Below are 136,030 nucleotides of genomic sequence, written 5' to 3'. Positions count from 1 at the left end.
CTCTCTCTCTCTCCCTCCCTCTCTCCGTTTGCTCGCCGGTAACTCCACCCCCCGCCGCCCCGCTGGTGACAGAAGCGCATCTCCGGTGAAGTTGCGTCCGCCTTGCTTCGCTGCCACTTATCTGTCAGGGATGTGCGATTAGGGTGTCTTTGACTATTCCTCTGCCAAAAAGTTGTGAATGTAAAAAAAAGTGACATACGGGAGGGAACGAATAAAATAATACATTTTTAAAATCTTTTCTCGTTTTCTCAATTCTAGTCTCTTCATTGTTACATTTCTACGAATTTTCTCTCGCACCACTCCACGTGCTCCAATCAATATATCGTCTTATTCAGTCTTGCCTCCCACGTCGTTTTAATTCACATACTCTAAACTAGGATATCCCTGGCAGCATAATACAATCCCGTTAGCTTTGTGAAGTGGTTTGATGTTCCGTTTACACCTAATATCTATTAGTGCTTTTCTTTTATCTGGTTTTTCCTGTAATTATGCATTGAAACAACGTGCGCTTACATCTATTGTGTAAATTGGTACCTGTTTTACCGATTATAAATGGGTCTATTTAATACCATTTTTTCTACGTGTGTATGATCTGGTGTCACAGCAGCTAGCCGGTGCACATGTTCAATGTTAACATTACATTGTCTCAGCACCATCACCCAGTCATCGTGTTTTTTTTTCTTTTCTTTTTTTCATGCTAGTGATGGCGTCTCACTTGCGTCCCCTCCAGGCATGTTGCCGTGGTGATTTGTGGAGGGGGGGGGACTTCTAGATGGAGGAAGAGAGAGGGAGGGAGACTGTTACAGCTTGCTTCTTGTCTGCTGGGATTGAGTTGGGTAAAGGGGAGTCAGGAATGATTTATTGGGGGAAAGAGAGGAAGAGAGGGGGTGTCATTGGGGAGACCCTCCATCTTTCTCACTTTCTGCTGCTGCTGTTTCTCATTAACTGTCTCTGTGACTCTCCACCTCACTTTCTGTCTCAGCTCCTCTTCCAGGTCCCCCTACTCAACTTCTCTTCCGCGTCTGCATGGCTGCTTGCGTCTGTAAACACTTCGTCAGGCTGATATCAGAAACGCATCGCTGCCTTCAGGATATTATTACAGTGCCTGGTCATTGTTGATACCTGAAAATATGCTGAGATGTACACTGAAAAATGAAGAATATTAATCTATCCGTCCAGTCTAATTTTAAGTAGGGGTATTTCATTCATTCAGAACATAATATTGATTTATGAATTTTAAACATCACTTTTTAAAGCATTCTCAAACATTCTCAGTCTCGTTGGATGGGAAAGGGGTTATTTGTAAAAAGTGTTGCCCTTAGTCTTGAAGTTAAATTAAATTTGCGTTTGAAACAGGGCTTTGTGAAACCTATTTGAAGTATGAAACCAATCTCCTTGACATCAAAGCACCCCTAACCTTGAAGCCCTGACCAGAATTGTTTTGATTTTCTCAAATATTTAAAATTCATAAGCTATTAACAAGGTATATGTGGGCAGCATTTATACTGGTATTTTGTAATGAGGATAGACCATTCGTGCAAGAAAAAATTTTTTATGAATAACATTAGCGGTAGAACAAAATTAACAAAAATCACATATAAGTAAATAAGTTTCAATGTCAAAAGAATTCTCCACACTCAGAAGAGTTGAAGCTTAATGTTCCCAATTTATTTTCTTCTATAACAGTCTTTGTTTTGCTCCAGTCCCTGAACAAAAATAATCCTTAGTTAAAAAGCTGCTTCTATTTATCGGCTACACCTCTGAATATTTTCAGGTATAAATAATGAGCTGGCAGTGTAATAATATCTGTAAGTTGCACTATATCCCTTTTCACAACCACTGCCTCTTCCTCTGTCGTTGCTCTTGCTCTGGGTGTTCAGTGTCGTGTTAGTAAACTGCACTGACATTACCCCCCTCCCCATCTCCCTGCCCTGTTCTCTCCCTCCCTCCTTTTCTTTCTCTCACCCCACTGACTGACATGAATTTTCAATTTCTCTGTTTACCTTCCACCGCTGCGCCTAAAACAACAAAGATAAAGAGTGAGAAGGGGGTGGGAGTGGGGGAGCCGGGGGGAGGGAGGAGCAGGGGTACGAGGCACAGGGAAATTAACAAGTGGGAGAGGAAGCGATCGGAACTAAAGAGGAGCGGGAGAAGGAGGTGCCGAGGGAGGAGGCACACAGAAGGAGTCGAGGGAATTCGTGTGACATTTGCTAAGCTGTCGCAGGAATAAGAGTTAGAAAGAAGGGATGATGGAAAGAGAAAAAGTAGGAAAAGGGAAGGAATACAAGCGAGAATGACCTAAGCTGACACTTACTGACTTATTGAAGATCACGGCGGGCAAAAGGAGGGAACGAGAAAATGGAAGAAAGAGTGCGATGGGAAAGAAGGGGAATGAGGGAGGAAGATTTATAAGGATGAGGGAGACCGAGAGACAGAAAGAGTGATGTGGAAAAGAAGACAGATTTTTTTAAAAGGCAGGCAGGAGGGAGGGAGTAGAGAGCGAGCTTAGAATAGATATGCTCTCAATGGCATGAAATATTGAACAAGAGGGCTTGAAAAACAGGAGATGAGAGAGGAAAATGGGGGGGGGCTGATAAAGATAAATACAATTGTGCTCTCTGTGTAAAGGGGGATGAGGAGGAGGTGTGGGACAAGAGATGGAGCATGAAAGAGAGCTTGAAGAGGGAGGTGAGGACGACATGAGTATCTGAGAGCAGGATGGGCTCCATGAATGGCAGGTAGAGAGAGAGAGAAAAAAGACAAATAATAAATAATGTGTTTTAAAGCAGAAGAAAGCCAGCTGTGGTGACGTAGATGGGGGTAATTGCAGCATTTTTCCTTTGTGCTTGTATCTGATCATTATTGTAGCCTTGTCGTTAAACTCGCTAAACTTGATTTTGTAGCGATATCTGTTGAAAATGGACAAAGATTTTCAGGGGCCAGTTTATCGGTGCCATCCTAAAGAATCTCTTCAGTTTTACAGGACTCTGGGCACCTGCTATTCCCTACAGAGAAACTCACCTGCATTTTCAGGTCAGGAGCTCAAGGAACCTATTGATTATCTAGTGAGTAACACCCTCCCTGAATACAAGTGCTTCCCTCACTTTGCCCATCAGAAAATGTCACCTGGCCAGCCGATAGCTGAAATCAGACTTCTTTTGTGCGCTGAGTATCTGGCGGTGAGAATGACTCTGGCCAGATGTTAGGACATTTTGTTTGGCCCGTTGGGGTTCCACTGGGAATTCGCCTGGTGCAAGCTGTGTCTTTCATCTTGTCGACAAAGCTGTGATCGGTGATCGATTGAGCATGCCTGGGACACATCGACCAGGAGACCCCATTCACTTACATTGCATTTCTTACTGACATAAATCAGTAAGACAGAGAGCCAGAGTAGACAGGGATCATGGAGAAACAGCCATACTGCAGTACTTTCGGAGGGATAATACCTACGGCATGGATATGTCTCATGAAAATATCGCTTGTTGTACCTTCAACCAATTAGCAGCTTCCTGGGGTTTTCCTGGAAATGTTCCTGGAGTTTTTTAGCCAATAGGATTTTCACAAGAAGCAGCCATCTTTATTCACTGTGGAGTCATGGCCCATGTGAAGTAGGAAGGTACTGCAGGGAGTCCAAAGCCACAAAACATGTGGAGAGTGTAGGATCTCGGGGAGAGAGGCCTTGAAGCCTGTTGGTGAGCCGTCTGCGTGGTGCCTGTGGGGGGCCTTAAGGCCTCTCGGTGAGCTGTCCGTGCGGTGCCTGCGGGGGGCTTTAAGGCCTGTCAGTGGGCCGTCCATGCGGTGCCTGCAGGGGGCTTTAAGGTCTGTCGTTGGGCCGTACACTTGGTGCCTGCGGGGGGGCTTTAAGGCCTGTTAGTGGGCTGTCCGCGCGTTGCTTGCGGGGGGCTTTAAGGCCTGTCAGTGGGCCGTCCATGCGGTGCCTGCAGGGGGCTTTAAGGTCTGTCATTGGGCCGTCCATGCGGTGCCTGCAGGGGGCTTTAAGGTATGTCGGTGGGCCGTACACTTGGTGTTTGCAAGGAGCTTTAAGGCCTGTCGGTGAGCCGTCCACGCAGTGCCTGCAGGGGGCTTTAAGGCCTGTCGGTGGGCCATCCGCACGGTGCTTGCAGGGGGCTTTAAGGTATGTCGGTGGGCCGTACACTTGGTGTTTGCAAGGAGCTTTAAGGCCTGTCGGTGAGCCGTCCACGCAGTGCCTGCAGGGGGCTTTAAGGCCTGTCGGTGAGCCGTCTGCACGGTGCCTGCAGGGGGCTTTAAGGCCTGTCGGTGGGCCATCCGCACGGTGCTTGCAGGGGGCTTTAAGGTATGTCGGTGGGCTGTACACTTGGTGTTTGCAAGGAGCTTTAAGGCCTGTCGGTGAGCCGTCCGCGCAGTGCCTGCAGGGGGGCTTTAAGGCCTGTCGGTGAGCCGTCCACGCAGTGCCTGCAGGGGGCTTTAAGGCCTGTTGGTGGGCCGTCCGCACGGTGCCTGCAGGGGGCTTTAAGGTATGTCGGTGGGCCGTACACTTGGTGTTTGCAAGGAGCTTTAAGGCCTGTCGGTGAGCCGTCCGCGCAGTGCCTGTGGGGGGCTTTAAGGCCTGTCAGTGAGCCGTCCACGCAGTGCCTGCAGGGGGCTTTAAGGCCTGTCAGTGGGCCGTCCATGCGGTGCCTGCAGGGGGCTTTAAGGTCTGTCGTTGGGCCGTACACTTGGTGCCTGCGGGGGGGCTTTAAGGCCTGTTAGTGGGCTGTCCGCGCGTTGCTTGCGGGGGGCTTTAAGGCCTGTCAGTGGGCCGTCCATGCGGTGCCTGCAGGGGGCTTTAAGGTCTGTCATTGGGCCGTCCATGCGGTGCCTGCAGGGGGCTTTAAGGTATGTCGGTGGGCCGTACACTTGGTGTTTGCAAGGAGCTTTAAGGCCTGTCGGTGAGCCGTCCACGCAGTGCCTGCAGGGGGCTTTAAGGCCTGTCGGTGGGCCATCCGCACGGTGCTTGCAGGGGGCTTTAAGGTATGTCGGTGGGCCGTACACTTGGTGTTTGCAAGGAGCTTTAAGGCCTGTCGGTGAGCCGTCCACGCAGTGCCTGCAGGGGGCTTTAAGGCCTGTCGGTGAGCCGTCTGCACGGTGCCTGCAGGGGGCTTTAAGGCCTGTCGGTGGGCCATCCGCACGGTGCTTGCAGGGGGCTTTAAGGTATGTCGGTGGGCTGTACACTTGGTGTTTGCAAGGAGCTTTAAGGCCTGTCGGTGAGCCGTCCACGCAGTGCCTGCAGGGGGCTTTAAGGCCTGTCGGTGAGCCGTCCACGCAGTGCCTGCAGGGGGCTTTAAGGCCTGTTGGTGGGCCGTCCGCACGGTGCCTGCAGGGGGCTTTAAGGTATGTCGGTGGGCCGTACACTTGGTGTTTGCAAGGAGCTTTAAGGCCTGTCGGTGAGCCGTCCGCGCAGTGCCTGTGGGGGGCTTTAAGGCCTGTCGGTGAGCCGTCCACGCAGTGCCTGCAGGGGGCTTTAAGGCCTGTTGGTGGGCCGTCCGCACGGTGCCTGCAGGGGGCTTTAAGGTATGTCGGTGGGCCGTACACTTGGTGTTTGCAAGGAGCTTTAAGGCCTGTCGGTGAGCCGTCCGCGCAGTGCCTGTGGGGGGCTTTAAGGCCTGTCAGTGAGCCGTCCACGCAGTGCTTGCAGGGGGCTTTAAGGCCTGTCGGTGAGCCGTCCGTGCAGTGCCTGCAGGGGGCTTTAAGGCCTGTCGGTGAGCCGTCCACGCAGTGCCTGCAGGGGGCTTTAAGGCCTGTCGGTGAGCTGTCCACGCAGTGCCTGCAGGGGGCTTTAAGGCCTGTTGGTGGGCCGTCCGCACGGTGCCTGCAGGGGGCTTTAAGGTATGTCGGTGGGCCGTACACTTGGTGTTTGCAAGGAGCTTTAAGGCCTGTCGGTTAGCCGTCCGCGCAGTGCCTGTGGGGGGCTTTAAGGCCTGTCGGTGAGCCGTCCACGCAGTGCCTGCAGGGGGCTTTAAGGCCTGTTGGTGGGCCGTCCGCACGGTGCCTGCAGGGGGCTTTAAGGTATGTCGGTGGGCCGTACACTTGGTGTTTGCAAGGAGCTTTAAGGCCTGTCGGTGAGCCGTCCGCGCAGTGCCTGTGGGGGGCTTTAAGGCCTGTCGGTGAGCCGTCCACGCAGTGCCTGCAGGGGGCTTTAAGGCCTGTCGGTGAGCCGTCCGCGCAGTGCCTGTGGGGGGCCCAGGCTTTGCCGCCGTGGCAGGAGAGAAACCTGCCTGTAGACAGTGTAATATTCTAGATGGAACGGCGAAGAGGAGACATGCCAGGAACCCCAGAGGGCCTCCCAAATACAGGCTGTATGGGTCTCCTCATATCCCCTGTGTCTAATTCAATCAATTTGAGGATTAAGAGTTTTGCTGAAGTAGAAAGGAGGCTTCAGGAGGCTCTGAAAACCATGTGTGAGTATGTGGGTGTATGTGTGTGCATGTGCCTCTGTGTGTCTGTCTGTGTGTGTGTGTGTGTCTGTGTGTGTGTGTGTGTGTGTGTGTGCGTGTGAGTACATGTCTGTGTGTTGGTGTGCGCGCGCTCATGTGCCACTGTATGTGTGTATCTGTCCGTGTGTGTGCGAACGTGAGAGGCTCGCCAGAGCAGAGAGCACCTCACGTAGACGTCAGGGACACGCACCTTGCCAAATCGGCCTCGTTCCTCGTGACAGGATTTCAGCCAGCTGCGGAACAGCCAGCCTGGCTCTTTCCTGGCGACGGGGAGCCGCGGCGAGCCAAAAAGGCAGCACTCCACATCTGCGTGTGACCTTGCCACGGCTGACCCGCCCTCACATCGACTGTGACCCGAGTGGTTGTCATGGTAATTAGTTGCCCGGAGGCAGTCGATTGATCAACAGACATGGTGTGTGGCGCTTGTCTCTCGTTCAGCTGGTTAATCTGCCGGCCAGGGCCAGTGCTGGGCTTTGCTCATGTGCTCATCGCACATTTAGGAATCTGGTGTTTGTTTCCTCTCCCTCTCGCCTTTAATTGATTTTTGTATGTATCTGTTCATCTGGTAAATTTGCACTGTTGTATTATCTGCCCTTGGTCTTCAGACCTTAGAGCTGAGATTAGGGAAGCCATTCTGCGGCTTCGGTGTCCCTGCATACGTCGTGTTATGACATCGTTCGTTTAGCTCTTGTTACAGTCCCTGCAGTACTTGATATCATGTGAACCAGCTTGAGAGATCCTAAGGGTACAGATCCGGAACGGCGCAAGGTTGTGGGAACAGAACTCCTTGCATTGAGTTACTTCTGCTTTGACTAGCTCGTGACGAGTCTTGAAAGCGCTTCAGCGTACGGCAGCGATGACAGACGCGAGGAGTGCGTACCCGTAAGCCGTGAGGAGCAGGGGCTGTGAGGCGCCGGCCTTCCAGCTTTACATGAAAACCAGGGTTGGGCTGCTGATCGCTGATGACCCAGATGAAGAGAATGCAGGGTGTATTTGCTTGAGGCCCATGATCTGAACTTCGTCATAAATAATGAAACCAGTTGTTGCGTGATATAGAAAAGGAAGGAAGTGTAGACACCACTGACTTTAGGACAGAATCCTGTGCCTTCCCATCTACAGAAACCTCAGATGTTCCTCCGATTATCTTTTGCAGTAGTGTCTGCTTTACACCTCTCAATGTAACATTGTGGGTCAACTCTGCACCACACATTGAAAAAATATAGACATATGTAGAAATTCACTGTCTTCAGAGGGGGTCACCTGCCAGAGTCGTATAGCTCCAGCAGGCTTCGGGTCCCGCCAGGGTTCTCCACGTTTGTCTCTGCCCCGGTTCTGTCAGCTGACTTTCATGGAATATACCTTTGAATCAGCACTTTGCTGCACGCTGACCAGCGAGCGGTGCATGTCGCATTAATTAACTTTAAGGTATGACAAGTAGACAAATTGCATTTTTAATTGTAATGCGACGAGTTTTGTTTAATTATTCATTTCTAGCCGTGCATTTCATTTATGTTCTTTCTAATAATACCGCTTATATACTACCTGTCAGAAGTTCTTGCACACCACAGGTTTATACCACTTTTCCATTTATTTCATAAACTGCAGCTTATTTATTCTTGTAAAACATTGGAAAGTTGAGTTAATGGCTATAAATGAAAATGTAAGTCAAATAAAACAAGTTTCCTTTATAACATGGAAAGAGTCTGTAACAGTGCATGTCTGACATCCTGTTAACTGAATGCACAGTCATGGTATAGTCAAATTCTAGGCTGTCCTTTAATTGCACTAGTTAACTGTTTCATCCCATGAAACAGATCAGTATTTAATGTCCCGTGCAGAAAGAATGCCTCAAAATTTCTATGTTGTTACAACTGCTAGAGGAGATTAGTTTGATGAATCAAAGATAAGACATTTTCTTGCATAGCATACTGTAAACTTATTTGTTTGCAAAGAATACTGAGTGTATTTGTAGTAAATGTTAAGTGAGTAACATGCAAATCTAGAAAATCTCAGTCTGTGCAAAAACTTTTGACTGGTAGTGCAGCTGTGATCCAGTAGACGAGTTATAGCTGGCGATTCTGGCATGACACATGGGCGTCGGTGGAAAGGGTCGGTGTTCTCTGGAATTGATTTTTGATTTCAATGGAGGCTTCTGACTTTGTGTTTTAAAGAGGTTGATCACATCTGTGAGCCATGAGTAGGAAAGGTCACTCACTGACATTTACAGATGGGGCTCTTCTCGTCATGGTGCTGGAGGACGTAAGCGAATGATCACTTAGCCATTGATGTGGAGAGCTCCATGCTGGACTTTGGAGAGCCTGAAACGCAGGCCCTCACACACGGGAATGGGGAGGGCCACAGGATGGCAGAAGCAGGCAGAGCCATTGTTAAGCATGTGGCCTGAGTGAAGTTACTGGAGTGAATCTTACCTGTTTGTGTAGGCCTTTACATTACATCAGCAGCACAGGTCTAACTCCAGCCTGTCAGTGGGTCATCTTCTGACGTTACTTCCACTTTGCGAAGGCCTGCCGTACAGAGGAGCTAGTTCAACTGGGTGACGTGCTCACTAGCTGGACCACAGTCTGCTGACGAGGATGCGTCTGATGGCAGCCCCCACCCCCCCAGCCACGACTGAATGGGCTGAACATGTGGAGTCCTGATATCGTTAATAAATGCGGGGTTACGCTTCACAGGCGATGGCTTTCGGGGTTTCGCTCGACTTCGATCCGACGCAGTGTTGGTGTCAATGGAGAGCGCCGAGCTGGGGGTGGGCCACTCAGGGTTTGCAGGCTGCAGTCAAAAGGGGGGCGGTGAGGACGGGGCGGAGGCCGACTTCTCAGGGAGGAAGAGCTGAGGCCGCGGGGGGGGGGGGGGGGGGGGGGGGGTATAAAAGCAGGTCTAGTCCAGGTGGGGCTCAGTCAGTCACAGTGTTATTTTAGGAGGCTCAGTGAGGGAGGGGCGGAGGTGGAGGGAGAGGAAGATGAATGGAGTTAATTAAGATGAGCAGGCGACGGAGACAGTGTGGAATTACACAAACACTAATTAGAGTCTTCGTTAGGGGGCATGAAACGAGAGCGGCGCATTCATCATATCGGCTTCTGTCCCTCCCTCGCTCACTCCTTTTCCCTCTCTTTTGGTCAGCCACCATTTTTGTCTTTGCCCTTTTCTGCAGTCTCTCCTGCTACCTTCTCTCATTCTGTCTATCTCTCTGTCTTTTTTTCCTGCTGCCCCCCCTCTCCTCTTTACCAACCCGGCGAGCGGGTTGCCGAAGGAGAGAGTCCACTGGAGATGTTAATAACCCCTCGCGCCGCCTCTTCCCTCACCGCTGTTTTATTTTCTTGCTCATCACCCCCTTTTATCCATTCGCTGGGAGTGATTTCATTTCCTCCCCCCTATCTTTTTATTAGGGCTCTTGCGCCTTCATGGGGTGTCAGCGTTATTTTTATTGCTTCAGTACAGCCCTCACTCCTTATTCCCCTCTCCTGTTTGTATTCCTCCCATACTCACCCCTTCTTGGCCCACCACCATCCCCCTTTCATCCTTCTTCTCTCTTTGTCCACTGACTCCTATTGCTGCAGAAAGAAAAACACTGTTTTACTGACCTTTACTTGTTTTCTTTTTTCGAGTCAGGAAAATGAAATATACAGGCAATTTTTGTTTATCAGGATCCCAATCGAGCTGGTAGAAGGATGGGAATTCATGCCTTTCACTACAGGTGTGTGCTCATTCATATGTTTCGCTACAGGTGTGTGCTCATTTACACCTTTCACTACAGGTGTGTGCTCATTCATATGTTTCACTACAGGTGTGTGCTCATTTACACCTTTCACTACAGGTGTGTGCTCATTCATATGTTTCACTACAGGTGTGTGCTCATTTACACCTTTCACTACAGGTGTGTGCTCATTTACACCTTTCACTACAGGTGTGTGCTCATTTACACCTTTCACTACAGGTGTGTGCTCAGTCACATGTTTCACTACAGGTGTGTACGCATTCACGCCTTTCACTACAGATATGTGTTCATTCACGCTTTTCACTACAGGTGTGTGCTCATTCACACCTTTCGCTACAGGTGTGTGCTCATTTACACCTTTCACTACAGGTGTGTGCTCATTCACGCCTTTTACTACAGGTGTGTGCTCAGTCACATATTTCACAACAGGTGTGTGCACATTCACGCCTTTCACTACAGGTGTGTGCTCAGTCACATATTTCACAACAGGTGTGTGCACATTCACGCCTTTCACCACAGGTGTGTGCTCATTCACGCCTTTTACTACAGGTGTGTGCTCAGTCACATGTTTAACTACAGGTGTGTACACATTCACGCCTTTCACTACAGGTGTGTGCACATTCACGCCTTTCACTACAGGTGTGTGCTCATTCACGACCTTTTACTACAGGTGTGTGCTCAGTCACATGTTTCACTACAGGTGTGTACGCATTCACGCCTTTCACTACAGATATGTGTTCATTCACGCTTTTCACTACAGGTGTGTGCTCATTTATGCCTTTTACTAAAGGTGTGCTCATTACTCTGACAGGCATTTGCAGAAATCCCAGGCAACCCAGCAGGAGGCAATTAAGACGTGAATAAATCCTGATAAGGTCATTAATATGGACCTTGCAGGATAGGCTGCACCTCGGCTCTGCACAGTGCCGACATTATAATACATAACTTCTCGGCACAGGAGAGCTGGGCGTAATATTAATGTCGGTGTGTTCAGGAGGCACGAGGCTGTATGGATGGTGCAGAGGATGCCATATTTGTAAATGCGGATGGACCTAAACAACTCTGGTTTGAAAGGCAGGACCACTGATGAATCCAGCAATTAGTGCAAATAAGAAGGTTAAGTGGGTGGTGCAGCAGATACTAAACTAGCAGCACAGAAGCTACAATGGGATCTTAATTTAATTAGCGACTGGGCTGATACCTGGCAGATGAAATTTAACATAGATAAATGTAAGGTAATCCATGCAGGGAGTATAAAGTACAGATATTTTATGGGTTCCACTGAAACAACGGTAGCTGATTACGAGAAAGACCTCGGTGTGTATGTTGATGCTGTCCCACTCTCGCCAGTGTGGGGAAGCAATTAAAAAGGCCAATAGGATGTTGGGTTACATCTCTAGGTGTGTGGAGTTTAAGTCAAGGGAGGTGATGCTATGATTACATAATTCCTTGGTAAAACCCCACCTAGAATACTGTGTGCAGGTTTGGTCACCATAGCTTAAGAAGGACATTGCTGCCTTGGAAAAGGTGCAACGTAGAGCTACGAGAATGATTCCTGGTCTTAGAGGAATGTCTTATGAGGAGAGGTTAGCTGAGCTGAATCTGTTCAGCCTCGAGCAAAGGAGACTAAGGTGGGACATGATCCAGGTATATAAGATTCTAACAGGTCTGAATGCTGTTCAGCCAAATGGCTACTTCAATGTTAGTTTAAATACTAGAACTCGTGGCCATAGGTGAAAATTAGCAGGAGAACATTTTAAACTGAATTTGAGAAAACATTTCTTTACACAGCGTGTAGTTATAGTCTTCCTGTTCAAGTAGTGCAGGCTAAAACCCTGGGTTCCTTTAAATCAGAGCTAGATAAGATTTTAACAATTCCGAGCTTGATGGGCCTAATGGCCTCCTCTCAAATTTCTTATGTTCTTAAGTTTTGAAAAATCCTCTATGCACATGGCTGTCCCAGAATGTATCAAATTAATGTAAATGCAATTAAAGTAATTTAAAGAATTGCATAGTTAATCATTTACCAGTGAAAAGAGTACATACATTGTATGTTTATTTCTTATACCTGTATAGAACAATAAATCCTCAATACAGATTTATCTTAAGTATCTAAACCTCAAATTTTTGTACACACTGCAAACATTTTGGCGAGGTCAACCTATAGATGTAAGATGAAGTTTGTTAGTTTTAATAAAAGAGGGTGTTTTTCTTAGAGAAGCCATAAAATTATACAGTATTTTTCAGGCTGGATTAATAAAGTCTTTCTTTCTTTCTTTCTTTCTTTCTTTCTATCTATCTATCTATCTATCTATCTATCTATCTATCTATCTATCTATTTGTCTGGGTTATCTGGCCTATCTTTCTAATCCATCTATCTAGCCTATCTATCTGTCACTAATGTATATCTATATCAGTGAAATCTAACTGTCCCAATATCCCCAAAGGAGCTTGCTCTCTGGGATCCATTCAGAGATAATAGGGGATTGTTATCAGTCAAATGCAATAACAATTAAAATAATGTCAAGAACAGTGGCAAAAATAAGGCATAAAATTGTTTGTTATGTGTTACATTATCACTTGATGTTTTTGATGGATCTTTGATTTGAATTTTTTTTTACAGTGACCCGGATTCACAGCTGGAACAAAGGAACAAGTATGGATTACATGTAATGTCATCTACAGGGTGCCGTCAGGGACATAAATCACCATCGATTGCCCTGCCTCAGAGCCACAAGCGTGCGCACGTGTGAATCGAAGTTTGTCCCTTGTAAAGGAAACGCGCAGATGCAGAGCATGCGATATAGACTGTGCCAGGGCTGCAGCTGATGTGCTGATGCCCGTTTAGTCATTCTGCTGTTTATTCCTTGGCATATGTACAGGTCGGGCACTTTGGCAAGTACGGATGCGTCAGAGGTTCCTCATGAGTGGTTCGCAGCGCTCTCTGTGTCATGTCGCATTGTCTGCGCCGCACCCACGTGCAGAATCACCTGCTAGCATTCTCTTCCCCACTTGCATTTCCTGTTGCCTCAAAGTGTTACTGGATTAATTGGTACCCCTCCCCCCCCTGCCACTTCTGGGTTTGGTTTAGATATTTATTTTATTGCTATGTGTTCCCAGTAAAACAACGCACTGCCTACGGTTCACTTGAGTCCGTTCAGCTGTGGCTCCCTCAAGTAGGGGTGTGGATGCCCCCCGGCTGATTCAGGGGGCACAGAGTTCCCAGCCATGCCCCTGGACCCTCTATTCACAGTGGTAGTAAATTTTCTTCTCTCGAAAGTTGGGGGCGCAGCCTCCATTAGGCAGCAGAAGCTCCTTTCTCCGCCCTGTAAAGCACACCGCCTCTGTCGCCCACTCCACCTGCTCCGTTTGGCATCAGACTGGATATGCTTGACGTTTGGGGACACATGGTCCTTGCCGGAACCACGCCTGCCGTGAAGCCGTCGATCTTTTATGCAGGGGAGAAAGGGTTCGTTTGCTCGACATGCTTCTTTGGAAAACACAATTTATTTTAATTTGCTTTCTGTGCCATGTAAGCAGAGAGTACTGCTTGCTCTCGGTCCCCAGCATGCAGATGGCGGACCGACATTTAAATGTAGTGAGAAGGAGGTGAAGAGGAAGACAGAGGGAGAGTTGGTAGGCTTTATCGCTCCATCTCACTTTCACGCTCTCTGATCCTCCTTGTCTCCCACTTGGTTTTGCATGCAGGAGGGTCAGAGGCAACAAAACACGCAAACTGCAGAGTGCATTAGAGGAGACCCAGGCCATCGGTACACGCCCACGCGCTGCATGTTATCCACATGCCGCACACACACAGACATGCACGCACACGCGTGTAGCGGCGAAGAGCCGTGTTTGTGACAAGTACAGTGTGCATAGGCCTCCTCGGCCATCTGCATGTATGCGTGTGCACACATGTGCCTGTGTTTGCATCTTGACCAGTGTCTCTCTGCCTGTACCTGGCAGTCAAAGACAAATGGGAGTGAGGGAGGAGGAGGAGGGAGGCAGATTAACAGAGACAGCTCCTTAAGTGGGAACTAAAGCATTTAAGCACTGAAGCTGACTGCCTTTTGCGCCGCCGCTCCTCCGCCCTGCCTCCAATGCCACGTCCACTCGTCTGTGTCTCTCTCCTAATTATCTTCCTATCTACCTGTGTCCTTCCTTCCATACATAATTTCCTCGTCTTATTATGGGAGTCAGCTGGGCCACTGGCTTCTCTCCATCACGCTGTGAGAGCGGCCGTACTGGGATGGCCGTCAGAAGCAGGCGAGGCGATACAGGGCAGCTGGAGCAACTTTATTATCCGGCTTTCTGTATAGGGATAGAAGCCAGAGGCCACTTCTGTATTATTATTATTATTATTATTATTATTATTATTATTAAAGCCAGAGCCCACCTCTGTATGCACTGTGGACACTGGAGGGGATGGAACTAATCAATGTGTATGAAGTTATTTACCAGTGTCATTTGGTGTTTCAGCCTTTTCTTTCTCTTGTGTTTTATTGTATTTTGTTGATTTGTTTATCGATTTGTTTATTTAACTTTTATTTATTTGCGCTTATTTAGATTTATTCAATCTTTTTATAATTTCCTTGACCTGTACGTTGCTTCTCTGTCTTCGCATTTATTTTAATCTCATATGTGAAGCACTTTAAGCTGCATTCCATATATGAAAAGTGCTATATAAATAAATGTTATTATTAATTATTATTATTATTAGTATAGACAGTAAAGCGCCCACCCAGGAAGCAGTAACAGAGGGTTAGAGTTACCTCTGATTAATGCTGCTTCTGATTGCCGCACCTTCCTCCCCTGGAAACAGGGACACCCCAAGACCAATGTCAGGCATGTTTGTCTATAAAACCAAAGAATAAAAAGGGTCAGATGACCTTAGGATGGATGCCCTTCTCCCCCGGCACAAAAGCTGCCTTTTGGGTTCGCGACCCGGTTAGGCCGTGATCCTGCTCCATTCTATCTCTTTCCTAGCGCACATTCCACAGGGCGGCCTGTGAGCACCGGCCTCCCTCACGTAGGACTGAAAATGTGGCGGATTATCATCACCGTACCAAATGATGGAGATAGGCTGCAGAACAGGCAGCGAGAGGGTGAAGAATGTGGCTGACGCAGCCAAACTGGGGATGGAGCCCAGCGCAAAGTGAATGAAACAGCGCAGAGCCGCCGTAACCACAGTCAGGCACCCTGGGCCAATTTTCCCCAGGACTCTGGAAATAATGGATTCTGCCAGTAGCCGTTGGTCAAATCAAGACCAGCATTTTATCGATACTGGAACATTTACACAGAATTGAACAGACCTATAAGGTCCTGGAACCAATGCAATAGGGCTCCTTTAGTCACTATGGGACTTCACAATAACCACAGCGGATTCTGGCGCGTCTGTCTGCTTTGTTCTGCCTTGAGTTTATAGTAACAATTTACTTGGGGCAGGGGGGCTGGGGGGGTGGTGGCACAAATAATGTAGTAGTATACTGTTGCTTAATGTATTAATTAACCAGAAACTTAAGTGTTAGTTATGTACTATTTCTTGTTCACTATGCTTGTTAACCAATTAATACGGTTCATGTATTTCATATCTTGCTATGATTTGTTCATGATTTGTACTTGAGTAGTAACTGAGTTACTTGTGTGCCCTCAAGTAAAGTGATGGAACCCAAAGTTCCATCTCTATGTTTGATGTAAGAGATGCTCTTCTGTCAGAATCATCTTGGAATTTTGATTAGGAGATAAGGTCAGCTTAGTGCCAGTGGCCCTGGCCGGTATACTGTGTCGACGCACTCTGCACTGTGTAATCTGCGATGACTAATGCTGTAAATGTGTCTCAGCTCACACAATATGACCTTTTCCTAATTATCTCACAGTAGGTACATGTCACCACAGTGTCCGGACACAATGGGCGCACATCCATTTCAATTATTTGATCAGTCACATGACTACGGCCACATTGTCCCTTGACTGTTCACGGGGGAATCTCCGAAAGGAAAGGAGGGTCCGCGAGATCCTCTGGTAGGGACAGAATTCCATGTCAGACTCCTGTGGCTCTGCGGGGATGGGTGGGGGGGCTCGATTCTAAGATCCCGGCAGTACAGTGAGGATGAATGACTCCAGCATCACCTGCACTGCACCCTCCTCTGGGAGCACACCTCCAGCTGCGGGCCCCCAGTAGCTGCTGGGCGACAGGCAGGAAGATGTTTCACGCTTCCCCCTCGCTCCCCCGAGGGTGCCGTAATCCGCACAGGCTGTGGATGCTAAAAGGAGGGCAGCTGGATCAGCGCTTCCACCTGGAGGTCTGGAAGACTGAAGGGTCGGGGGGGGGGGGGGGGGGGAGAAGGAAGGATTGGGGTGGGCAGGCTGGGGGTGACTGGCCAGAGTCCTTCTGCCTGCCCGCATGAGTCTGCTGCTGCACTGCTGAGAGGTGACGACAGCTTCCTGTTGTCCATCCTGTATGGTGCCGAGCTGTCCCAGAATTCCCTGCTTCAGTATCAGCTCCTTGGTCACATTCCAGCCACACTCGCACTGGCCTCAACTCATCCCATTGTGTGCGATAGCATTTTAAAAAAAAATTCTTTGATGTGTTGCCACAATATGCATCATGCAATGCAATTAGCTAGCGAGTGCCTCCATACCACTCTTCCTCTGTGCTGCTCTCAGCACCCGCACCTTTCCCATCAGCCCCGGCGATCTGCGCAGCTTAAATGTGCGTGCAACCCAGGGCACAAATGTACGCATGCATCGGGTGAGACACCACACCACAGGAGAGTGGGGACTCCTTAGGGACTACTTTTCTGGGGGGGGGGGGGGATAGGGGCTGCTGGCTTACGCTCCCCAGTTAATCAGGCTGTGCTCAGCCAGGCTTTGCTGACGAGTGAGGGGCTGGGGAGCAGTGGTGGGCAGGAACGCTTCTCCATCCTGCCTTCCCACCTTCTCCATCCTGCCTTCCCACCTTCTCCATCCTGCCTTCCCACCTTCTCCATCCTCTTTCCCCTGCCCTTCATCGCCTTCCTTCTTCCTCTCTTCTACTCTCTCTCCCCCAGAAAATGTACTTTGATTTATTGCTTCTTGTTGGAAAGCTTGGCATTTTAATAACTCAAACCAAGAACAAGGAAGAAAGAGCAGAAAAGAAAAAAAAACACGCTCGTAAGCACAAAATAAACACGTGTAGAGGTGATTCCTACCTTCGCTCTCTGTTGCTTCATATCTTTTGAGATTTCGCTCCCTTTTATTTTTGACTCTCGGATCAGCTGCCGCGGTGTGGAGGTGCTGCTCCTTTGCACTGATGGGTCCTGGAGAGGGTCTGCTGACGCCGCACGACTGCGGTAAATATGCCGGTGCTCAGGAGGAAGGTGTGATGACATGAGAGGGGTTAAGAGATGGATGGAGGGCAGGAGGAAGAAGAGACAGATCTGAGAGCTCCAGATGGAGGCGGGAGAAGCGAGTGGGGGGAGAGGGGGGGTGGCGGGGGAATAAAAGGACAAAACAGTAGAGATTTTTAAATCCTAAATGAAACCTTTATTTAGACTATAATTATTCACATCGGTCATTAGTGAAAGATATCACTTTTCCTCATTTACTGAAAAGACAGTAAGAGGGTGCAGGAGAGAAGAAGAAAAGGGAATCATTAGAAAGATATCACTTTTCCCTTTGTCATTAATGAGGGCGAAAAGGAGAAACATGGAGGAACGGAACGGACTAAGAGTCAGATTGCTGAGGGCCGGGGAGAAAGCGCAATTAAATATAAAAAAATAGTTCAACCAACAGGCTTATTTTTAAAGTATTTCTACAGCACATCGCTAACACGCTGTTGCTAGAAAAACAGGCTAATATGTTTGTAAAGCTGTGACAACATTTGTTGTGTGTAAAATAGGGCTACCTGGTACACAACATCTCTCCAGATAGCACTCGGGGGGGGGCATGCAGCCATTGCACGAATTTAAGGGTCTACCACTGCTAGAACACAATTACTGTTATTTACATCTTTAAAGACAACTAAAGTAAGTGACAGAGACTGACTTTAATTAAAGAACATAAATTGGGATTAATGCAAAAGATGGAACATTTTCATTTTAATTAAAGTTATTTATTAATTATTTTCAAAGCCGCAGCCTGGGGAATATGCGCGGAAATAACAACAAGCTGGTATTTAATTCCGCAGCAATAACTAATTTAAAAGAATTGTTTACAGAAAAAAAAAAACATTGAGTGGAAACAAAAAATCTGCATTTTCATCACTATCCCATAATCCCCTTACCGCTGGTCCAGCAGTATTTGATGTTCCTCCTGGGAACAATTACTTCATTTTTAGTTCCTATCTGCCTCACAGCCTCCCCTCCAAGCAAACATAATTACACACACTCCCAGTCTGCCCTACATCACCCTGGTCATCGGCACCACCTTTTTCTTAACACCACACACTCGCCCACCCCTCTATCGTCTCTCCCCTTAATCAGGGTGCTATATTTGGTTTTCAGGAAGAAAGGGAATGCAGTGAATGACAGGGTGACAGGAAAGGGGTGGTAACATTTGGGAGTGGGGAAGAATAGCTGGGAATCAGTTAGCAGGCGATACAGAAGAAAGCGGCAGTGGCAGTGAATGGCAGAGGGACAGCAGTGGAGTGGTGTACATTATGTCATCACTGTCATGGCACTACACTGCATTGTCTTCCCATTGTGCTGTTTGAACAGCTTTGGCAACAATGAGGCCTTCCTGTCATGTCAATAAAGCCCATTTGGATTCGACTCGGAGAGGGAGAGACACACGGAGACGGAGAGAGGCGACAGAAGGAGATATGAATATTTACAGCGGCCCTCATGTTGACTCTGTTGTTCTGAGCAGCAGAACAATCAGTGTACACTAATCGTCACAGTGTGCCGGGAGAGAGAGAGTGAGAAGGAAGGGGGAATGGGGATGGAGAGAGGGAGGGGCAGGGGAGGGTTGGGGACAGAGCCGCCTGAGAAAAACGGCCGAACGGGAAAAGCTGGGCTGATCGGCTGTAGGAGTCGAGGAAGGGTGGGAAAAGCAAGCAGCCGACAAGCTCTGAGCCAAACTGACAAAAGTTCATTTAGATGTTTCCTAAATGTCCACTCGCCGTTTAACAAAAGGCTCTCGGCCCCCGTGCCTTTCCTGAGGAAATGTTCCATTGCCCACTTTCACATAAGACAAGATCGTAATCACTGACCCCTTGTTTCCTACTGTTACAGAACAAACTCTACCGTGGCAAATGATAAACTGTGTGTGCAATCAGGCGCTGGGCAGAACAAGAAACCGTGCAGCAAAGCGGACGGCGTGAGGACAACTGCGCGGGCAGAAGGCAGCGGAGCTGGAATGTCACCAGGAAAAGCACACGTGTCCAACACGTGATCTGAGAACTGGAGAATAACCAAGGGAACACATTTAGTAATTAAAGAGGGTGATTTCTCTCTTAAAAGAGATACAGACCAATCAGAGGCACAGAACTAAGGGAGAGAGGGTGGGAGAGGGGGGCAAAGAAAGATGTATAAAGAAAGGCAAATTCATTTTATAAACATGTCTCTATAGTAACCAATGGGTAATTTGCTAGGTAGGAGAGGAAGCAGAATTGTGAGTAAAACAGAGAAGCATTTACAATCGCTGCTTGAGTCCAGCACTGTAATTACGGAGCAGAGTGCAGGAGATGGAGGGACTTATACAGAAATACAGGGGAAAGATAAAAATGGACAAGAGAGGAGGACAAAGGAGCACGGCTCCTTTTTGTGCTTTTGGTGGAGGGAACAGCGGGTGCTTCTTTTGTTTGGCCTTCAAGAACGATGCAGTGGTAAACATTCCTCCTTGTTCGTCCGCGTGGCTCTTTTATTCTTTCCAGTGTCGTTTTGTCCCACCTCGCCATGCCCCCGGCTTAGGGAAGGTGAAGGTGACGCAGCCCGAGCGCCGGCCTACTCGCATCTCCGGTTTTCCGGTTAAAAACAAAGTCAGGTGCGACAAAACGAGAAAACCAAAATAAATAAACAAATAGGTGGAGGGAGAGGGTGTATGGGCCGCAAAGATGGCCAGAGAAAGAGAGAGAGCGAGAGAGCTGAATGAAAGGCACCATTAGGGCATCAAACAAGAGAAGTGATGAAGGGGGGGTGGGGGGGGGGGGGTGGGGTGGGGTGGGCAGACAGGAAGAAACGTAAAAGATGGAGGCAAAGAGAATGAGAATCAGCGGCTAAAAGAGAGCGCATGTGCGTGTGAGTTTATTACGGAGCGGCGAGTAGCTTGGCGTCGGCCTGTGTCTGAGCAGATAACAGGATTAGCGTCCCCCTGACACACACCGTACAGCGGGGACATGGGGAAAGAGGGAACAGGGGAGGAACAGCGAGGGAGACGCACACAGAAGTGACACTGATAGGGTTGAGGGATTTGTGGAGAGGAGAAGAAGTAGGAGGCGCAGTAAATAAGCGGGGTTTTGGCTGACTGGAGGAGGCGCTACCCATGGCCTGCTCGTCGGCGCAGCTCCCCTGTGCTCTGCTCCACGGCACTGTACTGAGCCTGCAAACAGAAAGAGAGGCCTTCCAAAGGGGTACAATGGGAGGCTTATGTACATTTAGGGCAAGACGCAAAGATGCATAATCCACACGACAAGGACTGGAGAGCTCTCCCGGCAAGGAGGATCTCTGCTTTTTATTCAGCCTGAGCTTTTAATTAGCAGTAGCTAATTCAGCTGTTTGTTTTCACTGGATGAGTTTAATCCCCTTATTTGCTCTACAGAAGCTAAATTCACACAGATAAATGTGAACGCTGCAGCTACGGGCATGTTTCCCGCCATAACATCATCACTGTGACTGCTGGTCATTGTTTTCCAGCTAAACGTTGTGATTTTGAACAAGTGTCTTTTTTTTACATAAATGATCACCGAGGTTTCTCTGGGTGAATAAGCAGCAGGCTGTACTTACAGATCTGCTAGTCGCCAAATGCACGAAGTACACAGGAATTTGATCCGGTGATACAGCGCAGTAGCAATTGAGATTACGAATTAAAAAGGTTCAAATAAGTCGTCAAAAGGAAAAAAACCAAAAACAATAAACAGAACAGCAACATGTCCATAGCTAGCGCGCTGTCTCAGGTTTAATTAGCAAAGCAGAAGACACCTCGCCCATTTTGACAGCGTGACCGAACCGATCATCATAAGCCTAAAATTTAGATGCGATAAACACAAAGGAAGAGTCTGCAGGAAACATCACAGGTAAACAAATAAAAATAATGAGACCTATTGTAAAAAAGTAAAGACATGCTCCATCTGGAAAGAAATTACTAAGAAATATCTTCACTGCTAATAACACCAGAGATATACCGCCGTCCAAATTATTGATGATGGTGTTACTGAATTAAGAGAGATACACAGCCGCTTTATTCAGATCATGCTGTAATGTAACACGCACATCGATAGCGATGCAGGACTGCCACCCATGGCGGTAATACTGATTCCTGCCACTATACCGTCCCAGGAGACTCTCTGCACAGCGGGGCGGGTTAATTTATACACAGACAGAAATGAATACACATAGCACAGATATACATACACTGCTTCAGGAGTTACAAGGGGGGAAAATCATCGAGGAAACCTGAAAGACGGATTTAAGAGAAACTTAAACTTAACAGAGACTCAGAAACTAGCGCCATTGTGGTATAAAGATGTGGTAAAACGTTGCAAGAGTTATTTTATCTGAAATGTAGTAATAAAGGCATGATTAATAATTCAGAACACATATTATGCATAGTAAGAAAGCAATCTGTTAAATAATCATGTGCCGAAGTCAGGATCTGACGCGTTCCCTTTGTGCTTTTACCAAATATTTCATGCAACTAATTTTAAGATGGGCAATGACAAGCATGGGAATGTATTAAACAGAGAGATATCATATATTTTTATTCGACTTTCAAACGAAAAACAGATTATCCTCAAAAATCGTCAATAGCCCATTCTTTATTACTGATAGCTCAAGCAGTTTGACGTGCAGCGCACCTTACGAAAGTATGGAATGCGGGCCCGCCCACTCCCTTCAATGATTGGTCCAAAGTTTTTGAGGCCCCGCCCCTTACACGTCCCTTTCCTGTAGTTCGCCTTGGACTAAAATCAACAGAGTAGTTTAACTTCAGGATTATTTGCAGTTATGAGCAGCAGTGATACAATGCGAAATGTGTCATTAACACGACTGCATTAAACTGTCGTTTTGGAGTTTGTTACAAACTTAATTGACTGTAGGCTTTTTTCATGGTATTCTGCGAAAATGACAACAAATAGTTGATTTTAGGTGGTTTCATTTTTGTGAAAAGACGCAAAACCGGCGAATGTTTTGGAAAATCAATAGCCACGCTACACATTGATTTAATTTTTCAGTTTTTTTTGTTTTTCTATAAACTCACTAAACAATCATGCAATTTTTTACTGTTACATTGAGGACAAATGTAGCAGCGCGGATTTAATGTGGTGGCATTTGCAGGGAATTATAACCCAGCGTCTAAAAGGCATCTTCACGGCGCCTCACCTGCCTTTTAATCGGCGCCCCACAGTAAGATAGCGCAGGCAGTCATCGTGCTGAAGGCGCTATGGCTCGGCTCTGGTGTGCCGGAGCACCCTCGGTGTGCACGATGGCGGTGTTGGTGCTCCAGGTGGTCTCCACAACACTGGCCCGGCGTCACGCCGTCTACTGGAACAGCACCAACACAAGGTATGGCATGACATGGGTGGGATGGAATGAAATCATTCCGATTAATTACCCGCGTGTTTATTGTCTCCAGAACATTTCTAATACCATTTCATATGTTAAATTGCGTGCAAAGCCAGGGGAAAAATTGAAGTATTGTTTCGCACTTGTATGAGCGTTTCTTGCGATATAACAGGTATGACTGGTATTCAGGTTTTGGTTTGGGACTGGTTAAATGTCAGTCAGATGACTAACACAGGAGCCGGTTTGAGCGGTGCCGCATGTGTCACCGTTTGCCTGATAACCTGAGGGCCTCTGCAGGAACGGTGTTTAAGCGTGGGCGGTGCTGGAAGGGTTAGGCGTCGGCACAGTGAACCCGGCTCCATGTCCTGCCACAGTGCACTATATCCGCACCCATTTCGGGGTGGTGTGGATTGGGGAGTACTGGTTTATTCGAGTCTTGGTCTGCATCAGCCGTCACATGGTCCCTGGTCTCGGTCATTCTCCGCCCGCTGAGACCTCTGCAGACCCTTCATGGAAAAAGCCCAAATGCGTTCGTGTTTTGGCTGTTTTTGGGGAGCGTCGCATTGCAGCTCTGAGGGGGAGAGGGGGGAGTGCTTTAGGTCCTTGAAGGCTCGGCGCCCTTTCCGCTTCGTGGATATCAGGAAGCCGATGAGTGATTAATCGCTGATGATTTGGTGCCACGTCTTTAAAGACCTCGATCAAATCATTGGGCCATTGATGGACTGAAAATCGGCTACCCAGAATGCAATACTATCACATGATGACTTGGATGCGGGATACTGCAGCTGAGATCGGTGTAAGTGCCCCCCCCCCATCTGGCACGAACTTTTCTCACTGTTCCCCGCATCCTCCCCTTTCCCATTCCGTCACACCCTCCCTCCCTTTCCTACCATTTCTCAAAAGCCGTGGCCCGAACGGACCCCCCCCCTCCTTCCCTATTTCGACACCTTCATCCTCCCCCTTGGGTTGACAGATTTCGCTGCCAAAGCAGTCGGAACAGACTCAAAAGACTTAAAATTCGGGTAAACCGGGAAGCATGTTAAAAAGAAAAAGCACACGCATAAAAACAGGACAGGTCCTTTCATTTTCCTTGCGTTTACCAGCAGAACAAGTCGGAGCACATCTTTTGAATGCTGCGAGGCCGGGGGGTGCCAGCCCCCTTCCCCGTGGTTACTCCGCCGTTTGCCGTCTTCTGTTTGCCTTTGCATGATTTCTCGCCTTCCCCGCTACGTTTGAGTCCTCGCTCGTTGCCCATCTTCCCCACTGGTCTTTAACGACGGCCGTACGCCTGTTAGCCATGCTTTATTGGATGGCTCTTGTACAGATACCTGCTGTAGAAGTATTAATTCCAATCCCGTGCAATTGAAATTTACCACGGCTGAGGAAAAAACCCACGAGTGAATCGGCGAGGAGCTGAGACAGAATTTTGTTTAGAGGAGTAGAATTGCTTTTGTGCGGTGTGGCTATATTTCTAGATTATTTCTTAAATTACACCCCCAGTGAAACGGTAATGCGTAAAAATATATGTGAGCGCATACACACGCACGACCATATTTTATGCAGGCTGTACACTACAGGATGGCCAGTGCAAACAAACAGGCGAAGCGGCAGGTTCTGCCAGGCCGGCGTGTTCTCTGGCGACAGGCTAAAAACCGTAATTTCACTCAGTCAGAAAATCTGCGATTGCACCTCTTAATGTGTCTCACACTTCGGCCAGACTGTTCCAATTTGTAGGAAACCTTCTGCGGTCCCATCCGTTCCGCGTCAAATAATTAACTTTGAAAACCTGAGAACGGCAATCAACAAATCCAGTGTGAGATAATTACATTTTTTGTCCCGCTAACAATGCAAAAAGAGCACAATTGTCTCTTCAGAGCTGGCTGGCCCTGTTTTTCTGCTCCCTGATAGGGTCGCTGGTCCAGCTCATTGTCCTGCTCTCTCTATCCATGCAGCTGCAGACGACTATAGCACCATTTATTTATTCTGAAATGTTTTGTAGCACTGTTATAAGGTTTTATTTTTTATTCCCTCTGCTCTAGTGCCTCCTGTATTGGATGTGATGCATCTGCTTGATATTTTATACATTTAATAAACTTTCATTGCTATTGTGTAGCTTTTTGTCTTCTGTGCGGCTCTCGGTCCTGGGCTGTGTGATCCTAGTCGCTTCACCATGCTGGCCCTCTGAATCCTTTTGCGTTTCTCTCAACGCCCGTCAATCAAAATTCAGAAATAATGGCTCTGTTTTTTTTTTCCTTTTAAAATTAATTAGCTCTATCTCTTACTGTGAAGCACACATCCTGTTGTGAGCAATTAACTGCAGCTTGTAAAGTCCATCTTTAGTAAGATGATTTCCCTCGAAACTGAAGGGCCTGATGACGAATTCGAGTCTGGTTGAAAAGTTTAACTCCACAGTGGTTTTATTTCCTAACGAGCTCTTCTCCGTTCACCTCAGGAGAGGCGTTGACGGCAGGTGTTCGGACAACACCGTGATTGGCGGAGACTGGTGTGGGCGTGGCCACAGTCACCGTCCTCAATGTCGTATCTAGCCGCAGTCTGAGGGGTGGCTGCCCCTGGGCTGGTGTGCCGTTATTGACGTTGGCAGTGCACCTCCCAGGGTGTTACGTTGAAACGGCACTGAGAGGGCACCGCCTGGCCTGTGGGATTGACTTTTTGGTTTGGGTGTTTGCTGGGAGGGGGGTAGCCAGGGGCCGATCTTTCCTGTGCTGGCGGCTACTGATTTATGTCAGACTGCAGGCTGAAGTTAAGTTTCTTATCACTGTCTACAGCGTGCTCCGATTTACTGCCATCGCAGCCTGGGGGGGAGGAGGGGGGGGGCAGAATGTGACATGTTCCTTGCACTTCATGTCTGGAAAACAAAATAAGGTGCGGGGATGGGTCCGAGCAGCATGGACCCTGCTCTCAGAGGCATCGTAGGCCTCCGCTTGGGTGTTAGAGCTGCACTGCCCATCCTACCCCCCCACCATTACCACCACCACCACCGACGGAAAAGGCATTATCGCCATGGCGAGCGGGCCGAGGGATGGAAAACGCATTAGGGAAGGATGATAGGGAGGAGGCTGGCTGGTTTGGGCTCCCAAGCGGCAGGAGAATCTGGGGGTGGATGCGGGGGGTGGAGGAAACAGCAGGTTTACAAGATGGCTGACAGCAGGCTGAGGTAAACGGTGCTGGAGACTAGTCCGTCTTACGTAACTGCTAACCTGTAATGCAGTGATTCGTCAGGATGTTTATAAATAAAATTTGTCTTTTTTTTTTGTTTATGTGTAATATTTGTATGGGTTGTGTAGGTAGGTTCACTGATGTGTGTGTGTGGGGGGTGTTTACATTTTCTGTCTTTTGTTCCACAATTTATATTCAAATAAAGTCAAACATGAAAGTGCACATTCATCAATCATATGCAGACGTTGCACTTGTAATAAAATGAATCTTTAGCATAAAACTGTAGCCCTTTCTTGGAAGGAACTTTTGTTGCATGTAGATCTTGCAATAAAACAATTCCTTCAAATAACACAATTTCCAATTTCTAATTTGGTTTCAGACATTTTAATTTAACCTATAAAAGAAACCCTCAATGTGCATAATTAACATTTTCGGTTGGAATGGAGAACGGCAGGAAGTTTTTCATTGTTCTCAGGATTGTAAGAGCTGGAAGAGTGACTCTCCAGAAAAGATGGAGGGGGCTTTATAACATTAATAAACACTCGCGATTATTCTATTACATATACGACAATAAAAAAACATAAAGATTAGCCTCCAGTGTCCTCCACTGTGCATGGATTGTTATTGCTGTGGTTGGTGTTCCTGCTGATTCCTGGGTGTGTGTTTTATGTCGGTGGGGGTTTGCCTTGCGAGATCACCGGGCTGTCAGGCCCCACACACACACGTCACCATGGCTGGGGAGGCACCGGTGTGTGTGGATTCCAGGTGGTTTGATGGGGACTGATACAGGGTGACGAAGGTACGGTCACAGACAGAATGAGAGATGGGCAGAGAGAGGGAGACGGAGGGAGAGAGATGGGGGAGAGAGAGAGAGAGAAAGGGCACTTTTGTCCCATGAGATTACAATGCAGTGACCGTGAAAGTGCTTAAATAAACAGTGTGAGAGAGTTGGAGGGAGGGAGGGAGAGAGGGATGGGGATGGCGAGAAACGAAAGGAAAGGGGTGTGAGCGAAGGGGTGCATAACCGGGGTGGGGGGGGGTTGACAGCGAATGTGTAGTGATGGATGAAGAGACGGAGGGTGACAGCGAGGGGGGCTTTCGATGGAGGCCCAGATCTGTACGCAGCCACCCTCATCCCCCCTCTTAAATAATTTAGCCTCTCGTCGTGCTCCGGGTCTCCCGGCGCTGACATCCCCTAACAAGCGGCCCGCAGCCTGGGCCGGCCTCATCCTGGGGGGGGAGGGCGCCGCTGCAGAGCTGCGACCCACTTTCCCCGACGAGTCCCGGGCGCACAGCTGATTTATCGCCATGACTCGCAGGCACGGTGCGGCCCCTCCAGGCCCCGCCTCCAGTGTACGACGCTCTTACATCTTTCTCGCTTTCGCTGTAACCCATTTATACAGGTGGGGCCTTGCTGGTGTTGGGGGCCGGCATGCAGGGTGGAGGCCCCCCCCCCCCCAGTGGTTTGACCCGCTGTCTCTCCTGCTGAGACTTCTCGCTGACCCCGAGAGCCTGGGGACCTTCGGTTTACAAATGCCTCCATGTGGCTCTGAGCTGCTAAGTGGGGGCAGGGCGGGGTCTGTGTGGCCCCGGAAGGCTGCCCCTCTGACCTCACTTGCCTTCCGGGCATGCCCCACGCGCCAGCGGAAGCTGACGCCTCCATTACTGTGCCCAGGTGAGCCGTGGCTCAGTACCCCCCGCCCCCGGCCCCCCACACACCCCCGACACAGCCTTGGTGTGAGGGAGGCCGCTGTCTCATGGCTCTCCAGCAGATGGTCCAGTATGGTCCTGTGTGCCCCTTATGAAGTAGATGGGGGTCAAATTGCTTGAGAATGGGGATCGGGGGGGGGGGGGGGGGGGTACACATTATGGAGCCGGCGAGATAAAGTTCACCTAAAGAAGGTTGTACAGCCTGCGGTGGATTGTGCAGGTGCCTCGAAAGTGTTAGGAGAGCATAAGAAGCAGGCCAGCAGTACTGCATGCAGATGTGGATGGGCGCACATGCAGACACGGAGAGGCAAACACACACAGATGCGGACAGGCACGCAGATGCAGACAGGCACGCAGATGCAGACAGGCACGCAGATGCAGACAGGCACGCAGATGCAGATGCGGATGGGCACACACATGCAAACGCAGACATGGACAGGCATATAGACGCAGAGAGGCATGCAGATGCAGACAGGCACGCACATGCAAACACAGACATGGACAGGCACGCAGATGCAGACAGGCACACAGATGCAGACAGGCACACAGATGCAGACAGGCACACAGATGCAGACAGGCACGCAGATGCAGACAGGCACACAGATGCAGATGCAGATGGGCACACACATGCAAACGCAGATATGGACAGGCACGCAGATGCAGACAGGCACACAGATGCAGACAGGCACACAGATGCAGACAGGCACGCAGATGCAGACAGGCACACACATACAGATGCGGATGGGCACACACATGCAAACGCAGACATGGACAGGCACGCAGATGCAGACAGGCACACAGATGCAGACAGGCACACAGATGCAGACAGGCACGCAGATGCAGACAGGCACACACATACAGATGCGGATGGGCACACACATGCAAACGCAGACATGGACAGGCACGCAGATGCAGACAGGCACACAGATGCAGACAGGCACACAGATGCAGACAGGCACGCAGATGCAGACAGGCACACACATACAGATGCGGATGGGCACACACATGCAAACGCAGACATGGACAGGCACGCAGATGCAGACAGGCACACAGATGCAGACAGGCACACAGATGCAGACAGGCACGCAGATGCAGACAGGCACACACATACAGATGCGGATGGGCACACACATGCAAACGCAGACATGGAAAGGCACGCAGATGCAGACAGGCCCACACAAGCAGACAGACACACAGAGAGACAGGCAGGCACACAGACACAGACAGGCAGACACATAGGCAGATGGGCACTAGGGAATGTGCTGGAGTCTTTTGTTGGTGCTAGGCAGACTCCAAGTGCCCCAAGTGCAGATTTGTCAGACCAGTGGCCTTCCAGGCGTCGCGCGCAATGGCTGTAATTCCCTGTGGCGGCTCCGAGTGGATCAATCGTGACCCCAGAAATGACGAGCAAACGAGGCAATGGGCAGGATGTGGGGGAGCGACAGGGGCCGTGGGCAGGAGTTAGAGTGCAGCTGCAGATGGCAGGATGAGGGCGGCTCATGCTGTAAACGAGTACTGGGGGGGGGGGGGGGGGGTGGGGCAGCCCGGAGCGGCTCTTCAGGGTGGGGCTGAGGTTCCCTTTGTTTTCCCTATACCTCCCAGAATGCATTTGGAGGACTTTTTTCAGACAGAGCCCCCCCAATAAACATTCCCTCCTCTTTTGTGGAGGGGAGGGGGGGGGGGGGACAGATGGCCAGCCTTGCAGCTGACTACACCGCTGCCCACGGCAGCTCCAGCATGCAGGCAGAGCCCACTGCCCCGCTTGGATCTCCTCACTTGGGGGTGGGGGTGGGGGCGTGTCCGTCTGCCAATGTACAGTGATGCCACCTGGGGCGGTGGGCTGTGTGCAGGATGTCAGGACTGGGGGAGACGACGTCCGTTTGGGCTGCACAGACACTTGGCACCCGGAGGGGTCATGCTTGGGGTGAGGAGGCAGGCAGGTGGCATGCCTCTCCCTCCGTCTCGCTCCCTCCTTCCCTCACTCCCTCCCTCGCTTCGCTGGCTCAGGAGCGCTTGTCTGTTCCCCTCCTTCACTCTGTGATGGAGAGATGGCTGCAGGAGCCAAAGGGCACTGAAGCGATGGAGCCCTTTGGGAGGGAATGTACTTTCTTTTCCTGTTTTTTTCAGTACTCTTTTTCTTCCCGCACCTCTGTCGGTGGTGTCGGCCGGTCCCGTCGTCCCCCATGCGCTGGTCCGTCTCCGGCAGGACATGGGACCCCGCAGCCTGGCCCAGTGTTGGCCCAGTTGATTGGGGTCCCCCCCAGGTGCTTTTGACACGTTACGCCTCCACCTGCCCAACCTGGTTACGGCTGCTTAATCCTGGACACACCGCTGCATTCTTTCTGCTCCCGGGTAGCAGTCTGATGGGGTATCAGCCTGCGTTAAGGCTGTGTGTCATGAATGTGGCGATGCAGTTTCGTTTGCCCCCCACTGCACGTCGGCACAGCCGCTGTCGGTGTATTTATAGTGTTTCAAGTTTTTTGGTGTCTCGTTTTGCAGCATGAAGCGGCTGCATTCTATCCCAGCTGGGCTTGGCCAAAGCGAGTCCTGCCTCGCTCTTCTTTAGCGGGCTGATGGTTGCCCCCCCCTCCAGGCAGGCGGGGCCAGGTGAGGCATGCATGTCCCTGCTCCAGTTCCGCTGGGGGTGTGGTGCACGGAGTCCCGCCGCAGGCCAAACCGGGGGGCTTTGGGCGTCTTCATCAGAGGGGGGAGGCTTTTGATGCACGTGCCCTGCGTGTAATTACCTGAGTGGGAAAAAGTAGGGGGGGGGCAGGTTGTTCTGAGTACCTGCAAAGGAGGGACTGCTTAAAGGCAGACAGGTGGGGGCCATGTCCCCTTCAGTTGTTGATTTCCCATGATTCCTCCGCAGTTTCGCTCTCTTTCATATTTCACAGATTTCCTGCCAATTTGTGAGCGTATCCCCCTCTTCCTGTCGATGGCCTGTTTTCTGTCCCGAGATCGAATCAGCATTTTTTCCCGAAATGAGTCTCTGGGTATTTACCTTCAGTTATGTAGCACTGGGTGTGAACGTTAGCCATGTGCGACTCTGATGGGGGGGGTCAGTTAATTGAGATGTGCCATTGTGGGCCGAGGTCGAGCGCTCAGACACGGCATCGACCAGCATCGCGGCCTGTCGAAGTCACGTTTGAGCCACTCGCACGGATCAATGGGACCCGTCAGGCTGATTCATGGGCTGGGCGATGTCACTGGAATCGATCAGCATGCTGGTTAGCTAGAAGGCCGTCTTGCCCAGGATGTGGAGTGGAGAGGAAATGGTAAGGCCCCCCCGTCCCCGGCATTGATCCCCCTTTCACGTCCTGCCCTCTCCTCCTCCCACTCTCCTACCTTCCTCTGGTATTTTTGTCTCTGCTAATCTCATTCCCTAAATCTTGGGGTCTTTCTTCCTTTACTTTTCTTTATTCCTCTTTTCACCTTCTCTGCTCCTCCTCCACTTCTCCCTGCCTATCCCTCCTCCCTCTCTCCCCCTTTTATCCAGTACATTTTCCCTCTCTTTCACACTGACCAATCCCCCCGTTTCCCCTTGTCTGTGTTCGTTGTCTTCACTTCCCCCCTTTCCCTGCCTCTCCTCTCTGCTAGCTCTCCTTCCCTCGCTCCGTTGCACTTCTGTGACGACCCCCAGTGGCAGATGTGGACTTTTGGCCTCAGCCACACATCCTAACCCCCCCCTGCGTGGAGCAGGACCAATTAAAATACATCTTGTCTCCTCCCTGTCTTCCCTAGGACGCTCTCTTGGGCCCCTAATTAAAACGGAGCTCCTTTCGTTTCGTTTCCTCTTTCTCTCTCAGCGCCGGTGGTTTTCACCTCACCCCCCCCATCTCTGTCCATCTCAGCCAGGCTGAGGTCTGTATTCTCGCCAAAGCATCACAGGCTCACTAGACGGCTGTGGAAAAAACAGGCCCTATTCTGAATTTGCAGAGACCTCATCTTAATGATGTTGTCTAGTCATGCATATTTGGCTCAGAGGGAATTTAAAGTTTCTCTGATCGTGGATGTTAACCATATACTGCCTCCCGCCACTTATGGCTGAACCCGAAAAGCACCCCACTGACCCCAGTCTTGTCTTTGTGATTCTCATGGGTCACCTCTCAGGCAGCAGTTCTCCTCTGCTCTCCATTTTCGTAGGAATCTGACTTCGAAGCATATTTCCTCAGTGCCACATGGAATATTGGGTCTTATTTCTCTGAAATGACTCCACAGAGTATGTTCTGCTAAAATAGTATTCAGGAGGAGACGCCCCCCCCCCCCTCCTTAATTGTCCCTCCTTAATCTCAATGATTATGTCCTTTTAGCCGATTTGCTGTGTTAACTTGCATTCGCACTGTGTTACAGTATTTATGTTGCTGTTTTGTGGTAGCACCGGCTCGTGCGTCTTCCTCAACAGCAGCCACCCCGTCGTGAGACCCAAGATTTAGCCTCCAGAATTTGGAATGGGTCGTCGGTAAATGGCCAGCCGTACTTATTAGAAAAAACAGCAAAAGCGTTTTCTGGGTACCTGTTTTTAGTATAGTGGGGTTGCTATGGCAAAATACAAACAACAAGGAATTGTAATAATGGCCATAAAGGTTAAATACAAGACTACAAAGATCAATCGTTTTATTTTCAGCAAAGGCTATATTTCTCAATATTTTTAAGAATCATCTTCTGGTTAATTTTGGTGCTCATCTGAGAAGCTGGAATATTGGGAATTCACAGCAGATTCCCGAGCGAAGTGACCTATGCCGTCTGTGGAAATGAGTTATGTTTGTTTATTTTGTTAATGCATACGTTTCCTTTCTTGGTTGTTCGCCGCTGACATGGAGCCATTCGTTCCCACGCGGTTTCATTACTCATCATCCCGTCGTAGCGATTCGTATAGCTGTCTGCCAATGAGGAAAAACATGACAAAAATAATCAGTATATCACTGTCTATCCAGTCTGGCAGAGGCTTAGCATAGCGCCACCCGCAGGAGTGTCCTGGAGGTCTTTTCAGATTCCTGGAGTTTTGTGCCTGTCTGTATGTACAGACCCTGACCAGGGAGAATGCTTGGATGTTGGGTGGATGGATTTATGTATGTACGGAAGGATGGAGGAATATATGGATGGATGGATGTATATTCTGTATTCTGCGAGTTTTCATTCCTCTGGTTGGGATTTTGTTTATAGAATTTCATCATACACCCCCCCTACTGGGAACTTTTAAATATATAGGATAGTTATGCATGAATTATTTTTCTAAGTATTCAGCCCTGGTTAGTGAGTGATTAACAAATTACCCCCTCTGTTCTCTCTGTTCCAGACTAGTCAAAGGAGACTTGAGCGTGCAGGTGAACATCGGCGATTACTTGGACATTTACTGCCCACACCACCCCCCCGGGGCGCCTGCGACGGCCCCCCCGGAGACCCTGGCCCTCTTCCTGGTGCGGGAGGTGCACTTCCAGGGCTGCGTGGAGACGCGGGCCTCGGTGAAACGCTGGGAGTGTAACTGGCCACATGCCCCCTACGGACCCGTGCGCTTCTCGGAGAAGATCCAGAGGTTCACTCCCTTCTCCCTGGGGTTTGAGTTCCTGCCCGGTCACCGTTACTATTACATGTGTGAGTCTCTCTCTCTCTCCCCGTGTGTCTCTGTGTGTCTCTGTGTTCAGGACGCTCTTAAAATAACCCACTTCAGAGTCACGCCCAGATTTTTTGCAGCAATATTGGGATTTACATTTAAAGCAGCTCTCTGTGTCTGCAGAGATGTGTGAAAATATAAGCTTATCATTGGTGTATTTATTAATTAACTTTTGTAGCCATTCAAAATTTGTGCATTTTTCCCCTTTCCATACTAAAACTTTTATCTAATTTTAACTGAACTTAAAAAAAAAGTTATTCAATTTTTAAAAGGAGGAGCTTATTTTGTGCAGGCCCTGTTTACTCAAAAAGTAAAAAAGTAAAAAAAAAAAAAAAAGAAAAGAAAAAAAAATGGGATGAAAGCTGATTATCGTTTTGTTGGCCTTGACTTCAATTCAAGTCCCCGCAAACCATTTGGGGAGAGTGTGAGAGCAGAGGCGGTCGCTTCAGAGCTAAGCCTGTTCGCAGAGAAGGCGCTGGGGGCAGTGGGACGGAAACGGGGTAGAGGGGCTGGCGGAGGAAGGGGGGCGAGATGTAGCAGGTAGAGGAGTGGCAGAATGAGAACTGTAGGAAGAAAGGGGCTGACAAGGGAAGGACTCCCACAAGGAAAGAGGCGGGGGGGGAGTTTTACATAAATTACTGCTCTGGTTTAAGGGACAGTGGTGGATTGTTAGGACAGAAAGGCTTCCAGACGCCCCAAAGTGAGCAGCATTGTGATGGCCTGCTCCAGTGAAGGCAGGGCTGCCTGTGGATATCAGGGGGGTAGGTCCCCCCCCCCCCCCAGCTAAGTGGAGTGCAGAGGAGATGTTCGCTGGGTGACCTTTGACCTCAAGGAAAGTGCAGACGTGTCCTTTTACTGTGTTAATTAAGTGTTAATTAAGGGCCGTGATATTTATGGAGTTGATGTTTACTGCTGACACAAATTTATGGTTAGATTTGAAGATGCTGTGTGTGTGTGTGTGTGTGTGTGTGTGTGTGTATGTACATACCCCACACAGGTTTTTAAATGACCCAAAGACTCATTTTTTATAAGTGAAAATCTCCCCGATGCTAATAAATCTGCATGCGATAAGCTAAGCAGCACTGATCTGCTGGCTGCTCATCACTCCTTCCTCCTCCTCCACTCTCTCGTCCCCTTTCTTCTTCTCTCCATCTATCCTGTCAACTTAACATTCCCCTACCTCTGTATTCTCGCGGTGAGTGGATGCTTTGTGGGTGTGGCTGTGTGTGCCTGTGTCTGTCTGCGTCAGTAGGTGTGACTGGTGTCTGGGAGGTGTGGGACCCCAGTGGCTCAGAGCGGGTTCAAATCTCACAGTAGGCAGAGTGATTTCATGGCCTCACTGCATGTGTAGAGGAGAGCCCTGGGCTGACTTTAGGCCATGCTGTACTCCTGCATGTTGAGGAGGTGCCCATAGGCTGGCCTTCCAGGTTCATGTCCACCAAACAGATGGACCTGAGCCCCAGTCCTCAGTTTCAGTGGTAATGAAATGCAAAAGTGCATTTTTTGCAAACTCAGATGTCTGCTGGCCTAATTGGACCGTCACCCCCACTCGGATGATGAAGCGCTCGGTGGCATCAGCCTGGCTATTCATTACTGTATTTTTGCCCTGATAGTACGTTCCCACTGGCTGCACGTCAGCCACGTGAATAAATGCGAATGTGAATTAGCAGCCCATTAATTTCCGAGCGCTCTCCGTTCCACTTTTGGACTCGGAGTTGGCCGTGGCTTTTCCCCCCGCGCTGATGGGATTCTCGCTCTCTCACCCACACCCTCCAGCTCTTCCCACGGAGGATGGACCCCCCCAGCCCTGCCTGAAGCTCCAGGTCGCAGTATGCTGTGAGTCAGGTAGGTACCCACCTTGGCACCCCTGCCAGTTCCTTCACAGATGGGTGTTTTGTGAGGAGCCCCCTCACCCTGTGGCACAGCCCACCCCCCAGAATACAGTTTTCCCTGACTCCCATCTGCGTTCCACACTCTTCATCCCGCTCTACTCTCCCCCCACCAGCGTACTGCCTTCTCTCCTGTTCTGCCTCCACCCCACCTACCCCAGTTTGCTTCTGTAACCACGTTCCCCCCACTCAGGGCAAAGGTGTAGCTACAAAACCAGTGTTTCAAGGTCTCCCTCAGCAGCCAAACGCACGTTAAAATCCCAATAAAGCCCCCACTAACACGGACAATTGTGATTTAGTTGAGGGGGGGGGGCGGCTTTGTTCAGGATGAGGATGCATGTTGAGCCCTTAGCTTAATAGGCAGTGCGTGTCCTGCTCTGTTTGCGAGGTTGGTTGCCCTCTCCGAGTTGATTTAATACTCTGGAAGACATGTTGACCTTACAGACGAATGAGCGGATTTCAGGGTGGGGGGGGGGGGGGGGGGGGGATCGGCGGCCGGATGTGAACGTTGCTGTCTGTAAGCAGCCGACGCAAAGCTAATCTTCTCCAAGTCCTCATTAGCTCCCCCGGTGGCTTTTTTTAGTCTGCGATGAGTCTTAGCATCATTCCATAAATCTGAATTATTTAAAAGATATTTTTAGTGATGAATGAATGATGAAGTTCTCAAAGTTCTCCCCCGGTTGGCTGTACTGCTCCGCGTTTAGCCGGCCGCTCATTGTTCATTCCTGTGAGAAAACACAGTAGTTTAGCACTAAATTATATATACACATCTAGCACAGCATAAACATAGCTGTGTGTTAGTGTCGTCCATCCATGCTCTACAGCCAGCTGGGTAGGGTCTCTGGGAGCAGGGGGGTCTCCCTGGACGGGACAGCAGTGTCATGGAACACACTCTGGGCTCGGTCAGTCCTCCTAACTCCATGTTTGTAGACCCCAGGAGCAGCCTGCGCCTCCATGGTTATTATCAACAATGCGTACGTGAAGACCCCCCACCCCCCACCCCCACCCCGCAACTGCTTGCCACTAATGGCTCCTGCAGGTTTCCTGCTACACGCCCCTCTGCTACATGCCTGTTTGTCCCACCTGAGACATATTTCAGTGGCAGACATGGAGATGCGGACCGTGGCCCCACCGGAACATTCCCCACCCCCTCGGGCAGCTCGGCGTCACTCTCCGCTTTAAGTCCGTATCGCCCATCTCCCCCCCCCACCCCACACTGTCCATGCAGGCTCCCTGAGCGAGACTAATCCCGACTAAACTCCAGGATTCCCCTCGCCCCCTCCTGCCTCGCCACCTCCTCCCTCTCTCCTGTTCTGTCGCTCCTGGAGTGGCACTAATCCCCCCCTCTCTGTGTTCTGTCTCCTCTTCCCTCCCTCCCTTGTTTTTATGATCTGTCATCAGCAGAGCAAAACTAAGCTCCGCTCTATCCACTGCTATTTCCTGCCCCCCCACCTTTACAGGCCTAGCTGCCCCCCCTCACCCTCCACAGTCCCCCCCCCCCGTTTCCTCTCTCAGCCTCTCTCTCGCCTCCCTGCCGCCTCTCCAAGGTAATAGTCCCAGTGGAGTCACCTGGTTAAATGCAGCTCTTATGTCATGGCCAGCTTTTGTCCATTACGCCCATTTATTACAGTCTGCCTCACGTTCGTCCCGGCTTCTGCTATGGCCAGAGCCCTTGGTTGGATCTTCCCCTTAAATTCCCACACACCTGCCGGGGTGGGCTGGGAGGTGTCTGTGGTCATTGCTGCGTTTCTGCCTCCTGTTTCAACCGCTCGGGTTAAGTTTGTATAGAGAAGAATTAAGGCATGAGGTTGGATCAGTATGGGGAGCATGCGGTGTGTATGGGGTGTGCTGGGTGTGTAGGATGTCTGTAGGGTATGTGGGGTGCATTGTGTGTGTGTGTGTGTGTGTGAGGTGTGTGTTTGGTGTGTAAGGTGTCTGTAGGGCGTGTGGGGTGCATTATGTGTGTGTGTGTGTGTGTGTGCGGTGTGTGTTTGGTGTGTGTACGGTGTCTGTAGGGCGTGTGGGGTGTATTATGTGTGTGTGTGTGTGAGGTGTGTGTTTGGTGTGTAAGGTGTCTGTAGGGCGTGTGGGGTGCATTATGTGTGTGTGTGTGTGTGTGTGTGTGAGGTGTGTGTTTGGTGTGTGTACGGTGTCTGTAGGGCGTGTGGGGTGTATTATGTGTGTGTGTGTGTGAGGTGTGTGTTTGGTGTGTAAGGTGTCTGTAGGGCGTGTGGGGTGCATTATGTGTGTGTGCGTGTGTGTGTGTGAGGTGTGTGTTTGGTGTGTGTACGGTGTCTGTAGGGCGTGTGGGGTGCATTATGTGTGTGTGTGTGTGTGTGTGTGAGGTGTGTAAGGTGTCTGTAGGGCGTGTGGGGTGCATTATGTGTGTGTGTGTGTGAGGTGTGTGTTTGGTGTGTAAGGTGTCTGTAGGGCGTGTGGGGTGCATTATGTGTGTGTGTGTGAGGTGTGTGTTTGGTGTGTAATGTGTCTGTAGGGCGTGTGGGGTGCATTATGTGTGTGTGCGTGTGTGTGTGTGAGGTGTGTGTTTGGTGTGTGTACGGTGTCTGTAGGGCGTGTGGGGTGCATTATGTGTGTGTGCGTGTGTGTGTGTGTGAGGTGTGTGTTTGGTGTGTGTACGGTGTCTGTAGGGCGTGTGGGGTACATTATGTGTGTGTGCGTGTGTGTGTGTGAGGTGTGTGTTTGGTGTGTAAGGTGTCTGTAGGGCGTGTGGGGTACATTATGTGTGTGTGTGTGAGGTGTGTGTTTGGTGTGTGTACGGTGTCTGTAGGGCGTGTGGGGTACATTATGTGTGTGTGCGTGTGTGTGTGTGAGGTGTGTGTTTGGTGTGTAAGGTGTCTGTAGGGCGTGTGGGGTGCATTATGTGTGTGTGTGTGTGTGTGTGTGAGGTGTGTAAGGTGTCCATAGAGTGTATGGGGTGGTGTACAGTGTGAATGCTGTAGTGTGGGATATCGAAGCTGGGTGTGGAGTTGGCTGGTGTCTACCTCCCTCCTATTCCTTGTTCACTGTAACACTGCACAGTGTTAATGAGCATAGTGGCTGTGGGCAGGTGACTGGGCCTCAGCCCTGATAGCGCCCATGCAGCAGATGCCCATTAGCAATGCGCAGTGTTAATGGGCGTGGTGGCTGCGGTTGGGTGGTTGGGCCCCGGCCCAGACGGCCCCCATGTGGCGGATGCCCAGCCGGTTAGCCCTCACACAGGAATGGCTCTGCACCTCCTTCTTCCTCCGCCGATGCCGTTCAGTCCTTCCTTCAGTGATGGTGTCTTATTTAACAACCGTCAGCTGTGATTGCCTGAGGCGTAAAAACTCCATGATTAGGGTGTCAGCTTCATCGTCCCCTTCGTGGTGGTGGGGGGGTTATGGTTTGGGGTGCTGGAGGGTGTTTGGACGTCGTCATGGTGGTGACCTGGCGCTGGCATATTATCAGCACGTCAGCTGCAGCCCGCTGCCCCCCACCCCCGACTGCCCCCCACCCCCGACTGCCCCCCACCCCCGACTGCCCCCCGCCCCCGACTGCCCCCATCGCCCTCCCAGCTTCTCTCTTCCTTGACTCGCCAATTTCTTAAGACATCTTGTCAAAACATTAATTCTTGTTGTTTTTAGCCTCTCTCCTTTTCTCTCTCTCCCCCCCCCTCCCCTGCTGGGAAAAGCCATTACAGCCATTTCTGCTTCTCTCTAATTGACCCCCCCATCCTTTTCTCTCCTCCTGCCTCATGCCCCCCCCCCCCCCCCCCCCACAGAGAACACACTACCGTGGTCATTTTCGGTCCTCCTCTGCTTGCTTTTTCGTTTTCCTCCTCTCTCATTTGTGTCTCTCGTTTTCCCCACAAGTCTCTACATTGCCGCCCCTCCAATTCACTAGCTCTACCCCCCCCCCCCCGCCCCGTCCTCTTTTATCATACAATTCCCTCAGACTTCATTCACTGAGACGAAGTTAGTTTTTTGCAAATCTATTTTTTTTCCCCCCACAGATCCGCCATTTTGCCGCGGAGCAAATGGGTGGCAGCGTATTTCCGGTTCCACGCCGCGCTCCGTCTAAAATGGCGGTGGGGGGCGGGGGTGGGGTGGGGTGGGGAGAGGGGCGTCGCTCTGCGGGAGCGGGGGCTTTGCTGGGGTGTGAAGCGGAGCGGCTAACAGCACCGACGAGGAGCACTGCCCTGCTAGCGATTCCGTTATTACAGTGCCGCCCCAAGCGCGTGATACGGAACCTTCTTTGCTTTTCCTGGTTGGGTTGTTCGCCCAAATATATGCAGAGTTTTGGTGTAACTGTGGCTGGAGACGTATGTGTTTCAGGTTAACCTGGTTCAGAATGATACGTTGACTGGCGACGCGAATTTCGGGTGAATGTTGACTGCATTGCTCCGTCTGTGGTTCTTCTTACATGCCTGAATGTGACAGGAATATGAGGACACTTTCTAAAGTGATGATCCTGCAAAGCCTCTGGGTCACAGTGCTGCATGTCTCTCGGTCTGTCCTGCATGTTCACATGCGTGCTGCTGGAGTGCATGAGCATCTGCGTTCACTGCCGCTGGTTTCCAAGTGTCCTGGAATTTGTTGCATTAGAAATGTCTCTCTCATCAGAACCACATGCATAAATTTCTGCCACCACTAGGGGGCACGCGAGATTCCGGGCTGGTTGAGATAGGCCCCCCTCAACCCCCCTCAACTTGATTCTGCTGAATCGTAGGCTTAACGTAGAGTTTCCTCCGAAATCGATGCCATAGTCTAGAGTTTACAAGTTATGTGGGGCGACAGTTTGAGACGGGAGCCCGGCGCCCTCCGCGGGACGCGTCGATACTGCACCTCTCTGATTAAATGCCGTCTATCAATAACCGTGATCTAGCGTGCAGCATTTAACAAGAAACATAAATAGATAAGATAGGAGTCAGCAAGGGATCGTGTTTAAGGTGCAGCGCAAATCGCTTCAAGTGCAGCGAGAAATTTTCAGTTAGGCATTCGCACGTTCTTGGCCTGCCCCCCCCATTTCACCACATCTCTCCATTTCTCCCACTCCCCCTCCATTATTTCCTTTTAGTCTGAACCCCGCTGTGCAAATGACACCCAGACACAAATGCCCCCCCTCCCCTGTCTCTTTCCCCCTCTCTATCTGACCTTCTTACAATATCTCCTTCCCCTTCCTGCCTTTCTTTTTCTGTTTTTCTCACACTTCTTTTCCTCTCCTCCTCTGTCTCCCTTCCTTTCTTCTGTCCCCTCGTCTGTCTCGCTCTGTCACTCTATCTTCGTCTCTTTGTAAGCCGCTCTCCTTGTTTTTTGCCTGCTTCTCCCCACTTTCATTCAGCAGTTCTTCGCACCCTCTTTCTGCCCCCCCGCGCGCCCCCCCCTTTTCTTAGTGTTTCTCTCCCCGATTGGCATTTTACTCGCCTCCTTCTTGCTTTAAAAATGGATCTGCCCTGTAGCCCTATAAGTTGTCCTGTATTTATTTGTTTTCCTGCACACTCCCCAGATGCACATTAAAACTCACAAAGATCAGAATAAGGACTTAATAACGTGACTGCCCTTCTGTGTGTGTGTGTGTGTGTGTGTGTGTGTGTGTGTGTGTGTGTGTGTGTGCGCACGCGTGTTTTTTAACCCCTTTCAGGGCCTGAACTGAGATTTCGACATGGTAGGCGCTTGCTGATTACCTGCTCTGTTGTAAATCTCATTGACGTTGCTCTCTGCCACCTCCTACAGGCACCGCGGCTCCTCGCAGCTCCGTCTCGACGCCAGTGACGACCCCGCTCCTGTTCTTCATCTTCCCCCTTCTCCTCCTCTTCCCCGCTGCCTGACCTGGCCTTGCACGGGCTGCCCCATGGACGGCCGGACACGCAGCAAGACCCCGGCCCGGCAGCTATTTGGCCGAAAGCACTTACCTTCCTCACACAGAAGGACGAGAGCGCCATGCAGACAGGGGGCTATATTTGCATGCGCTCTAATTCTAGGCACATGCCAATTTAGTCTGGTCATTGGCTTTGCACGTTGCTTATTATAAGTTCCGCACAGACGCAGGTGTGTAGCCTGGTAGCAGTCTGAGCCTTGACCCCTCCACCCGTGTCACCGCTGTCATTTCTGGAGTGGCACTAATCCCTGCCCGTATTTCAGATAACTCCCCTCCTCCCGGTCCCTCTCCCTCTCTGCCCTTCCAAGGCCCTCGAGGTCCCGCATTCCCTTCCCTGATAAAAGTTCGCCCTGAAACGGACGGACACTAATCTCTGATCAAAAGCCCATCCTCTCCCCGCCCCGCCGCTCACCACCTTCATCTCGCGTCCTCCAGCTCCTGCTGTCGTTCTGCTGTAATTGCACGTTGCTGCTCAGTCGGGCCAAAGGGGGCGGGAGGGGAGCAGCGGATGTGGGGCTGAGCGGCGCCCAAATGGGATCGGACCCGGCGACGGAGCCGGTCCCACGCTGCACCGCAAACCCAAACCACGTGAGATCATGTGGTATTTTTGTACATTGACTTCAGCTGGCCACACAGGGACAAGCCAGAGATGTTTAATGGGAAGAAGGACCAGCTGGACCAGTGGGGACACCTTCAATGAGAAAGGGACCTTTCGATCAAAATCGAAAACGCCCATATAAAAATTTGGTAAAGATCTCTGCTCTTGTGTTTTACAATATTAATGATACACAGGAGTAGGTAGACTGTGCCTAACGCTCCCTCTCCATTCGCCACTGGAGCAAAGCTATACGAGCCGATAAGGAAACTGATTAATGGTCAAAACTGCTTGGCGTGGCGAGTTTTCGTGCTGATGGGGTGCTACAGGAGGCTGGGCTGTCCACTTAGTTCTGGAGTACAGCCAGCGCTGCCTTGTCAGTCTTATTTGTTTAACAAGGATTTAATTAAAGCAAAATTAGTTTAGGTCATCAAGGAGGTTTCTGATCCGGATCCGCAGCCCTTTGATGTACTGAATATCTCACATGAAGGATGAAGAAAACGCTCCCTTCTCTCCCACTTCCTTTATATAATTTCTTAAAATGTTTACATTCGTAATAGAAATGGAAAATTTTGGAATACTGTTTAATTTGATAATAAATATTGATGAAGGCATCACTCAAAGGGACTTGAATGGTATATAGCTGCAAAACAATAATATTCATTATCTTGAGAGCCTTTCTGTTATAAAATATTAATTCTCAATTCTCGGTTGTTTTTGAATCAAAGCTGAACTTGACTGGTCTTGGAACAAAACGGTTTTTGTTTGCGGTTCTTTTTCTTTTCCTTTTTACATTGTCATATCAGAATAATTTTATAAATGGTAGCTACACATGGAAACAATTCTGCGTGTTAAAAGGGGTTGCAGGGTGTGAAATGCGGAAGCTTTAACCTAGTTTAACTCCTGATTCAGACTATATCACAGTTGCCCTGTAGGAAAATGTATTATTTTTGTAATCGGTATCTTTTTTCACATTTTAGTGAAGAATTTAACATCTTCTGTGAAGAACTACAGTTGGGGTCCTTAACAAGGAATAAAAAATGTATAGTTAATAAATATGATTCCAATAAGCTTCTATGTGTGTGTGTGTGTGTGTGTGTGTGACAGTGACAGTGTGGTCTTTGTATACATTAAGTAGTGTTTTATTTTCCTGGGGTCTAGGGGGGGGATGTTATGAAAAGCAGCGAAAGGTTCTGCTCTTGCGTGCGTATATAGAGCAATAAAACACTATAGGGCTGCAATAAAGGGAAATTAAGCACAGCATGCCACCACAACAAATGCACTTAATCTGTAAATGAGGAATTAAAACCTCGAGCTAATCCTCTAACTGTATTTTTAGGAATTACAGCTCCCTTAAAAAACCAAAATGAAGATTTCCTGTTAAACATTCATTTAATCATGCTGTAATCTTGTCATCTTATTTTTCAAGCAGCCTTTTCCCCAGGAACCATCTGTCTGCTTTTCTGCTTTGTGCTTTTATATATATATATATATATATATATATATATATATATATATATATATATATATATATATATATATATATATATATATATATATATATATATATAAAATATAAGATATAATATATATAAACTATATAAAAGCCGTATTTATATATATAATATAAAAACCCGAAATGAAGTACAGTGTAAGCAAAAAAACCTCTTACACGTTTGCCTTTCAAAAGTTAGGACTGATCTGGTTTATGGGACTGAATCAAGCCAGAGTGATGGCAGGCTGTGGCCTCAGAGGAATGAAGCGGAGTCTCATTAAGACACAGCCATCCCATAATGCACCACATCCCACGCGCCTGTAGAGAGCCCCTTCCATTTATTTTCGTTCTTTACGACCCTCAACAGGCACGGTGTTGGTCTCTGGCAATTAGTGTTCTCGGGAAGCCTTTAGCCTGCACCCATATCTTGTAATCTACTGGATATGGACGGCACTTAAGCCTTATTACAAGAGGACATTATATTTACGTATGAAAAGCTATGAAATCCAGAGCGCTATGGCTCTGCGATAACGACACCGTAATGCTGCACTGGTCAAACACGGCTTCTGTTCCACGGTGCGTCCTAAGGCCGGGGTGTCATTTGGAGTGGGGGGGCACACATAATGTGACCAAACTGACCTCCCCTGGGGGACCGCCCGAGCTCGTTTTAATCACGTCCATGGGATGCCAGTTAAACCAAATTATTAGCATTACTATTATATATATATTTAAAAAAAACTAACTAAATGTTGTGTCTATGTTGCATTATTGTAATATTTTTGATAAGATTTCATTATTTTTTTACATTAAGTGCATGAAGCGCTTTTTGGGATATTTCCTGACGAATCAAGGCAATTTAGTGATGAAATAACTTTCACCATTTTAGCAAAGTGATTAAAAAATAAAAATGGCCCTGAAGGGAAAAGCGATATTCTGTACTTAATGTGTATGTAGCAGAACTAGCAGATTTCACCTGTTATCATTTCAAGCTAAAATGTGTTTAATGTAGCTGAGTGAGAATAACTGCAGCCATTTTTATATTCACTGCTCAAAAAAATTAAAGGAACACTTTGAAAACACATCAGATCTCAATGGGAAATAAAATCATGCTGGATATCTATACTGATATGGACTGGGTAATGTGTTAGGAACGAAAGACGCCACATTGTTTGATGGAAATTAAAATTATCACCCTACAGAGGGCTGAATTCAAAGACACTGAAAATCAAAGTGAAAAATGATGCGGCAGGCTAGTCCAATTTGCAGAAATTTCATTGCAGCAGCTCAGAATCATACTCAGTAGTTTGTATGGCCCCCACATTTTTGTATGTATGCCGGACAATGTCGGGGCATGGTCCTAATGAGACCATGGATGGTGTCCTGGGGGATCTCCTCCCAGATCTGGACCAGGGCATCACTGAACTCCTGAACAGTCTGAGGTGCAACCTGGCAGTGTCGGATGGACCGAAACATAATGTCCCAGAGGTGTTCTATTGGATTTAGGTCAGGCGAGAGTGGGGGGCAGTCAATGGTATCAATTCCTTCATCCTCCAGGAACTGCCTGCATACTCTCGCCACATGAGGACAGCCATTGTCTTGCACTAGGAGGAACCCAGGACCCACTGCATGAGCATATGATCTGACAATGGGTCCAAGGATTTCATCCTGATACCTAATGGCAGTCAAGGTGCTGTTGTCTCACCTGTGTGGTCTGTGTGTCCCTCCATGGATATGCCTCCCCAGACCATCACTGACCCATCACCAAACCAGTCATATTGAACAATGATACAGGCAGCATAACGTTCTCCATGGCTTCTCCAGACCCTTTCACTTCTGTCACATGTGCTCAGGGTGAACCTGCTCTCATCTGTGAAAAGCACAGGGTGCCAGTGGTGGACCTGCCAATTCTGGTATTCTATGGCAAATGCCAATCGAGCTCCACTTTGCTGGGCAGTGAGAAAAGAGCCCACTAGAGGATGACGGGCCCCCCGGCAACCCTCATGAAGCCTGTTTCTGATTGGTTGCTCAGAGACATTCACACCAATGGCGATGCTGGAGGTCATTTTGTAGGGTTCTGGCAGTGCTCATCCTGCTCCTCCTTGCACAAAGCAAGAGATACCGGTCCTACTGATGGCTTAAGGACCTTCTATGGCCCTGTCCAGCTCTCCAACAGTAACTGCCTGTCTGCTGGAATCTCCTCCATGCCCTTGAGACACAGAAAACCTTCTGGCAATGGCATGTATTGATGTGTGATCCTGGAGGAGTTGGACTACCTGTGCAACCTCTGTATGGTCCAGGTATCGCCTCATGCTACCAGTAGTGACATTGACTGTAGCCAAATGCAAAACTAGTGAAAAACCAGTCAGTGGCCTCCACCTGTTAATTCACTCCTGTATTGAGTGTTGTCTCACTGATGCCCCTCTGGCGCACCTGCTGTTAAGCAGCTTAAACTGATTAACAAACCCCTCTGCTATTTAACTAACCAGATCAGTATTCCAGAAATTTAACTGACTTGATGCTATACTCTGATTAAAAAGTGTTCCTTTAATATTTTTGAGCAGTGTATATAATTCTAATCAGTTGGGAAGAAAGAATGTTTTTGTCCAGAAAAATCTAGTTTAGTAAAAATGCTATTTCTATGATATGCACAGAATTACTACTTTTATTATTGCAAAAAAAATCATGCATAATCTATGCCAGTTAAAACAAAAAAAAAACATTCTGTTCTTAATTTTTAATGCAGATAATTTGTTGTGCAACTACAGTCCTAGTAAAGGCGTTTCACAGGAATCACAGCTTTTGTTCTCTCTAATACTCGGGCCTCACACTGAACAGCAAAACGGCCTGCAGTCACAGATAATCCTGACAGCTACCTTTTCACAAAACAGAGTGTTTCTTCAAAAAAAAAAAATGTCTAGACCACTGAAGGCCTGCAGTATCTTGGTTGTTCTAATTCTCATTTAATCACACCTCTTTTTTGTTGAGGAAGGGATTTATGATACAGATTAATGAAAAATAATGATAATTATCTATAATCAGTATGATAAGTAGTTATAACCCAACGACTTCTAAGCTAATTCTATTATATTTTCTGATGAAGACTGCAATTAAATTAGATTAGAACTTTTTTATTATGTTCTTTCATTTCACTCTGCCTACAGTACAAATGGTCTGCAGCCCATTTTATCTGTTAATGCACAAATGAAGCTGCTTCAAAGACGGAAAGCAACACGGAGATCACAGGCCCTCCACGATAAAGGGGCATTTCATGATTCGCATTAACATTCTTGATACGCTTTGTCAAATCCACTGTATACTGAACCTGTACGCCATGCCGTGGGCTGGGGAATACGGGGGTCAAAAGTCAGTGCATGACTGTGCAGTGTGGAAACAGCATCCTGACAGTGTGTCCTAAAAGCTGGCCTGCTGCACCATGGTCCATCTCGCTGATGAAGGGTTTTCCTGTAAAAAGGGCCAAACTATTACTCAAAAATATTTTTAATATTAATGTACCTCTTAAAAAGAAGACTTTAGGCAGACGTGGGCCGCATGCAAACACTGTGATGAAGATAAGACCCCTTATGTTCTTCTCTTGAACCATGCGAGGTTTCTGTCATTATTCTTCGACTACACAGTTCATTTTTTGAACCTTCTGTTTAGGAGTGTTGTGCATCTGAGCCGTGCCCTTGTTATGGCAGTAAGCAGCAGAGGTGGAGATTTCAGGTCCAGAGAGTACAAATCCGGACCAAGATTTTGTTTCAACTAACCAGTTGTTATAAAGAGACACAGTCAACTGGTTGATTGAAACAAAATCTTGGTCTGGATTTGTACTCTCCGGACCTGAAATCTCCACCTCTGGTAAGTGGTCTTCATACTTCCCATTGACTGTGGTTTAGTTCAGCCTCACATAGTGTCCTTTAGTAGGAGAAACATGTCTGATCTAGACTTACCAGTTTTTCTGCTATACAGCAAAGTCCCGGTCAGAGCTGCAAAGATATGAGCCCATACATACGGGTCCACAGTCTCCAACGCCGTCTGCAACATTTTTGGCATTCGCTGGGCAAGTCTCTTATCGTCTGAATAATCACACACGTCCACAAGAGACATATAACATGCGCTGAACAAAATACTAGCTGGTCTGAAAAAATGCTGAACACTGACCATTTTTGTGCATCGACATTTTTAACTTTAAAAAATTGCTATGTATATATTCATTTTAAAAAGTGTGTGGAAATATTTAATGGTGGGAAATCAACGGCCCAGGTATTACCAAACGGAAACAACAGAAAGGAACAAAAGCCATTAACCAGTAAAAAGCGTGGAGACAGACTTCGCTTGACAGTTACTCTAAGTGGCTGGCCAGTAGGGATGCCTGATTTATTAGCCAGTGTTGGAGTCTTAATGAGAGGTGAGACAAAACAGATGGCAAATAAATACAAAGCCAGGGCTGTATGCTAACGCAGAATGAGCAAAAATACAAACAGCAGACATGATATTAGACCCTGAAGTATCATACGCTCATATGAAAGTTATGCAGCTACCCAGATATTGCGCCTCACTGGTTCTCATTGTGTGCTTCTGTTCATATTTATTTAACAGATGCTTTCATTCAAAGTGGCGTTCAGTCGTGAAAGTATGGTCACACAGTCCCTGGAGCAATTAGGGTTAAGGACCTTGTTCAAAGGCCCAACAGTGAAATTATTCTGCTGATCACAGGATTTGAACCAACAACCTTCACATCACAGGCACAGAATCCTAACCCGTTTTCTAGATATTTCCAAACAGCCTACAAAGCCAAAAACAGTGTTAGTAAAACACTTCCACCAGGTTTCATAATCCGTGTGTAATGTTTCCGGCATGTTCTCTGTCTTAATGCTGTTGTTTATCACCAGTCAATATTCAGGCTAGTTGTCAAACTCACAAGTGTGCCTTGGATATATGGATAATTAGAAAAGTGGACATTAAAAATTCATCTGAGGATATAGCCCATTTGGAAGTGTTAAAAGACAAAACCCAAATGTGCAAAGTCATTGTTCAGATTTCAAAAAACGCTAAAAGCCATTTAACCAACTGAACACAAACAAGACTCTCTATTACCACCACCACTCAATGTGGTCATGTTTGCTTTTTTTCTCTTTTTTTGTTCGACACTTCGTGTTGTGTACCACTCCACCTACTCTACACACAAAGCATGGACAACACCCAGGGGTTTGGACACTTAGGAGACTTTTAAAGATCGTGATTCTTGTTACCACCCGGAGAGAAAAAAAAAATGCCTGCAGTCACCTTACATAACAGCGAGCACATTATTGTTGGCACCTTCCTCACTAAAATTTGATCCCATTTGTGTGTGTGAGAGAGAATAGTGTTTCTTCTTCTATTTCTGGAAATTCACACCTGATTCCTTCCAGTGGGGGAAACACTGTTTGGTCTAGATGTTTGAATCACGAGTTGTGGCTGTCTGTTCTCATCAACATTTTGACCTTGTTGCCGTGGAAAGTCGACACTGGAACGCCAAAGAGCGCTTGTAGCTACACCGAGTGCTGTCATAATGTGACTTGGGTCTTTCATATAACATCGTCTAATCGATAGTCAATACATCAATGCCTCGGGTAAGGCTATACCTTATATCCAAGCTGTTTTTTAAGATACATTTAACACTTGATATTCGTCCTTGTGTTCAGTATTCTCACTGTTTCACACTTGTCACCACCGTCAGAATCCTGTGTCTAGTTACACCTTGGCAACCGTTAGCAGATGCTAACACACCTCAACTTGTCCCCTGGGCCTACATCACAAGCTGCTTCACATAAAGAGGGGGATCACCAAGCTAACAAGACATCCGCTACACTATACTGCCTATATACCTCAGCTCACCCACAATAACATTTCACTGCATACACACATGCACGCCCACAGGCAGAGATTTAGTGGTAGATGGGGAGGGACACACATAGTCCCTGATGCGCAGAGTGTATAAAAAGATGAATGTTTTAGAGGCAGTAAGTTACAGAACCAAATTCTTACATTCACGCTGAAATGTTGTGCAGACAGTAATGCATCAGTAAACCCCCAACCCTCGCCAAGATTCACACGCACACCCCCACTTCTGTACCACATAAAACACACACACACACACTCTAGGGGGCTGGTTTTATTTGATATGGAGGGGCTCTGTTATTGCAAACCCATAAAAAGGTGGTTTGGAATTTTTGAGGGGGATAATAACAATGTCGAAACATTATCTTGGGGATGCCCCTAAATGCCACCCGCCGCGTCTCCGCCGCCTACGCACACACCCCCCACAAGACGACGGTTCACTGCACGCGCATGCACGCGCTCTCCCATTCAGGCCCACCGCATTCACGTTTGCACAATATCGCTTAACACACGGAAACGCGCTGACCCCATTTCACGCATGTGCACACACGGTATCATAAAGTAAAGTAAGCACTTCTCTATGCACGTCTTCCGTATAAACCAGGGGGCTTCAAATCCATTTCCTGGAGGAATGAGTACTGCGTTTCTGGTCATCATTCCCCTTGTTAAAGTGGTCCCACTGGTGCTTAATTATCATGCACACACACACACACACACACACACACACACACACACACACACACACACACACACACACACACAAACAGAAATAGCCGTAATGTGAAATGAAACTATTTAAACCAGTGTTCCTGATAAAACTGTGCCATGCCTCCGTTTCCAGATGTCTTTAGCAGCTGTCAAAATCAGTGCTGAAGGAGCAGGCTAAATTACCTCAGCTAGGGAACTAATTATTTCAATCAGGTGCTAAAGAGCTGGAACGTAAGCCCAGAAGGGCGGCGAGCCTCAAGGCCCTCGACTGGGATACGATTTCAAACATCAAAACGATTGTACTAACAGAGAGATTAATAAAGGGACAAAACGCTCACAAAGCAATGCAAGGCGAAGCGCGTGGCGCTCCTGCTGTCCTATAGGCAAGAGCCGCAGCCGTCTGTCTGATAAACATACTGATTCTGTTTGAAAGATTACGTCTAATTCCTGCTTACTGAGAAAAATGTGTATGCTTAAGTCTGTTTACATTCACGAGACTAAAAAAAGTTAAATTTTCACATTTAAATAGGTTTGTTTATATACGTCGCTTTATTGGCTTTCATGTGGTTTGGCTAATTATTATCACTGTTGTTGTCATTGCTGCTGTTCTTGATGATATCGCCATTAACCTGACTTGGAGCCCCAGTGAAGCAGGGGGTCTCTGGGTGATATATTGAGGGATGGGGTGTGTGCTGGTAATTGGAGGTGTAAGAGGCGGCGCATCCCGGGGCGTCGTCGTCAGCCGCCCGTTTTATTAGATTGCCCTGTATCGATCCTTGTTGCCAGAGCGTTGACTAATTTCCAAGCGTGGAGAAGCGATCGATTCAGCGGGATTCAATCTAGCCCGAAAACAGGCAAAGTAATTTATTGTAATGATGATGTTAAATATAAAACGGGGACGCACCGCCGCCCAGAGGTCAAGATGGGGACTGCAGCGTGTGTCATTGGGGGCTTTATGCGACTGTTTGAGTGCTTCTGCTGCTCACACCCTCATCTGTAAAGCGAAAATGCTTTTAAATAACAATAAGTAAAACAAGAAGGAAGGGTTTACAAGAGCACCATAATAGGTTTTTCCCCCGCAACCGAGATCATGACGGCTTTTCTCCGCTTCGAGACTAGAAGCAGGATCGTTACCTGTGCGCCTGAACAATGAAATGCAGTAAATCGATTTAACACATTTCGTTCATCTTGCATTTAATACAGTATGATTCTTTATTTCATTTTCTGTGAATAACAGGGGTAAAGTATTCTGCAGACACCGACACGCAGGCGGCCGGAACAGATGTGAATCAAACCGTTTAAAACATTTTAAAAACCATAAATCGCTTTCAGAAAAATCATAACATATTAACGGTAGATATATAGATGAGTTTAGTGCATTGTTGTACAGAATCTGGTTTCACTCTTCAGGGATGACTTTTTTTAACAATAAGTGTGTAATTTAAGCTAGTGTGCTTGTATTCAAACATTTTTGCTTAGCCGGTATGATGCATTGTCCTTCTTTCATATGCGTTCCTTCATTCTCCCAGAATCTAATTTCAGGTCGCAAGGGGCTGTATGACATTTTTTTAAACGACATGGCCCCGTGGGTTAAAATATTATTATAAAGACAAGTTATTTCTAATCACTACATGAATCATCTGAACTTCATTAATCAATTCCTGCTGCTGCAGGCTCTTGCAGGAGAAATCTGAATCTGACCACAAAGACAGGACACCGGATGAATCTCCTTAACATGCGGCTGATTTTATTTTATTTTTTCTAGCGTTGACGTCAGAGGCCATGCTTTGGCCCGCCGCACCATGGCTGGGTGGTGGGGGGGCAGGCCGGATGCTCCTCGGGGAAGGCGCTTGATCCGCCCCCACTGCCAGCATGGGCAGCTGACATGATCAGCCACGGGGGCACGCAGGCACAGAGGGGGCGAGAGCTGGGGCACGGTGAGGACCCCGGCCGTGTCAGGAGCGTCATTAGGGACATCTGCCAGTGAGTCACGCCTGCCGCAGCGTGGGGCGATGCCTGTCCTCAGCACACCCAAACCACACTCGCTTCCACCAGCGTACCAGGAATTAGTTGTATAATGTTGCTATTATTACTATTTTTACAATATAAACAACAAATGGGTCTGTCCTTCAGCCGTTGCTGATGCTAATCTTCACAACAGAAGATGCACAAATGCATCTCTATATTTGCACCAGTCCTGTTATAGTGAGTCATCTGAGCGGGTTACTCTCTTACTCAGCCATGGCATCTCTATATTTTACTCCAGCAAAACAGCACCCCCTACAGGGCCACACCTGCATCGCAACATTCGTATGTATATGGGTCCGTGGGGCCCCAAGGATGCACGCTAGGCCCTGGCCGAACCATCACTCCCTGGAATTGCGTTCCTCTTCGGCGTTCTCCAGTTGGTAGGCAGGCCGGTAGCGCGTCACGCCCCTATCGTCGACTACATGCAGCGCTGGGTTCCTGGATGTGTTGCTCATGCTGCCCAGGGAGGTGTAGCTGGGGGAGGGATGAGGCAGTCAGCGCTTGGGTGACAGAGGGTGGGAGATGAGTACCAGACGGGCGATGAATGACAGTATGGTAGGAGGCAGCGGGGATGATGGTGGCTCACCCTTTGTCGTACAGGATGCAGTAGGGCACGAAGAGGGTCCTCAGAAACTGCCAGATGTCATGATATGTCCAGTCCTTGGAGAGACAGTGGGCGGAGTGCAATGCACCCGGTGCCAGATTATTAAAGAGCGTTCTAAACCAAAACTATTTACCACAAGAAAAATGTCAGGCATCCCTGCATGCAGTCGCAAGGGTCCCGCTGCACGCCACATTCTGAGTGACGGCCTCGTGCAGCAATGAAAGGGACCACATGGCATTACAGCAGACGACCGGGCTAATTCGAATTTAAGGCTCAAAGGGGATTCTGTAATGAACTATATTTAATTTCCTATAATCTCACATCATTAGTTATACTAAATTGTAACTGACATAAGGCTAATGGCTAATTATGGGATTAAAAATAATTTTTTTTTTTGGTACGAAGGGTATTGCTGATGGAGGTGCTGAGTTCTCGTAAGGTTTCGTCCCCGGATGAAAGGGGGGGGCAGAATTAGGATGCTTTGCTGATCTTGGCTGGTTTGTCTGCCCAAGCATTTGAGAGGGGGTGCATGGGAGGCTGTGCCTATTCACCAGGAGGGGGTTGACCCGCATGTAGTCGGGCCAGCCTGGGTCGGTTGGACATAGCGGAGTCAGTGTGTGGGAATAGGGGTCGCTTCGCCGTGTGCCCATCAGAACCGCACGAAGCTCCGGTTTGCTCTCGCGGACCTCTCCCAGGGCCTCCCTGATGCTGCCCTCCACCGATATCAGCTCCAGGTCGTATCTGAGATGGGGGAGCAAGCAGAGCCATATTTAAATAAGCATGGGTCCCCAAAGGGGCGGGGTCTGTCCTTCAGAGCGCAGTTTCACTGCAGCTACAGACGCAGGCCAGGAGAGGGCACTGTGGAGCACAGTAAGGCTGGCAGCAAACATCTACACATGGCAAATATTTATTAGAGGGAAGAGGTGGGGATGTGAGGCCGAGCGGCCATCCAGGGCTGGCAGGGAAGCAGGGAGCATCTCTGTGCATTACCCACTGACCTGCATGACCTCAGGAGTGATGTTACCGACCTGGTTGCCAGAGTGTTTAAAATGGAGTGACAGTCTGTAAAACTAAAAAACGATCCCTACCCATGCATGACAGACAAAAATGTTAGTATATCTATGCAGGAATACGTTTAATTAGTGACTGGAGAGATCAGGGTTCAGCAAGCCAATGACTGACTGCTTTAAGTAGCCCCGCCCACCGTGGCTTTGCAACCCTTCTCTCTCCAATGCCATTTACCCAGAGCGGCTGTGTACTTCTGTACCGTTAATAAGAAACTACACAATCTGTTACTGTAATATGGACTTGAGTTCTAATTAATAAACCTGAAAATGTATCTGTTAAAATGTAAGGAAAAATAGGAGAAATGTTGCAGGTTTGGTTTATTTACGGTGTATAGTTTGCTGTACTGCCTCATTTAACGTCACAGCATATATGTTGTTTAGTAAACGATGTGTTACAGTGCAATGTTTGGGCCACAGATTTAAAAGGAAACACTCGATTCATTATTGCGTAAAGGAGTGAGCATTAGAGGATGGGAATGAAGCTCTTCCACAGCACAATCGTGGCTGCTGACAGCCCATCATCCATTCTGCTCCGGAGTCTCACGTTCAACAGCCAGCGTCTCTGACCCTGGAGCCGTTTATCCTTGGTTTTCAATTCCCAGTTATTTAACATTTCTCAGCGACACTGCCGTCTCTGAGCGGAGTGATAGGATGGGGATTATCGCATTATCAAGCGGATCCGGAGAAATACTCTTCGGAACAGAATAACCTTGTGCCATACACGGGGAGATGGACAGCGGCGAGGAGGGAATTAGGGCGGGGGGGGGGGGGGCAGGGGGGTGTGCGTGTGGCACGTTACCTCTTCGTGGTGTCCTGCAGGAACCTCTCCATCTCTGGGAATGGAAGCACGATGCGGATGTATAGCGCCTTGACGCGGTCCTTGCCCTCTGGGTGCTTCCTACGGCAAAGGGCGTCTTGTGAAAAGCTATTCGTGGCCCGTGCATTTGTGTAACCACTGAAACAGACTCGGTGACAAACCGCCATGTCGTCTACAGCCATAAATTCAGGTTATTCCCACAAACTCCTTCCCGCAACATTTTCTCTAAATTTTAACATTAGTTTGAAGATTGTACAGCTTCACTGTCAAATGTTGATTTCTCTCTGGGACAGTTAATCAGTTGTATTATATTTATTTAATCAAATCCAGGGCAAGGGCTATGGAGATGAAGGGGGGGGGGGGGAATAGCAAAAAAAAAAAAAAATTAGCAAAACATACATCTTACCATAGAAATGATATGAGATTTTTGGCCCATTACCCATTTGGGGAAAGTTAAAAAAACAGGGCAACAAATGACAATTTGTATACAGCCTAAAACTTCTGCTGAACGCAAAAACACACTTAAATTTGTTCCCAGTGAGAATGACCCATTTACATTTCAAAATTTGAAAAACTTTCCCCCTGCCCAGCAGACACACGCCCACCGCCATGCTACCGCACATGAGAGAGAGTGGTGAGTGTGAGCATAAACAGGGGAGGGAGGCATGCATGGGGAGCGATTTCATATCCATTCCTTATCATGTGACTGCAAAAAAAAAAAAAAAAAACCAAATGAGTTTCCCAGAGACCCTGATAAGGCCAGCTGCCCAAACTGCTTATCACACCCCCGCCCCCCCTCACCTCCGCAGTGCCGCGTAGTACAGGTGCAGCAGGGCCGTGCAATCCTTCCCCCCATTGAAGCCCACGCAGATCTCCGACGGCGAATAGCGCTCCAGCGCCATCTCCACCACCTTCAAGGCTGAGGTCACCTTCTGGCCCAGCAGCGTCCCTATGGAGCACAGTGAGCGGTGGTCGGCTCTCACTTCATACCATCTCTGGTTTCGCGCTGTAACTCCGCTTTCGCTATGCCACCCTGCCCATTCGCCTCTCCCATTGTTACCCTGTCACACACCTTTATTCTAATGGCTGCCGTTATCTTCCTGCCTCTGCTGGATCAGATATAAACCTGCTTCTGATCTCCTCGACATGAAGTTGCACAATCCCGGCTATACCGGCGTCTGCTTTGGCTTCGTCTCCTGCACAGATCCCCCAGTCGTCTCTCTATCTTCCACGCTGCGTCCGTTCCTGTCTTTTCGCCGTATTGGGTCTGATACCCAATTGGGTACAAGTTTAAGAGCTGGGCTGCAAAGCGTTTGCTTTTTTCCCATGAATATTGCATCAGCCAGCAGTGTGGAGTCGTTTAAACAGAATCTGAAAGCTGTTTTTGTACAGACAGGCCTTTTATTAAGGTTTGAAAGGTGATGTATAAATTAACTACTTATTTATACAGTTGTGCCGCATGACGATATTTCGGTGAATGATGGACCACATGACTATGGTCCTGTAAAACTGAAATGGAAGTGAAATATTCTTATAGTGTAGAGATGTAGAGCTATGCATTACTTATGTGTTTGTGGTGATTTCGGTGTAAACAAATGTACTACACTGACAGTTGTGTACATAATACACAGTTACCGATATATGTATTTACTATACTTGTACTGCACTTATTTTACAGCATACTCTTGACATGTTTACTGTAAAACAGTATGTCATGTTACGCATAGTGTGTTCGAACACTCTGATGTTTGCACAACAACAAAATTACCTGATGACACATTTCCCCTGCTATTAAGTGAGGCATCACTGCATACTTATAACCCCCCCCCACCTCAGTGCTCCAAAACTGCAATCAGTGGCAACTGGTGGCTAAAAAAAATTGGGGCAGATAACAACAGAGTATTTTTGTTTTAGTACCGAGTTACACTGATCAGCCATAACACTGAAGCCACTGACAGGTGAAGTAAATAATATTGATTATCTTGTTACATTGGCACCTGTCGAGGGTGCCATTTATACGTATTTGTGAGCAGTCAGTTCTTGAAGTTAATGTGTTAGGAGCAGAAAAAATTGGCAAGCGTAAGGATTTGAGTGACTCTAACAAGGGCCAAATTGTGATGGTTAGATGACTGAGATAGAAGCATCTCCGATTCAGCAGGCCTTGTGTGGTGTTCCTGGTATGCAGTGGTCAGTACCCACCAAAAGGTCCAAAGAAGGCCAACCGGTGAACCAGCGATGGGGTCATGGGTGCCCAAGGCTTACTGACGCACATGGGGAATGAAGGCTAGCCCGTCTGGTTTGATCCTACAGGAGGGCTACTATAGCAGGAATTACTGACAAAGTTAATGATGGCTGTGACAGAAAGGTGTCAGAACACACAATGCATTACAGCTTGGTGATTATGGGGCTGCGTAGCTGCAGACCGGTCAGAGTGTCCATGCCGATCCCTGTCAACCTCTGAAAGTGCTTACGATGGGCAGGTGAGCATTAGACCTGGATCATTGAGCAATGGAGAAGGTGGCCAGGTGTGATGAGTCTCATTTTCTGTTACATCATGTGGACAGCTGGGTGTTTGTGTGTGTCATTTACCTGGGGAAGAGATGGCACCAGGATGCACTATGGGAAGAAGGCAAGTTGGCAGAGGCAGTGTGATGCTCTGGGTAATGTTCTGCTGGGAAACCTTGGGTCTTGGCATTCATTTTGACATGTACCACCTACCTATACATTGTCTGTATTCCCTGATGGAAGTGACCTATTGCACCAGGAAAATGTACCCTGCCACACTGAAAAATTGTTCAGCAATGGAACATGAACCTGAGTTCAAAGTGTTGACTTGGCCTCCAAATTCCCCAGATCTCAATCCAGTCAAGTATCTGTGGTATGTGCTGGACAAACAAGTCGGATCCATGGAGGCCTGTCTGTCACTCCTGCTGCTAATATCTTGGTGCCAGATACTACAGGACACCTTCAGAGGAAGGTGTCCTGTAGTTTCTTGTGGAATCCATGCCTCGACAAGTCAGAGTTGTTTTGGTAGAATGGGGGGAGTTAAACATTATTAGCAGGTGGTCTTCATGTTATGGCTGATCAATGTATTTCAAAGATATACGCTTCATAATTTCATCTCAGAAATAGAGTTGGTACGTCCTTCTTTACCCATATGGATCAGCTGCTTCTGACCCCAATGTGAACCTTTAACATGCAGCCCATTCCTCCCCTGCCCCCCACCTCACTCTTACCACTGTTGGCTAGTGCGTACACCTCTGTGGTGGCCAGGGACACGGAGTCGGTCACCAGCGGCACCACACTCCCCTCGGGCAGGGCCTCCAGTAGCTCCTTTCTTGCTGCCTCCACTTTGGTACCGCTATCTGAGTCCAGAACCAGGCGCACGCGGTGGTAGTTACTCAGCCAATCCGGATAGGAGCCCAAGAAGACCTTTTTGCCCCAAGCAAGCTGGAGTTGGGTCAAGACCGGTGCGATCTGGGTCTCGTCGGCGTCCACGAAGACCTCACGTGTGTGGAACGTGGTCTGCGAGCTGGCAAACAGGTGCCGGAGGCCATTGAAGGCACGCTCCAAGAGTGAGGGGATCCCCGGGAAGATGTAGACGTTGCGCACGCTGACCAGTGGGTAGCGGAGCAGCTTCCCTGTCTGTGGGTCCTGAGGATAGTTCAAATTGGAGCTCTCTGGCACCATGGCCAGCTTCATGGCGCCACTGTCTGGCCCAACCGTCCCGAAGAACTCCTCCACCAGCCGGGTCAGCTCCGGGTTGGGTCGGAGGCGCTCGCCAAAGGCCAGCGCCACCCCCTCGAAGGTGACGTCATCGTGGGTGGGTCCGATGCCCCCAGAGGTGATCAGGTGGGTGAAGTGGGGGGACAGGGCGGCCACCTCCTTGGCGATAATCTCCTGTTGGTCCGGCACCACTATGATGCGCTGCACACACACGCCTAGCTGACGCAGAGCCCGGCAAAGGAAGGCGCTGTTCGTGTCCTGGGTGTGGCCCTAACAGTAGAAGGAGCGGTGGGTTAATAAAGCGTCTTGTGAGAGGGAAAGGGGGGGGGTGCTGAGAGCAGAGTAGGAGCAGCTTTGAAGAGTCAAGGTCAGTCAGGGTTGCCAACCATTTGTAAATTTACAGGCAGTCTACATTAAATTCACCCTGTCTGTAAATCCACAAAAATTCGACAGTCCGTAAAACCTGAAAAAGGTTAAAAAAAATAAAATAAAATAGGGTGTCAGTAAAAAAAAAATGGCATGTCGTTAAAAAGTGTCTGGTCAGTAAAATCTCAAATTTAAGATTGGCAAGCCTGAGGTCAGTACATCTCCCATCTGCTTAACCTGGACAAGGTCAAGGGCGCCTGTAGCCCATGCCAGGCAGCAGAAAGCTGGGGACATCCTGCACAGGATTCCTGGTCGTCACACGCTAATCGGAGGAAAGCCACGCAACATGGGAAGAAGATGCAAACTGGGTGGTGTGACGCAACAGCACCACCCGGAGACAACATGCTACCCTAATTTGAATATCTACTCTATACCTAAGGAGATGCTGTTCTTTAAAAAGAAAAACAGCCAATGTGCGAGCACAATGTTATCCTGACATTAGAGATGCAAGTGTTTCAGTCCACACCACTCTGTGGCTGAGGGTGGTGAATGCCTTGCTGGGCAACACTGAGCAGCAACCCTATTCGTGGCTCGGGCAGCCAATGAGAGAGCTCAGCAGTGCAGCAAGTGAAGCAGTGTTGGACCTGCCCGGATTCAGGTCGAGCATGGAGCCTGAAGGAGGCTGGGGATGTTCAGGAAAGTTTCTGACCAGCGAAGAAAGGTGGAGAGGGTCTAAATGTAGGCAAAGTTGGACCACGGTCAGGATTCCAAAGCAAAGCTGGACTGAAGATGAAAAGCAGGTGCAAAGTGGCTAAAACATGGACTTATAGTAAGCTGATGCCTGCTAGGATAAGCTTTAAGGATCAAGACCTCATCAGTTTCTCCAGTGCAAATATCTCAGTGCGTGAACAGATACATTTTTTTGGGAAAAAGTGCTAGTTAAGCAATCAAATAATCATCCTGGCACTATCACTTTTAAAACACAAGTTGCTTTGGGGCATCCATCTAACTTATTACAAACAATGCAATGTTATCAAAAGGCAATCATATGTGCTGATCGAATTTATTATGAAACTTATAAATATAATTTCTTCCATTTCCGTATCTTCCACAGAGATCGTGTGGCATTGCTTTTCAAAATGCAATTTGAAGACCCATTAAACGGTACGTTTAGCTCTGATAACATGCTACTTGTCTCTGTAGCACCTTAATTACTTGCTATCGAGAATAAATAGCCATTTTGTAAGTATTTTCAGTGTATGATATTGTAAGAAGCTTCTGTAAAATTGCATTTACTCTGAATGTAATGAGAAAAATCAAACATTTTCAATATTTTAGGCAGACAGGGACTTTATACCTGTTTTGATCATTAATGAGCTGGTAAGGAACACATCCTGCATCCCCATATATTATATATTATACAGTTAGAATATTTAACTTAAATACTTATTGCATAATTATTACATAAACTTAAATTTCACTGAATTATAACTAGCTATAAAAGGCACATGAGAAAAATACTGATTTTGTTGTAAAAAGCAGAGTGGAAATAGTACAGAAGAAAGTTACTGCTGTACTAGAACAATAAAAAACAATGATGGTAAAAGATTGAAAGTAATAACATAGAGGAAGGACAAGAAAAGGCACAGAAATAAATTCTAAATTAGTGTCAGCTCAGGGATGCAGGACATCCACATGAAGAAAACCATTACAAAATAAGCTTTATGCTTCCCTGACAGCTGCAGAGAAATGGAGAAATGGCAAGCTCTTTCAACTGACCTTCAGTATTTCATCCCCAATGATGATTATAGCAGCGGTGGCGGCGCCCCCTTCAGAGCAGGGGGAGTTATCACAACTCTCAATGCTCTGCGACATGGCAGTGACCTGGGCTCCTACTCGCCTCACACGCTCAGCTGCTCTTAACAGTCTGGGCAGGGAGTGCAACATTCAGCCAAGATGACGAAACGAACGGGAAGGGGTCAAAACTAGGAAAAGCAAAGGATAAGACAAAACAATGCCGTTGGCACCTGGTCCTGATGGCATATTCAGACTCACGAACATGTGACTGCTTCAGAATTAACACGGAAGCCATCGAGAGGCTTTTTGCACAGAAGAAAAAAAAGGAAGTTAGAAAACTACACAACTACTGTAACGATTAAAACGTCGCTTTATTACATAACGAGCTGCACTAAAAATACCAGTTGTTAATAGATTTTTCACAATAAATGAATACATCTCACCATGAACGAAAGTGACCCACAATGGGGCCGGCTTCAGGTTTACTCCTGGATATCGATCAAGAAGTTATTGCATAAATGCTAAGTATAACACATGCGGGACTTTCCAAATGACGAGTATATTAATCTGGAAGGTTAGCATAAGAATAGCTTTTGTGTAATTGTCATTGAACTAGACAATACCTCCGTAATTCCGGATATAGTAGCAGTAGTTTCAGGTAGCGATCATGCTATCTTTATATACCGAAGTGCAACCTAAAACTAACAGATACTTCTCATACTGACAATAAACGTAAAAGTGCGCACGATACACAACTTAATTTACCTTCCAATTGCCTGCTCTTGTTCTATATTGACGATACAAATGTAGTCACTCAGAGAGCCGGTGACAGAATGCGACCAATCAGAAATCAAGCAGCCCTGCCGTATCACAGAGCCAACCAATAAACTCGCGAATGGGAGGACTCAAAGCTCTGAATCAACGGCATGGCGGAAGTTTGATAAACTAACCGCTGTGTCACACCGAAACCCAACCCCGCTTTTCTCTTATAAGCGATGAGATCCGGGTTTGTGTCATGACGTGTCACACCTCGAGTCTCACTACACACATCCCACTCAACGTTTTAAATGATGATAACACACGATCATCCACTTACATCTTAGCAAGCAACATAAGTCATAGTCATGGAATTTTACAAGTCGGAAAAATATTTATGCGAATGGTTTTCAACCATTTTCACCTAAAGCCGTATGTGCCCAATACGAATGACAATCACGCTGTAAATATTTATGTTAATATAATGCAAAAGTTTACACGGTTTAATTGACACCAATATTAACTTTTATCTCGAACTTAACCTACCAGCTCAAAAGCTGAACACTGAACAGCAGACCAAGTGTAATACCAACAGGAGGCGCTAACATGCAAGAGCTCACGGGTGAGGACCTATTAAGAATACACTTACACATGAATCAGAATCAGTGTATTTCATCGTAGTATCCATAGAACTAAAAAAAAAAAAAAAAAAAAACTAAACCAAGCTAAATCAAAAACTAAGGCAGAGGGATGAGGATAAATTATTAAGGATGAAAGTTGTGTATTGTTACTAAATATAATACATGTAAATTATATAGTAAAGTACAAATGTTCAATAGTCCAGAGGTAGATGGCGGGTCAGGTGTTGAGTAATGCAACCGCTCGGGGGAAGAAGCTGTTCTTGATGTCATGGTCTGGTTGACTTGAACCGTATCCCCGAGGGAAGATCTTGGAGGGAAAGTAAGACTAACAGGGATATATCCATCCATCCATTTTCCAAACCGCTTATCCTATTGGGTCGCGGGGGGTCCGGAGCCTATCCCGGAATCAATGGGCACGAGGCAGGGAACAACCCAGGATGGGGGGCCAGCCCATCGCAGGGCACACTCACACACCATTCACTCACACATGCACACCTATGGGCAATTCAGCAACTCCAATTAGCCTCAGTATGTCTTTAGACTGTGGGGGGAAACCGGAGTACCCGGAGGAAACCCCACGACGACACGGGGAGAACATGCAAACTCCGCACACATGTGACCCAGGCGGAGACTCGAACCCGGGTCCCAGAGGTGTGAGGCAACAGTGCTAACCACTGCACCACCATGCCGCCCCCAACAGGGATATAAGTAATTCAAATTTAGTTTATCATATACAAGGTTTGGCGAACAAATGTTCAGTTTGTGACACTATTTGAGCTAAGGTATATCTGCATTTAAATTAAACATCAAATAATTGAGTCTGGATCAAAGCAGAGATGTTCTACACAAGCAGCTCTTGTTGTCACATCTAATAGACCGCACACTGGAGGTATAAAAGGCTGAAAATCAAACTGCTGTCAAAGTAGGCGACTTATAAGTGTCAAAAACTTTTTCACGTATTTCCCTTTGTCTGAACACAAGGCCATTTCTGTCAACTCTCTTCCTATTTTACCCGTATTATTATTTTTTTGTTTTTAAAGGTCATTTCGAGGTGGTTGGGGGTCGAGGGCGTCCATGAAAAACAGGATGTGGGACCCCACAAAAAAGGGGGGGGGGGGCGGAAAGACGCCAACTTAAAAGCTGAAGCAGAGTATGGCTTAATACTGGGCAAGCATCTGCAATTACTGCACAGCTCACATCCCTTCCTCTTTTTACAGCATCTTTCCCCTTATATGCATCATATGAAGGAAAATCCGACGTCATGTGAATGTTATTCCCCCCCCCCCATATACACGGTTACCACTACATACTGCTGCGTGAAACAGCTTAACCTAATCAAGTCAAAATTACAGTTAAAATAATTCCGTCTGAATACAGCTTCCGTTTATACAGATTATGTACCACATAGGTGTAAAAAAAAAACGTCGTTTACAGTAAATACAGTGTGAGTGTCATTTATTGAAGCATAACCAAAAAAAGTTCCGATATAATAATTCCATGTCTTGGCAGAGAGCGCACAGTAACCAAACATCGGCAGTTTTTTTCTATCCATGACCAGATTATATATATTTAGCATAAATAAAATACAGTAGTACGGTAGCCGCCAGGACTGCTTTCCAAAGAGGGCAGGGAAACAAAGCTGTGATGTTTCATCCATTAATGAATCAAAGTTGTTCTTTTCTCTCTTTATGACTACTTACACATGGCAGCAGCTGTCCTAGAGATTGAAATGCAGATCAACGAGGACATAAGGTGAATGCATCGCGGTTTTAACAGCCGATCGGGCTGTGGTGGAGTTGAAAACCCATCAGCTCAATGATATACTTTCATACTGAAACCTAATGTTTTTCCCCCATAGATTATACGCATACTAACGCACACGTCTATTCGTTGGTTAAAATAGTTATTAATGAAAGAGTCACTTTGATCATCTTTATCATTAGTTCTCTCTATACATAACAGTAACGTTTAGAATTGACGTTTCTGTGCAATAGTTTTTTATTTGCTCCATACTATTTGCGGCATTAATAAATCCACATTTACGCTGATAACATATCCGTCATTGGCAGAGGCCAACATGTTCACGGTGCTCGAAAATTGCCTGTTTCCCCCCTCATTGCGCAATAGGGCAGAAACTCTTAGCTAAGGCGGCGCGCGAGCCGGCCAGGTGCGGACGCCGCGAGTTGTGACGTAACGGCTGGCTCGCGGAAGTTGGCTTTTTGGCAGGGAGGGGGGAGCGGAGAGGAAGAAAAGGAAGGGAAAGAAAAAGAAAAAGAAGAAGAAAACTTCTAGACAGCGAAGTCATAACTGCATAAAGAAGGGGCCTCGGCACGAAACTATCTCCAACTTCAGCTAACCATTTTTCTTGCTCTTCCCCTCTCTCCCCCCTCACGAAACTTTCATGGTTAAACCGTGGGAGCTGGAGATCTGAGAGCCCGGGCAGGCGGCTAACAGACGAAGACAGGGCGGACGCCAGAGAGCTGGTGAGTCGTGAAATTAAACACACATCCTCGCCTGAGCGTCGGGCTGGACGTGCCCGTTCGCCCGGCCCCTCGCCCGTCCGCAGCTGTAGGCTGGAACGGCGGACGGGCCGGCTCGAAGCCGCAGCCAGTCTGGGGTTCGACTCCAACGGCAGGACTGCTTTCATGCCAGACTGGGGGTATTGCTAACGCTCGGTTCCGAGGGTACATTTCAGTAAGCCCGCACCCACGTTTCAGCGCTGGAAAGATCCCTAAATATGGACGAATCGGTTTCATTCGCGTAGGGCAGGGGTGTCAAACTACGTTCCTGGACGGCCATGTGTGTGCAACTTTGCCACCTCCTGTTATCCAACCCGCAATCACTTTCTGTTATATTTTAACGTACGAAATATCTGGGTGGTTGCTCAGTAATTTCGTGATCTTTTCGTATTCTGTGCTTCTACTTTGTTAGTATTGACCGATAAAGCGTACGGAATGCAGCTGGAGTTTAAAGCGCCTACAGATTATTCAGCCGCATCCCACATACAGACCAAAAAGTTTTGTCAAAAATAATGACCCGAAATAGTGTCTGTCTTTAAAGTGAAAGTTTCAGGATTCATCATGCCAAAAAAGTATATCGAATAATGCGGCGCTGTCGACTGATCTGGAGTTAATGACGATTATGAATGTCATTTTGGAAATACATACAACAATCTCAATGATTATAGCTGATTAATGATTTCGGTATTTAGGTCATTATACCTCCTTTCTTTATAGCTGGTTCTCACGCTTTTTTTTATCTGAATACTTTCATCATTAATCTCTTCTGCATTGTATCATCGTCTGTCCCTGTAATATTAATAATTTTTTTCTTTGAATTGTAGTCCGAAAAATCCCCCCCAAGTTAGTTGCCTACTACTCTTAAACTTAATGCTTCTGTCCATGCCAAAGGAGTAAGTTTCTTTTCTGTAATCATTTAAAATGTTTTTATTTATTTATTTTTTTATGTAAATATCACACCCCTATAATGCTAATATTTAAGATTTGCTCCATTTTTGTTATGTGTAACTGCTGGGTGCCTTTGTGGCTCAGCTGTGTGAAATGCAATTTTGAGCAGGAATGCAGTGGTTTGGATTCATTTTTATTTTGCTTCAAGACAGCAATCACATGCTGCCTCTTTTAGCAAGACTATACTCGTACTGCTCCATCTGCCAGTTTTATCACACTTGTCTTGTACCATATGCACTGTTTTTTTTTGGTTTTGTTTACTCAATTTGTGCAATTTAATTTTTGACCTCAAGCCTGGTATCCTAAATAGGTAGACTTTTGGACAGTAGATGTGTCTGCCAGTTTAGCTTTGTTGACAAGAATGACTGTTGAAGCCTAATCTCAGGTTTGGTGTGAAGCAAAGTCACCCACGGCTGAATTTATTTTTGTTGAAGTCTCTGCTGATAAAAGACCGTCTAATCCAAATAAATCTAGGAACTTGTGGCCCAGTGTCCCTGTTGTCTTGCTGACAGCTGGTCCCATCTGGTCCCTGTTCGCAATCCACCAAGAGGACTGAAATGTTCAGTCCTCGTGCCAGGCTTCCTGTAATGGAGACAGAGGTGCATGCTGTCAGTGGCCTGTCAGGAGTTACTGGTGGATCAAATCCAAGCATGGTGGTGGCAAGTGGCAGAAGCTTTTCAGGAAGCAGTGTTTGGTAAGGGTGGCTGTGTTTCGTTTCGAGGAGTATCACAATGTGCTTTACACCCGATGTCTTGGCATGTCAATGCTTCAGATGAGGGCTGTGTTCTGTTAGCCCTGCTGCTGTGCGTGATGGAAATACTGTGGCAGCTTGCATTTGTTAGTGTCTGGCGTGCGAATAGCTCGCGACTGACGTTATGACGTCTAGCCTGATAGTGATCAGACGGAAGCACGGCGAAAAATGCCTTTCTGAAGGTGCTCGAGTGGCGTTTTCCCAGCTGGGACAGCGGTGTCAGGTATTTCCAAATGAAATAAAAGGACCTGCCATCAATGATTCACCAATGCAGTGAAGAAGAGAAACGAGTGGGGTGAGAACAGGCCGAATTCCATCCCAGGGCCAGTCGGCAGCTGTGACTCTGCAGAGTCAGTGTGTTCTTTCTCGTCAGCACACAAGCCGGGATGTGGTCTCATCTCAGGTTTGTCCCCCCTCCCCCCGGTCTCTGCTTCTGTGTCGGCATGTGTTAGAGTCATTGCTTCACGTGAATCAGCCCAGCTAAAACCCCTTATCAAACATGGGGTTCTCTGGGGCTTCGACTTTGCATCTGCTGTGCTTGTGTTAATTCCCAGGCCTGGCACATAGGTCCATCTCTGTGCTGGTTATGAATGTCAGCATGTCATGCATGTCAACTAGTGTCGCCAGGTAGTTGTCAATAGTGCCGACAGTGGTGCATGACTGCAGGGTGATGTCCAAGTGCTGAATATTTCAGTCTGTTCAGTTTCTTTCATATGGTGCATGATTTAAGCTTTGTCAGTATTCATTTTTAATGTCAGCAGTTAAATGCAGCCCAGGTAGAGAGGTGGGAGTATATTGTGATATGAGTGCAAACAGTCTAGTAGCTAAAAAAAACCAGATGGCTGGAAAACCTCCAGGTGCTAGCACTGCGTTTCTTAAAGGCAGCTTTTTCGTAGAATGTAGCTCGAATTTGTACAGATTTAAACTTGTAGAGGTTCGCATCATTTGACGTGTGAAACGTTCTGTTCCTTGGTTCAGTGGCAGGCCGACCGCCTTGTATGACTCGGCCACTTGGTGGGAGCTAAGGAGTTAGTGCTTCAGAGTGGGATGGAGAGAGCTAGGCTGCGTACGACTGCGCCTGAAGTTCCGTGTGTGGGTGAGAGCTTGGAGACAGAGCGGTGGAATGAATGTGGGAGGGAGAGGGAAAGAAGCAGAGAGAGAAGCCCAAAATGGAACATTCGCATGCTGGCTTCATAGCAGTTGGGCTTTGTTAAGTTAAATTAGTTACAGAGGTCAGAGTGGCCAGATGAGATTAAACTCTCCACTCAAAAAGCAAGTGTTGAGTTTTGAGATTCCCATTATCTCTAAACTTGTTAAACAGCACATGTGCCCCCCCCCACCCCCAACATGCTGTTTGCTGAATTGCACGTTTATATTAATAGTAGAGAGTTTGCAGGCAAGATCATACATGTATATTATGTTTTATGAAAGGGGCTCATTGTGCACATAGTTGGTCGACGTGGTTACACAGCTTGCGGAGATGGATCCCCAATCATGTCTGAGCTTTAGGGCCAGATCTGCAGTGTTGCTTTTGCTGAAACTGGACTACGGAGCAGTTTAAGCATGAGCATCAGTATATGTAGGATGATACCAGGCCTTAATCCTGTATCTGGTTTTCTGTCTGTGACACATAGTAATTTGGTCTGGTTACTCCCTTAGGCAGTAAAGAGTGCCGTGTCCTGGGCCTGTTGTATTGATACCAATCAGCTTGGGTTACCTGCTATTTAGTCATTGTTACCATGCTACAAGGGCAAATGTGTTCAACTGTTGACTCTAATAAATCATGTGAGTCAGTTTGGGTTGTGTGGCAAGACACTCTTTCACATAGTGTTTAACTAGGCTTTGGGGCCTCAGCGCTAGAGGAGAGAGTGGGGAAGAAAGTTGTGCTCTTCAGGTTGATCCTCAAAGCCTAGCGCAGATTTTTTGTGCAGTAATCAGGAGTTAATGGTTAATCCAGGTTTTGCCACATTCCTATGTGTCAGTGCTGTATCGCAGGGTGAATACGTCTTACCTGCTTGATGACACTTCTCAGTTTTGCTCGTTAACTTCTGTTTATTTTTTATTTTTTAGTTCTACTCTTTTGAATAACTCTGATTAGATTCCAGAGAATAAAATGTACCCGAGTCAGTGTGTCTGGAACAAAATGTAGCCCAGTAACACGATGACTAACGCTAGAGTACACAATTTCTGCACAACCGAACAGGTGGCCCGTCTGAATGGGGAATGAGACAAGATTGTAAAACCGCAAAAAGAGAACTCAAAGCAATCAAGTCACTTTTTAAATTCTTTGTCTAACATAAAGAGCAACACCGTATTTTTAACGTACTGGTGATGCATCAAGAGTATGTTATTTTCCAGATCTCTGTAGCAAGTCGTTCTTTAGGCGGAAAGAGCCTGACACTCCAGAAGCACTTTGGGAGTTCAGAGTGAAAGGGGCTGAATATTAATTTTTTAAACCCTCTGCAGCCCCCCCCCCCCCCATTCCTCTGCTCCCTGTTTTCTGCTCTGTGTGAGTTTGTCACTGCATAACAGGCAGAAAAGCAAGGAAGCTTCCTTCAGTTCTGTTTTGGGTCTCGTGTATTTCATTTGAGGCCCGGTGGATGATTTAAATTTTTTTTTTTTTGTGGGGAGGGGGGGATGCATGATGTCACACTGTTCTCTATGGATACCTGCCCCCGTCCAAAGAAGAGGAGGTTTTTGAAATCTGTGGCTCGCCGGAGGACGGTGGCCACCCAGCATCACCGTGGGCCAAGCTGAGACACGCACTCGCCCACCCCCCCCCCCCCCCCAACTGTCATTCTTGTCATTCTCTGGTGTGTGTCTGAGCACGACCGCCCCTACGCCCTCGCTGCAAGCACGTGGACGCCTGCCAGAGTGTGTGTGCATGCCGCCGTGCCCAGACCCTCTCCTGAACAGTACCTGCTGCTTGTGCTGATCCCTTTTGTGGTGTTCCTAGGGCTGCAGGCACGTGCGGGGCAGCCCCATGGAGTACGTGGTAAGCCCTGGAGATTTCTATGGCCACGCTGTGGGATAGAGGTTGCACGTCCCTCCAGTCGTTACCTCACACCTCACCTGCTAGATGTATTCTTAGTGTGAACCTGAGGTTAAACAGAGGATTGTTATTTGGTACCGGAGCTCACAACTCCTGAGTCAGGGATTAGGAGAAATTTGTAGCTGGTCTGTAAGCAGAATAATACCATTATTCTGTGCAGCATTAGTCAAACTTTGCATTTAGTGCATATAATTATAAAGATATCCGTGAAATCAGTCATGGTCCCTTACAGTGTTTCCTCTTAGCTATGGTCATTAAAATGTCTCCCATTGCCAGACAGAACTGTAATGACATGTCAGAGTAAGTCTCAGTAGGGACAGTAAGCCTTGTATTGATTCACTTAAATGTTAAGTTTAAAGGCTGAAATCTCTGGATCCTTGGTACAGGACCTCCCTTCTATCTTTTGCCAGCAGTTGGCGCACTGGTCAGTGTGAGGTCTAATTTGCAACCCCTATGCCAAGGTGCTGGTGTCCCAGTTTGGGACAGGCTTCCTGGTGTGGTCTTCTCGTTCTCCCTGTGCCTTGGGCTTTGTTTGGGACTGCGGGACCTAGGGATCGCATCCTGGTGCTTGCCTGTTCTGTTGAAGGGACCTCTCCCTTTTAGATCTGTAGGGAAGTGCTGAATTCCACTTCTTTAAAAAAAAAAATTTCCTTCGGACTCCTAATGTGCCCCAGCTTGACACCTATGAGATGCTGCTTTGATCGCAGGCTGGTACAGCAACGTAAACTAACACGCTCGCCGTGGGTGTTTGTCCTCGTGGGACTGGTGTGACTCACTTTTTACAGCCCGAGGCCGTCATTTCCGATTCGTTACTGCTTGTTTTGTCCCCCCACCCCCCCCCCCACTGGTAAATGAGTCTGAGTCTGGCATGCCCCTGAGTTTACCTGGATGCACGACGGCAGCGAGGCGGTCTGTCCTCCTCCATGCCGAAGCTGTGAATGCAGCGAGGAGCCAACATTCTGGACTGCACGTCACACAGCATCACCACACATCGCTGACGGAGAACTGGCTGCATATGCCTTCCCACGGATGCTCTGGCCAGAAGCACTGGAGTGAGGGAGAGACAGGAAGCAGAGCAGCTCCCCCCCCCACCCCGCCTCCCTGTCCCTCCCCCTCTCTCTCAGGTTACCAGGCAGTATTCAGAGAGGAGCTGCTTCTTCCGTTCCTACTTGCTGAGTTGGGGGGGGGGGGGCGTCACTGCACACGCGCACACGCACGCACAGACGCGCGTGTCCTCATAAATGCCCAACGCCGAGTGGGGAGCGGCAGGGCGCAGGGAGCCGTAGCTGAGCGGCGCGAGAGTGCTGGACCGCGACGGGGACACGTGAGAGCGGCGGAGGATGGCAAAGGAGCAGCGGCGGAGGGAGAGCAAACAAAGGAGGGCTGTCGTCTTCTGAGCGTGTCTGTCCTTTTGTCTGGCTGACCGAGACAATGTGCTGGGGCAAATGAACTAATCAGCTCACTATGACTTTGTGATTTCCTTTTCTCTTTTTTTTTTTTCCCCTCCTCCCTTCCTGGAAACAAGGGGGCAGGCAAATAGCAGGAGGTGAGAGCGTTTTCGCAGGGAGGAGACCGGAGGGCTAGACGATGGAAAGTCTGGTCCTGGCAGAGTAAAGATTTATTGGGTTTTTTTTTTTTAAACTAAGCATAAGTAATCCCCCTCCCCCCAAAACAATCTACCTTTTTTTTTTTTTTTTTTTAACGTCAAACTAGGATGTCGCTCTTAAAGAACATGAAAGGAGGATGTTAAGACTGTACAGCCACTTAATCTTTTTTATTCCGTCAGTTTCTTCAGTGACTGGAAGCGTATCCTTGTATTCTCATATTTAAAGGACTTGAGTACTCGTCAGGTATTTGATCTCTGGGGTCTTACTTTTCATCTCTGTTTAGGTTGACAGAGTTAAACAGTCCTAACATGGACTCCTTTTTTAATATAATTTTGCTAGTAAATTTTGCTATGATGTATTATGCTTAAGTAGTCCTTTTTTGATAAAATTCATGTCCTGTTGGGCTTTCAGGTTTGCATTTGTGGAAATCTGAATGGATCATTTGTACTTGGTGAAAGTCATTTTAGTCATTTTTTTTATTGCTGTACATCCTGGGGGAAATTGCCCCTGATGTGTGCTGATGGTGACTTTATTTGTGTAGTATGTGGTAGTGATCTCGTCCTTTGCAGTCTCCACATCTATTAGCGGTGCTCAGTGATGATGGTGACTTTATTTGTTTAGCATGTAGTTGTGATCTCGTCCTCCGTAGACCTCTCTTAGTGGTGCTCAGTACTGATCACAGTGTTATTGTCATCTTTGTGTTTTTATATTTTCTGTCATGGCCTTTGTCTTGACACAAGTACTGGCCTGCATGTAGGGTTTCATCTGGTGCTCGCAGTGTTTCGTGGTGGTGCTAGGTGCTGTCTGCCGGCTTATTTCGCAAGCTCTCCATGGTACTGGTCTTTTCCGATTCTCCGGACCCGGTGACCTTCCTCCAGAGCGGTGCCTTTGGGTGCTCTGCCGCCTGCCTGCAGCTGTGTAGGTCATGCTAACCTTCTCGTCTTGGCATACGCAGTGCTGCCGTTGGTCCCGTGGGCTGTGTGCACTGACCTGCAGCTGGCCGGGCGATGGCCTGGTGTAGCAGGAGAGCGTCGGCACGCTGTCCTTATTAGCCCCCCATCCCGGCCCCCTGTGCACTTCTCCGGGAGACCGGCGCCACCTGCTGGTGCTTCACCGTCACATGGCTGTAGGTTGAATGCCGTGGGATGTTTGCAGGTGAGCCCTATTGCACTGTTTCCTGTGCTGTGGCACAGAGTTCGGCGTTCTTGCTCTCACCATAATCAGGACCGGACTGTTAAGCCACTGTGCTGCATTTTTTGACTATCGCTGTCCCGCCCTGCTCTTGGCAGGGTGTTGCGCCATATTGGGACCAGGGCTCGGCAGGTCGGTCTGCCGCATGGTGCTACACGTGGCCCTGGCTGGCGTTTGGTGCTCGCTGGATAGTCGCGGTTTCTCTCTTTTGCCCTGAGCTGTCTCAGTACTGTATGCTATGGGGTAACCCGCACTACCCGCTAGCCACTGTGCAACAAGGTGCGAGATCCCAACTATGTGGAGCCTCTCTCTGGGCGCTCCCTCTGCCCGATAGGGTATCCCCTTAGACTACAGCTCCTTTCAACCCGTTGCTGGTTAGTCCCTGCAGTCTGCAACGCCATCTCTTCCCATAATATGAGAGCGAGGAGCGTGTCGTCTTCCTGTCTCATTAGTCTGACCCCACAGTTCACTCAGGAACTCTGTTTGATCACGTAGTTGGTGTTTTTGTGTAATTTTCTGCACTGTGGAGGCTTATAAAGCTAGAGTTTTTTTAAATGATGCAAAAGAGAGATGATGATGGAAGGGGAACTTTTTGAAGATCTCACCCTTTTGACACAATTGTGAATGAGGGTGAAGTGGTTGACTGGTTTAGGTTATTAGTGATGTTTGCGGGCTGTTAAGCTGCTGTTGTAAGAGTCCATTGCACTTTCTGACCTTCTCTTTTCTATCTTCTTATTGTGTTGTTCAAGTCCTATTCCTGTGACACGCTGACATGTAAGCGCTTGGGAGTTTGCTGGTTAGCGTGAGTCGTCAGTTTAGGAGTGGGGTTGGAGGGGAGGTGGAAGGTAAAGGGGGTAAGGAGAAAATCTTAAATAGTGACAGCCTGGAGAACGGGAAAGCTGATGAGGGAGGGGGAGAGGGGGAGCGTGAGATTATCTGGAAGAGGAGGGAAGGAGTGGTGGTGCAGGAGGAGGTGGTGGAACCTGAGAGGGAGTACACCGTCTGGAAAAAGAGAGAGGGCTTCAAGGAGAAAAGGGCCAGGGAGGAGAGCCTGAAGTCACAGAGGAGCCTGGTACATGTGGTAGGGCCAGAGGTTGTGTGGAGGAGGAGGGAAGGGCCTGCGGAGAGTGATAGGGAGAGGCCCCAGGCCAACCCGAAAGACCACGAGGCCATATGGAGGAAGCGAGAGAGGGATTAGAGTGAGGCCAAGAGGCAGGCAAGCAGGCAGTGCAGGCTGATGAGGTGCGTGACTGTCTTTCAGGGGGCCTCCCGGTCACCGTGTGGCGCACTTCTCTCATAGGCTTGCTGTTTTACTCTCCACTAGACTTTCCTTCCTAATTGATCAGCCTGCTGTGTGTTGGAGAGGACTGGATGCCTTTGTAGCAGAACACTCACCTTACCTGCAGGACATCAGGTTTTTTTTAAACTTTGTTTATTTGTTTTTGTCTCTCTTGCCATGGTGCTGTCAGATGACCGCTTGCCGGCCTGGTTCTCACCGTGCCCTGTGCTGTGATGGTGTCACCTGTCAGTGGGCCCGACGCAGCGCAGACGTGCCGCTAAGGAGACAGCCATAACACGCGGGGTCAAACCTGTACAAATATAAATATATATGCACAGAGTGACAATGCAGACATGCAACGAGACACACTTTTGATTTCACTGGTGCTTTTTTGAAGAAGAAGAAAAAAAACGAAATCGCATTGGGACTGATGCACAAATCAGACCTTCAGACACTCAGGGGTCTCACTGCGGATCAACTGCAGTGCTGATGGTGTCAGAAGCTTCAGCCACGGGGCGCCGGATGGCCAGCACCTTCTCGGCAGATTTGCAGCAGACCATGCTTTTCCGCCGTGTCTGACCATGCGGGGAAGTCAAAGACCTAGGAAGGCTTGCCGGGAATGGATACGCAGCGCAGCGAAACAGCGGGCCCTTCTTCCGGAGAAACGGAGAGACTCTGAATTCAAAGAAAGCGCGTAACCAACAAAACCACAGGAAGTGTGGCTTCTGATAAAACATTTTATAAGAATATCATATTTAAAGATCAGAATGGAGCTGGTCCCCAAAACAAAATACACTCATTTCCGTAGTGAATCCCTCAGCTCTACAGATGATACGAACTCAAACTCCTCTTTTTCCCCTCCGGCCCCCTTGACCCCTCTCACTCCTCCTGGCCTGCCCTCCTCTCTCTCTTCCACATCCCTTACCCCCATCCTTCCTCCTGCCTCACCCCGTCCAGCCGAGAACAGCCCCACAACGCTCTGCTCTTTCTTTCCCCGCATGGGTGCCCTGCGCCTGGGCGTCTCTGCTACTCTGCTCCCCGGCCTTAAAGCAACAAACAGGCCTTCTAACTCCCAAGCTCTTGGGGAGCCCCCGGGGGAGCCCATGGCCGAGTTAGCACCCCCAATGATGGCTCCCTCTCCCCCTCCCCGTCCCACGCAGGACATGAACCGGCTGGGCGGGGCCTCGCGACGGGCCCGGGTGGAGGGGGGACAGCTCGGCGGAGACGAGTGGACACGACACGGGTCTTTCGTCAACAAGCCATCCCGAGGCTGGCTCCATTCAGACAGCGTGGTCAGCACCTCGGGGGTGTCGTACACTGTCCGGGTATGTCCCTCGAAGCCCCCTGCGATACACGTACCTGCAGCTCTGCCACGGGGCTGTGCGAAAGTCTTAGGTAGTCAAAGGGAATGTCAAAAGCTGGCTAGGAAGTGTTTATGTGCTCAAGAAAAACAATTTAATATTCAACCATAAGCAAATTAAGGCAGTTAAAACTAACCAGAATTTTTTTCTCTTCTCCAAAAATTTACTGATGCCTTACTGGATGACTAGATGAACACCGCTTCAGTTCCAAAACCTCTCCTCAGGAACACCTCAGCCATATTCCATATATTTGTTATATTTCACCACCATCTCACTTGATTGATCAGTTTATTAAATATACCACTTAATTGATTTAGTTAAATAATGAAAGTATTGACTAGCTATAGGAAGTGGGGTGGTAGTCGAGTCAAATTCAGTGGTGTATTGGGTGATTGCTCCAGATACTGGGGTGACTGTGGGAGAGGTTTTGAAATGGTTGGGCTGACATTGGCGAGACACGTTATACCAGTACGAAGATGATTTAAACTCTTGTTTTTTTTGGAACCACCTAAGACTTTTGCACAGTACTGTATGCATAGAAAGGTTACATGTTACCATGCTGTTTATGCTAAGAAAATCATAAGGAGCAGTATCATTTGGTGAGGTGTTTTCATTTTACGTTGGAGGGCAGGCAGTCGCCCTCTTAAGCTGAATGATCTGAAGAGAGAGATATTCAGTCTGACAGATCCACTCCTCCCCCACCTCTTCCAGCAGTCATGGTTGCTCCTCGTAAACTAATCTAATGCATTGCTGTTTGGCTAATAAGACAGCTTTGGTAATACATTTTTCATGTGCCGTTTCTTTGCCTCTGCCTCCTGTAGTATATGGGATGCGTGGAGGTTCTGCAGTCCATGAGAGCTTTGGATTTCAGTACTAGAACTCAGGTCACAAGGTAGGAGTGTGTGTGTGTGTGTGTGTGTGTGTGTGTGTGTGTTTGTTTCTGTACCGTGCTTTGTCCATCTGTGCAGGGAGCTTCCTAAAGATGTATAAATTTGGCAGCATTGGTGGGCTTACCCCTCTCCCCCCCCCCATTTTCACTTACTGAATAACATCCACCTATCTAGAAATCGCTTTTTCGTTTGTGAAACTGCTGTCGGCACTAACCCAAATCTCTTCTGCTCATTCTCTAATCATTTTTTTCCCTCTCCTCACATCTGTGGATAGGTGCCCCTCCCTGCATTAAATATTTATCTAGCGTGCTGGCTGGCTGGCAGGCTAGTGGGGGGGGGTAGGCAGGCGCAGGCACGTCACACCGCCGCCACTGTGGTCAGCATGGGTGGGGCTGGGTGGAGAGCAGCTGGCGTACTCTGCTGACCACATGCAGCCTCTGTTAGCTCACTACACACATCCCAGCCCAGTTTCCTGTTCAACCTTATTTGCTTTAGCTGTTTGCATGTGATCCTTAGCCTCTTGCAGAGTAATGTGGTGTTTGCAAGAAATGTCAGAGATGCAACCCGCTGCTTTGCTCCGCTCCCTTCCCATTCTTCCGTCGGGACAGCCAGTGTCCCCCTGGTTTCTGTATCGCAGCTGATGTGTCTGCAGAACAATCCGGGGGACAGGTGTGCCCATGCTTCTCATGTGATGTGCTGTGCATTTTGTTCTCTCCAGGGAGGCAGTCGCTGTAGTGTGCGAGGCAGTGCCCGGGGCCAAGGGGGCTCAACGGAGAAGAAAGGTACCTGCAGTGCCCACTGTGCCCGCCCCCCCTCCAACCACCTATTCCTGTTCCCCTGGCCCCCAGCCTGCTTTTTAAATCAGGAAGTTTTAAATCAGCAGTTAAGTGCACGGTATGAGCACACCCTGACAAACCCCTATCTCTGAGTCTGGTGCGAGCCGTTTCTCAGCACCACAGTCATCAGCACACCCCCACATGCATCCGCCTGCTACGGAGTGGCCCGTCCCTCAGCACCGCCAAAATAGAAGGTCGGCAACATACCCGCAAATGCATCTGCCCAGCCTGTTGTGGCTTCTGTCAAGCTGCATCCACACAGCAAGCGGAGAACCGCTTGGCACAGGCAAACAATTCGGTTTACTCATTCACACTTTTTCGTCATTACAGAGCTTTTGCCCTAAAAATAAGTGCGATTGTAAGTGTTTTTCTATATTTGTCTCAAAATTTTCCTCCTCTGAAAGACCACATGTGCATATTTTATATATACATTATAAAGTTAATTTGCGTTTACTTTAGTTTCATTAGCAAAATATGCTTACTAAAACTAACCTGGTATCCCTGTCTCTGAAGTGACACACCTCCAAGTAGAATTTTTCTTTAGTCTCCATAAGACTTTAAGGTGACGTTAAATAATTTGGGGTACTAGGACAATTATTTGTTTCTCCTCCATGTTACTAAATGTTTTGGTTTCCAAGTCGCTAAACCTAGAAGTTGCATACCAAAGATTGTATTATGTTGCATGCTGGTTCAGTAGAGATCCGCGAACTTGGTGGAAGTTTAATCAATTTGAACTTTGAACACTCAAGCAAAAACCAGGTGGTGTTTGGCGCTCGAGGTGGTGTTGGCGCTTATCTGAACACTGGTGTTAAACATGGCTGCCTACTTCAGAAGGGTTAACACAGTGCATCCGTAACATGTATGTTCATCTCTCTGACACTGCCGTTCAGAAGAATGGAGGAGTTTTTGTCCTGCTGAAAGCTGGAATTTGTCACAGTTCGGTTTCTTCAGAGTATTTATGTGAATCACTTTTGACTCTGTCTCACTGGGGCTTGCTGGTACTTAACAGTACATATGGGGGTGGCATGGAGGCTCCCTGGTTAGCACTGCAGCCGCTCACCTCCAGGGTTGTGGCTTTCGGGTTCTGCTCCATGTGTCCATGGTGTGTTTTCATATTCTGTCCTTATTGACATGGGATTATTTAGTTACCTCACTCCTTAGATATACTGCTAGGTTAATTATTTCTAAATTGGCTATATTGTGTGATTGTCAGTGTGCTCTTTAGTGGGGGTGGGCAGGAGAGTGTGCTCTTTAGTGTTCGTGAGTGAATGGGAGTGCACTTGTGAGTGCATGTGCACGAGAGTGTGAGTGAGTGCTCAGTGATGGACTGGCCTCCTGTTCTGGGTCTTTCACTCCGTGGGCTCTCTGCTGCCTCCATGCTCGTCACAGTACGGCACTGTATTAGCTGTTATGGGAGCTGGATGGATGATGTAAGATGATCCTGAAATGGAGTCTATGTGCGTCATCATAGAAGCTTCATATCTAGCATTTTTGCCTCTGTACCACTTGCTCGCGCTTCCTGGGTGAGCTTGTGCCTGTGTGTGTCTGATCTGGTGGATTTTTGGCCCCTTGCCCCCCAGCCCGCGACGAGGTGCCTGTCTTCTATCCTTGGGAAGAGCAACCTGCAGTTTGCCGGCATGACAATCAGCCTCACCGTTTCCACCAGCAGCCTCAACCTGATGGCCATGGACTGCAAGCAGGTCAGACCCCGTGGCACATCTGCTGTCAGCTAATTAGCCACTGACACTGGTTATCTACCTTGTGTTGTTCTTAAAGGGATCTCTCCACAATTTTCTCACCCTGCCTCCCCCCCCACCCCCCAGTTTATACCCTCTCATTCGATTTCCCCATCCCTCCATTTGTCTCATCCACAAAACTGTACATCACATTTGTATCTGTCCGCCCCCCCTCTCTCCCTACAGATTATCGCCAACCATCACATGCAGTCCATCTCTTTCGCTTCTGGAGGAGACCCAGTGAGTCGCTCACTCCTCTGCCGGTTCTCTCCGTTTTCCCCTCTCAGGCGTGCCAGTGTCACTTGCCATTTGCTTCCGGCCTTTGTCTGCGATGCTACGCCTCACTTCCTGTCTGTCCATAATCGTTTGCCTTCTGTTTCCTGCTGATCCGTCTCCTCTTCCTGCGGCTTGATTCTCTTTTCTCCCCTTTCTGTCAGAGATGTGCAGTCTGCCCCTCTAACTCTAACTTGTTCTCCACCCCGTCCCACGCTGCTACCCTTCCCCCACCTATCTGCCCATCTCCCCAGGACACAGCAGAGTATGTAGCTTATGTAGCCAAAGACCCTGTCAACCAGAGAGGTGAGATGCACGCTTTTATGTAAATATTATGTGTTACACACGTGCGCAGTGTTTTTGTATGTGTGTGATGTACATATTATATTGTGGGGAGCAGATGTCCCCGCAATGTAATAAGAGCCTAATTTGAGTTATTTTGCGGCTGTGGGAACCATTTTTTTCATTTTTCTAAAAATCTGCGATTGCAATAAAAAAAAAACTAAAAATGCCTTATGGTTATGGTTAGGGCTACATAGGGGTTAAGGGTTATCATTGTTGGGGTTACGGTTTTTCTCACAAAAATGAACTGAAAAAACGAAATGAAAAAAACACTGCGTGCGTGCGTGCGTGCGTGCGTGCGTGCGTGCGTGCGTGCGTGCGTGCGTGCGTGCGTGCGTGCGTGCGTGCGTGCGTGCGTGCGTGCGTGCGTGCGTGCGTGCGTGCGTGCGTGCGTGCGTGCGTGCGTGCGTGCGTGCGTGCGTGCGTGCGTGCGTGCGTGCGTGCGTGCGTGCGTGCGTGCGTGCGTGCGTGCGTGCGTGCGTGCGTGCGTGCGTGCGTGCGTGCGTGCGTGCGTGCGTGCGTGCGTGCGTGCGTGCGTGCGTGCGTGCGTGCGTGCGTGCGTTGTGAAATTCCAATCAGGGTTCAGTTCTTTCACCTCCTCTAGCACCAACAGTTTATCCAAGCGGGCTGGTAGAGTGCTGTAGCATGCTCTGCTCTCACAGTCATGGTGTCTGGTTGTCGCTGTGTGGTTGGTGCTCCTTTCTTCAGCCTCTCCCCCCTTACAGCCTGTCACATCCTGGAGTGCTCCGAGGGCTTAGCTCAGGAAGTCATCAGCACCATTGGTCAAGCCTTTGAGCTGCGCTTCAAGCAGTACCTGAAGAACCCCCCGAAGCTTGTGACACCCCACGACAGGTGAGCAGCACATATGTGTGTGTGACTGCATGTGTGAGTGCGCGCGTGCTCCAGTTGGTGGAGCTCTGAGCTGGCCTGCCTCTTCCCCTGTGGTGTAGGATGGCTGCATGTGCATGTGTGAGTGCGTGCGTGCTCCAGTTGGTGGAGCTCTGAGCTGGCCTGCCTCTTCCCCTGTGGTGTAGGATGGCTGGATATGCATGTGTGAGTGCGTGCGTGCTCCAGTTGGTGGAGCTCTGAGCTGGCCTGCCTCTTCCCCTGTGGTGTAGGATGGCTCCGTTCGATGGGTCTGCGTGGGAGGAGGAGGACGACGAGTGCCAGCCTCCTCCCGAAGTTCCCTATTACAACAACTTCCCTGGCAAACAGCCCCCTCCGGGCGGCCTGGTGGACATGCGGAGCCGGGCAGGCCACACCCCAGGGGCCACACTGGTGAGACTGGCAGGGGGGTGGTTGGGTCCTGCTTCTTGCCACACACTGCCTCTCTCTTGCGTCCATTCAGTTTGGCGTATCTGTATATGTTTCGGTGATCGTTTGCTTATGTCTGCAGCCATACGGTCAAGCGGGACAGAATGACGTGCACAAGCAGCCCCTGCCACCTCTCCCAGGTTCGTCTTCCGTAGTTCCCAGCTGTCCCCAAAATCGAAGACAGTCCTGCGCAAGCATTTAATTGACGGAGCCCTTTTGCTCTCTCTTTCCGTAACATTAAGCGGGGGTAAAGGAGGGTGGCCGTGACCTGTTTGACGACCCGTCTTATGTTAATGTGGACAAGCCCCGCCCACCCACATCTGCCGCTAATGGCAACGCCCACCGAGATGCGTTTGATATGAGTGAGTGTCCCTTCACCGCCGCCGTCATGCTTGCTGATGGTGCTGGCCCCAGGCATCAGTAACCACCCTCCTTGCTCCTTGCAGAGCCTTTCGACGACGCGCTGGGCGTCTCCGTGGCGGGGGCAGCACTCCCCATGGCCGAACAGCTGCAGGCCGAGCCCTGGTTCCATGGCAGCCTGAGCCGAAGGCAGGCTGAGCGGCTGCTGACGAAGGACGGCGACTTTCTGGTGCGGGAATCGGGAACCACGCCAGGACAGTACGTGCTGACAGGCCAGCAGGGAGGGCAGCCCAAGCACCTGCTGCTGGTGGACCCCGAAGGAGTGGTAAGGGCCCGTTCCGACGGGGCAGGCGCCATGTGGCACATGTGCTGCCCACTAGCAACAGGAGGGCATGTTTATAAGATTGCTTCCAGCTGCCCATTTTCGACCTACTAGCTGGGAGCCTGATTAGATAATGTAGGTTAATGCTGGGCTCGCTTCCTCTTGCTGCCTGATTTATTGTCCCCTTCCACGGGCATTGCTTTTATTTCTCTCTCCTCTCTCTGTCCTCATGTTCTACCTCTCTCCCCCAACCTCATGGTTCCTCTCTCTCTCTCTCTCTCTCTCATGTTCTCCCTATCCTCACTCTCTCTGTCCTCATGTTCTCCCTCTCTCTCTCTGTCTGTCTGTTTTCTCCCAGGTTCGCACCAAAGACCACCGTTTTGAGAGTGTAAGTCACCTAATCAGCTACCACATGGACAACCGCCTCCCCATCCTGTCTGCAGGGAGCGAGGTCTGTCTGCTGCAGCCGGTGGAACGCAGGTCCTGACTTGTCCAGGTGTTGCCATGGATCCCAAAGTGTCCCTCCCTGTCCCCACCCCTCGTCCCGGCATCACTTGAGTGTCCAGTTCACTATTTGTAATTAAATTGTGACTTTCCCATCTTACTGTCCCGTTGCCGCTGGGAAAGAGGAATACCCTCGATGTCATCTGATTGCAGCAGCAATGAGTAGCAAAGAATATGGGCAAGTGCTTCACCATCCCAGTGGCACAGAGTCTGCAAGAATTTCATCGTCAAGGAACTCCAACACAAAAGATGTGCAGAGCGTCGCTTCCTTGGAAGGCTTTGTCTGCCATGTGCTCTTGAGCTCCATAGCAGTTAAGCTCAGGGCCGATTCAGTCTGTGTGTCCCTGGAATGACTCTAAAGACTAGCGCATTAATTAAAAAATAACCGGCAGCATTAGTGTGATGGGAGGGTCAGCCTTATACCCTCCCTGAACAAAACGGAATCACTCCAAAGACTAAACTTGTGCCAGGTTAGTGTTGGAATGGGATCGTAAGGGTGCTTCGTATTCACTGTGTTGAGCTGAGATTCAGGTAAAGACACGCCCACATGCCGTCATGTGGGAGCGCATGCAGCGCATTTAGCAGCACTTTGGGGAGCGCGGTGCTGCACGGCTTCCCTTTTAGGCCCCGGAGACACCTCTCTGAATGAACACAGCCCTGGGGGACACACAGGCCGCCTCCACCTCTGATGTAATGGGGAGGTGACCGCCAGCCAGTCGGCCCGGTGTGGATCGATGCCATAAAGGAGCCATGACAGCCATGCCAATGAAGACGGGACGTTCTCTCTCTACACGGGGACTTCATTGGCTCCTTTATGAAACTTCACTGAGTATTGTCGGATTTGAACAGGAACACTAAGTTTGGATGTGACCTCAGGTTTGCCCCGCGGGGTGGTGCATGTGTGAAATGGCATGAGCAGTCCATTAGCCTGCCTTTGTCTGGTTTGGAATAGCCTAGAGGTATAGTAACGATGGAATCTCAGGCTCCATTACATAGAGACTCCTGAGTGGGGTGGCACTCTCTACTGGTGGTTCTGAGCATGGCTGCGGTTGAGTGTCTGCCAGCTGCCGTTTTGGCAGACTCGCCATAACCCAGTCCGGCAGAACTGAAAATGAGAGAGGCGGTGGTGAGTCCTGTAGGTTTGCAGAGGTATGGGGGCACGGCGAGGCCCAGCCATGTGTTAGCATTGTGGATTTGATGCTTGCTTCTGGTAGAGTGCCAGACTGCTACCCAATGCTGGCAGCTGGAGGCTTTGTCTGCCTGACATGGAGCCCATTTTCTTACAGTTGCTCCCAAAGACAGCTGGGTTTTTAACTGGGTAGATTTGGCTTGGCTTGTAATGCCCTTTTACTGGCAGATGTGTGTGTGTGTGTGTGTGTGTGTGTGTGTGTGTGTGTGTGTGAGAGAGAGAAAGAGAGAGTGTGCCTGGAACCTGGAATGTTAGGTCCTGCCAGCGTTCTATGAGAGCACAGCATGAGCGCTGGGATCAACGTATGCAACGACAATCTGTCTAGGATGGGACGCTGGACACTGCGTGTACATGGTGTACAGGTGAACAGAGTGGTGAGTCCCTGGATGTATGGCCCATAGTGATTACCCGACACTCCCTGTAAGGTCACACCTGCAGGTGATGTTGTTTGGAGCAGTGATCAGCTTTTATATACATATATTTTATATGATATGAAAATGGGACAAGCTGATACGCGTTGATCTCAGTCTCACCCTGGAGAAACCGACATTTAGAAACTCCTGTTTTCAGCTTAGAAGTTTCAGAAGATGACTGTTGGAAGGCTGAGCTTTTAGCCTGTGCTGAATATGCAGTTTGTAAGGCAGGAGGCAGGGGCAAGGGGGGGGGAGGGGGCGTCGTAAAACCTGCTCTGTCCTCCTGCTCTTCATTCACATCTTTTTCTGTGCCTTGTCTTGTCAGTAAAGCCACATCAAAGCAATCATTTAGCCAGTTTGTGCTGTGAGCTGCACCCACATGCATCACTAATGTTCATGTTTTGTTAAACCCGTTAAGATATACTGTCATTGATGTAAATTTCTTTGAAATGTTATGCAGTTTCTCATTGGTCTTTTCTCTACTTCTGTTTTTCAATACTCATGAGAAAACTACCATGAACATATAATTGTACTTAACCTCTATTACGTTTGTCACTTTTTTCAGAAACCCCCTGTACTCTTTTTGCTTTACAGGGATGGTAAAGAACCAAAGAGGACTAAGACAGCTAGTATGTATGACTTTGTAAGGTTGCAAGAGGACCGTTTTTGTAGCGGCAGTTATTACACTTACTCGATTGAATGATTCGGTCCAAGATTGAACCCCAAAGGCTAGTTTTTCAGTTTGGCTGATTGTCCTGTTTGTTCTTTACCAGCATATATACGTGTGCTTTTTTTAATGTGTGCCTATTTGTAAACATCGGTCATTTTCTCATCAGTTCTCTTGCAGTAATATGTCCATTTTGTGTGCCTATGTGTGAGTTATTTTTGATATTGCACAAGGGAGGGTTCCGTTTGTAATTTTGCAAGGCACCTTATGGTTATACCTTTAACTGGCTGTGTGGTGGGTAGCTGCCTTTTAAAAGGGCACTGGTCTCCCTGTAAGTCAGTGCTTGGGACAGAGGCATGTCTCAACTTTTTAATGTCCATTTCCTGTCCATATTATGAGCCATTTCTTTCTCCATTATAGCTGCCTTCATTGCATGTAAATCCTTCATAAATTCTATACTGTGTTTGTGTGTTTTTGAAAGCCAAAGTGTTTTTTTTTTTTTTTTAATCTGGGAAAATACACGTTTACACCTATCTAGATTGCATAAATATAAATATCTATCAACCTTTCTGTGGGGCTTTGGATTCAGTCATTTTGGTGCAATTGAGTGCAACTGGAAATCTGCTCCGCAAGTGTGGATGCGGGCGGCATGGTGGTGCAGTGGTTAGCACTGTTGCCTCACACCTCTGGGACCCGGGTTCAAGTCTCCGCCTGGGTTACATGTGTGCGGAGTTTGCATGTTCTCCCCATGTTGTCGTGGGGTTTCCTCTGGGTACTCCGGTTTCCCCCCACAGTCCAAAAACATGCTGAAGCTAATTGGAGTTGCTAGATTGCCCATAGGTGTGCATGTGTGAGTGAATGGTGTGTGAGTGTGCCCTGCGATGGGCTGGCCCCCCGTCCTGGGTTGTTCCCTGCCTCGTGCCCATTGATTCCCCCTACAACCCAGTAGGATAAGCGGTTTGGAAAATGGATGGATGGATGAAGTGTGGATGCATTAAGACAAAGAAAAGTCAATTTTTTTTACATCTTGGTCTATACTCAGACTTGATTTAAACCTTTCATAGTTTCACTGATGTCAGTTACAAGACGAGGTAATATCCAAGCGCATTGCTAATAGGCATAGCATTTTACTGTAAAACAAGACTGCCGCTCTCAATATTATTTCCCAAATAATGGTGTTTGCTGGGAAAGAGGATCCTATTTCTGGTAATTAGCCAATGAAATGTGGAGGGGGATTATGTTTAAATACTAAGAGCAAAGATCCAATTAATATTTTGACAGCAACTTTTGTTCTTGTAGGACACATGGAGCATAAATCCCGTGGGGCTGGGTTAACTGGAGCACAAACTGGTTAAACAACATCAGTAGATGGTCAGCTAATCTAAGCCAGTTGGTGAAGGTATAGTGTGATGCTATATTACAGCACAGCTTTTTGCAGAGCTATGAACTGATATGTAATGCTTATAGATTATAATGACTGAGATCTGTGACCAAGTTCATATGGACTTTGCCTTCAGTATTAAATATGAATGGGCGTTTGGTGTTGAGCGGCCGTTTTAGGTTTGCTTTCAGCTAATCTGTGGGAATTCAGAAAAATTACCACAAACCGGCTTTTCAGCTCAGCTGGTTGATTTATGGGAACCAGTATGCTAATGAAACGCGATGTCATGAGAAAATTGCTTTAAACTCCCCGTTTATGATGTGCTCCCCACAAGGTAATGAACTCCATAGCCTCTAAGGACCGTACGTCCCACCCAGCTGTCAGGACATGAACAAAATGCTATGATAATTAGAAAATAACAGGTGTTGTATCGTTTTGTCCCCATGCACCTAAAGTAAGGTATCTGTTATCTTATAATTTTTTCCAATACAGTTGAAAATTTAACTTTTTTTCTGGTTCCTAGATCATCTGCACATTATATATTGATAGGTTTTAAATAAATATCATGTAACACATGAATGCAGCAAAATGTAGATTTCTCTATAAAAATGGTATTCAGTATAAATATTAAAGGAATCATAAGAGAAAGTTAGTGACCATAGTATAAGGCAAAAATTAGATGCCCGCGTTACGGAAGTCTTTGAAGTTAAGGTGTCATTTTAACTGAATTTAATTGAGGCGACCCTGTGCCAGTTCCAGTAAATGGTCCCATTAGAATAGCACTGGTAAGTCCCGACAATTATAGCAGCACAAACGTGTCACAAAACGTCTGGACGCACAGCTGAGTGTATGTGTAATGCAACTATATATTTGCTTTAGCTCGATGTGAAAGCGTTGCCTGTCACTTACACCTGCGTTTGTCGATCAGTAGCAAAATGGGCTTATTGAGTGACACGACACTCAAACGTTGTTGGCTGCATCCACCGAAAGGAGGTGGGACATTTCTGAATTCAGCCACCCTATTGGACAAAAATCGCGTCTATTACAACGACGTGAGCTGTACCTCTAAATATCCGAAGTTGGCGAAAAGAAAACGTAGATACTAACGTGGAGTCCAGAAGAGCGCAGTGTGTGATCGATGGTAAGCGCGACATAGATAAGCGGTTATGCACAGCGAGCAGGATCTACTAAACCAAGTATTAGCCGGCGGCGACCTAGACAAACTGTCTTCGCATTTCCGGTTAAGAGCGCTTTTCGTTCCATAAGTCAAAATAAAGAGAGCGCTTAACGTGGAGCTTCGTTGTCGTCATCGATCGATAGATAAGCGGATATTAATTTAGATGTAAGGTTACCTTTGGGAAAACATTTTAGTCCTTAATCATGCAATATCTGTTGGAATAGTTTAGGCATATTGAAATGTTCTCGGCTGGGATTTGAAGAAAGTAAAACATAAAGGAATGCAAACTGTGACACACATGGTCCTGGTCGCTGTCGCGGTCGGCGCCGGGAGCCCAGTCCGGGTTTGATGGGAGGGGAGAAACCATTGGGAGTGCTGCTCTTTTGTGTCATGGCCATTTTTGGCATTTCTTGGACTGAAAGTGAATGACTTTCAGCGGCGTATGCATGGATAGAAAGCTCACGTAACTGCAGAAGGATGTGAGTGAACAGCCAGTAACATGGTTGCCGGACCATTCTGATACTTGTATGACGTCCTCTTTTTCTCAAAGTTAGTGTGCTACTATTTAAGTGGGTCCTAAACTTGTGGATTTAACAAGTAGCGCACAGTATTAGCTCCACTTTTCACGGTAGCTGATGGCAACTGACTAAATGTTTTGGCAGTCTACAATACTGTCATTCACTACACTGATGTAACCAGTTTCCTTCGGTGACATCTACATCCTTGGTAACATCATTCTTTGCCAAAGTATTCAGAGAGCCTCAAAAAGCCGGACCGGGCAGTAGTACGACTACTAAATGCTAATGAACTAAGGAATAAGTTTAGCAAAACAACTCAAGCTTTATGTTTTCCAAGCTGGATTTTTTTAAAAATTTCATTGCATAATTTGGTTTACTGGCTATAGTTAGTTATTTCTTTAAACACTGAACGAAATGAATGCTTAACAAATGACATGTAAATAACGTGTGTGGTGCTTTGTTTTCATTTCCCTATGTTATACAGGTGCGAGACCGCTAGAGGGCGATGTCAGACCACAGCATTAGTACAAATAGCACCGGATCTAGCAACAGCTGGACCGTGCTCACTCCAGATGCAAATGTAATTTTCTGCGTCTTTCTTTTTTTGACGGGGGTGAACTGCAATGTAGGGACTGATGAATATGGAAGAGAACTTGATTTTTTTTTCTTCACTCTAGGGGGCTGCAGTTGAAAATCTAGGCCCTCAGGAAGATAGGAGGGGGAGTCTCACTGATGTGTCCAGCCTTTCGGAGGAAGCATCCGGTAAGCATCCTGTGTGTGTGCCCTGTTACACTCACTGTCATGTTGCATTTAAGGTACATTTCAGGTTTTTTTTTATGTTTTTAGCAGAGTTGCTCACTGTCCTGTTCTTATCTGGCATTTAATTTGAATTCTGTTTGGGTTCTGATTGGCTCAGATGTCATCGATACTGTTTGAGCACTGAGTATCGCTTCTGGGGAAATCGGGCCTCCTTTGTTAAAGTAAGCAGGTTCTTGATGAGATTATCAAAGTCGGGGTCTGTTGTGTAGATCAGTTGCATAAGTAGGACACCTAAAAGAATTGAATGAAACTGTTGTATGAGGATATTAACCAAATATGCATCTTTCTCCTAGTCAGTTGATCAGTTTAAAAAAAAAACCTGTGTCTGACTGCATCTAGATCATGTGAGGACTATGTGGGCTGCTTATCGTAACATATGCCAGCTGAATTGATCAGTGTTCTCACCTCCTAAATGCCCTTACATGCCCTCCTCACTTGTAGGGCTAAATGTCTTTAGCAGGCCCCTGTATACTGAGTAAGGTTACTCACAGCAGTGCGGGGCAGGATTCTTAAGAAACTGGATTTAACTGCTGCTGTACATTTTTCCCAAATAGATGTGATATGATTTTCCTATTTAAATATCACATAATAGTGAATAGTGGAGGTGGCCATGTCTTCAGTTATCCCACCTTAAAGTAGTTTTGCAAGCCACAGAGCCATTAGCATGTGAGGTTCCGGTCTGATCCAGCGCTTCCTGAGTCTGTGAGGTTGCTGTGGTTTGACCTCAGGCTCCTGTGGGTTGGAGGCAGACTTTCACACCAGGGCTTTGGCGAAGTACTTAGCAGTGATGGCAAAATAAACCTTTATGAACCAGTTTCTATATTTTCTGACCCCACTGGATGGTGCTCTTGGCTTACTTTGGGGATACGCTTCGAGCCCTTTTTTTGAACAGAGAGCACCATCTAGTGGTGTCAGAAAATACAGCAAATGGTTCATGAAGCTTCATTTGGCCATCACCAGTGCTTTGTGTAGTGTGTCCAGCAGGAGGAAGGCTGTTGGTCCTGAGGGTTGGGCTGACAGTAACTGTATGCTTCTGTGACAGGGGCTGTGGCAGGAGGGGAGGTGCCGGGGGAAGGCGGCCGTTCTGAAGAGGGTCTCCAGGTCAGCTTGCTCAGCCATCTCTCCCCTTTCCTCCCTGGCTGGGGCTTTGTGTCCTCATACATGCCCTGCATTTGCCTGCCTGTCTTTCTGTTCACAGTCCACAGAACACTTCTGAACAAGGGACGGAGGACATAGTCTTGTCCACTTACATATTTGCTTTTGAAAAATTCAGATATAATCTTTTGCCTTAAATTACTTGCTATTTTTAGGGTATTTTTTAGGATTGTTCATTACCTCATTCTCCATGATACTCCAAAAGGTGTACAGACCCAGGTGACAACCCCCCCCCCCCAACCCCCCATGTTCCACGGTCCCTGGGTCTCTGTCTATCGCTCTATTTTTGGCCAATGTACAAGTTATTACAGCAGCACCTGCTTATTCTGGAAGCCTGTTCTTTTGAAGCTGTAGCTTTCATTTATGCAGGTCATGATCCCCTGAGAGAGGCTTTCTGGTGAGTGTGCTGTGGAAGCCCTCATTGTTGCCCTCTGCCTCTACTCCTTAGGTGTGTCAGGAATCCACCCCCGAGAGTGACCATGGCTCTGCCCCTCCCAGCCCCACCTGCTTAACCCCGTCTCCATCCAGCCACATTCCGTTACTCTCAGATGTCAGGAGCTATGGGCCTACAGTCCTGGAACAGGAAACCCACACAGTCTCCGGTCTCACTCCCCCCAGCTGCTATACAGATACTTATGCCGATGCCTATGCCCATGTGCCCGTGGGCTCTTTCCCAGAATCCAGTGTCCTGGTCACAGGGGAGGGGGTTGAGCAGCTGCAGGAAAATGAGCAGTCAGAGCTGGCTAAGAAGGTCTCAGAAGTCGGAAAGCAAGCAGGTAAACAGGGGGCCACATCTGTGCTTTATTATTTAGATTCACAATTCTAACCAATGAGAGCCTTCATTTCTTTCCTTGGTTAATGGGTGGCAGATTGGATATTAGTGCAGTATGTACTGATGGACAAAATGATGCCTCATGAACCATCTGCTGTATTTTTTGACCTCGCTAGGTGGTGCTCTTGGTTTGCGTTGGGGCATACTTTGTGTCCTTTTTTTTTAACAGTGAGCACCATCTAGTAAGGTCAGAAAATACAGCGTCATTTTTTCCACCACTAACAGGGTTTAATTTCGCCCCAGTTAAATACATGACTATGTAACTGGCCCGAGATGCTTCTCAGAAGTGTTGCTTAAGCACCCAGACCACAGTGTTACGAAAGTTTAACTTCTGGTGAACTATGACACCCTGGTCTCTTCCACTTTGTTACTGGCCAGTTGGGTAAAGTTCAGTATGTTTATGTTTAAGTGCGGTTGGTGGATCAACTGGTCGAGGACATGTTCCTTATCTGGGGAAGGAGGCTGACTGGACTGAGAGTCTCTGGTATGGAAATTCTCTAGGGGGCAGCAGCATGCAGATTGAAAGAAGAATATGGCATGAATTGGGCTTTTTTGGTTTTATCCTTCAGGCATTTGAGAAATGAATTGCTTGATTTGTGTAAATTATAATATTTTTTTTACAGCTTATTTTGTCGTTTGAATGTGTAATTGGATTGCAACTTGTCACTGGCAGTGAGGGTCATATGAAGGTTTATGTACCATTTGCTGTATTTTCTGACCATACTCGATGGTGCTTAATATTCTGTGCCAAAGCAAACCAAGAGTGAGGTCAGAAATGCATAAAATCGTTCATGAAACTTCATTTGGCCATCACTAGTCATGGGATTTTTTTAATTTTTGTAATCTGGCGACGAATGCTTGGCTGAGCTTTTTGGGGGCCCGTGAGCCCCTTTCCCCAAACTGTTCTGCACCTCTCATAAGTGGCCAGTTTGATGTCCTGAGGTGGCCCCTGACAGTTCAGTGTCTGCCGCCATGCTAATCTGTTGCTAGAAGCGTGCCCTTGTCAGTCACATCCTGTCTCTGTGTTAATCTGCTCCAGTCAGATGGGTCTACCAGTTCTTAGTGATGGCAATTCTCTCCCCAGCATCCCAGTTACATCCTATGGCCAGTGTTGCTGCACACGGACACACTCCCTGACACACACATACACACACTGCCTGTCATCAGCTCTAAATGAGCTTTAAACAAAGCAAAGCCCCTCTGGAATGTGAGCTGCCCCTGTCACTTTCTGTTCTTCCGTTCAAACCTAAACTCCGTTTTCTGCATGAACAGATACGCATTATGACTCTGAGCTGGGGGAGTCTGCACAGACTCAGGGGGACCGGCTGAGGCGGAGGAAAGTACACCCCCTCGGTCCCTTGGACAAAGCGGATGAGGAGGAAGAGGAGGAAGAAGAGTTCAGGCCCATCCAGAGAGACCAAGATGGTGGTCCGCTGTCTCTGAACAAGTGCATTGTGGCTGCCCTCCTGCTGCTTGGTGTGGGCACCCTGCTGTTCTCAGGTCAGTTCGTTTGAGTATCTTCAATAATTAATTCCCAGATGCTTTTGGAAAAGCTATTTTCTTCTTTCTGTGGCTGTGAACTAGTGTGTTTTACTGTTAGCGATAGGCCTAAATCGATAACCAAGGACCATAATCTTGTAAAACAACGTGACTTTGTGGTGGTGCTGGTGGGGGGGGGGGGTCTGGGTAGTGATGGCCAGATGAAGCTTTGTGAACCGTTTGCGGTATTTTTGACTCCACTAGATGGCACTCTTGGTTTGTTTTGGTCATGCTTTGAGCCTTTTATTAATCATATAGCGCCACCTAGTGGGCGCAGAAAATACAAAAAATGGTTCATGAAGCTTCATTTGGCCATCATTGGGTCTGGGGCCTGCTGTACCCAGTGGGGCACATGTAGAAGATGCTCTGTCCTAACCTGTGCTGAGGGTGTCAGGGTCTAAGGAGTGCTGTACCTGCAGGTGTGGTCGTGGACCTGGAGGACGGTATGTGGAGGGGGTGGCAAGTAGAAACCCCCCCATTACGCAGATCGCAATCACTGCATCCGCACATGCTGCACCATGAGCTGCGTAGTGCTTCGTTCAGGCTTTGGCCTACATGTCATCATGTCATGTCATGCGGCTGCGTCCACAGGGGACACGCCCACTCTTCATTTCTTCGCGTATGTGCTCTGAGAAGCTTGGGATCTGTGTCAAAAAAGAGCCCCCATAAAAAGCTTCTAAAAGCGAGCTTCTTTTTGTCGGTCGTCCTCAAACAGAGCTCTGTTACTCATTGGATCTCGTGGCTCATGTGCCATATTGTTATTAGCAGTTTAATTTAGCTTTTCCCGATCCAACACATCAGACCTTGAAATGAAGAGTGATTTTTTTTTCCCCCTCGTGCTGAGGGAATAATCTCATTAGCAGTATTAATGTGTGTGTGTGTGTGTGTGTGAGAGAGAGAGAGAGAGAGAGAGAGAGAGATTTAGTGTTTCCAAGCATGTCCCTGCTTTGGCCTGGTTCATGGACAGTGTGATGTCACTGCGATCCTTTTTATTAACTGCATGATCAGCATGTTACCCTGTGCCTTTCGTGACGTTTCCCCCTCTCCCTCCTCAGAGGAGAACGTCGAACATAGGGAGCTGACAAACTCGGAGGTGCCTTCGCTCCAGGTCAGCTGACACCCATATGGTTGGGAACTGTCGCTTAGTGCTGACGTGCTGAATCCCACCGTCGCTCTCTCTGCCCGTAGGAGTGGCTGAGCTCAGAGGCGGAGGCCTTGAGGAGTCAGGAGATGGCACAGCTTGTAGATAAGCTGGCCCATGAGAACCAGGAGATCACAGTCCTTCAGGCCCAGCTCCAGGTCCGGCTGGCTCTCGTAGAGCCTTCCCTACTTTCTCTCTCCGTGTTGGTTTGTTGTTATGACCGTGTGAAGGGGTCAGGGGTGTGAAGATTAAGGCCCTTGACACAGAATTTTTTCAGGACAGTCTTGCCAGCTGTACCCCTAAGACAGTACTCAGTCTTGTTCTGTATCCCAGTAAAACATACAACTTTCTAAACAGGTAATAATTAGTCACTGCCAAATGAAACTGCATGAACCATTGCAGTATATTTTGATCCCACTAGATGGAGCTTTTGGTTTTCTTTGGGGCATGCTTTGAGGCCTTTTTTTTAAACAGAGAGCACCATCTAGTGGGATCAGAAAATATAGCAGATGGTTCATGAAGTTTCATTTGAATAACAGCCTAAGTTTTCTTTTGAAGAATTGTGGGGGGGAAACGCAATTATGACCCTGTGGTGTTCCACAGACATTAAACTTTCCTCATATTACAATTTTCTAGTATTTAGTTACTGCCATCTAACACGATGGACTGCTTTGTCAACCTCTGCCTGTCCCATTTGATCTACTTCCTGCTTGGTGGTAGGAGTAGCTAAATTGGGCTTTTATATCCTACAGAGGGACACAGCCATTACTATGGTTGTTGCAATACGGATTATATTACTACAGAGCTGCAGGCGTGTGTATCTGTCTCAGTAGCAATGCTGGGAGAGATTTGACCCCAGCCTGGTTTCACTCCACATCCTGGCACTTTCATGAAGGTTTGATCGCTCTTTTTAGCATTCACTGTTCCGCTATCCCTTTCTTAGGCTCAGACAGAGGAGCTTAACCTGGCACTGCGGCGAGCAGAAGAGGGAGGTAAGGAGCTGGCAAGGAAGGAGGAGCTAGAGAAGGAGAACGAGAGGATGAGAGCGGAGCTGTCCAACATGCCCGATCTGCAGAGGGAGCTGGAGACCCTGAGAGCCAGAGTGAGCGAGCTGGTGCAGATCACAGGTGCGAGAGCGACGCCACCCTACACGCCCACCTCCGATTTCCTCGTGAATTTCTGGAGACCTTTATTAAGCACATTATGTACGTTCTCAAGTGTTTGAAAGCATCAACTCCACCTTACATTTCTGAACTCTTACATCCTAGTTAGGTCTCTTAGCTCCACTGACCAGATGCTGCTAAAAGTCCCAAGATCTAGATTTGTGAATGGAGGTGATGGTGGTTTTTTTGTGTCAGCCCTAAATTTGGATTTCTCTGCCCCTTCCTCTTAGGACTGCACCATCACTGGCTACTTTTAAATCATTACTCAATGCCCATTTTTACTCCTTGGCTTTTAATTAGACTCGAGGGCTGTTTTATTGCTTGGATTGTTATTCTCACCATTATTTGTATTTATATTTCTTGCTTTGTATTCTTCTATTATGAATCATAAATCTTTATACCTGTTTTCTACAAATGTGCTTATGTGTTTGAATGCTGTACAGCAGTTTGGTCAACACGCATTGCTTTAAAAGTGCTTTATAAATAAAGCTGATACTAGCATTTCTTTGTCACTGTTTCTCCAGCCCACAAAGATTCCACCCCGGCCCCAGTCTTAGTACTGCCCCCTACTGGTCAGACTGATAACATCTCAGTAGTAGGTGACACAGCTGGAGTGATGGAGGAGATGACTCCAACCAGTGACAGACTGACGGAAGAGCTGGAACGACAGAGAGTTTTGTTAGAGGAGAGCAGAAAGAGGCTAGAAGGAATGAAAGCAGAGGGGCGAGGGGAACAGGTTGTGAGAGAAGGCCTGGCGCAGATGGAGCGGAGACTGACAGAGCAGGTGGAGAAGCTAGGGCGGCGCCGTAGAGCAGCAAAGAAGGATGGAAGGCCGCAGGGGGAGGGAGAGATGGGGAGGAGAGGGGAGAAAGAGCGATGGGGTCCTGATGCCAAAGAATGGCAGAAGGAGGGAAGACAGGAATGGAGAGGAGAAAAGGAGTGGCAGAGTGGGAGAGATGAAAAGGACTGGAGGAAAGGTAGAAATGGTGAGAAATATAATCGGAATTCGTGGAAGAAGGAGGAGGGCAAGGAATGGGGGGAGAGGAAAGATTGGAAAGCAGGGAATGAAGGAGAAAATGGGAAGCCATTGAAGCCGAGAGAGGAGAAAAGGAAGGACTGGCCCAAAGATGGAGAACGAAAAAGGGACGGGTGGAAAGGAGAGCTAAAGAATGGAGACTGGAAGCCCCATAAAGAACATCGTGGAGAGGGTGAACAGGCGAGCCGCCACGGGGATGTCGGAGGCAGGAAGAATCGGCACTGGCAGGGAGCAGCAGACAAGACGCCCCTCGAGCCGTCACACCGCCACCACGAGCACAACGACTACTGGAAACAGAAGAAGCAGAAGCTGAGGCACTACTACCGCCCCCTAGAGGGCTGTGATGATGTGGCCTCATGTGCCAAGGCTGAGGGGCTGGACCCGGTGCAGTGGGCTGACTTCCAGGCTCTGCTGGATGGCTATCTGGAAAAGCTGGGAGAGGGCGAGTCCGCAGGCCAGGAGGAGATCAGCACACTGGTCAGGGACTTCTTCCCAGATGGGGTCTTCAGCCACGACAGGATGTCATTCCGAGACTTTGTGGAAGACGTGGCTGAGATCCTGGAGGACATGGCTGAGGGGCAGGGAAGTGATGAGATGGAGGAGGAGATGGAGAAGTTCGAGAAGGAAGCGTTGAGGAAATTCACGTCAGGTGACATAGAGGATGGAGGCGAGCTAAAGAGAGTAAACGTTAGAGTGCGGGGCTGAGTGAGGGTGGAGCCTGAGTGTGGTAAGGGGCAGGGTGAGGTTCCACAACAGGCACTGTCTGCAGGGTACTGCTCTGGGTGGCTGCTGTTTATATCTGAAGACCCTTCTCCATGAGTTTTGAACATCCCCACCAGCCTAATGCAATGTGCACCTACTGCAGTAAAAGGATCTATCTAGACGTCTTCTCCCCAAACTACCACATTACCTAGGTGTGTCTCTTCAGAAGGGACTCTTGGCGTCATGGGAAAGTTCGAGGGATGCATATCCCATAGACCCAGCCTGAGTGAAGCAAGCTTGGGGGTGGGGGGGGGAGTATCAAGCGACAGGTTATGTACAGGCTGGTACACATCAACAACACCAAGAAGTGGCGTGCATTTGAGTAATGTGCGATGGGGGGGCCTCGCTTTGTGTCCCGTGTCTAATTTCACTTAGTGCCAATGTAACACTGATCTTAGCTGTTTGAAACTGTAATATGGGGGCTGTATCCTGACCATAGTCAGCACTGTAGAGTTTTGCTGTTCAATTAGCCAGTGGGCTGTTCTACTGAGACTATCTGCCTACGCACTTGCTATTGTGTTTAGTGACAGTTTTTATGTTTCATGACGCTGTAATAAAGTGTTCAGATTTGGCTTTTTAGCACTTTTGTCACCCGCCATAAATAGCACATCACGCCCTATACAGTGATCTGCTGTCTAGTCTGACTGTACACTTAACTTAAGCTCTTAGTCTCTCCTTGCAGTGTTGGGTGTGTGTGGTCGAGTTTTTCCACATTATTCTAAGCTATAATGTATTTAATAAAACTTACCTTTCAGAGGAATGTGTTGTGCTAAAGTAATGAATGTTATTACACTTTGCAAATATGTGGTATGATTAAAGGAAAATATAAGATGTGGAAGATATTTTAAGCACTGTTTGTATAGTGACTTAGTTTATTTAGGTTTGTAAAAATCTGAATTAAAGTTTTAATTTGTAAAAACTACAGTGGTTTCAGCTGTCTGTATGTAATCAAATCCTACATAATTTATTGACCTGTTATAGACACTGAAAATTTGCCCTAAGGAAAACAGGGATGGGGGTGGCATGATGGTGCAGTGGTTAGCACTGTTACCTCACACCTCTGGGTCACATGTCACCCGGGTTCGAGTCTCCACCTGGGTCACATGTGTGTGGAGTTTGCATGTTCTCCCCATGTCGTTGTGGGGTTTCCTCCGGGTACTCCGGTTTCTCCCCACAGTCCAAAAAACATGCTGAGGCTAATTGGAGTTGCTAAATTGCCCATAGGTGTGCGTGTGAGAGTGAATGGTATGTGAGTATGCTTTGCGATTGGCTGGCCCCCCATCCTGGGTTGTTCCCTGCCTCGTGCCCATTGCTTCCGGGATAGGCTCCGGACCCCCTGCGACCCAGTAGGATAAGCCGTTTGGAAAATGGATGGATGGAAAACAGGGATTTTTTAAAAACACTTTTCGTTTGATTATTTTCCTTTTACATTCACTAACCTAGTGAACTTTGAATTCCACCTTATGAACCTTTTCCCCAGTTCTAAGAGATTCTCGACATCCCTGTTTTATGGCTTCAGTTCACAGACCTTATCATCGCTGCTTACGTTCCTCAGGCTGAATGCTGCGCACAGTAACTAACTTTCTTTCCCTATACAGGCCTGTTCTGCACTATCCATGTGGCCTGTCTCTATATGTGGCTGGTCTGGGTTATAACTGGGACCTTCGCCATAGGCAGCAGCTTCAGCAGTGGAGTTCTGAGATCTCTTTTTGAGCCCCGCTAAAACGGGACGCACCCCAGATGCTTTGTGGCTTTTGTTTGCTGTAGTTCCACTGTCCTGCTTCTCCACCATGGAAGTGATAATCATAATTGGGGTGTGTGTGGCTCAGTAGGTGAAGTATCTGAAGGTTGCTGGTTCACAGAGGTGGAGATTTCAGGTCCAGAGAGGACAAATCCAGACCAGAATTTTGTTTCAACCAACCAGTTGGGCACAAAGAATCACAGTCGTAGAGTACTCACCTGGTTGGTTGAAACAAAATCCTGGTCTGGATTTGTACACTCTGGACCTGAAATCTCCACGTCTGCTGGTTCAAGTCCTATAGTTGGCAGATTGATGTTGCCCTTGAGTAAGGCCTTAAACCCAAGTGGCTCCCAGATAGTGGCTATCCCTGTGCTCTGACCCCAAGCTTGCTCTCACCTTAAAATGTGTCTATCTTATGGAGAGCCTGATGGGATAGGCATACGGACAGTTTCACCACAGGAATGAATAAAGTATGAGTATATCCATTATAATTGTGCCACATTGAATTGTTCATTTAATACTTTTAAATTCCTGCAACAAAATATCACAGAGATGGAAATGCAGGCAGAACCTTCCCAGAATTACGTGCCCAGTTTTGCATTATATGTTTTATGTATTGACAGTCTGTTAAATTAACTTGGCAGTTAATTACGTCATACCAACTGACTGTTTGTCAGAACGGTACTATATAAGAAATTGTTTATACAACAAAAGCAATGTCAGCTTGTTTTTCCACAGTTATGCCACAGTAAGTAAAAATAATGCTGAAATGAATGTTTCCCTAGCTGAGTGCAATGTTACTCTTCAGTTCATGTAAACGTTCCCGAGGCGCTTCTTTCACTGGGCTGGTCATTCCCACGCCAAGTGTTTCTGTCCCTTTGGGTGCGGCTCCTCTTCCATTCTGCTTTTCCTAACCAGAATTGATACTCACAGTACTTTTCTGCTGTCATATATTAAAGGTGGGATAATGGAAAATAGAAATGTATAAAACGCATGGCAAGGGCTTTAATTCTAGAAGGAGTGTTATACACTCAACTCCAGGCTCCTAGATTTGCAGCTATTCTATGGCATCTGCCCGTTTTGCCTTCAGGCCAGAGACCTGAAATTATTTCATCCATCCACCTGCTTATCCAGTGTAGGGGGTCTGGGGCTGATCCCACAGGGTGAAAGTAGGGGTACACCATGGATGGGATGCCTATCCATCACAGAGCATGCATAATCGCACATTATGGGCATTCAGAGATGCCAGTTCACATAAAGGTAGGCCTACGTCTTTGGACGGGGAGAAGAACCTGATAACTTTCATTATAATTATAAATTTCTTTTGTCAGTAAGACGTGTGTGTGTCTTGTAATGGACTCTTGAACCAACAATGGTATGTAATCTGCACCTTCCTGGAAAATCCACTCATCTCTAACTGGATCTGAAGTTCCTAAAAATGAAGGGATGCTATACTGCATATTAATCATTTTCCATTGATGATTTCACCCCCAGGGGTGCCACTAGAGGTTTCGGTCTCCCGGCCCAGACCAATCCAGTTAAGTTGCAAATATTTTAGGGCCCCTGCCATCACAGGCGTCAAACTCCCAGCCTACAGGACATCCTCCTCTCGCCATGCCTAAAAAAGCTCTCAAGATAACAGAGGACTTTAGTCACTCAGCCTACAAGTAGTTTTTTTTGCCAGGTTCCATCTGCTATGTGTTGCAGGTGCATACAATCACGGACTAGCAGTTTCTACCCAGCTGTTTTTACCCAGAAGCCATCCGATTACCCGACTCCTGTCATTATTGCTAGTTACTTGTGGCTGTTTACTGTAATTGAGCTAAGCACTCTCTGTAACATAGAATCTTATCACATTGATAGCAACTTTAATATGATGTTGCTGTCTGGTCTTTCTCAGTATCTTTGTAAGACCTGTTTTATCTCTTCCTGGCTTATCCTTTTATTTTTTGTTTTAGTTGCCTGCCATCTCCCCCTCCCTGTTATTTATTTTAATTTTACTATATATTCTGTCTTTGTGTATGTGAATGTGCGGCGATTTAAACATATTTAGATTAAAACATATTGCTGAGATAACAGGCGGCAGGGATTTAACACATCTTTATGATCGAAGAGATTTCACTTATTGTATCTGTATTATGTCTATTCAGGAGTAAGGGGGGAAATGGACAGATAGTGACCTTACCCGTGTGAAGTGCCTTGGGGTGACGAAAATTCCTATATTGCACTATATGCTGTACTGGATTTCCTTGTCCTTTGCTACACAGCTGTTATGTCCCTTATTTGCACTGTTGTTGGTCCAGCTGTCCCCGATGCACCTGTCCCCTAATCTGCAACTGGTGTACCACAGTTTCACTGTATTGAATGCGGAAGTAAAACTTTGACACTTGACTTAGTGCTGCAGACCTCGGCAGGTCATAAGCCTGCTTGCTCACTATTTGTCATTAGTTTAGTGGCTGCCTGGCTCAGCATATCTCCTAGGTGGCAGGGTGCTTTAATGCTTAGACCTTTTGCCTGACTGCAGCAGGGCTGGGGCTCTCAACCATATTTGCTGTGAGGAGTCTGCATGAAGTTGACATGAAGTTCATATGAAGTTTGCAAATTGTCCATGTGTTCCATGGGGTCCTCTTGATCCTCTGACTTCCTCCTCCTTCTATAAATTACCCCTGGTGTGTATGTGCCCTGCAATGGACTGGCATCCAATCCAGGGAGTTCCCTGCTCCAGTTGGACCTATACTGCATGTGTGGATGGAGGAATTTTATAGCACTCTTCTGCTCCCAGAGTGTGACACAGGCGCCATTAATTCCACATTTAAGTTATTTAAATTTATCTTAACGATTCAAACTGGATGCTAGAAATTAAATTTTATAGATGACTGAATTTCGTTTTGTCTCCAAAGAACGACACAAAAATAATGGAGAGACTAATTCTGAGATATTAATGCAGACTGTTCTGACATCATAATCTTGATGCACTGAAAAGCTGACGTGTATCTGACACCATCTACGGCGTCAGCTCTTACTGGTGGCAGTAGGCATATTCCCACTGATCAAGCAGCCTGACCTTCAGCCATGAAGGAGCTGTTAGCTGTGTGTCTGTGTGCATGAGGTAATGTTACTCCATAGCTTCCCCAACTTGAGAGCCAAACAGACCCTTGGGCTAATAAACACGGTATCTCTATTGAGAACAGGCGAGAATTAAGCACGTCAGTAAGTCACACTGAAGGCAAAACCTGGAGTGGTGTGCCAGTCTCACTCAGCATGTCAATGTCATGAAATTTTAATTACAGTTTAACTTGTTTGGTTATGGGAGTGAGATGCTGAACGACTGATTGGGAGGGGGGTGTTAACCACTGATTTGTGAAACAACTAAATTGTGCAAATCAGTAATTAAACCCAACAATGCAGCAAAACAGTCCACCCCGTCTTTCAGAGTTTATTTGTTAAGCCTCCTTTTAAGTATTTTTTATTTTTGTTTTTCATATTGGTAAGATTTTGTGTTATACCGGAGTCAGAAACATAGTAAAGGTCATGTAATAACACCAGCCCAGCTACCATTCTGAATGGGTACCTCAACCCACATGCTCTCCCCAAAGGGCAGAGATAACAGATCTGTGCTTGAGAACGCTAACTGACATGTCGGCACACGGCGGACTTCGTATCTTGGGAAATCTCAGTGGGCTGCGGGCCTTTCCATATCGCAGCTCAATTCAGCAACTTTTACTATGGAAACTTCAAAAAGCGGCAAATTTAGAAAGAGGATGTGTAAAGGAATCGGGTGACCGATCAACTTTCCGCTGACTTCATCTGTTCTGGGAGCCTGGTGGGTATAAGAGGGAACTAGAGGAGTAACACAGCATCAGCCTGCTGACCAACACAGGTGGTAATATCCAGGTGGGCTGAGACCTTTCCCATCTCACCATACGTCCCGCTCCTTATTTTTGTAATCCGTTTTCTCACCCTTTAAGGGGGTATATTCAAGCCTTACTAGAAGATTCACTTCTCTCTTACTGTCTTGCTATCCCACTCATAATTGCTTTTGGGTAATATTCCATTTGTAATTTTCAAATTCTGTCATTCCTAGCCTCCAGCATTCTACGCAGAAAATGGAACCTGCCATCAACACCCTGATCTCCCACTTCAAAACCCATGCTGGGAAGGAAGGCACCGCTTCCACTCTGAGCAAGGAGGAATTCCACAATTTGTTGGTCTCTCAGCTTCCCACCTTCGTCAAGGTAAGCAGGCCTTAACCGGAATCAGGTGGTTGCTCTCTCTCGTTCTACGAGATTCCGTGATGTACAGGAGATTGCTAAGCAGCGAGTCAACGAGAGCCATTTGAAACCTGGTTCTGTTTAATTTAAAAATATATTTAAAAATCATTTCGTAACACTTTACTTAGGAGGCACAAATAATGTAGTGTCACACTCTTTCTTTATGTATTAATTAACCAGAAGCTAAGTGTTAGTTACATACTGATCTCATGTTCATTCATCATTAATCAATCATAATGCTTCACGTATTTACGTATAAGTTATTTGTGCGCCCTCAAGTAAAGTGTTGCCAGTTTTTTAGTAGTGCTTTTGACAGATATTTTGATGTAGAGTTACTTTGTCTCATTTGTTCCTATTCAAAGAGTTTGTTCTAGTTTTGGGTTATAGAACTTTAGATTTTACCTCAGATTACCTCAGCACTCTGTACTCACCGGTTAAAGAAAAGACCTGTAAAATGCTCACACGTTGTGCTTTTCGCCAACTTACCACTCTCCATACTTAAAATCATATGTATGCATGTATGTATAAAGTAAGTGTGGGTTTAGGTGACTATTTCACTAACTTTTGCTCTGTGGAGTCATACATGTCAAAATATTTGAAGCCTATTGAAAATATGTCACAGTGGGGAGCCTCCTTTCCAAAGAAATGGTAACTTCTATCCTACCACTGTTGATGTTTTCTTGTTGCATGTGTGTTCCTGCATCTATGCATGCAGAATCCAAATTCAGTGCAGCAAAGCTTAATTTAAAAGGCTGCTGGGTAACACTTTAATTAAGGTCGTGTTTTTGGTTACTGTGGACATTCGTAACAAATAATAATGCATTTGTAAGGCATTATAAACATGGCTATAAATATATGTCAAAAGGCACAACACATTATAGTGTATTATGCATTATGACTGCTCTATGCAGCTTTCATATATAATGCACTACAGATACCTTCATAATGCATTAAATGGGTGATATAAGCATTAAGATTTTTTGTATTGCATTATAAAGGTATCTATATTGCATTATAGCTTCATAAAGCATTCATAATGCATAATAAACATAGCTATGATGTGTTATGCCTTTTTATAAATAGTTATAGCCATGTTTATAATGCTTTATGAATGTTTTATAATGCCTTATGAATATGTTTATAAATAACTAAAAACAGCCTTAAGTAAAGTGTTATCAGCTGCTGTAAAACGCTCTTTCATTGGCTGAAGTGTTAAGTTTATGGTATAACTACAGAGTTACTTATTAATTAATGAGAACAGAACCATCTATGGAAGGACACGAAAGCTTTCCCTTCATATCAAAGCAAGCGTAGAGCTGAGAGGGGACCCAATGCATCACTTTAGTCATGTTCCAGAGTCTCGAAGCAACATCCCCAGATAAGGATACCATTCAAACCTGTGACATCATCCCACCCCATCGGAGAGACTTTAAAATAAGGTTAAACTGGTTCTACTACATTTGGCTGTATGCAAAATCAAGAATGAACTATTTACATACCTTTACGACATCAGTAATAAAAAGAAATCTATAGTATATATAGAAGCCTGAAAAGTATTTTAACATTATGATACTAAAATGCATAAATGTGTATCTACACGGATATTAATGTGGACTGTTTCATCATTCCTAGTCAAGATTCTGACAGGAATACATAGCTTAAACATAATTTCTTGAAAGTATTGAATAAATGTAACACATTGTATTACTATGTTCACTAAGCATGTCATATAAAGCCTCTTTCTTCATTTTGTATGGGAAATGCACTGATACTATTTTAATATTGGCTTGATGTAGAATTCCAATGATCCTGCGGTGATTGACCAGCTCATGGGCTCACTGGATACAGATAATGATGGAGAACTGACGTTTCTGGAATTCTGGCAGCTGATTGGCAAACTCGCGACCAAACAAGGAGGCTTCAGCCAGTGAAACATCACAGGACTGGCTTACATTGTAAACTGTCACAATGTTCCATTTCAGATAATAAATGTGCTGTAATTGTATTGAAATTAGTATGGGTACTAGTAAAATCATTTATTTGACCCCTGTGCTTTATTTTGCATTATTTGAATAACCATTGTCATTCTATTTATATCACTTTCGTCCCTGGTTTCACTTACCATCTCCTTCCTAATATCTCCAGTATCTTTTACAATGCACATTATTTCCTGTAGCTGTGTAGATTGAACACTTTACAAACAGATGTATTTAGGATGTATCTAGGACAAGATTCCCTTGCTCTCCTAGTAGCAGGGTAGGAAGGGGTTAAATTGAAGCTTTTTCAGAGTTGCCTTACTGATGTAAAGTGTTCTCTCTCGGAGGGTGCTGGCTGTCTGCAGAGGTGTTTGTGTCTTGTCCACTGAATCCTCAATTTGGTAAATCTTGAGGATATTTTTATAATTGAATTTGTCCGCAAACGTCTGCAAAACTTAAGCAGACATGCTAGGAGCCTCTCACCAACACACCAAAAACTAGTTTCTTAACTAATTTTACAATGTAACACCTGAGTAAAGTCAGCAAGCCATGTATGACTGCTACTAAATGCAGTGCATCACTGTTATAAATATTTTCCCAAATTTTCATGGCAGCAGTTGTCACTGGCTCCCCAAATAGTGCAGTAAATTTTAGTACTTCAGTATTTGGTACTACTTATAGATCGTTCTACAATGACATTTTACTTCCCATACTGCCCCGGTCAAGGTTTAAGCCTTCTCTGAGTCACTGCCAGTGGATGTCCTACTCCGGATTAAGTTTTCAGCATCAATCTGATGTTGGCTCACTCCCTTATTATACCTAGAGAGCAAACTAATGTAGCCAAAAGAAAACAAAAATGAAATAACGCTTTATTTGCCATTTGCACAAATACAGATTCCTTGGAATGCTTCTTTTCACACAGCCCATCATTCTATCCATTGAGACACACGCAAACATTTTCTGTATAACGTAGAGACAGTAGCTTTGGGTCTGAGAACATTTTCTTTGACTCATGTTAATGCTTTACCATGAGGCCACTTTCAACAGTTTTAAAAAAGTAAGGAAACATTGCAGTGCTAAAGAATACATAACTTAGGTACTTGTTCAGTCTCTTGTCATCTCTAGACTAAACTACTGTAACTCACTCCTAGCAAGTCTGTCTCTGAACGCCATTCGTCCTTTGCAACTGATCCAGAATGCAGTTGCCCAACTCGTTTTCCACCTTCCCCAGTTCTCCCACACCAAACCACTGCTACGCTCCCTCCACTGGCTTCCTGTAGCTGCCGGCATCAGATTCAAAACACCGACACTCTCCTACAAAGCTATAAATAGACCAGCACCCTCCTAATTAAAAGAACTTATCTCACCCAGCACTGCACCATGCTCTCTCCAATCCTCCAGCACCGCTCAACTGATCTCACCATATCTCAAGGTGCAAGGAAGATATGCATCTAGATTCTTCATTGTTTTGGCACCTATGTGGTGGAATGAACTTCACTGGGTGCCTTTCAGCTGAGTCACTGGGTGCCTTTAAACGATGACTAAAAACCTACCACTTTCAAAAGAAAAACAAACTAACAAACACAAATTAATATGTGCTACTTGCCAACAGAGGTTTTGATAGTGATAGTATTCTTAATCGGATTCTATTGAACCAGTATCAAAATGTATACACAAAATGTTCCTGACAATGTAATAAATCCTGCTATTTTTAAATTGCAGGGACCAATATTAGTTCCTCACAAAGATCTAGGAATGCAATCAAAAAAATAAAAATGCCAAAAGTCTTCTATTTTGTTTGGTTACTTATGGTTAAGGTTAGGGCTTGGTAGGGGTTAATGTTGTCATGTTGGGATAAGAGTTTTCCCCATAGAAATGTGGAGAGTCCCCACAAATATATAATTCCAAGCCTGTGTGTGTGTGTCTGTGTGTGTGTGCATGATCAAAGATACAATAATTGATGTGTTAGATTTTGCTTTGCCTCTTGCAAAATCTTAAGAATTGAACAGAACTATTGTATTGCTCATGTTTAATGCTAACACATGTGACTTGGCCATACAGAATGTCACATAGCCTAAACTGCACTGGGTTTCTAGCATTACTAACAGGCTGTTCCTAACAGAAAAAAAGAAGTGGGATTGACCCTATGTATGCATCTCATTCCAAAGCTGACAGTGATGCATAGAGAACACCCTGAACCGCATCGTTGGACTTGGTACTCAATACTGATGGGGCGGCAAAGGAGATCGACCGCATCCTCACGAGGCTCCGGCAGAACTGCAGAATCTACAGAAGTGCTCAGTTTAGGAATTCTGACCACAGACTTGTTGTTGCTACTCTGAAGATTCAGTAGGCTACCATCTACTAGGAGAATGAGGCTGGACTTAGCCAGACTCCAATATCAAGCTGTTTCTGGGAGGAACTTGGAGACTTGGGTGCTAGTGCTGATTCTAATGTGATGTGTGAGACCTTCCATGATAAGACCCTTGTAGATGGCAACTCCAGACCCTTGGTGGCAACTCCAGTATGTTTCGAGAACTACGAAGGACAGCGGTGAGGGCTCTGAGGGCAGATAAAGTGTTTGTTAGACAAATCTGTGAACAAGTGATAGACCTTCTGTGGTCAAGTGACCCACGTCTTGTTTACAGAGGAATCGAAACATTACACACATATGAATTTGTTCCCCGGAGACTTGCAGTCAGGGCAGCAGATGGAGCGGTTCTTATGAATGACACTGCAGTTGTGACCCGCTGGGCTGGCTACTTTGAGCAGTTGTTTAAAGCTGAAGCTCCAGCTAAGACGTTAGTCATCTCTGGGTCCACAGTTCTCGAGGCTTATCCTCCAATCAGCTGTGAACTACCCAATCTCACTGAGATTGCATGGGTGGTGAATCAGCTGAGGGTAGGGAAGGACGCAGGGATCTGTGGTATCCAGGGTGAACTTCTCCAGGGTTGTGGTAAGACTGTCCTCCTGGCATTGCAGGCAATTTTTTATTCCATTTGGGAGTCAGGCATCATCCCAACTGACTGGAAAATGCAGTCGACTTCTTAGGCGTAAAACCAGACTCCTCCGGTCACTAACAGGCGAGCAAGTGATCACGGATCCTGTTAAGGATGACCCTAGCAAGGACCTTACCCGGCACTGAAGGCAGTGTTATTCCCCTGTAGTTGCCACAATCCAGCCGATCACCCTTCCCTGTCCAGACAGAGACTATGAAGCCCGTTTTCCAGTCAGTTGGGATGATGCCTGACTCCCAAATGGAATCAAAAATTGCCTGCAATGCCAGGAGGACAGTCTTACCACCAGCCTGGAGAAGTTCACCCCGGATACCACAGATCCCTGTGACCTTCTCTACACCCAGCTGATTCAACACCTGTGCAATCTCAGTGAGATTGGGTAGTTCACAGCTGATTGGAGGATCAGCCTTGAGAACCCAGAGATGTCTAACATCCTAGCTGGAGGGTCAGCTTTAAACAACTGTTCAAAGTAGCCGGCCTAGCGGGTCACAACTGTAACAGTGTCATCTGTAAGGACCGCTCCATCTACCGCCCTGACTACAAGTCTCCGAGGAACAGATTCAGATTTGCATAATGCTTCGATTCATTTGTAAGCAGGATGTTGATCAATAGACCACAGATTGCTCACAGATTTTTTCAACCAATGCCTCCTTATCTGCCCTCACAGCCATCCTCCTCAGGTCCCAGTACAGATTGGAGCTGCCATCAAGTTGTGCCTTGGGACTCCTCTATCTAATATCTAGGGTGCCTTGCGAGATGAAACACCTCCTTCTTGGAACACTGGCAACACCAACACAGCCCTCGACAATCCTCAAGGGTCTTATCATGGCAGGTCTCCCACATCACATTAGAGTCAGCAGTCGCACCCAAGTCTCCAAGTTCCTCCCAGAAACTGCTTGATATTGGAGTCTGGCTAATTCCAGCCTCATTCTCCTAGTAGATGGTAGCCTACTGAATCTTCAGATTAGCAACAACAAGTCTGTGGTCAGAATTCCTAAACTGGGCACTTCTGTGGACCCTGCAGTTCTGCAGGAACCTCAAATGGATGTGATTGATCTCCTTCGCCACACCACCAGTATTAGAGTACCAAGTCCAACGATGCGGCTCAGGGCATTGGAACAAGGATCCAGCGACCCGCAGCCCCTGGCCTTTCACAAAGTCAAGGAACATGGAGCCACTCTTACCTCGGCCTTCAGACCTATGAAGACTGACGCAATCCTCATTACCAGTGCCAGTAGTCGCATTGAAATCACCCATGACCAGAGGAGTGTCACCTCCTAGGCACCCTTCAACCACTGAGTGAAGTTGCAAGTATAATGTCTCTCTGAACGAGACGTCACTCACCATGGTCGGAACGTACACTGAGACAACAGACAAGACACCCCAGGAGTGCCTTAGCCTGAGTCTCATAATACGCTTATTGAAAGGAGTGACATCATTTTCTGAAACTAGAATTAATGTTCACCTGTTTTAGGAGGAGTACCAAAGTCTTTTCTTGTGTTGGCACTATGGAGAGCACCCCCCCCCCCCCCCCCCCCAATGGTTGTTCTATATCATGAGACCCCAGAGCTGACTGCTTTAAGCCCTGCTGTGTGCAGGTTCTAGTGCCAAACACTTTTGTGCTTCAATATCCATCCATCCATTTTCCAAACCGCTTATCCTACTGGGTCGCGGGGGGTCCGGAGCCTATCCCGGAAGCAATGGGCACGAGGCAGGGAACAACCCAGGATGGGGGGCCAGCCCATGTGCTTCAATATTTTGTCCCAATTAAGTCACCTTAGAAGTTTTTACTTTTAAGGCCATAAAGTATAGTTTGATGCTGTTTCCCTCATCTAACTATTTTCTACAAGCACGTATCTAATAATATAGGCTCACGGTGACCCAGATAGACAGGAGTTCCAGAGCACCCTGGGCAGGGTGCCAGTTACAGGCCCCACAGCCATACACACTCGCACACACTTATACACACGCAGCTCAATTCAGGACACAAGTGTGACACAAGACTCCTAAACACAACCCGAAAAGGCAGGCCTAGTGCAGTTTTGCGTGTGAGAGGTGACAATGCTTTTCTCTGAAATGCTACATCAGCTTATCGTCGCGTGCTTTGAAAGGTAAGGCACTGAACTGTGATACACTATGGAGGAATGCATAAATGTAAAAAAATAACCAGCTTTTGTTCAGGTAAATTAAAGATACAGACTGAATTTAAGAAAAGGTCCATGAATAGAGACAAGTAATGTATGGACTAATCTAAGGCGATACTAATGTTTTAGTGTTGTTGGGAGGTGGTGAACTAGATACATGGGATTTTGTTGCTGCTAACATGAGAATATTTAGATGTATGCCCAATACCCCAACACAGAGACACCCCAAGAGAGAGAGACCCCAATTCAGAGATACCACAACACATAGACACCCCAATTCAGAGATACCCCAACACAGAGATACCCTATGGCAGAGACACTCCATCCTTCTGTCATGCTTACTGGAATTCACGTGCACACATATAAATTCCCATTTGCACACAAGCTGTGAAACGCATGCACACAAATACACAGGAACAGACTCACTAGTCACTCAGACTCCAAGCCTCCAGCTGCTTTGTACGCCGTACGAGCACGATGCAAACAGGCGTTATGCGTGTCAGAAAACACACAGCCACACAAATGGATTGTAATCACTGTTTTGTAAGTAGCCCTAGAGGGGCAGCTGCTAAGCTGGTATATAATAACTACTTAGGAGAAAATTAGGTCCCTGAAGTATATTTCCATACAGAAAAAAAAATCATGTGCTGCATTGTTTGTACATGTATTTTTGGTCCAGTTGTGGAAATCAGCAGAAAGTGGAAATCTGGTTTCCATCCATTTACAGGTGGTGTACAATTTTTTAATTCTCTTGTGTAATTTTTTTCCTGTAATATTAGCATGCCCACCGGGGTGGGGGGGCAGCCAGTTGACCTTGGACCCCCAGAGGGAGTTTTTGATTCCCCTCCTCTGTTGTCATCTGGCTTTATTTCTTTCTTTCTTTGTCCTCCCTCTTTTATTCTGTCTTAATGATATTGTCATGTATCAGAACACACCCATGTAAGGCACCTTGGGGTGACTCTGTTGTGAAAGGTGCTGTATCAAAATAAATTAAATTGAATTGAATTAGCAAAATTTTCCCTTCTGAGACATTGTGTTCTGTCGCTCAAGCACCAGCCATATTACAGTGTTGTGGTCGGTCAGTCACATACCCGTTAAAAGGCTCTTGTGATGCTCGATTATCCCTTGCTGTGTGACTTTGCAGGCTGCGTATCGTCGCTGTGCACTTTATAGGTAATGGATGGCATGGTCTCATCAGCCTTATGAAGCTACTCATGTTATAGTATCTGTGCAAAGATTTTCTGCCTTTCAAATGTACTTCATGCATGTTGTTTACGATTCACAAATGTGAAGATGTTTAAATGCAAATAATACCTGATTGTGAGAATAATAATTAATTTCCCCTACACTCACAAATTGTTTTCTGTTATGGCTTTAAAGTAAACATTTTAAACTTGTGAGTCATAAAGTTTATCGAGCCCCATTTGATATGTGTTACAGGAGATTGTTATGTTCCAGTAGTTTGTTATAAATCATCCTTCTAAAACTCTGCCTGTCAAATGTACAGCTGCCGAAACGGTTTTACAGAAGAATAATTGGAGGACTAGGGTCTGTGTGGGCAGGATGCTCATTAGCGTGTCTAAATAAAAGAAAGAACAAAAGAAAAATAGAAAAATAACAAGAAAAACACAATGCCTTTCATTCAGCCAGAATGTGAATAATAAAATATAGAAAACCATGACTATAATTACAATTATTTAAGAAACTTTACAGGGTGAAAAGGTTGGTGTAGAACCACCTGGTCCATCTTACTGGGTGATTGTAGCTATAGGATATCTCACTGGAATCTCAGAAATTTTCATCCAGTGATGTTTTACCTTGGCATCTAATGGTCTCAGATTACAGTTGATCTGTCGCTGATGCGTATTTGGCCAATCGTCTTTCATGCTTGTTGCATAACACAGCATGCCAGCTCAAGATGGTTACATCACCTGCATCTTTATTTTCATGGAGACGAATGCCTCCTAAAGGCAGGATAATTGTCTCCTTTCTCCCTTTTCCATCCTAGGAGGGGATTACATCAGTTACACATACACCTAATAGAAGACACATGGCTAAGACAGTCTTGACCAAGTGTCTGATCTGCTTCAGAATTGTGCTTGAATTACTAAATCAGATAAGACAATGTATACAGAAACATGCTTACATTCTACTAAAAGACGTGTACAGAGATGGGCCAAATAGCAGGATGGACAGTAGTGATGGAGAAACCCCACCCCCTCAAGGAAGATAACCCTTGAAAGAGATCAAGAGATAATTGCATTTAGAAGAACAGCCCTACTGCCACAAAACTAACCAAAGAACCATCTCCATAGAATACACTTCCACAGAGAAAACCCCCCCACCCCCCCCCCCCCACACACAAAACATTTTAAAAACTGTCAGTGATTATTTGTATAACTATATAATTATTCAGTTCCTAAACTGATATATCCCACTTTAATTATATGGATTACATCCAATTACTGCATGTGAAACACTCCGCAAATAGAAAATGGCCTCACACTTCTACGTCTGTGGAGTCACTGCATCTTTGGCTATGCAGTGCTGAATGCACCATTGTGTGGGATTTGGCTGAGCCCCGTTTCAAACATGTTGGAGTTTCAGTTCCAGTTTAGGTGTCTGTTTTTCTTCCATCATTTAAGCTAAGGGAATGGGTTATAATGAAACACAAGAGATAAATCCAGGACTAAATGTAAACCCTCTAACAGGCAAATTACTTTGGATGTTTACTGAAAAAGTTCTGTTCATTAATCCATTTTCCATAACTAGGAAGTGCAGGGCATGTAGTAGACAACAGTGGAAGCAATGCATTTATCAGCCTCAATATTAAACCTACAGTAACATTATATTATCCTTGTATTTCCTTCCCTGGACCTTGATCACAATAAGTGGTTGGAAGACCAATGGATGCAAGTTTTGGGACATTTTTGGAACATTAACTTAGCTGTTGGATAATCTCAGATAAATCTGAGTCCCATCTATCCATCTACTAACCTCTTATCCTGATGAAGGTTTCAGGAAAGTTTGAGCTTACATGTGTAATTCTCATGTTCCACTTATTTGATAATAAATTGTGTTTATGAAATATTGATTGTGGTACAATCAAAAGAGAAAAAAAATAACAATTAATATGCCAATCCACAATTAACAGATTTAAAATGTATTAATTTTGTACCTTAACGAAATGTTATATTATAGTGTTCTAGTATTCTATAGAGCAGTAGTCTATAATGACCAGCAGAGGGTGCTCAATACATTGTTTGATTGTCATGAGTGTTCAAACATGTGCCCTTATTATTTTCTCAGTAGTAGTATGTATAAAGGGGAGGGGCATTAGCACTGTGACCGGCCCTCTCCAGTTGTTACTTACATTTCCCTCTATGTGTGTGTTCGTTTGGATGTCATCTTGCGGCATGAAAAGACGCGGTTAGGTAAATCTCAGACTTGTCCTCAATCCATGTCCCGATCTCAGACTGATATCTGCTCCGAGGTGAGCCCTGCATTATGATCAGTTCTTCCTTTGATGGGCACCAGACCCGTTGCAACCCAACCTTGTATAACTGGAAAAAAGAGGGATTTAAAGAGTAGCTATATGTGGCATATTTCAATCTTTTACTTGCGAAAAGGCATGTGTATCAATACGAGCAACTGACAATGAATGAAAACCAGCGGCTACACGACTTGGCAGAAATTGAGCTTAAACAAACCAATATCATGCTATTCTACAAAGAGGACAGCAGGTGGCAGAAGATACCGACAAACCTCACACAGACTAATCTTCTTTCTGTAATCCTTTTTATCCAAAGAATCATAAAATGAATGAGCAGCTAAGAAAATAGTAAAACCCAACTAATTTGTAAGACTGGTGGGGCTTTTTGTCAGGGTGCATGTAAAAGTCTTCTCAGAATCAGAGGACTTTCATGGTTTATACAGCATAGTAACTGCTATGTATACAATTTGAATGTGCCACAATAATAAACTTTACGGATGTATTTTACCAAATTATACTTGAAAATACTTAGACCATTAAAATAATACCACAATATAATGCTATGATGATAATGAGTCATGAATCTAAGAGGTAAAAATGTGGAATACTATATTAGCAATTCCATATTGTTCAAAAGCAGTATTATTTTTCATTTTTCAAATCAGAAATAACAATGCAATCAATGTCATTTGTGGAAAACATTAAAGAAAAAGATATGATGTTTTATATGTTCAGTACATATGATTCTGTGTGCGTGAGGGTAAGAGGATGACCCAAAGAGAGCGTCTCTGTGGGGAAAGGCGGACAGTCAGTACGTTTACATGCACACTAAGAAAATTATTGTGTTAGACTCGAACCAGACTTTTAAAGTAGATGTAGACATTTTAGTCCGACTGAAATCGTACTAACTCGAATTTCTCGAAGACCCATATAATGAGATTGGGAGTCGATGTACTCCTGCATGTTCAATCGGACTCAAACTGGCAGAGACACTCTGCGCATGCGCCACAGTCGCCCCCCACCCTGGGCTTTGAACTGGAAGTCACAGAAGAAGCACACAGCGTAAGGTGCAGCACTGTAAAGCTGTCTAAATCGCTGCTCAACTAAAAGTCGCTTTTCCACCGCACCATGTACCATACTTTTGGTACTTCAAGAAGGTACCAAAAGCACAGTACTTGAAGTACTTTCAACTGGTACTGACACCGAATGACATCACAACGTGAGGCGAAGTATTTTGTACTGAATTCAAAAAATGGCTGTAGTATATTATAGGGCTGCAGGATGCGCGACATTAATTAATACTGGCATTGCATGTTTTGCACATGCAATTCTTTCATCACTACTCAGATAGATTGAGGTCAAGCTTTTTCTTACTGTCATCCTGGATGGACATTATAACGCAGGGAGTTTAAGTCTCCCTAAAACATTTATACTCTGGCACAGGGAAAAACACCTAGCTAGCTTTGCAATTTTAATGATTATTCATCTTCAAAATTATCCAGTATGTTTCAAAATCAGTTTAAAGTTTACCTTCGCTGCTTTTGCATGAGCACTGCATACGTTCTCTGAGACAATCATAATCATTCTCATCTTTACTGTTTAAATCACTCCTAGACGATTTTGTGAGAAATTTATGTTGAACTCCTTTTTTTCATGAAATTCCCAATACCTTGCTGTCATAGTATATTATACAAAATGCTTTATTTCTTGTTATGCTATCCTGACCTTGTTGTATCTCTTCTTCGGACCAGATCACAAATAAAGCTTGTGTCAATTCATTTGTCCACACAGCCATTATTATTAATGTTATTTTTTTCATGTCTGGGACGTAATAGGTAAACCGGAAAAAGCCCAATATTAACAAGCTGAAATTAGCCATATCGCCACCTATCGTAGCGGAGTCAGACATACTTCGGTCAATAAATCGATTCCCCTCCCGTGCATGTACCCAGGGACAAGGACAGTAGTCCGATTAAATGGCGTAGTCGAGCTATAACCGTAGCTCGACTTAGCTGGCCATGTAAACATACTGACGGTGATTCTGTGTGTGTCTGAGGGTGACAGAATGAGCCACAGGCTGTCTCAGAGCATCTCTGTGAGGAAGGCTGGGCACTGTTATTCTAGGTGTGTGTTATTCTGTGATGGTGGTGGGGAGACAGGTATGTATGCTTGTGGCTGGGGGGGGGCGGGTTGTCACGTTGGAGTGTTGTGAATGTGGGAGGTCATAGGGGATGCAATGAGCCCTAGAAGAGACTTTTTATTGTCCACCCTGAGTAGAAAAATAGGCTCCACACAAGCAGCCGGAATTCCTTAAGCACTTGACCTAATTCATTGTTCTGTTTTTTACTCTCATGTGACACATTAATTATTTTGTTGATTAAAAGAATCCTATACTTAAAAAAATTGCATGTTTTATTCTTGTTTATCTTTCAAAAACAGTTTATACATTAGATATTTACAGCATGTCACATTACCAATAAAGATACATACATGAGATACCCTCATGTAATTAAAAAAGGGCAAAAGTCTGATAATACAAATCCATATTTCAATCATTTAATCACATTTTTTTAAAAAGCTCACTATTTCAAATATGTACCTGATGTTGATTCCGATGAAGCACAAAAAGCTATTCTAACATAATTTCTCTGGTAGCTTTTCCTCTGTACCTTCATTCTGGTCTCTCTTACTTGCTTTTCCTTTCTTTTCAACTAACCAAAGAAGCAGTACAGATAATTACAATTTCACAACCGGTTGCCAGATCATTACCAGTTAATCCCCTATTTCATCTTATGAGTCACGCATCTGATTTAACATATTGTGGGGCGGAATGGGATTTTTTATGGTAGTGTCACTTGCTTGAGCAATTGGCTGATGAATTGGTGTCACTGGACAGAAAGCAGTTCAGTGTGGAGAGTTTAGAAGCACAAACATGTTGTACAAAGGTAGTATATAAAAAGATGACAACCTAACTTGTCTAGTAATCCATTTTATACAAAGACCCGGTCCTTACTTCACTTCAACAATATTTTGATTTATGACTTATTTTTCCAGTGGTTTAATTGTTCTGACAGAAAAACAATCTTGGCGGCTATTTTTACAAGCAAATTTAAAAATGACATTTGGAAAATTTATAGGACCACAGACGACCAGCTTCTCCAAGATGGTGAGGATTATGCATCTCCCTTATCTTAGCTGCTGTGAAAATGTTGAGACAGTTTATTGTTTAAAATGTTTATGACGAACTAATGGGATAATCAAGGTTTGATGATTTTGAGGGGCTGTTAACTCAATGGTGCGTGAATCCGACACTCTGTGATCCCTGTTCTTTCCTTGTCTGAGAATCACACTTCCTGTGTTTCTCTTTTTTTGCCAGCAATAAGGGGATTAAGTCTTGAATAGCCACTTGGGTGTTCATCTGTCATGACAGATCAATGAGGCCAATTCATGGTCCCAGTGGCCTTTTCAGGGGAGCCAGGGAAGGCATGGAACAGCCAGTAGCTGCAAATTTGCCAAGAACAAGAAGTCCTTAAACTGAAGGTCTCAACTACTGGGGGGTGCAGAGTTTCATCACCTGTACCAAAGTCACTATCTCACTTTAACATCTTATAAAATTTACACACGTGCTGAGGGCTCATATCCTGCCCTGTTGTGTGTCTGGAGTGAGCACACTCTTCCAGTGTGCATGGAGTGCGCACGTTCTCCTTGTGTGCAATGTGCATGCTCTCCCAGTGTCTGTGATTGGCTCATGCCCTCCCACTGTGTGTGGAGTGTGCATGCTCACTCTCCCTGTGTCTATGTGAAGTGTGCACACTCTCCATGATTCTGTGGATTGTGCACGCTCCATGTGTGTCTGTGGAGTGTGCACACTCTCCCTGTGTGTGTGAGGGGTGTGCATGCTCTTCCGGCGTCTGTGGAGTGTGCACACTCTCCCTGTGTGCGTGTAGTTCAAGGACATGCAGTTAGTGAATTGGTATCTCTAAAGAGCTTGTAGTATGTGAGTGTTTATGTGCCCTGTGATGGACTGGAACCCCATGTTTCCTGCCTTGGGAGGTAGCACCCCCAACTGTGTGCGAGGTAAAGGGGCTGGAAGATGGATGGATGGATGGATGGATGGATGGATATACCTGTACATGTCCAGAATTTTTTATTTTAGAAACATTTCTGACATTCTGTTACATCATGGTTTGGTTGCCGTATGTTATCACCAAAATGCTTTTATTCCCCCAATGTTAAAATCATTGTAGAATTACACAATTAACCGTTCTAATTTTGAGATATTTTCCACAACTGTATTAAGTTTAGTTTATAAATGTAAAAAAAAAGTTGACGGTTATTAGATACATATATTATAAATTCTAAATGCATGAGCATTATGCACATTGGAAAGGATATATTGCATATATGTTGAATGTTGTCTTTTGTAACATTTCTTAATACATGTCTGAGAAAAATCATACTTAAACAAGAAACCGTGGGTGACTTACCTGATCTGACAGGCAGCAGGAGTTTCCAGCACTATCAGCAATTAGGCATTCAAAATTGTGGACTATTTAAACTGATTTGGATGCTAAACAACTAAATAATATATTTTAAATGCATAACTGGTTTTTCATGCTTGGAGTTTTTGTATTATTTATGGAAGATGCAGTGCACACGAGAGCCCAGGCAGACACGATCTGTGCTCTTCTCAGGCAGGGCTCTGCTCTTTGACCGCTGGCCCAATCAATCAGCTTCTTCTCACAGATGCGTTTGTAACCTTCCCGCACGTCGGCTGCATGCTGCTCTTAGTGGCGACAGGGTGTAGAACAATAAGCACTGTGGCAGCTTCATGCAGTCAGGGCGGGGGGTGGACTGTGGGAAACGGACCCGAGGAATTAGCCCGTGTGACGTGCCGCTGATTACCATGGAGGTCCTCATCCGTCTTGCTGGGCCATTGGTCTTAGAGGAATGTCAGGAATTGGGGGAGGGATCATGGTTTTGGGGTGTAATTGTACAATCAGAATAAACCAACAAAAATAAATACACCCTGTGGGGCTATGCTGTTCCCCACCCCCATCCCAACTGTCAATCAAAGACAACTAAAGTAATAAAACAGACGTGGAGCTGTGAGGTTTGATTTCAGAACAGATCCGGTAGAGTAATAAAAGTGTCTTTATAAGATCAATCTATGCTACAGTAGACTCTGTCTCTACTAAAGGCAGCAGCTGTGAAGTCAATGAAAACATTTGTTTTTTTTCCATTCTATATTTTCCAAATTGACACTTTCATGGTTGGAAATTGATGGATACTGGGGAGGATTTTTTTACATTACACATTTCTTTTTATCTTCCATTTTCTTTCAATTGCAAAGATCAGGAATGTCCAATGGAATTTTCTCTGCGAGAAAGATTTATGATTGTTACTAAAAACCTTTCATATTGTAATGTTTTTTGAACAGGGTGACAGCAAGACTCCAGTCCCAATCTTTCCTGCGTAGGGCGACCACCGTACAGAAAACAGCTTTTCAACGCGCCAGGATCAAAAAAAGAAATTCTAGAATTGAGATCTGCAAATCCATACCAATATCATCATTGCTGTGAGCTCTGCTGACAGTAGTTATGCTAACTCGATAATACCGCGCCCCAGTTCCAGTTCAAAACTGAACTGGGAAGAGAATAACATTTTTCTTGATGGTTCCAAACCCCAGTCATAGCACAGTCATGCCGTTTGAGTAAAGTTTTCTTCTGGGGAAAAAAACAATGACTTATATGTAAAAAGTAAAAAGCAGAAATAACAGAAAACGCCAATCAAATTCTATTTAGCACACTTCTTTTTTTGTGGGGGGCGGTTTGGTGGCACTGTGGTTAGCATTGTCGCCTCCCACCTCTACAAGCAGAGTTTGAATCTCAGCCATGGCTCCATGTGTGTGGAGTTTGCCTGCTCTTCCTGTGTCAGTGTGAGTCTTGCTCTGGGTTCTTTGGATTTTCCCCCAGAGCCCAAAAACAAGTTAAGGTGAATTGATGTTCCTGAATGGTACATGTGTCCTGCGATGAATTGGTGCTAGGATAAGCTCCATGACCCTCAATAGGACCAGCATGTACAAAAGATGGATGGATGGGGGGGTGTTGCCTCAGTTTTCAAGGCCTGTTAAAATGGCCAATTGAAATTAAAGCATGCATTCACACATTTCTCACAGACACATTTAAACAGAACCACACTCTTTTATATGCATCCATTTATTTACACTCACATTCATCATCACTTACAATGAAATGCATAACATAATAAAATGTGCACATATCCAAATTTCCTGACAAATTCATTTACAGAAATATGGACAGATTCGATGCTAACAAACTCATCGATGTACAGTGATGCAGGCACACAATCTGACTCATTCATATACAGCCGTACTTTCACCCAGAGCCCAATGCTTACATACACTCAGGTGTTCACACACACATTCGCACACAAATAACACCCAAAGGAAGGGCCTATATCAGGAGGCCTGTTTAAATAAACAGTTATTTTTACCATAATCCCTTAAAGCTTCCCCTGCCTCGCACACTCTACTGGGATGAGCTCTGTCATTTACAACTGTAATCTTCCATAGCCCTTCCATAGTTCTTATTGATTGTCACACTGCTAATTTGCCCACCTTCCTGAAAACAGCCTTTACGTGTGTTTTGTTTGAGAGAGAATGTGTTTCTGTAAGAGTGCTTTTTTATCAGTTAAATGGCTTTTGTGGTGCGTATGTCAATTTGATAGTTTGTGAGTAAATCCGTCCGCATATGTCTATGGATATTTTTTTGAGTGGAGAATTGTCTGTGTGCATGTATATCTTGGATATGTCTGTGGTTATGCCTGTTTGCGTACATGTGCCCTTATGAATCATGTTTGTGTACCTTACCTTTCAGAGCTTAGCATGCATGTCTTTATTGCCTTGAAGTTCATTATGCTGTAACTCCGACTGTCATGTATCCCCTCCTTTGATTTTAATCAGATTTACAGGGCTTTTAGGAATGATGCTTGTACCAAAGTGAGAGTGTTAGATGTGACTGGTCTTTAATAATTAGTGTGTATTGGTGCATTTTAGCAAACAGACTAGTATGTAGCCTGTAACAGGTGGTAGACTGATCGCTGGTATGGAAAGCTTCTGATCTGTATGTCTGATGAACTGTTTGCACCACCTTGTGAAAATGAGACCTCCAGTATCCCACAATGCACCATTGCATGTATGTATGTACGTGGTCAGAGGATTCAAATGACTCAGTATTATCATGACTATAAAGGCTTGATGGATCAATGGTTCGATGAAATGAGAATAATTTCTTAAGGCATTTGGGGCCTAATTATGATTTTTCCTCACAGTTTATGCTCCATTTATTATTATTATCTATGATATTTTAATCAGATAATCTATTATTTAGTTGTTCATTCTTGCTGATAAAATAACCTTTCTCTGCTACTTTTATAATAGCTGTAGCTTTACCCATTTATTGAGGAATTGGGTTTTAAATTGCATTGCCTCATCAAGTATTCAGTAAATGTCATAAACAGGTGAATCATTTTTCCAATAAAATTAGTACTTGGTAATTTGGTTTTTAATAATTGCTGGGTTTTCATACCATGCATTATTATTTAAATGTCTGAGTAAAATGTGACTAAGGTTAAAAAGCATGTGGTCTGAAAAACAACAGATTGAAGTTAGACTTCAGGGAATTAATTAAAGTTTTTAAAAGAGTTCTTGAAAATCTTGGCTTTAAGGTTTCTAATGTATAAATATTCAAATTTGAACTTCACGAAAGACAGTTGAAGTTTTACCTTGTATCATTAAAACGGCAATCATGTATTACTGTTAACAGAATGCTGTGAAACGTAACCACACTATATTTGTAACTCCCATACAATGAGTGTTTCATCACCTACTTTTCAAATATGTACTCTGAATACCTATGGAATTGTTCCAGGAGATGATGATTATGTAAGTCATCGACCTAATAAATCCCCACAGATTACTTAACCAGTAACCCTTTAAACTAACCAACTGTGTCTGACAACCAAGAATAATAGTCTGGAACAATCAAAAAAGTTTTATGGAGTTTACTGGTGGTGCTAAGGAAGCATGAGGAAAAAGTAACAGGAGAAATTGTGGAAGATGAAGACATGGGGATGGAGTATATATCAGTGGGGATGGAGTGTATAACAGCAAGGATGGAATGTATACCTTTGGGAATGGAGTATATATCAGTGGGGATGGAGTGTATAACAGTGGGGATGGAATGTATAACTTTGGGGATGGAGTATATATTAGTGGGGATGAAGTGTATAACAGTGGGGATGGAGTGTATAACAGTGGGGATGGAATGTATAACTGGGGATGGAGTGTATACAGTATCAGTGGGGATGGACTGTATAACAGAAAGGAAGGAGTTTATATAAGTGGGGATGGAGTATATATCACTAGGGTTGGAAGATATCTCAGTGGTGAAGGAGTATATATATATCAGTGAAGATGGAGTTTATAACAGTGAGATGGAATTTATAACGGTGTGGATAGAATGTGTAACAGTGGGGATAGAATGTATAACAGTGGGGATGGAGTGTATAACAGTGTGGATAGAATGTGTAACAGTGGGGATAGAATGTATAACAGTGTGGATGGAGTGTATAACAGTGTGGATGGAGTGTATAACAGTGGGGAGGGAGTGTATAACAGTGTGAATGGAGTGTATAACAGTGTGGATAGAATGTGTAACAGTGGGGATGTGGTATATATCAGTGGGGATGGAGTGTATAACAGTGGGGATGGGTGTATATATATCAGTGGGGATGGAAAGTATAACAGTGGGGATGTGGTATATATCAGTGGGGATGGAGTGTATAACAGTGGGGATGTGGTATATATCAGTGGGGATGGAGTGTATAACAGTGGGGATGGGTGTATATATATCAGTGGGAATGGAATGTGTAACAGTGGGGATGTGGTATATATCAGTGGGGATGGAGTGTATAACAGTGTGGATAGAATATGTAACAGTGGGGATGGGGTATATATCAGTGGGGATGGAATGTGTAACAGTGTGGATGGAGTGTATAACAGTGAGATGGAATGTATAACAGTGTGGATGGAGTGTATAACAGTGGGGATAGAATGTGTAACAGTAGGGATAGAATGGATAACAGTGGGGATGGAGTGTATAACAGTGTGGATGGAGTATATAACAGTGGGAATGGAGTGTATAACAGTGTGAATGGAGTGTATAACAGTGTGGATAGAATGTATAACAGTTGGGATGTGGTATATATCAGTGGGGATGGAGCGTATAACAGTGGGGATGGGTGTATATATATCAGTGGGGATGGAATGTGTAACAGTGGGGATGTGGTATATATCAGTGGGGATGTGGTATATATCAGTGGGGATGGAGTGTATAACAGTGTGGATAGAATATGTAACAGTGGGGATGGGGTATATATCAGTGAAGATGGAACATATATCAGTGGAGATGGAGTTTATAACAGTGAGATGAAATGTATAACAGTATGGATAGAATGTGTAACAGTAGGGATAGAATGGATAACAGTGGGGATGGAGTGTATAATAGTGTGGATGGAGTATATAACAGTGGGGATGGAGTGTATAACAGTGGGGATAGAATGTGTAACAGTAGGGATAGAATGGATAACAGTGGGGATGGAGTGTATAACAGTGTGGATAGAATGTGTAACAGTGGGGATGGGTGTATATATATCAGTGGGGATGGAATGTGTAACAGTGGGGATGTGGTATATATCAGTGGGGATGTGGTATATATCAGTGGGGATGGAGTGTATAACAGCAAGGATGGAATGTATACCTTTGGGAATGGAGTATATATCAGTGGGGATGGAGTGTATAACAGTGGGGATGGAATGTATAACTTTGGGGATGGAGTATATATTAGTGGGGATGAAGTGTATAACAGTGGGGATGGAGTGTATAACAGTGGGGATGGAATGTATAACTGGGGATGGAGTGTATACAGTATCAGTGGGGATGGACTGTATAACAGAAAGGAAGGAGTTTATATAAGTGGGGATGGAGTATATATCACTAGGGTTGGAAGATATCTCAGTGGTGAAGGAGTATATATATATCAGTGAAGATGGAGTTTATAACAGTGAGATGGAATTTATAACGGTGTGGATAGAATGTGTAACAGTGGGGATAGAATGTATAACAGTGGGGATGGAGTGTATAACAGTGTGGATAGAATGTGTAACAGTGGGGATAGAATGTATAACAGTGTGGATGGAGTGTATAACAGTGTGGATGGAGTGTATAACAGTGGGGAGGGAGTGTATAACAGTGTGAATGGAGTGTATAACAGTGTGGATAGAATGTGTAACAGTGGGGATGTGGTATATATCAGTGGGGATGGAGTGTATAACAGTGGGGATGGGTGTATATATATCAGTGGGAATGGAATGTGTAACAGTGGGGATGTGGTATATATCAGTGGGGATGGAGTGTATAACAGTGTGGATAGAATATGTAACAGTGGGGATGGGGTATATATCAGTGGGGATGGAATGTGTAACAGTGTGGATGGAGTGTATAACAGTGAGATGGAATGTATAACAGTGTGGATGGAGTGTATAACAGTGGGGATAGAATGTGTAACAGTAGGGATAGAATGGATAACAGTGGGGATGGAGTGTATAACAGTGTGGATGGAGTATATAACAGTGGGAATGGAGTGTATAACAGTGTGAATGGAGTGTATAACAGTGTGGATAGAATGTATAACAGTTGGGATGTGGTATATATCAGTGGGGATGGAGCGTATAACAGTGGGGATGGGTGTATATATATCAGTGGGGATGGAATGTGTAACAGTGGGGATGTGGTATATATCAGTGGGGATGTGGTATATATCAGTGGGGATGGAGTGTATAACAGTGTGGATAGAATATGTAACAGTGGGGATGGGGTATATATCAGTGAAGATGGAACATATATCAGTGGAGATGGAGTTTATAACAGTGAGATGAAATGTATAACAGTATGGATAGAATGTGTAACAGTAGGGATAGAATGGATAACAGTGGGGATGGAGTGTATAATAGTGTGGATGGAGTATATAACAGTGGGGATGGAGTGTATAACAGTGGGGATAGAATGTGTAACAGTAGGGATAGAATGGATAACAGTGGGGATGGAGTGTATAACAGTGTGGATAGAATGTGTAACAGTGGGGATGGGTGTATATATATCAGTGGGGATGGAATGTGTAACAGTGGGGATGTGGTATATATCAGTGGGGATGTGGTATATATCAGTGGGGATGGAGTGTATAACAGTGTGGATAGAATATGTAACAGTGGGGATAGAATGGATAACAGTGGGGATGGAGTGTATAACAGTGTGGATGGAGTATATAACAGTGGGGATGGAGTGTATAACAGTGTGGATGGAGTATATAACAGTGGGGATGGAGTGTATAACAGTGTGGATGGAGTGTATAACAGTGGGGATAGAATGTGTAACAGCGGGAATAGAATGTATATCAGTGGGGATGGAGTGTATAACAGTGTGGATGGAGTATATAACAGTGGGGATGGAGTGTATATCAGTGGGGATGGAATGTGTAACAGTGGGGATAGAATGTATAACAGTGTGGATGGAGTGTATAACAGTGTGGATGGAGTATTTAACAGTGGGGATGGAGTGTATAACAGTGTGGATGGAGTGTATAACAGTGGGGATAGAATGTGTAGCAGCGGGAATAGAATGTATATCAGTGGGGATGGAGTGTATAACAGTGTGGATGGAGTATATAACAGTGGGGATGGAGTGTATATCAGTGGGGATGGAATGTGTAACAGTGGGGATAGAATGTATAACAGTGTGGATGGAGTGTATAACAGTGTGGATGGAGTATTTAACAGTGGGGATGGAGTGTATAACAGTGTGGATGGAGTGTATAACAGTGGGGATAGAATGTGTAGCAGCGGGAATAGAATGTATAACAGTAGGGATGGAGTGTATAACAGTGTGGATGGAGTATATAACAGTGGGGATGGAGTGTATATCAGTGGGGATGGAATGTGTAACAGTGGGGATAGAATGTATAACAGTGTGGATGGAGTGTATAACAGTGTGGGTGGAGTGTATAACAGTGGGGATGGAGTATATAACAGTGGGGATAGAATGTGTAACAGCGGGAATAGAATGTGTAACAGCGGGAATAGAATGTATAACAGTGGGGATGGAGTGTATAACAGTGTGGATGGAGTATATAACAGTGGGGATGGAGTGTATAACAGTGTGGATGGAGTGTATAACAGTGGGGATAGAATGTGTAACAGCGGGAATAGAATGTATATCAGTGGGGATGGAGTGTATAACAGTGTGGATGGAGTATATAACAGTGGGGATGGAGTGTATATCAGTGGGGATGGAATGTGTAACAGTGGGGATAGAATGTATAACAGTGTGGATGGAGTGTATAACAGTGTGGATGGAGTATTTAACAGTGGGGATGGAGTGTATAACAGTGTGGATGGAGTGTATAACAGTGGGGATAGAATGTTTAGCAGCGGGAATAGAATGTATATCAGTGGGGATGGAGTGTATAACAGTGTGGATGGAGTATATAACAGTGGGGATGGAGTGTATATCAGTGGGGATGGAATGTGTAACAGTGGGGATAGAATGTATAACAGTGTGGATGGAGTGTATAACAGTGTGGATGGAGTATTTAACAGTGGGGATGGAGTGTATAACAGTGTGGATGGAGTGTATAACAGTGGGGATAGAATGTGTAGCAGCGGGAATAGAATGTATAACAGTAGGGATGGAGTGTATAACAGTGTGGATGGAGTATATAACAGTGGGGATGGAGTGTATATCAGTGGGGATGGAATGTGTAACAGTGGGGATAGAATGTATAACAGTGTGGATGGAGTGTATAACAGTGTGGGTGGAGTGTATAACAGTGGGGATGGAGTATATAACAGTGGGGATAGAATGTGTAACAGCGGGAATAGAATGTGTAACAGCGGGAATAGAATGTATAACAGTGGGGATGGAGTGTATAACAGTGTGGATGGAGTATATAACAGTGGGGATGGAATGTATATCAGTGGGGATGGAATGTGTAACAGTGGGGATAGAATGTATAACAGTGTGGATGGAGTGTATAACTGTGGGGATAGAATGTATAACAGTGGGGATGGAGAGTATAACAGTGTGGATAGAATGTGTAACAGTGGGGATAGAATGTATAACAGTGGGGATGGGGTGTATAACAGTGGGGATGGAGTGTATAACAGTGTGGATAGAGTATATAACAGTGTGGATAGAATGTGTAACAGTGGGGATGTGATATATAACAGTGGGGATGGAGTGTATAACAGTGTGGATAGAGTATATAACAGTGGGGATGGAATGTATATCAGTGGGGATGGAATGTGTAACAGTGGGGATAGAATGTATAACAGTGTGGATGGAGTGTATAACTGTGGGGATAGAATGTATAACAGTGGGGATGGAGTGTATAACAGTGTGGATAGAATGTGTAACAGTGGGGATAGAATGTATAACAGTGGGGATGGAGTGTATAACAGTGGGGATGGAGTGTATAACAGTGTGGATAGAGTATATAACAGTGTGGATAGAATGTGTAACAGTGGGGATGTGATATATATCAGTGGGGATGGAGTGTATAACAGTGGGGATGGGTGTATATATATCAGTGGGGATGGAATGTGTAACAGTGGGGATGTGGTATATATCAGTGGGGATGGAGTGTATAACAGTGTGGATAGAATATGTAACAGTGGGGATGGGGTATATATCAGTAGGGATGAAATGTGTAACAGTGTGGATGGAGTGTATAACAGGGGACGGTCGCCCAGTGGATAAGCAGTTAACGTAGATATATCCTCCTGAGACCCAGAAGAAAAAATGTTTTGGTATTTAGATTTTTTTTAGATGAATTAAGTCATATGAACAAAAGAAACATGTTGCAACATTTTTTTTTTTCAAAAAAATATTTATTCGGTTTTTTCCATACGTCCTCTACAGTGGACAACGGGTCTTGTTAAATTACAGTTTATCATAAATTCATATAATAGTGTCATATGGACAATTCATATCATTAAAACATATAAAACTGCTAAATTCAGGAATCTCATTTAAGCATGAAAAAAGCTTAGAAAAGGCTTGTACAATGCAATAATTGAACTTTTGATTACTAATGCAGATTATGTAAAATGTGAAATGGCAATTCATGCCTCCAGAAAGCATAACAAGGTAACAGTAAGGCAACTTGGCAAATGATTTTTAAAAACTTTTAATAATAATTTAAAAACATCAGGGGTTCTATGTTAGGAGTGATATGCCAGAAAACAGTTTTTTCCTTTGGCAATGCACAGAAACATGTTGCATTTGGTGCATTTCACATAGGTTTTGCCATTACATCCTGCTCTCCGGCACCGTGATGCATGGGCTGCCTCCACCATCTTGGGCATATGGATAGCCCCATATTTTTTCAGGCTGTCATTGGGCTGTGGCTCCACACTTCGCCTCTTAGGGGGAATGTACTCATCATCAGTGCTGACATCACTGACCACCTCATCAAACTCTTGACCTTGTCCGCACTGGGCTTGGGCAATAAGATCTTCAGCCAGCAGCAGTTTGAACTCAAGATACTGCAGCCTATCCTTCTCCAGTCTCCCATTCGTCTCATGATCTATCCTGTACTCAATCCAGCTGTTAGTGGCAGCCAGGTCAAAGAAGTGCAGAATGGTACGGACAGTCCATTTTCTTGTACGGCTTGACATTGGGTAGAAGCTGATCATTCGGTCACACAGATCAACTCCGCCCATGTTAGTGTTGTACTCAGTTACAATAGCAGGTCTAGATACATAAAGATGACACTTCTCTTTTGATGACCATCTCATGCAGTTGTCCTGGGGTTCTATTCCATGGACAGTGGAGGCCAAGAGGACTGCCTTATTGTCCTGCCACTTAATTACTGCAATCTCTGATGGCTTTCTGACAACCATCTCAGATGCGCCTCTTCCTTTTTTTTCAAATGTGCTATCATTTGTCATCTTTGACTTGCACTGTTTTGGGATTCTGTTTTTCATGATGGTCCCTGTTCCCTGGAGACCACTAGCTTTCAGTGCATCTAGCAGTTTGATAGAGGTGAAAAATCTGTCAAAGTATAGGTGTGTTCCTCGTGGAAGTGTCTGTACCATCCGAATGACAGCATTCCCTCCTATTCCCAGGTGATGGTCAGTGAATGTGTTCTTGCCCTTATAAACCTCAAAGTCCAACACCAGACCACTTGGACTAGCAAGCACAAAGGCTTTCAGGCCAGTGGGGTTTGGTTTCCCAGGCACAAACTGCCGCACAGGACATCTGCCTGTGAACGGAATCATTTGTTCATCCACACAAGCCTTCTTTGGTTTTGGCAAACTAAGGCATCCTTGCTGTACTCTTTTTAAGAGAGGTCTCACTCTCCAGAGGACATCATTTCTCTTATCCTCATCAGACACATTCAGATCATTTGTGACTTTGATCGATTGTCTAATCTTGAAAAACCTGTCTCGTGTCATTGTATTGGCTATAATTGGGACTCTTGTCTTTGATGCCCAGTACATCCGGATCCTAGGGTAGCTGAGACATGCCATGTACATTGACATGCCAAAGAAGGTTTTGATTTCTTCTGGAGTGGTTTTCAAACTAGCTCCAGAGATAAGCACCTCCCGTTGGTTTGTGTTCTCAGAGATGTTTATAAAATCTTGGTCATCTATGTATTGTTTGAAGTAATCATAGGGCCTCCAGTCTTGGTGGGGGTGACCAGTTTTGCCCAGTAAATTGTCCTCCACAACAGGGTTGAAACTGTTGAATAAAGGAGATACTAATTTTAACCCTCTGGAGTGTAGGGGTAGGGGACACACTTTCACTGACTGGGGCATGGTCACACATTTCATTCAATATCATAAACTTAATTCCTGGCAAATGATATTTGGTTTGGCTACAAATTCATGTTAATGTTAGTGTACTTTGTAAATATGTCAGATTTATGTGAAGTTTGTAATTTGATAGCAACGTACAGACATTGCAAAATGCAGTTTGGAACACTTTCAGAATCATTATAAAAGTACATAGTAAGCAATGGTGGAAGTTTGTTTTGATCCAAGATATCTGCAGGTAAAACAAGGTGACATGGTTTACTTTTTAACCTATGATTTAACCTATTTTTAAAAACTTTAATACTTCCGACAACGGACGTTTTGAAAAGGAGACAGATTACTCCAGAGGGTTAATGCAATCCCTGTAATTTCATTTATACTTTTACATTATCTTTCTCCCTCATTCTCTTTCTGCATGTGTGTGTGTGTGGACAACATTTTCAACATCACATCTCCCTGGCTTACGCATTGCTCCTCATCCATAATGTGCGCTCATTGTTCTCAGCTTGCTCCTGCGCGGGCTCCTCAACAGTTGAAACATCCTCCTCTGAGCTTTCCCCTTGCTGTTCTACTGTCTGCCCCTCCAGCTCATCTCCTGACAGCTCTATGTCTGACTCCCCTGCATCAATCCTCAGCAACATCCTCTCTACCTTACTCATCACCTGGCTTTCTGTTTTGTGAATAATGGTCAAAATGAGAATTAGTAAGTCCTGCTGTCCTCTCCAGAGGACATTGAATACAAGATGTGTTTTCGAAGGGTTAAATTCACTGCATGTGTTTGAAATCTTATTAAAATTAAGTTAAGACTCTCAAAATAAAGAAACAATTTTATTTTTGACAGCACAGACATTTTTTATATGAAATAATAAGCATTTACCTCTCCTAGTGCCGTAAAATGTGGCTGATGCAATGCCAGCCATTTTGAAAAGGCAGTACATGTGCTCAGTAAGCCCCTCCCCTCTCTAGTGACATCATTAGAAAGCCCAGGATGTCTCCTAGAGAGTACAGTAGGACTGAATTAGATTAGTCAAATGCCATTTAAAATAAAATGACCATAATCATGTCCCCTACAGAGGACAAAAATGAATTACCGGGACTCAGGAGGATATGTCTTGGGCATGTGTTTTATGTTTTTAATGCTAGGTGCTGAATGTGGTATGTGAATGTATTAATACAATGTATTTTAAAAAAAATCAAAAAAGGATATGTCCAGTGACACGATAACAATATACAAGAGCATCAGTACTGGAATGAATTTATAGCAAGTGCTGGTATTCATTATTATTAAAACATGTAGAAATGTAATGCCTTGGTTGGAATGTAATGCAAAAGTTTGAATACAACCTATAGGTGGTAATGTAATGCATGGTAGCTGATTGGATTGCATGCTGACCATGGACATACCTTAACTGGCAGGTCCGTGGTCACATGCGCCTCTCCAAGCCTTCTCAGATACTTCCCACAGCCGGCAGCGGTCCCTTCAACAAAAACAGCAGTCCATTAGTTTGCCTCTCACAAATTCCCAACTTCTGATAACTACAAGACTTGTGTTTACCAACATGTAGGGCAGAAATGTCACACCTAACCAGAGGTAAATATCTCACCTCCCTGAGATAAAAGCCCAGGGGCTGGTGAGAGGTGTGTTTTGGGGGTTATTGCTAAACTTGGCGTGCACCAGCAGACTAACGTGCATCTGAAATGCTCCCAGCTGCTCCCACATTCCTCCCCTGTTCACAGTGCCTGTGGCCATCTTCAGTGGGGTAATTACAGCTTTTCCCAGTAAACATGTTTGGGGGTGGGCATGGCTTGGTGATTAGCACTGGTGGCCCGCATCACTAGGGCTGAATTCCACCTCTGCCCTGCGTGTTTGGAGTTTGCATGTCCTCCTCACATTGTGAAGGGTCCCTCTGGCTCTTCATAGGCATGCAGTCAGTTGCTAAATGGTATTGTTAAATTGCCCATATTGTATGCTAGTGTGAATGTGTGTGCCTTGTGAAGGGCTAGTGTCCCGCCCAGGGTATCCCCTGCCCTGTGCCCTGTGATGGGCTAGTGTCCCACTCAGGGTATCCCCAGCCCGATGCCCTGTGATGGGCTGACGTCCTGCCCAGGGTATCCCGTGCCCAGTGCCCTGTGATGGGCTGGCATCCTGCCCAGGGTATCCCCAGCCCAATGTCCAGTGATGGGCTGGTGCCCAGCCCAGGGTATCCCCTGCCCGATGCCCTGTGATGGGCTGATGTCCTGCCCAGGGTATCCCCTGCCCGATGCCCTGTGATGGGCTGGCATCCTGCCCAAGGTATTCCCTGCCCTGTGGCCTGCGCAGCCTGGGATAGACTCTGGGTGACCCTGACAAGGATCAGTCAGGGGTTTACATAAACACCCCTCCTCCCCCGTAACTATTCTCTGTTTCCACCGCAAATGAAAACCAGTGAGGCAATTTTTGCATTCTTAATTTCCCTTTTAATTAGCCCTCTCTTAGTTTCACATGAACAGCAAATGGAAAGCCTTAATTTGATTGCTACTACGCCTCTTATATTTTTCCAGCAAAGCAGGACAAGTGTCAGTACAGATACTGAATACTGCATATCATAACATGATTTTTGCAAAAGTGCTTCAGTTTCTGAAGGCTTATGCAACTAAATAAGCATGAAGCTAAAACTTAAACCTGTTCTGTTGATTCCATAAGATTTAATTAGATTTTTGTTATTTTGTTAAATTTGTATGTACATATACTGTTTATGGGGGCGGCATGGTGGTGCAGTGGTTAGCACTGTTGCCTCACACCTCTGGGACCCGGGTTCGAGTCTCCGCCTGGGTCACATGTGTGTGGAGTTTGCATGTTCTCCCCGTGTCGTCGTGGAGTTTCCTCTGGGTACTTCGGTTTCCCCCCACAGTCCAAAAACATGCTGAGGCTGATTGGACTTGCTAAATTGCCCGTAGGAGTGCATGTGTGAGTGACTGGTGTGTGAGTGTGCCCTGCGATGGGCTGGCCCCCCGTCCTGGGTTGTTCCCTGCCTCGTGCCCATTGATTCCCCCTACAACCCAGTAGGATAAGCGGTTTGGAAAATGGATGGATGGATGGATGGATGGATGGATGAATATACTGTTTCTATACTCTGTGTTGTGGCTCTCTGAGCATATCTGCAGCTCAGGCTGTGACAAGGGGTCACCACAAACCTTAGCAGACCCCATAGCAGCATCATAAACCAGACAGATCCTCCAATGGATTACATACACAGATACAAGCTAATTGTCCATGTAAAGACCAAAGGTAATTCTCCAGAACCAAAGGCCCTCCCACAAGATGTCTATGTACTCAGCTCAAACACTGTTCATCGGGTCCATAATTGGATGACATTGCTGAATTGGCTTATCAGGGCTAAATGAGATCAGTCACCATGATGTAATCAAAATGAATGGGTGGTTTGGGTGAAACACAGCTACAGGTTTGCTTTCAGATGTAAGCTCTGTTATTGGCAGTCTACGCAGGCATTGTTTTTAAAAAGTATTTTTAATATTTTGCAATAGCAATTAAGAATAAAGTATAGCAACTGCTTTTCTAGGATAATATAGTAGATTAGCTAATATTCAGTTTTTTCCGAATATTCTATTTGTGTAATCTGCTTGTACTACGTTTGCTTTGTCTGCACTACATGCACTGTCTTTGCACCTTGTCTGTTTGGCACTATATGCATGTTTGTCTGTGCATCTTCTTGTTGCTGCGTGTGCCAGTACTTCCACGAGTTCAGAAACTATTGAAAAGATCAGAAGCTAAGTCAAGTTCACTTGGAGCTTGACTTTTTTTGTGAAGGAAGATTGACATCAGGGCTGAAATACTCAGGGCTAGAGACATGGGTGATTGGACCGAACGATACCCATGCCAGAGACATACATCAGTCCAGATCTAGATTTATACTCTAATTCAGAATCATGAAAATAATCAAACGATAACTTCATACAAACAGATACACAGCCCCTAAAGTGGAGCCGGATTCAGCATGAGACTGATAGACACAAAGCAAGCTCAGGCCCAGACCCAGATGTACTCATATTGTCTTCCTCTACAAGTCGGTTGGCCCTCTTGGTAAATATTGACACCTGTACACAAGTTGGCATGAAGCAACTACTTGATTGTTGCCCATCTGTCGTTTCTCCGCTAGGGCGTTTTCTATGAGGCTTTTCAGACCTCCCCCAATATTGTGTTTTACATGAGGAACTGTTGTCCTCTAAAGTAATCTCTAGGCCAATGCAACCAGGACCAGGAATTGGCTGAGGAACAGCTGGTTCTGATGCCAGCTGGGGAGACACACCCTCCCAGTCATCTCCGCTACCTCAGCTCAACAGCAAATACATACCACACTAATCAGCTTAGCCCCCCCTCCACACCCCCTCACCTTGCGCCACTGCTTCTCCCCCAGCTGCAGAACCCAACATGGTGTGTCCTAGCACATCCTGACCCATCATTGCCACCATCGCTCCTTTTGCCATAAGAGTCTGAACGTATGCGGCTTCACCTCTACTCTGCCGCCCCCCTCCCCTGCCTACCCTGGCCCCCCAGAAGAGGATTAATAGCTAATTATGTCAGGTCACTCGTCCAGATGGCCCCTCAGATGTCCCATTGTCTCTACCTCACCTCCCACGTGGCCCCCCTGACCTTGAGCCACGTTGCCCCTGACAACGTGAGGTCATGGGGCTCCGGGAGTCCAGGGTGGGGCAAGACTGGGTGGAGCAACAGAGAGCCATTCCAGAGAGGAGGAAGCACAAGAAGGTCTTCACTTGGTATTCCAGGCCCATCTCACGGCTGGTTAAACCCTCTGAATGGTCTCGTCCCAGCTGAGAGGGTGGCCGTGGTCACAGTTCCGTATTACATGTTTCTCAAATCAGCAGATGGCTCGGTACATAGAAACCTGCATTCATTGGAAGAACATCAATGGCCATAATGTGATCTTTTTATCTCATTAACGTCGGCAGACATAATAGAGGGGAATTAGAATCTAGATCTGTATGAAAAGAATACATCTCTGTGAACTGGAACGGCCTGACATGAACAAGCCCCCCCCCCCATTAGAGAACGCAAATTACACATTCATGGAGCCTCTTGTTGTAATACTGTCTTCTGGGATCTAGTTTAAAATCAGCAATTTAAAAATGAAATCCATTGGAGAAAACACTGAAATGATAACAGCTGACTCACGTGACTCAAGGGCAAACTGCACAAGGAAGGAAATAGAATTGTGCCAATCAACACAAATGGATTTGATGGAAAACCACAAAAAACACTGGATGGTGTTGCTTATGTTCAATAAATCAAACTCATATATCAACATAAATCATCCAAGACTAGACTGTATGTTTCAAAATGTTTTTGATTTATCAAACTTATTTCTAGTAATGATATTCTTTCTTTGGCATTTTTTACTTGCCTATTTTGGAGAAAGAAAATATTAACTGACCTGGAGAAAGAATCTGCGGACCTGCCTCTTCACTAAACATTGTGAGAAGTGATTTATCCCTGGAAGGCATCCCAGAATGCTCTGGGCCTCTGCCTGTGCTCACAGACGCGAGGCTGGTGCTGTGCCTTGGGGACAGCTTTGTTCATATGTTGTTTTACATCACAGCACTGTTAAAACACAACTCGCCAACTGAAGCAAACAAACAAGAATCACTCCTCAATCCCAACAATTGCTGTTTGACAAGCAAATCCAAACAATTAGCAGGATATTCCTGATGTGTAGTAAGTAATTAGCATGTGTTTTGTTATTGAATAGTCAGAAAATTAATTATAGATTAATAACAGCAAATAGTTTATTGTTAGTGCATTTGTGATGTAATCCTTCTGTTGAAATAATCTGTGCATCAAATAATGGCAGAAAATGCTCTACACATATATGCTCTATATGCTAATGGTGGTCTCCTCCCCAACTTCTACAGCTCCAAGGAAGTATGGGCTTTGAAATTCCAAAGAAACTCAAAATGATCACACTGAGCTGTAATTTGATTTTATGAGAAATTAAATAACTAAATCTATTTTGGCTCTTCCGAAAGGCAAGTGGTTACCAACAGTTCGCTCAGCAATTGCATTTTGAGGATTCAATTCCACATTCTCTTTACCTACTTCGTTGGGGGTTGTAATTTAGTTTTCCAGAGCTGCTCATCACTGCTTTTTCAATTAAAAGTTAAAGAAATCAGTCACCAACAGTCACAGGTTCTCAGTTATCCTGTGCATTGCATCTATCCCTCCGCCTCAATATGCATTTATCCAGTGAGGGCTATTCCAGGGGGGCAGGCAGTGCCTATGGCGGGTGGGATGCCAGCTCACTGTGGGGCATTTGGCAAGCGGGAACACTGCATGTGTAATTGTTGCCTACAGCTTTATGTATGACATGCCTATAACATTGCATAAGAGATTAACATTAATGAGTAGTTAATGCAATATAAATAATGGCATTTTGCATTTATCAAAGAAAATGCCAAATTCAGAAGGACGAATTTATTCTATGCAGAAGAAATCACAGCAGCACATGTTGCATGGCAATTATCATAAGAGGCAGTTTCATGTTTTCACCAACCACTCCGTCTGCAGTGCCGAGCTGATCTGGCGATGTTTATAAGCCTGGGTTTATTTTTTAAAGTGCTTTGTCAGTTGATCCATGAGAATAGATGTTTCTAAATGTTGCCAAATCAAACACACAAACAAACAAGCAACCCAAAACAAGCGAGGGGCGTATTCAATAAGTTTCCAATTGTCAAAACACAGGCCTTTGAGGGTGGAGAAAATGCTAATTCCCCTCCAATAAGCTTTATGTAGGACCGTCTGGGCATCCATGCCAAGGTGAGAATTTCCATTGCTAATATGAACTTTGCATAAGTACTTATAATGGCAGCATCTCCCGTCTGCATCGTTATTGTTTTTCCACTATGTAAAGCAAAGCTCACAAAATTCCTCGGCAAATATAAACTTTACTTAAGTACTTATATTGCCGTCTCTTCCTCACATATGGCAGCCAACTCCACGAAGCCCTGCTGAATACAAAGCAGCATTCTTAAGCCAGTCTTCTCTTCCAGACAAAAGCCGCTGCCCTTCAAAGGAATAATGTCCCTTTAACAGTTAACAAGAATGCAGAATCTTTTAAACGTGACAGTGTTTGAGAATACTTAGCTTTACAAGGCAGAGTCTCATTCATCGTCCTACTCTCCAAAACTCAATTCAGTGGCGTAAACTGGTGAAATGAACTCTTAGATTGTATACATTGAGAATTGTATTTTCATTTCTTTACCTCAATGTTCTAAAATGCTAAAATAGTTAATTTAGTAGTTAACTGGAAATACAACGTAAAACTTACTAGATGCTCTGTCCATCTCCCAGGCTCACACTTGCTTTTCTTATTCTCTCTTTACTTTCTCTCCTCTCCATACTTCTCCTCTCCTCTCCTCTCCTCTCCTCTACCCTTCTTTATCCGCTTTGACATGGTATTCCTCTACTATTGTGCATATAAACATCAATAGAAGAGCAAATTTCCATAATTCACTTATTCTTCTTCTTGTTTTTAAGACGTAACATGAGAACTTCCTCATCAAACACTACGGTGTTATGAACCAAAACTCACTCGGTTTCCATGTAATCCAACAAAGAATTTCTATTAAATGTTCAGAACTCACAGAACTTTTCTCAAAAATGTATCCCATGCATTGAATGAGTTTTGGAAACTGGGGTCTCATTTGCGCATCATTTTGGATAAAAGTGTCCACTAAAACAAGCTAATGCTAGGCTACAGGCTGGAGCATCCAATTTGACCAGCTTATGGTACATTTTTGCATGATGGTCATAAAAAATTAGGATGGTTCATTTTAGTTAGTTTACCTGGTCATACCAGCATGACCAGCATGATAGACTGTCCACACCAGCATGACCAACCAGTGGCTCAGCCAGCTAGAGTTGGAACATGACCATCTTAGACCACCTAACACCAGCTACCAGGATATGCTGGTTTTTAGCTGTTTCTTCAGCAAATATTGTCTCCACCGTAGCAAGTTTCTGCAAAGTCAGTCTACAGGTGCTGTCGGATGGGCAATGCACAATGTCTAAAACCCATTGAAGAAGGCAGGGGGGACTGTGGCCCGACATGGTGCAGTATGACAAAGCCTGCCTGCATCCTATTGGCTAGCCTGTAATTACCTTGTTAATATATTAATGCTTGGAATTGATTACTAAGCCTAATCCGATCACATGGTCCCCATTGATCCTTCATTGAGCAGTCTTCCACAGAGGTAGGTCAATAGCATTTCTGCGATTGCTTCTCTCGCAGCTAATTGGCTTATGAAATAAACCAAACATTTTGCTTTCTCTCGCAACACCCCGGATCAATGAGGGACTCAGGCGCTGAATTCAGATGACCTGCTATATTGGCATCACCCCCCCCCGCTCGTCTCCTCTCCCACCCTCACTCCCCTTCAGTAGTCCGCCCGTTCTCCAGGCTTCCTCACCGTGTGGGAGGGAACCCAAGGCAGACCTGGGGATAGGTTTTTCTGGAAGCCACATCTGAAGCCCAGCTGGCAGAAGGGAGATGCCTTAAGCAGCTGTGGACTATAAATTACAGAGGTGGGGGTGGGTCATTCTGGGTCTGCGTTGGCATGCTCTCTGTCAGCCATGAAATAAAGACATAGAGGGCCTTCAGAGAGGGGCTTATGGGGTCCGGGAAAGACTCCAAAGTCGCCCCCCAACACAGCCTAATGACTATGGGTATCTCC

At 46.2% G+C, this 136,030-nt stretch overlaps 6 protein-coding genes and 2 long non-coding RNA genes across 20 annotated transcripts; 4 read left to right on the top strand and 4 right to left on the bottom strand.

The window, feature by feature from the left end:
- Positions 1 to 12,554: 12,554 nt before the first annotated feature.
- On the bottom strand, positions 12,555 to 21,126 carry LOC125749252 (uncharacterized). Of its 3 annotated transcripts, XM_049026321.1 has the most exons (5): positions 20,636 to 21,126; positions 17,382 to 17,616; positions 16,321 to 16,454; positions 14,964 to 15,046; positions 12,555 to 13,639 (listed from the first exon to the last, which is right to left on the bottom strand). In XM_049026321.1, exons 2-5 carry the CDS (start codon positions 17,559 to 17,561, stop codon positions 13,335 to 13,337), a joined length of 702 nt encoding a protein of 233 aa, XP_048882278.1. In that variant the 5' UTR covers positions 17,562 to 17,616; positions 20,636 to 21,126; the 3' UTR covers positions 12,555 to 13,334. The 3 variants fall into 3 exon arrangements, 1 of the variants encoding a protein (XP_048882278.1); XR_007399815.1 differs by lacking the exons at positions 12,555 to 13,639; positions 20,636 to 21,126 and adding an exon at positions 13,981 to 14,502 and having other exon boundaries at positions 17,382 to 17,644; XR_007399816.1 differs by lacking the exons at positions 14,964 to 15,046; positions 16,321 to 16,454; positions 20,636 to 21,126 and having other exon boundaries at positions 17,382 to 17,644.
- A 1,141-nt stretch (positions 21,127 to 22,267) lies between these two features.
- Positions 22,268 to 42,797, top strand: si:dkey-246i14.3 (ephrin A4). Its single transcript, XM_049026322.1, has 4 exons — positions 22,268 to 22,889; positions 33,073 to 33,368; positions 35,164 to 35,232; positions 40,988 to 42,797. Exons 1-4 carry the CDS (start codon positions 22,768 to 22,770, stop codon positions 41,080 to 41,082), a joined length of 582 nt encoding a protein of 193 aa, XP_048882279.1. The 5' UTR covers positions 22,268 to 22,767; the 3' UTR covers positions 41,083 to 42,797.
- Positions 42,798 to 51,535: 8,738 nt separating this feature from the next.
- Positions 51,536 to 61,053, bottom strand: flad1 (flavin adenine dinucleotide synthetase 1). Of its 5 annotated transcripts, none has more exons than XM_049026623.1 (8): positions 60,981 to 61,053; positions 60,198 to 60,403; positions 57,563 to 58,322; positions 55,128 to 55,275; positions 54,309 to 54,407; positions 52,994 to 53,183; positions 52,425 to 52,498; positions 51,536 to 52,312 (listed from the first exon to the last, which is right to left on the bottom strand). In XM_049026623.1, exons 2-8 carry the CDS (start codon positions 60,363 to 60,365, stop codon positions 52,177 to 52,179), a joined length of 1,575 nt encoding a protein of 524 aa, XP_048882580.1. In that variant the 5' UTR covers positions 60,366 to 60,403; positions 60,981 to 61,053; the 3' UTR covers positions 51,536 to 52,176. The 5 variants fall into 5 exon arrangements, 4 of the variants coding, with proteins under 4 accessions (XP_048882580.1, XP_048882578.1, XP_048882579.1 ...); XM_049026621.1 differs by having other exon boundaries at positions 60,659 to 61,021; XM_049026622.1 differs by having other exon boundaries at positions 60,839 to 61,021.
- Positions 61,054 to 63,769: 2,716 nt separating this feature from the next.
- Positions 63,770 to 83,622, top strand: shc1 (SHC (Src homology 2 domain containing) transforming protein 1). Of its 3 annotated transcripts, XM_049024403.1 has the most exons (14): positions 63,777 to 64,095; positions 68,787 to 68,825; positions 74,120 to 74,284; positions 75,142 to 75,212; positions 75,929 to 75,992; positions 77,627 to 77,746; positions 77,969 to 78,022; positions 78,310 to 78,361; positions 79,123 to 79,249; positions 79,516 to 79,675; positions 79,794 to 79,851; positions 79,954 to 80,073; positions 80,158 to 80,396; positions 80,752 to 83,622. In XM_049024403.1, the coding sequence occupies exons 2-14, from the start codon at positions 68,814 to 68,816 to the stop codon at positions 80,878 to 80,880; spliced, it is 1,371 nt and encodes a 456-aa protein (XP_048880360.1). In that variant the 5' UTR covers positions 63,777 to 64,095; positions 68,787 to 68,813; the 3' UTR covers positions 80,881 to 83,622. The 3 variants fall into 3 exon arrangements, with proteins under 3 accessions (XP_048880359.1, XP_048880360.1, XP_048880361.1); XM_049024402.1 differs by lacking the exon at positions 68,787 to 68,825 and having other exon boundaries at positions 63,770 to 64,095; positions 73,150 to 74,284; XM_049024404.1 differs by lacking the exon at positions 68,787 to 68,825 and having other exon boundaries at positions 63,778 to 64,095.
- On the bottom strand, positions 65,254 to 69,976 carry LOC125748379 (uncharacterized). The gene is made up of 3 exons (XR_007399537.1): positions 69,767 to 69,976; positions 68,750 to 68,928; positions 65,254 to 65,661 (listed from the first exon to the last, which is right to left on the bottom strand). It is a non-coding gene; the product is annotated as an uncharacterized LOC125748379 (long non-coding RNA).
- Positions 83,623 to 83,744: 122 nt separating the features above from the next.
- Positions 83,745 to 95,611, top strand: LOC125748377 (pre-B-cell leukemia transcription factor-interacting protein 1-like). Of its 4 annotated transcripts, none has more exons than XM_049024397.1 (12): positions 83,745 to 85,688; positions 86,727 to 86,822; positions 86,920 to 87,004; positions 88,104 to 88,162; positions 88,665 to 88,992; positions 89,458 to 89,532; positions 90,321 to 90,548; positions 91,007 to 91,030; positions 91,643 to 91,695; positions 91,776 to 91,886; positions 92,672 to 92,855; positions 93,416 to 95,611. In XM_049024397.1, the coding sequence occupies exons 2-12, from the start codon at positions 86,748 to 86,750 to the stop codon at positions 94,630 to 94,632; spliced, it is 2,439 nt and encodes an 812-aa protein (XP_048880354.1). In that variant the 5' UTR covers positions 83,745 to 85,688; positions 86,727 to 86,747; the 3' UTR covers positions 94,633 to 95,611. The 4 variants fall into 4 exon arrangements, with proteins under 4 accessions (XP_048880354.1, XP_048880358.1, XP_048880357.1 ...); XM_049024399.1 differs by lacking the exon at positions 83,745 to 85,688 and adding an exon at positions 85,730 to 86,203; XM_049024401.1 differs by lacking the exon at positions 89,458 to 89,532.
- Positions 95,612 to 100,196: 4,585 nt separating this feature from the next.
- On the top strand, positions 100,197 to 102,745 carry s100a11 (S100 calcium binding protein A11). Of its 2 annotated transcripts, none has more exons than XM_049026947.1 (3): positions 100,197 to 100,324; positions 100,515 to 100,665; positions 102,498 to 102,745. In XM_049026947.1, exons 2-3 carry the CDS (start codon positions 100,537 to 100,539, stop codon positions 102,630 to 102,632), a joined length of 264 nt encoding a protein of 87 aa, XP_048882904.1. In that variant the 5' UTR covers positions 100,197 to 100,324; positions 100,515 to 100,536; the 3' UTR covers positions 102,633 to 102,745. The 2 variants fall into 2 exon arrangements, with proteins under 2 accessions (XP_048882904.1, XP_048882905.1); XM_049026948.1 differs by having other exon boundaries at positions 100,308 to 100,401.
- Positions 102,746 to 109,996: 7,251 nt separating this feature from the next.
- On the bottom strand, positions 109,997 to 113,136 carry LOC125749311 (uncharacterized). Its single transcript, XR_007399845.1, has 3 exons — positions 113,057 to 113,136; positions 111,212 to 111,401; positions 109,997 to 110,073 (listed from the first exon to the last, which is right to left on the bottom strand). It is a non-coding gene; the product is annotated as an uncharacterized LOC125749311 (long non-coding RNA).
- Between the last annotated feature and the right edge of the window lie 22,894 nt (positions 113,137 to 136,030).

This window comes from Brienomyrus brachyistius, chromosome 9 (genome assembly GCF_023856365.1).
Source record: "Brienomyrus brachyistius isolate T26 chromosome 9, BBRACH_0.4, whole genome shotgun sequence".
NCBI lineage: Eukaryota > Metazoa > Chordata > Actinopteri > Osteoglossiformes > Mormyridae > Brienomyrus > Brienomyrus brachyistius.
The sequence above is the reverse complement of the archived record's forward strand: the minus strand, read 5'-3'. Positions and strand labels throughout refer to the sequence as shown.

Bases quoted from the DNA above. Each gene is read 5' to 3' on its own strand.
- LOC125749252 (XM_049026321.1), bottom strand. From the start codon at position 17,561: ATGTCATCACACCTTCCTCCTGAGCACCGGCATATTTACCGCAGTCGT. The intron at 16,455-17,381 runs GTAGGAATCACC...CCCTCCTTTTAG, and splicing joins TGAAGCAACAGAGAGCGAAG to CATCCACAGCCTGTGCGGAT. The intron at 13,640-14,963 runs GTAACTCTAACC...CCTGCATAAAAG, and splicing joins AGAAGCAGCATTAATCAGAG to ATCGACGGCTTCACGGCAGG.
- si:dkey-246i14.3 (XM_049026322.1), top strand. From the start codon at position 22,768: ATGGCTCGGCTCTGGTGTGCCGGAGCACCCTCGGTGTGCACGATGGCG. The intron at 22,890-33,072 runs GTATGGCATGAC...TCTCTGTTCCAG, and splicing joins TGGAACAGCACCAACACAAG to ACTAGTCAAAGGAGACTTGA. The intron at 35,233-40,987 runs GTAGGTACCCAC...CACCTCCTACAG, and splicing joins CGCAGTATGCTGTGAGTCAG to GCACCGCGGCTCCTCGCAGC.
- flad1 (XM_049026623.1), bottom strand. From the start codon at position 60,365: ATGTTGCACTCCCTGCCCAGACTGTTAAGAGCAGCTGAGCGTGTGAGG. The intron at 58,323-60,197 runs GTCAGTTGAAAG...TTCTACTGTTAG, and splicing joins TTGGGGATGAAATACTGAAG to GGCCACACCCAGGACACGAA. The intron at 52,499-52,993 runs GTGAATAGGCAC...TGTCTCTCCAAG, and splicing joins TGCGGGTCAACCCCCTCCTG to GACTGGACATATCATGACAT.
- shc1 (XM_049024402.1), top strand. From the start codon at position 73,727: ATGGAGCTGGTCCCCAAAACAAAATACACTCATTTCCGTAGTGAATCC. The intron at 79,852-79,953 runs GTTCGTCTTCCG...CGTAACATTAAG, and splicing joins GCCCCTGCCACCTCTCCCAG to CGGGGGTAAAGGAGGGTGGC. The intron at 80,397-80,751 runs GTAAGGGCCCGT...GTTTTCTCCCAG, and splicing joins TGGTGGACCCCGAAGGAGTG to GTTCGCACCAAAGACCACCG.
- LOC125748377 (XM_049024397.1), top strand. From the start codon at position 86,748: ATGTCAGACCACAGCATTAGTACAAATAGCACCGGATCTAGCAACAGC. The intron at 91,696-91,775 runs GTCAGCTGACAC...CTCTGCCCGTAG, and splicing joins CGGAGGTGCCTTCGCTCCAG to GAGTGGCTGAGCTCAGAGGC. The intron at 91,887-92,671 runs GTCCGGCTGGCT...TCCCTTTCTTAG, and splicing joins TCCTTCAGGCCCAGCTCCAG to GCTCAGACAGAGGAGCTTAA.
- s100a11 (XM_049026947.1), top strand. From the start codon at position 100,537: ATGGAACCTGCCATCAACACCCTGATCTCCCACTTCAAAACCCATGCT. The intron at 100,666-102,497 runs GTAAGCAGGCCT...GGCTTGATGTAG, and splicing joins AGCTTCCCACCTTCGTCAAG to AATTCCAATGATCCTGCGGT.